Source organism: Trichoderma ghanense (assembly GCF_004382785.1).
Source record: "Trichoderma ghanense strain CCMA-1212 chromosome Unknown scaffold_6, whole genome shotgun sequence".
Taxonomy (NCBI): domain Eukaryota; kingdom Fungi; phylum Ascomycota; class Sordariomycetes; order Hypocreales; family Hypocreaceae; genus Trichoderma; species Trichoderma ghanense.
Window position 1 is genome coordinate 1,349,939 of NW_027395669.1, and position 131,044 is coordinate 1,480,982.

General features: G+C 55.1%; 47 protein-coding genes across 47 annotated transcripts; 24 read left to right on the forward strand and 23 right to left on the reverse strand.

Annotated features, from left to right (window-relative positions):
* Window positions 1–2,228: 2,228 nt before the first annotated feature.
* On the reverse strand, window positions 2,229–3,667 carry CCMA1212_006058 (Zinc transporter ZIP9; the record flags this gene model as incomplete). The annotated part of the gene is made up of 4 exons (XM_073703299.1): window positions 2,229–2,415; window positions 2,471–3,484; window positions 3,551–3,567; window positions 3,635–3,667. The coding sequence occupies 4 exons, from the start codon at window positions 3,665–3,667 to the stop codon at window positions 2,229–2,231; spliced, it is 1,251 nt and encodes a 416-aa protein (XP_073558176.1).
* A 1,516-nt stretch (window positions 3,668–5,183) lies between these two features.
* On the reverse strand, window positions 5,184–6,308 carry CCMA1212_006059 (uncharacterized protein; the record flags this gene model as incomplete). Its single annotated transcript, XM_073703300.1, has 1 exon — window positions 5,184–6,308. The coding sequence occupies one exon, from the start codon at window positions 6,306–6,308 to the stop codon at window positions 5,184–5,186; it is 1,125 nt and encodes a 374-aa protein (XP_073558175.1).
* A 506-nt stretch (window positions 6,309–6,814) lies between these two features.
* On the forward strand, window positions 6,815–8,521 carry CCMA1212_006060 (Bypass of stop codon protein 6; the record flags this gene model as incomplete). The annotated part of the gene is made up of 4 exons (XM_073703301.1): window positions 6,815–7,109; window positions 7,229–7,636; window positions 7,699–8,152; window positions 8,217–8,521. The coding sequence occupies exons 1-4, from the start codon at window positions 6,831–6,833 to the stop codon at window positions 8,519–8,521; spliced, it is 1,446 nt and encodes a 481-aa protein (XP_073558425.1). The 5' UTR covers window positions 6,815–6,830.
* Window positions 8,522–9,200: 679 nt separating this feature from the next.
* Window positions 9,201–10,211, forward strand: CCMA1212_006061 (uncharacterized protein; the record flags this gene model as incomplete). The annotated part of the gene is made up of 1 exon (XM_073703302.1): window positions 9,201–10,211. One exon carries the CDS (start codon window positions 9,201–9,203, stop codon window positions 10,209–10,211), a length of 1,011 nt encoding a protein of 336 aa, XP_073558426.1.
* Window positions 10,212–10,639: 428 nt separating this feature from the next.
* On the reverse strand, window positions 10,640–11,251 carry CCMA1212_006062 (uncharacterized protein; the record flags this gene model as incomplete). Its single annotated transcript, XM_073703303.1, has 2 exons — window positions 10,640–11,083; window positions 11,204–11,251. 2 exons carry the CDS (start codon window positions 11,249–11,251, stop codon window positions 10,640–10,642), a joined length of 492 nt encoding a protein of 163 aa, XP_073558427.1.
* Window positions 11,252–15,382: 4,131 nt separating this feature from the next.
* CCMA1212_006063 (Target of rapamycin complex 2 subunit sin1) lies at window positions 15,383–18,112 on the reverse strand (the record flags this gene model as incomplete). The annotated part of the gene is made up of 3 exons (XM_073703304.1): window positions 15,383–15,502; window positions 15,665–18,020; window positions 18,090–18,112. 3 exons carry the CDS (start codon window positions 18,110–18,112, stop codon window positions 15,383–15,385), a joined length of 2,499 nt encoding a protein of 832 aa, XP_073558428.1.
* Window positions 18,113–18,949: 837 nt separating this feature from the next.
* CCMA1212_006064 (uncharacterized protein) lies at window positions 18,950–20,146 on the forward strand (the record flags this gene model as incomplete). Its single annotated transcript, XM_073703305.1, has 1 exon — window positions 18,950–20,146. One exon carries the CDS (start codon window positions 18,950–18,952, stop codon window positions 20,144–20,146), a length of 1,197 nt encoding a protein of 398 aa, XP_073558422.1.
* A 251-nt stretch (window positions 20,147–20,397) lies between these two features.
* Window positions 20,398–21,997, reverse strand: CCMA1212_006065 (uncharacterized protein; the record flags this gene model as incomplete). The annotated part of the gene is made up of 2 exons (XM_073703306.1): window positions 20,398–21,310; window positions 21,375–21,997. 2 exons carry the CDS (start codon window positions 21,995–21,997, stop codon window positions 20,398–20,400), a joined length of 1,536 nt encoding a protein of 511 aa, XP_073558423.1.
* A 2,163-nt stretch (window positions 21,998–24,160) lies between these two features.
* CCMA1212_006066 (Choline dehydrogenase) lies at window positions 24,161–25,918 on the reverse strand (the record flags this gene model as incomplete). The annotated part of the gene is made up of 1 exon (XM_073703307.1): window positions 24,161–25,918. The coding sequence occupies one exon, from the start codon at window positions 25,916–25,918 to the stop codon at window positions 24,161–24,163; it is 1,758 nt and encodes a 585-aa protein (XP_073558424.1).
* A 717-nt stretch (window positions 25,919–26,635) lies between these two features.
* Window positions 26,636–27,130, reverse strand: CCMA1212_006067 (uncharacterized protein; the record flags this gene model as incomplete). The annotated part of the gene is made up of 1 exon (XM_073703308.1): window positions 26,636–27,130. One exon carries the CDS (start codon window positions 27,128–27,130, stop codon window positions 26,636–26,638), a length of 495 nt encoding a protein of 164 aa, XP_073558255.1.
* Window positions 27,131–27,394: 264 nt separating this feature from the next.
* Window positions 27,395–29,531, forward strand: CCMA1212_006068 (Catalase; the record flags this gene model as incomplete). The annotated part of the gene is made up of 10 exons (XM_073703309.1): window positions 27,395–27,426; window positions 27,504–27,633; window positions 27,695–27,718; window positions 27,778–27,988; window positions 28,040–28,136; window positions 28,250–28,386; window positions 28,456–28,743; window positions 28,800–28,884; window positions 28,968–29,381; window positions 29,452–29,531. The coding sequence occupies exons 1-10, from the start codon at window positions 27,399–27,401 to the stop codon at window positions 29,529–29,531; spliced, it is 1,494 nt and encodes a 497-aa protein (XP_073558420.1). The 5' UTR covers window positions 27,395–27,398.
* Window positions 29,532–29,891: 360 nt separating this feature from the next.
* On the reverse strand, window positions 29,892–30,812 carry CCMA1212_006069 (uncharacterized protein; the record flags this gene model as incomplete). Its single annotated transcript, XM_073703310.1, has 2 exons — window positions 30,215–30,812; window positions 29,892–30,108 (listed from the first exon to the last, which is right to left on the reverse strand). The coding sequence occupies exons 1-2, from the start codon at window positions 30,781–30,783 to the stop codon at window positions 29,892–29,894; spliced, it is 786 nt and encodes a 261-aa protein (XP_073558421.1). The 5' UTR covers window positions 30,784–30,812.
* Window positions 30,813–31,144: 332 nt separating this feature from the next.
* CCMA1212_006070 (uncharacterized protein) lies at window positions 31,145–33,219 on the forward strand (the record flags this gene model as incomplete). The annotated part of the gene is made up of 7 exons (XM_073703311.1): window positions 31,145–31,148; window positions 31,308–31,543; window positions 31,625–31,911; window positions 32,014–32,227; window positions 32,291–32,465; window positions 32,539–32,826; window positions 32,933–33,219. The coding sequence occupies 7 exons, from the start codon at window positions 31,145–31,147 to the stop codon at window positions 33,217–33,219; spliced, it is 1,491 nt and encodes a 496-aa protein (XP_073558151.1).
* Window positions 33,220–33,908: 689 nt separating this feature from the next.
* On the forward strand, window positions 33,909–34,868 carry CCMA1212_006071 (putative deferrochelatase/peroxidase YfeX; the record flags this gene model as incomplete). The annotated part of the gene is made up of 1 exon (XM_073703312.1): window positions 33,909–34,868. The coding sequence occupies one exon, from the start codon at window positions 33,909–33,911 to the stop codon at window positions 34,866–34,868; it is 960 nt and encodes a 319-aa protein (XP_073558150.1).
* Window positions 34,869–35,529: 661 nt separating this feature from the next.
* Window positions 35,530–43,858, reverse strand: CCMA1212_006072 (Ubiquitin carboxyl-terminal hydrolase 34; the record flags this gene model as incomplete). The annotated part of the gene is made up of 5 exons (XM_073703313.1): window positions 35,530–38,080; window positions 38,152–38,203; window positions 38,285–42,780; window positions 42,859–43,030; window positions 43,093–43,858. 5 exons carry the CDS (start codon window positions 43,856–43,858, stop codon window positions 35,530–35,532), a joined length of 8,037 nt encoding a protein of 2,678 aa, XP_073558149.1.
* Window positions 43,859–45,856: 1,998 nt separating this feature from the next.
* CCMA1212_006073 (uncharacterized protein) lies at window positions 45,857–46,745 on the forward strand (the record flags this gene model as incomplete). The annotated part of the gene is made up of 3 exons (XM_073703314.1): window positions 45,857–45,924; window positions 45,987–46,037; window positions 46,145–46,745. The coding sequence occupies 3 exons, from the start codon at window positions 45,857–45,859 to the stop codon at window positions 46,743–46,745; spliced, it is 720 nt and encodes a 239-aa protein (XP_073558148.1).
* Window positions 46,746–47,372: 627 nt separating this feature from the next.
* On the forward strand, window positions 47,373–48,427 carry CCMA1212_006074 (uncharacterized protein; the record flags this gene model as incomplete). Its single annotated transcript, XM_073703315.1, has 2 exons — window positions 47,373–47,730; window positions 47,808–48,427. The coding sequence occupies 2 exons, from the start codon at window positions 47,373–47,375 to the stop codon at window positions 48,425–48,427; spliced, it is 978 nt and encodes a 325-aa protein (XP_073558147.1).
* A 339-nt stretch (window positions 48,428–48,766) lies between these two features.
* On the reverse strand, window positions 48,767–50,749 carry CCMA1212_006075 (Nucleolar complex-associated protein 3; the record flags this gene model as incomplete). The annotated part of the gene is made up of 1 exon (XM_073703316.1): window positions 48,767–50,749. One exon carries the CDS (start codon window positions 50,747–50,749, stop codon window positions 48,767–48,769), a length of 1,983 nt encoding a protein of 660 aa, XP_073558146.1.
* A 390-nt stretch (window positions 50,750–51,139) lies between these two features.
* On the forward strand, window positions 51,140–52,390 carry CCMA1212_006076 (Ribosome production factor 1; the record flags this gene model as incomplete). Its single annotated transcript, XM_073703317.1, has 1 exon — window positions 51,140–52,390. One exon carries the CDS (start codon window positions 51,140–51,142, stop codon window positions 52,388–52,390), a length of 1,251 nt encoding a protein of 416 aa, XP_073558145.1.
* A 246-nt stretch (window positions 52,391–52,636) lies between these two features.
* On the reverse strand, window positions 52,637–53,767 carry CCMA1212_006077 (Solute carrier family 35 member E3; the record flags this gene model as incomplete). Its single annotated transcript, XM_073703318.1, has 3 exons — window positions 52,637–52,831; window positions 52,897–53,532; window positions 53,618–53,767. The coding sequence occupies 3 exons, from the start codon at window positions 53,765–53,767 to the stop codon at window positions 52,637–52,639; spliced, it is 981 nt and encodes a 326-aa protein (XP_073558144.1).
* A 704-nt stretch (window positions 53,768–54,471) lies between these two features.
* CCMA1212_006078 (Phosphatidylserine decarboxylase proenzyme 3) lies at window positions 54,472–55,851 on the reverse strand (the record flags this gene model as incomplete). Its single annotated transcript, XM_073703319.1, has 1 exon — window positions 54,472–55,851. One exon carries the CDS (start codon window positions 55,849–55,851, stop codon window positions 54,472–54,474), a length of 1,380 nt encoding a protein of 459 aa, XP_073558143.1.
* A 1,584-nt stretch (window positions 55,852–57,435) lies between these two features.
* On the forward strand, window positions 57,436–58,025 carry CCMA1212_006079 (uncharacterized protein; the record flags this gene model as incomplete). The annotated part of the gene is made up of 3 exons (XM_073703320.1): window positions 57,436–57,440; window positions 57,613–57,709; window positions 57,744–58,025. The coding sequence occupies 3 exons, from the start codon at window positions 57,436–57,438 to the stop codon at window positions 58,023–58,025; spliced, it is 384 nt and encodes a 127-aa protein (XP_073558142.1).
* Window positions 58,026–58,534: 509 nt separating this feature from the next.
* On the reverse strand, window positions 58,535–58,741 carry CCMA1212_006080 (uncharacterized protein; the record flags this gene model as incomplete). The annotated part of the gene is made up of 1 exon (XM_073703321.1): window positions 58,535–58,741. One exon carries the CDS (start codon window positions 58,739–58,741, stop codon window positions 58,535–58,537), a length of 207 nt encoding a protein of 68 aa, XP_073558558.1.
* An 88-nt stretch (window positions 58,742–58,829) lies between these two features.
* CCMA1212_006081 (dTDP-D-glucose 4,6-dehydratase) lies at window positions 58,830–60,183 on the forward strand (the record flags this gene model as incomplete). The annotated part of the gene is made up of 4 exons (XM_073703322.1): window positions 58,830–58,835; window positions 58,876–58,979; window positions 59,042–59,577; window positions 59,633–60,183. 4 exons carry the CDS (start codon window positions 58,830–58,832, stop codon window positions 60,181–60,183), a joined length of 1,197 nt encoding a protein of 398 aa, XP_073558559.1.
* A 520-nt stretch (window positions 60,184–60,703) lies between these two features.
* On the reverse strand, window positions 60,704–63,542 carry CCMA1212_006082 (uncharacterized protein; the record flags this gene model as incomplete). The annotated part of the gene is made up of 5 exons (XM_073703323.1): window positions 60,704–60,871; window positions 60,957–61,132; window positions 61,238–62,547; window positions 62,595–62,901; window positions 62,975–63,542. The coding sequence occupies 5 exons, from the start codon at window positions 63,540–63,542 to the stop codon at window positions 60,704–60,706; spliced, it is 2,529 nt and encodes an 842-aa protein (XP_073558556.1).
* A 4,000-nt stretch (window positions 63,543–67,542) lies between these two features.
* On the forward strand, window positions 67,543–69,063 carry CCMA1212_006083 (Alpha-1,3-mannosyltransferase MNT3; the record flags this gene model as incomplete). The annotated part of the gene is made up of 1 exon (XM_073703324.1): window positions 67,543–69,063. The coding sequence occupies one exon, from the start codon at window positions 67,543–67,545 to the stop codon at window positions 69,061–69,063; it is 1,521 nt and encodes a 506-aa protein (XP_073558557.1).
* A 1,636-nt stretch (window positions 69,064–70,699) lies between these two features.
* On the forward strand, window positions 70,700–74,494 carry CCMA1212_006084 (uncharacterized protein; the record flags this gene model as incomplete). The annotated part of the gene is made up of 3 exons (XM_073703325.1): window positions 70,700–71,033; window positions 71,098–71,612; window positions 71,674–74,494. The coding sequence occupies exons 1-3, from the start codon at window positions 70,743–70,745 to the stop codon at window positions 74,492–74,494; spliced, it is 3,627 nt and encodes a 1,208-aa protein (XP_073558562.1). The 5' UTR covers window positions 70,700–70,742.
* A 287-nt stretch (window positions 74,495–74,781) lies between these two features.
* Window positions 74,782–75,719, reverse strand: CCMA1212_006085 (uncharacterized protein; the record flags this gene model as incomplete). The annotated part of the gene is made up of 3 exons (XM_073703326.1): window positions 74,782–74,871; window positions 74,932–75,238; window positions 75,376–75,719. 3 exons carry the CDS (start codon window positions 75,717–75,719, stop codon window positions 74,782–74,784), a joined length of 741 nt encoding a protein of 246 aa, XP_073558563.1.
* Window positions 75,720–78,719: 3,000 nt separating this feature from the next.
* Window positions 78,720–79,152, reverse strand: CCMA1212_006086 (uncharacterized protein; the record flags this gene model as incomplete). Its single annotated transcript, XM_073703327.1, has 3 exons — window positions 78,720–78,854; window positions 78,884–78,945; window positions 78,999–79,152. Coding segments are annotated over 3 exons (351 nt in total), but the record flags the coding sequence as incomplete, so codon positions are not given.
* Window positions 79,153–79,637: 485 nt separating this feature from the next.
* CCMA1212_006087 (uncharacterized protein) lies at window positions 79,638–80,576 on the reverse strand (the record flags this gene model as incomplete). The annotated part of the gene is made up of 1 exon (XM_073703328.1): window positions 79,638–80,576. The coding sequence occupies one exon, from the start codon at window positions 80,574–80,576 to the stop codon at window positions 79,638–79,640; it is 939 nt and encodes a 312-aa protein (XP_073558561.1).
* Window positions 80,577–81,464: 888 nt separating this feature from the next.
* On the forward strand, window positions 81,465–82,919 carry CCMA1212_006088 (uncharacterized protein; the record flags this gene model as incomplete). The annotated part of the gene is made up of 1 exon (XM_073703329.1): window positions 81,465–82,919. The coding sequence occupies one exon, from the start codon at window positions 81,465–81,467 to the stop codon at window positions 82,917–82,919; it is 1,455 nt and encodes a 484-aa protein (XP_073558564.1).
* A 406-nt stretch (window positions 82,920–83,325) lies between these two features.
* On the reverse strand, window positions 83,326–86,797 carry CCMA1212_006089 (P-type cation-transporting ATPase; the record flags this gene model as incomplete). Its single annotated transcript, XM_073703330.1, is given in 3 exon segments — window positions 83,326–86,213; window positions 86,229–86,279; window positions 86,396–86,797. The coding sequence occupies 3 exon segments, from the start codon at window positions 86,787–86,789 to the stop codon at window positions 83,326–83,328; spliced, it is 3,333 nt and encodes a 1,110-aa protein (XP_073558565.1). The 5' UTR covers window positions 86,790–86,797.
* A 2,608-nt stretch (window positions 86,798–89,405) lies between these two features.
* Window positions 89,406–91,633, forward strand: CCMA1212_006090 (uncharacterized protein; the record flags this gene model as incomplete). The annotated part of the gene is made up of 4 exons (XM_073703331.1): window positions 89,406–90,402; window positions 90,468–90,767; window positions 90,821–91,202; window positions 91,258–91,633. Coding segments are annotated over 4 exons (2,055 nt in total), but the record flags the coding sequence as incomplete, so codon positions are not given.
* A 1,060-nt stretch (window positions 91,634–92,693) lies between these two features.
* On the reverse strand, window positions 92,694–94,223 carry CCMA1212_006091 (Serine-tRNA ligase; the record flags this gene model as incomplete). The annotated part of the gene is made up of 1 exon (XM_073703332.1): window positions 92,694–94,223. One exon carries the CDS (start codon window positions 94,221–94,223, stop codon window positions 92,694–92,696), a length of 1,530 nt encoding a protein of 509 aa, XP_073558287.1.
* Window positions 94,224–94,833: 610 nt separating this feature from the next.
* CCMA1212_006092 (uncharacterized protein) lies at window positions 94,834–96,785 on the reverse strand (the record flags this gene model as incomplete). The annotated part of the gene is made up of 2 exons (XM_073703333.1): window positions 94,834–95,308; window positions 95,380–96,785. The coding sequence occupies 2 exons, from the start codon at window positions 96,783–96,785 to the stop codon at window positions 94,834–94,836; spliced, it is 1,881 nt and encodes a 626-aa protein (XP_073558290.1).
* A 3,170-nt stretch (window positions 96,786–99,955) lies between these two features.
* CCMA1212_006093 (Tetracycline resistance protein from transposon Tn4351/Tn4400) lies at window positions 99,956–101,268 on the forward strand (the record flags this gene model as incomplete). The annotated part of the gene is made up of 2 exons (XM_073703334.1): window positions 99,956–99,998; window positions 100,055–101,268. The coding sequence occupies 2 exons, from the start codon at window positions 99,956–99,958 to the stop codon at window positions 101,266–101,268; spliced, it is 1,257 nt and encodes a 418-aa protein (XP_073558289.1).
* Window positions 101,269–101,724: 456 nt separating this feature from the next.
* Window positions 101,725–102,483, forward strand: CCMA1212_006094 (Ubiquitin carboxyl-terminal hydrolase isozyme L3; the record flags this gene model as incomplete). Its single annotated transcript, XM_073703335.1, has 1 exon — window positions 101,725–102,483. One exon carries the CDS (start codon window positions 101,725–101,727, stop codon window positions 102,481–102,483), a length of 759 nt encoding a protein of 252 aa, XP_073558284.1.
* A 375-nt stretch (window positions 102,484–102,858) lies between these two features.
* Window positions 102,859–104,587, forward strand: CCMA1212_006095 (Myo-inositol transporter 1; the record flags this gene model as incomplete). Its single annotated transcript, XM_073703336.1, has 3 exons — window positions 102,859–103,039; window positions 103,105–103,898; window positions 103,961–104,587. The coding sequence occupies 3 exons, from the start codon at window positions 102,859–102,861 to the stop codon at window positions 104,585–104,587; spliced, it is 1,602 nt and encodes a 533-aa protein (XP_073558283.1).
* A 2,263-nt stretch (window positions 104,588–106,850) lies between these two features.
* Window positions 106,851–109,991, forward strand: CCMA1212_006096 (Bud site selection protein 6; the record flags this gene model as incomplete). Its single annotated transcript, XM_073703337.1, has 2 exons — window positions 106,851–107,051; window positions 107,142–109,991. 2 exons carry the CDS (start codon window positions 106,851–106,853, stop codon window positions 109,989–109,991), a joined length of 3,051 nt encoding a protein of 1,016 aa, XP_073558286.1.
* A 694-nt stretch (window positions 109,992–110,685) lies between these two features.
* CCMA1212_006097 (uncharacterized protein) lies at window positions 110,686–115,089 on the forward strand (the record flags this gene model as incomplete). Its single annotated transcript, XM_073703338.1, has 7 exons — window positions 110,686–110,690; window positions 110,887–110,935; window positions 111,103–112,104; window positions 112,258–112,833; window positions 113,140–113,274; window positions 113,341–114,051; window positions 114,232–115,089. The coding sequence occupies 7 exons, from the start codon at window positions 110,686–110,688 to the stop codon at window positions 115,087–115,089; spliced, it is 3,336 nt and encodes a 1,111-aa protein (XP_073558285.1).
* CCMA1212_006098 (Elongator complex protein 1) lies at window positions 111,169–115,350 on the reverse strand (the record flags this gene model as incomplete). Its single annotated transcript, XM_073703339.1, has 4 exons — window positions 111,169–112,861; window positions 112,922–113,264; window positions 113,322–115,075; window positions 115,193–115,350. The coding sequence occupies 4 exons, from the start codon at window positions 115,348–115,350 to the stop codon at window positions 111,169–111,171; spliced, it is 3,948 nt and encodes a 1,315-aa protein (XP_073558317.1).
* Window positions 115,351–116,344: 994 nt separating this feature from the next.
* On the forward strand, window positions 116,345–117,433 carry CCMA1212_006099 (uncharacterized protein; the record flags this gene model as incomplete). The annotated part of the gene is made up of 1 exon (XM_073703340.1): window positions 116,345–117,433. The coding sequence occupies one exon, from the start codon at window positions 116,345–116,347 to the stop codon at window positions 117,431–117,433; it is 1,089 nt and encodes a 362-aa protein (XP_073558291.1).
* A 2,973-nt stretch (window positions 117,434–120,406) lies between these two features.
* On the forward strand, window positions 120,407–121,492 carry CCMA1212_006100 (uncharacterized protein; the record flags this gene model as incomplete). The annotated part of the gene is made up of 1 exon (XM_073703341.1): window positions 120,407–121,492. The coding sequence occupies one exon, from the start codon at window positions 120,407–120,409 to the stop codon at window positions 121,490–121,492; it is 1,086 nt and encodes a 361-aa protein (XP_073558362.1).
* A 931-nt stretch (window positions 121,493–122,423) lies between these two features.
* Window positions 122,424–123,488, forward strand: CCMA1212_006101 (uncharacterized protein; the record flags this gene model as incomplete). Its single annotated transcript, XM_073703342.1, has 3 exons — window positions 122,424–122,431; window positions 122,550–122,759; window positions 123,008–123,488. The coding sequence occupies 3 exons, from the start codon at window positions 122,424–122,426 to the stop codon at window positions 123,486–123,488; spliced, it is 699 nt and encodes a 232-aa protein (XP_073558361.1).
* Window positions 122,970–123,715, reverse strand: CCMA1212_006102 (uncharacterized protein; the record flags this gene model as incomplete). Its single annotated transcript, XM_073703343.1, has 2 exons — window positions 122,970–123,593; window positions 123,713–123,715. The coding sequence occupies 2 exons, from the start codon at window positions 123,713–123,715 to the stop codon at window positions 122,970–122,972; spliced, it is 627 nt and encodes a 208-aa protein (XP_073558360.1).
* A 264-nt stretch (window positions 123,716–123,979) lies between these two features.
* On the reverse strand, window positions 123,980–125,419 carry CCMA1212_006103 (uncharacterized protein; the record flags this gene model as incomplete). The annotated part of the gene is made up of 1 exon (XM_073703344.1): window positions 123,980–125,419. The coding sequence occupies one exon, from the start codon at window positions 125,417–125,419 to the stop codon at window positions 123,980–123,982; it is 1,440 nt and encodes a 479-aa protein (XP_073558359.1).
* A 648-nt stretch (window positions 125,420–126,067) lies between these two features.
* On the forward strand, window positions 126,068–126,949 carry CCMA1212_006104 (uncharacterized protein; the record flags this gene model as incomplete). Its single annotated transcript, XM_073703345.1, has 1 exon — window positions 126,068–126,949. One exon carries the CDS (start codon window positions 126,068–126,070, stop codon window positions 126,947–126,949), a length of 882 nt encoding a protein of 293 aa, XP_073558365.1.
* Window positions 126,950–131,044: the final 4,095 nt, after the last annotated feature.

Consider the following 131,044-nt stretch of genomic DNA (forward strand, 5'->3'; position numbering starts at 1 on the left):
GAGGTCGACGGTCGCACGGAGCATAATATACAAGCCGCCTAAGAAAGGCCTGGAAAGAGGATCCCGGCATGGTGCAAACGAGCGCTTCGTGACTTGCCGCCCATGCAAACCAAGAACCAAATGAGGATGCGTCGATCACGGACGGCGACGGCGGGTGTGAAACTCGTCAGATGCCGCCTCTACCTGAAGTGCAGCTTGGATGGGCAATCAGTCTTGCAGCAGAAAGGATTGGGATTGATCAAAAGGCTGAATCTCGGTCGATTTTGTTATTGAAGGGGCAGGCCGGGCTTACTGCCGTCGTGCCATCATTGGCTCTTCTCGTGATCCCCTTGCACACCCAACCTTGAACCCAACGACTAATGGGTAGAACCACCCGCATGGAATGCTGCTGACCACGCCGCCTTGTGCGGAGTCGCAACCCGATTCCTCTGACGACTTGTGATACCTCACATACCGTTTACAAGAAGCTCGTTGGGCATGCAGCTCACGGGCGCAGACAAGAAGCACGTACTACCGTAGTGTATAAGACCCCTACAAACAACAATACATACCTGCCCGTACATACAGCACACGCCTCGGTGGCCTCATCTGACCACTTCGTCCTGCGTCTACTGGTACCGCGGCCGAGCGTCGCACGGAGGCGTACAGTAGAAGTACATGTGCCCAACAACGTTTGAAGCCATCTCCTGCTGAAGATATCCGGTTGGGTTACCCCGGGTGGGCATGAAAGCTTGTGATTTGACGGGTAGGCTGGTCTATTTCGAGTCGCACCCGAATCTTATTTCTTTCCTTGATTGTTGCTACAACTCCTTCATCGACCGTGATACTGTGAGTATGCAGGAGACGAGACACAAGTGCTGCAGTTCGGGGGAAAAGTAGGAGAATCAAGAGGCGGGGGAATGCGTCTTCCCATACAATCAATACCTGTAACGATGGGTACATTTCTTTAAGCGACGACACCGCGGACATGAGACTGTATCTCTCTCCATTCCAACTCCAACGTGGCCTCGTTTCACTTGAGCATGTCCATTCCGCTACCAGCATCTATAGATTCTAACCTGCCCAGCGCTGAATCAAATTCACTTTTTAAAACCACGCTTGCCGCGACAGGGAACCAAATAGTACCGCCTTGCAAACGAGAAACGTCCAGCATCATAGCAAATCGGCACCAAAATCAAATCAGCCCCGTCAAACAGGACCCATATCTACTTCATTTATAAAAAGAAACAAACCACAGAAACGGCGCTATTTCCAACGATGAAGCAACCGGGGATCCATCCTGCATGGGTCCTCCTTTCATCCCATCATTGTTTCATGTCCATCTTTCATCTTTTTCACCACGTTCCAAATTCATCCCGCGCTTTTCTCAGAAGTTTGTATCAGGACCTCCGTTGCCATTTCTTCAGCTTCTCTAAAAAGTGACATGAAACAAATTCTGAAGCTTGAGCTGTTTTCGTCAAGTCGTGATATTCGTGGCGCATCGTGCGAAATGGCTTGATCCTTGAAATCTGGGGACTTTTATTTACTCTTTTGGGCTACGTCATTTTGCGAGGTACGGCATGTGGCCTGTCCAGATGCAAATGCATCGAATGGCTTAGAAGGCAAGTCACGCATCTGGAGGCCCCCGGCTCTGGTTTTGTCGAACTGGGCTGGATTCAGTTGGTTTGGGGGCTTGATGGGTAAGGTATCAAGTTGAAATTGTGGGCGTGTTTTGCATGGCGCGGTCTAACATGGTTTTGTAATAGCTACAACGTGGCTGGTTCATTCTGCGCTTTGGATCGAGTCTGGACTTAGCCTGATCCAGGCCATCGTCTTCCTGTCTGAGGTGTTTCACGATACAGGTACATTCATAGTACTGGGTGGCTGCCTGTGCCGTCGACCAACAGTTGTCCTTTATCCCCGTGCCTATCCTCAGATTGTAATGGAACAATGTGCCAGGGCTTTCGTCTTCGTCGAATCACGCCTTCTATAATTATATAAACGCTGCGCTTGATCGTCATCCCAACAACTAGATATCTCGCTTTACAGCACGCAGCTCTATACCCATTCGCAAACCGGTCTACATCAGCGTGTAGATCATCCCGCATCATTCGCAGCAGCGCTGCTCCGGAAAGTAAGAAAAAGAGTAAGAGTATAGGAAGCAAAACAGATCGAAATCCCCCTTTTAGTGTCTTCTTTGAAGAACTCAGTAGCTGTAAGCACTTTTGGTATAAGATTCAGCAAAGCGTCTAATGGCCCAGCTGAGCAACGAGAGGAATCATCATGCCCACGACCGTGGCCAAGGTGTCTCGCATCTGGGGCCCCTTGGCCTTTCGTTGGTGTACCGAGCTTCCATCCGAGTAGCCGTTCATCCCCGAGCCGTGGTCGTGGCTATGCGGGCCGCCGTCCTCTTGCATGGCATGCATGGCAACGTATCTGCCAATGGTCAGCACACCGAATTCACTTGTAAGACGAATGATTGAAAACCTACAAAAAGGTCCCCCCCGAAAAGAGTAGCAACATGCCTGTCCACCACTGCCCTGAATATCCCTTCAAGTGGTCCCCGCCCAGCAGCGTGATCAGAATCCACGTCGTCAGGGCACCGACAGGGGCTGCCAGGCTGAAAATCACCAGATGGCCTCGCGCCGCCCGCTTCGACAGGCCTTGCTTCAGCAGAATCGACGTCAGGCCAAACGCAGCGGGGGCCTTGTGGATCATAATGGCAATGAAAATGACAAAGCCCAGGCGCATATTGGACGAGGTGGCAGACGCCCCCATGGCGATGCCGTCGGCTGCGGCGTGAATCACGAGTCCGGTGGTCGTCGCCAGGCTGCGGGCTCGTCGCGGGGTTGGCGCCAGGGAGTTCAAGAAGCCGTCCGCCTCTTCGTCAATGGATGCCGTATCTCCTCCTGCGAGGTCGTCGAGACTGATATGGCGCGTTTCTGGTGTTGATCGCAGGCTCTCGGTGGCATGCCTGGGGAGTCTGTCGATGAGGAACATGAGGATGAAGCCTGCAATCATGGAAAAGCCAATCTCCAGCGTGGGCACTCCGTGGACGTGGGGGTGCTCTGCGCCGTCTGCGTCGTTTCCGTGCTCCTCCTCTTCCTTGTGCTCTGGAGTGGTCTCGGATGAATCCTGCGGTAGGTCCCCATCCTCGGTTTGTCGTTTCGTAACCTCGTAACTCTCAGGAACCTCGATCCGCGGCGAAATGTTGGGTAGGTCGCCTGCTTGTATCGCGTGGAGAGGGACTGTGGTCTGCACAACGGGAAAGGCCTTGACGATGTCTCGGGGCTCAACGCCAAGGGCCCATGGCGATCTTCGCACCAAGCTCCGTGCTTTGTGAAGGTGAGAGGCTTCTGCGGGCGTGACCGCAGTTTCGATGCCCTCGGGTATAATGACGACGAGAGACGTGCCGACAAGCACTCCGACTCCGATGCTCGATATCAGCCGGAGCTGTGATTGCGAAAGCGTCATCGATAGGGGCAAGGCTCCGGCGAGGAATGAACTGTTGAGGGCGCCTATACATCAGCCGTGTGTCACCATGTGAGCAATCGGTAGAGGTGCAGCATACGCCACTGCCATGACAATCTAGAAGCAGTACTGTCAGCACATGATGCAGCGTAGAGTCCACGAGGCATTGGCTGGAGAGACATACGCATAGGCCAACGAGCAAGAGGAGGCCGCCCATGGTGAATCTCGAGTCGGCGCAAACTCGACGTGTGCGCAGGAATAAGGGGGGTTAGTTGGTTATCGCCGGGTCATCTGCGCATCATGGCCTCTCGGACCAGCGCTCGCCTCCTCTGTGAAGCGGCGGTGATTCTGATAATCGGCTCGGAATCGTTGACGATCGGGCGAGACGCGAGGATGCGGAACAGAGGCGACGTAACAAAAAGATTGTGGTCTGTTTCTGTTGGATTTTCGGGTTTGCGATGTGATTCAGTGCACAGAGGCGGTTGATTGGCTGGGATGCTCCAATCCGTGTCCCCTAAAAAATCCCCGGCCGACCAGAGCAAAGCCACTCAGGGGGCCCACTTGCCCTGAAATCCGCCAGCTGGGGTGCGCCATTGGGCTCGAACTGAACAAGATGAAGATGGACATGACCAGAGGTCGCAACTCTTTGTTTTTTCGCAAGTTGGTCCGATTGCGTCTTCAGGATAGATTACTTATTTCTGTGGATCGCTGCAAAGGAAAAAAAATGGGATGAAGATTGGAAATGGGAGCCATCTGCCGCCAATTCTGAGCGACAAGCTCCACCGGTTACATTAGGTACATGTACTGTAAGATGGCACTTGACTGATGGAGAGAGGACGTGTAGACTCGCCTTGAATTCTTTCAGTTCAGACTCCAACAAACCAATGGTGTGGAAATGACCACATTGTACGAAACGGAGCATGCCATATTCCGGAGAAATTAGTACTGATTGCATTTCCTGTGTCGTTTGGAGAATTCGATATGAGGGGACCGGGAACATTGGTTCAGTCTTCCAAGTCCGTCTCGTCTTCCTTTCGTTCTACTTCGCATTCCGACAACTTTCAATGTTGAATCACTTGACGCCTGTCATCATCCTCGTTACAAACCAGAATCCTTCTAGATGCCATTCGGATTCTCCGTCTTCAAGCCTCTTGGGCTTCCTCCTCCCGTAGACGCAGCTCCACAGGTCACGAACCTGGAGATACCCCACAGAACAGAGACGACTCTTCACAAGCTTACTTCATACCTTAATCAAAGTCAAACGACACAGCCTCGTGGAATGGCTGATGTCCGACACTCCCCGAATCGGACGCTTCCCGATTCGCACCTTGTTTGCAAGCAACTTGGTATTTCATGCAAGCGGGAGCAAGACGACGTGTATCTCGCAAACCGTTGCTATCGTAATTATCAATCGATTATCCGCCAATGGGAGCATGAATTGGTACTCAAACAAGCCATTTGCGCCACTACATCTCCGCATCTTTCGATCCGTCTTCGCAGGCGCTAGCCATGATCCATGTTAGCACCCTCTCCCCTTGTCTTGGGCTAACTTTCCGTCCCGCACCGCTTCTAATTACAGTGGGCCTCAGTTAAATCCGAGCACACCAAAACAACACCATGTAGCAATACATCACGATACTTGCCTGTATATTAATTTCTTAGCTAAATAAATATAAAAAAAATTATAATTAATATATATTATAGCCTGATCAATTCTAAATCGATTGGTATAATTAATACTTAGTATACCAGCCGCGGGCACGAATGACGGCCTCGATGCGGTGCGGCATTGTGCGAACGAGGTTTTCTAACACCTCGTCTCTAATCTCTTCCCAGGCTTCCACAGCTGCCTTCTCTAGCAAATCGAACGCTGCAGCCGTCTGCGGCATCTCTTGAAGCTCAGGATAGCGTTCAACGATTTTTTGTTTGACCAATTTCCATATGTTTTCGATAGGGTTGAGGTCGGGCGAATACGGCGGCCAGTCCATGATCCTGATCCCATTCTCTCGCGCCCAATTACGCAACCACCGCTGGACCAAATGACTTCTGTGTACAGGAGCGTTATCTTGCATGAATACACATCCAGGTTCCAGAATTGTAGGTAATTCGGACTGCAGGGTCTCGAGTATTACGCGTCCGGTGATGCCGTGTCGGGCTGAGTCGGGGTCGCCCTGAAGTGCACATAACGTTGTGCGTTTGAAAGCGCCAAAAGCGCCCCAGAACATCAATGCTATAGTCGATCGCTTTGCAATTGCCTGGACTTTGTCCCTGTCAAGTCTCTCGCCCTTTAGAGCATTAGTCGTGGAGCAATCGCAAGTTGAAGTTATGGCTACTAAACTTACGCGACAGCAAAATACCCACCCCGGACGCCCGGCGTTGTTTTTCTCAATTGTGACCTCGTCAGAGAAAAAAACTTGTAGCCAATATGAAATCGGCTTCTGCGCATGCTCCTGTGCAAATCTCAGACGCTTGGCTGCAGCCTCTGGGGTCAATTTTGGTCGCCGAAGTACAGACTTGTGTTGGATGCCTTCAGACTTGAGGTATGAAGTTAAAGTATTCACACAGACACGAGTAGGGACCATAGAAAGAAGCCGTTGGTTGGTAATGAAAGGGTTCTCTCTAATCAATCGTCTGATATGCCTTTTATCATATTCCGTCAGCTTGGGCGGCCGTCCGGGACGAGTTTGTGATCGGGCTGATATTTGTTGTGTATAACGCGTCGCGATGCCATAAATGCTGCCGGGCGGAACTCGCTCTTTGAGTGCGATCTCCTTTCTGGTATAGCCTTGTTCGTACATCATTCGAATCCTCGTCCTCTTATGAGGCGACCAGTGTGGTTTTCGTTCAATTCTAGGCATTTTTGAATGAGATATCGCGATTTGAAGATAGAAGGTCTTTGTTGTTGTAAGACGAAGCTAGTCTATCTACGCGTTGGCGATACTTTGTGCTCGGATTTAAATGAGCCCCACTGTACACGGCACCTTTGCATTATTCAAGGCTTGTCCATGTGACCGCCTCCAGCGAATCCGGCATTGACAAGTTGCTGATAGCTTGAGAATACGAACACAATCACTCTGCAACACCAAGCCACTGTAAGGGCCATCCTCCTGCTTGGTAATTCTCTCCCGGTGAGCAGGATCAGGTCATATCGCCCGGACTCGAGAAGCCACGCCAACATTGTAAATATCCCGATTCACCGTCAGCTTGGATACCATATTTCCGATTGGATCCAAGAGAACATCCACTGCCGACGACCACTGCTATTAATATGAGTATTCGTCCCTGGAGAGGTCCATTTGTCCATCTCTGAACCATCCGGCTGCTGAGATAGCAACTCTTGGCTCTCGATTCGTCTCAGCTTCAGTCAAACGTCATACAACATGGCAACAACCTGCACCACCGAGACTCTTCACATTACAGAAGAGATTCCTCTCCAAGACTTTCCGCCAAGAGCAGTCCCGAAGGGCAGCAATGACTCCGAGAAGCCATTTGCAGATGCCCCGATTCTCGAGCCTGCAAGGTCAAGTAACGATCCCTTACCTCCTGAAGACGCCTTCGAGGCAAAGGTGAAATGGAACTCGCCGCCCATCAACAAGTACCGTGTCCTTTCGACTTTCTGGTCCTTTTTCGTTCTAGGCATGAATGACGGTTCCTATGGTGTAAGTCCCAAACTCTCAGCTTTATGATGCCGCGGCAAGATGCTTACCACAGTCATAGGCATTGGTTCCTCAGGTGTGACATTCTTCTGTCTCTGTTAAGGTGGACAAAACTTACAAAGGCTCAGCTTGAATCGTACTACAACCTGACCTACACCGTCGTCTCGCTCATCTTCCTCTCCCCCTTCGCCGGCTACACCATGGCCGCGCTGGCCAACAGCGCAATTCACGTTCGCCTCGGCCAACGAGGCGTGGGCATCATCGCACCGCTGCTCCGCCTCGTGCCCTATCTCGTCATCACATTTCACCCGCCGTACCCCGTCCTCGTCGTCATGTACATCCTTGTCGGTTTCGGCAATGGCATCGTAGACGCCGCGTGGAGCGCCTGGATCGGCAACATGGCCAACTCGCACGAAGTGTCGGGCGTCTTGCAGGCGTGCTATGCTCTGGGGGCGACGGTGGCTCCCCTTATCACCACGGCCATCAGTTCGCATAGTCGTGGCGGTTGGTGGACGTTTTACTACATCATGGTAGGAGACTCTTAAACCAAGTCAGCATCTGTATGAATGCACATCTGACATGTGACTTGCAGGTCAGCGTTTCGGCACTCGAACTCGGCGCTACCACCACCACCTTTTGGACGCAGACAGGCGCCGTCTACCTGAGCGAGAACCCGCACCAGAAAGCCGGCGAGAATGCCACCTCGGGCCGAACGCGAGAGGCGCTCAAGAGCAAGCTGACCTGGTTCTTCTCCCTCTTCATCTTCCTGTACGTCGGCACCGAGGTCTCGATCGGTGGCTGGATCGTCGTCTTCATGACAAAGGTCCGCAACGCCTCCTCGTTTGCCGGCAGTGCCACGGCGACGGGCTTCTGGGGCGGCATGACCGTGGGCCGTCTTGTGCTGGGCTTTGTCACGTCCCGGGTGGGCGGCTTCCGGGCCATGCTCTTGTATCTCGGGCTGGCGATTGCCATTGAGCTTGTGTTTTGGCTTGTTCCAAACATGGTGGTGACTGCCGTGGCGTCTGCACTGCTGGGCATGATCTTGGGTACGTTTCCCCCTCTTGTCATATCATAGCAATGGCTATGTATGTGTACTGATTCTCATCTCAGGCCCCATCTATCCCACGGCAGTTGTGCTCATGACCAAGGTCCTGCCTCGATCCCTCCACATCAGCGCCATTGGATTTGCGACCGCCATTGGAGGCTCTGGCTCGGCTGCCTTGCCGTTTGCGGTCGGCGCCATTGCACAGGCAAAGGGCGTCAAGACGCTGCAGCCCATTGTTCTCGCGTGCTGCGTCGTGATGCTGATTGTGTGGCTGTTTTTGCAGCAGCATCGACCCAAGGACAAGGAGGAGGGCGTCAACTTGGCCGTGTTCAAGCGGTTGGGTGAGCGGGTGAAGAAGATGCTTGAATAAGCTGACGAGTCTGGTTCTTTGGTGGAGAATAGCTGCTTCCATATGGAATTCATGATTGAAACATCAGAACAGAGAGTGTTGCTGCTTAGGTAGGTATTATATGGTTGCGTTTTGTGTATAAGAGAAGAGGCCCTAGACGTCGAGGTGTAGAGTGGTTTCTATCTCCTTTCGTCTCTTCCGTTCAGACTCCACGAAGAGTCTTGGAAGCACTTATTTCTTCCCTTATTGCATGAAGGAAATGTATTGACATTGATTCGGATGCCTTTGTCTTCCTCACAAGCAGCTTGAGTACATGAGCCAGGGTACATGGCTTGTATTGAGTCGAGGTCCACTTTTGCTGTCAGCCACTTGAGGCTGGTGCCTGGCACATGGCGACAGAATAAGCCGGGAGCCAAACGGCTTCAAACCCACACTCTGGATTTACGCGCATGAGCGCCACGAAAGAAGAAGCGCCTCTACAGCTCACCAAAGGTGCCTTTATTTCTACGTCGTGTGCGCCTGTTTCTTTATGGTACCCTTTATTTTTCACTACCTTTCATTCGACGCCAACTCCAAACAAGTTCAATCTCAATCTCAACCTCAACCTTTCTCCCGTCGACCACGAGGAAGCGACATCACGAGCAGCAAGTTGAGCAGCGGAGCTTTGGCTGAGGCGACCTCAGCTCGCGGATGATGAACCATGAACCCTGAGCCAGCGTCTCCCAAGAGGCGGCACATTCTCTCATCCATCAACCCGCAGCAGCAGCAGCAGCAGCAGCAGCAGCAGTCGCCGGAGAGGCCGCAGCGAGAGGCGACACCGCGAGATGACGTCAAGCCAGCAGCCTGTGTCGACGACGATGCAAACACGGACACAACTAGGCCGCGACGGTCGCGGCTGAGGCTCAAGGGCGAGAAGAAGCGCCGTCACCGCTCTCGCAGCAGTGAGCGCGACGGTGAACCTGGGCGGCATAGGCATCACCACCGGCATCGGCATCGCCGGCGACGAGAGCGCTCGCCCACGCCGCCTAATCCGTATGATCCCCCGCCTCTCGATCCGGATGCTGCGTTTCGCGAATCGCTCTTTGATGCCATGGCCGATGATGAGGGCGCCGCGTACTGGGAGGGAGTCTACGGCCAGCCGATCCACGTCTATCCTGACGAAAAGGTCGGACCGATGGGTGAGCTTGAGAAGATGACGGACGAAGAGTACGCGGCGTACGTGCGGCAGAAGATGTGGGAGAAGACCAATGCCGGATTACTAGAAGAGAGGGCGAGGCGCGAGGAGGAGCGCAAGAGGAAGAAGGAAGAAGAGAGAAAGAACCGCAAGCTGCGGGATGAAATGGAGGCCAGCATACGGAGGGCCGAAGAACGACGTCGGTCGCGGCGTTGGCTCGATGCATGGGACGTGTATACGAAGGCGTGGGCTACCTGGGATGGTACCTTGGAAAAGCTTGCCTGGCCGGTGCTGAGCGGGCTGCGGAAGGATGTCAATGAAGAGGCTGTTCGGGAGTTTTTCATCCATGGCATCGGCTTGGAGGAGCTCGGGGAACAGCAGTTTGCTGCCAAGCTGAAGGAGGAGCGAGTGCGTTGGCATCCTGACAAGATACAGCAGAGGCTGGGCGGACAAGGTGGCGGCGACGTCCTCAAGGATGTGACGGCCATCTTCCAGATTGTGGACAAGCTTTGGGGGCAGATGAGGAAGAAGACTTGATGTCTTTGATCGACCGAGATGACTCGACGCGCGACTATTCATCACTCGCCATTAGGCCCTCGATTAGCAAGCTTCTGTACTCTGAACGGCGGCATCCATCGAGTATGAAGCATTTTAGCATAGACAGCAAGGTAAGTCAAGACTCGACACTGGACAAGACCGCCGACTGACGCAATTTCTAGACGGTTCTTAGAACGGTTGTTTCCAAAGACTTGTCGCAATCAATGACTACATACTCATACATAGAGATTGGCTTTCAGACCAAGGCGTGCCATGTTCCGCTCCCGCGAGTTTAAGGGTATTCCATCTGTCATCCGTGTTCCTATCTAACAAACAAGCCCGAGTACCTGTCACGCATCTCCGTCCCATGCTACCAAAGCTTTCACCTCGTGGCATCTCATCAAAAGTCCAGCGTTGTCCAAACCGCCTCACATGTTGGCGAGAACAGCCGCACCGCCAATCAGCGCACCCATGGCCATGAAGCCAGTCTGCACCGGCGCAGCATCCTTGGACCTCGACGACGCGGCGGCGGCGGCCTTGCTGGTCTCGCTGGCGAGCGAGGCGCTGAGCTTGGAGATGTCTGCGCTGACGGAGGAGGCGGCGGCGCCGGTGGCCGTGGCGGCGACGCTGCTGAGGGAGCTGAAGAGGGGAGCGGCCTCGGAGGTGAGGCTGGCGATGACCTTTGAGGGCTCGTCGGAGGCGAAGATGGAGTCGATGGCGGAGTTGACGGCGTGGCCCTTGGAGAGGCCCTCGTCCCAGTTGGAGTGGACGTTGTCGACGAAGGAGGAGACCTTGCCGGCGGCGCCGGTGATGAAGGTTGAGATGTCGTCGAAGAGGCCTGGCTCGGGGGCGGGGGAGGGGGCTGGGTTGGCCTGTGGTTTTTTGTTAGCTGAGTGCTATTGGATTGATGAGGATGAGGATGAGGATGAGGCCGAGGATGGGAGGATGAGTGATGGGGATGAGTGAGAGTGAGTGAGTGAGAGCGGTCATACCTGAACAAGGGCGGCAGCGGCAAAGATGGCAAAGCTGGAGAACTTCATGGTGGATGTTTGTTGATGAGGTTGTTTTAGGTTTGGTATGAGATGGAGATGTTTGATCTCGAAAGATGTGATGCTCTAGGTCTTGCGGTAGGAGATGGATGCTCGGAGGGGGGGGAACGTTCTATGGAGAGGAAGGAGAGGGAAGGAAAAGGACGAAACGACGGGAGGGAGGGAAAGGCTCCAGAAATATATACCACACACTCCCTCACACACACACACACGCACACTCCCTTTACGGTGAGGGCAGAAACTTGTTGGAGTGACACACACACACGGCTGGTAGGTACATTGTGCACTGAGACAAACATACGTCCCCAGTAGTACAGCCCAATCAGGGCAAAAACAAAATATGGATTTAAAATACAAATTTAAAAAAATAAAAAAAAAAATGCCCGGGCTGCCTCACTGGGGGTCGGTCGAACTGGGGGCAACGGGGAATGGATGTAACACAGAAGAGCAGTGCATGTGGCTGAGATTCTTCTGGATCCAAGTAACTTGTTACCTTTGGTGCTAGACTTTGTTTAGATGTACCTTGCGGGAAAGGCCAACGCCAATACAAGGGCCTTGTGTTTGAAGTGGAGATTTTCATTGAGGCGCGGCGATGGGGAAGATTGACGAGGGAGCTAGGGGCGGATGTGGGGGGGGGGGGGGGGGGGGGGGGGGGGGGGGGAGTTTGTGGTTGTGATGGCAGTGAGGAGGATGAGGCGTAGAAGTTGGTGGTTTTGGGAGACTACCCAAGGCCTCTGTTTAGGTCATGACCTTTTTCTTTACCATGTTTTGCGTGCGACGAGGCAAGCTATGGATAGTAAGGGAAAGCTTCTATATGCGTCTTCTGCTTCTTTCCAGTCGCTGCTGGTACTAAGCGAGCCGGGATACATGTAGATTTTGTTACTACAACTGCAGGCCCCGGAAATCCTCTGAACAGCATGATGCAACTTTGGAGGAGACAATGTCTGCGATTCGAGATTTACGATTGGGGAGTATGTGCTTCATGCGAGAAAGCTGCATTGCTGGCAAAACGCCAAGTCATACGAGGGAGTTTCCTAGTGTCCATTTCTTGGTATGGATGAGATTTGATGATTTGACGATGGGGGGGTGGTGCGGGCTAGAGGGTGCGCTGTGCTCGAGGCGGTTGGTGAACGTTTGCGTGCGTTTTAATCTTGCTTGCTGGGAGGTCGACCAACGAGCAAACATTGTATCGCTTGTGAAGCAGTAGGTACACTGTGGGATTTCATACTAAAGGGTAGGCAGGAAGGACGATGAGAGTGAGGAAGACACTGCGGGATGCCCAACCTTCGTGATGAGTGTCGAGCAGGGCCAGGAAAAAAGTATTACAGTCGATCTGAGGAATAAAGTGCATGGGCAATCCCTGTCGGTACAGTAATATCTTGACAGGGGTGCGGTACATGACGGTCAAGTACCGGGCTGACCTTGACCGGGGGGGTAGAACGAAAGGGAAAGGGAAAGGCTTGGGGCGGGAAAGATGATGATGGACAAGGGGGGGGGAATGGATTGGAGAAGCCAAGATTCAGAGACGAGTTTGCACCAGCCACGGCTACTAACAATCTTGACGTTTGTGTGGATTTATGAGGACTTTGTTGATAGTCAGGGTATCTACTATTCAGGTGAAATCGTGGTGATACAGTTGATGAGTTTTACTTGTGTTTGTTCATTGCTTCTGTCTCGTAGGATGCAGATGCAGACGCAGCGGTTATTCACAGCCACGGCAGGCTGGCAAGACGCATCGCCAGCGCAGCAGAAGCAGTGCAGAGCCGCCGCAGGATTCGAGTACCTGCACTCCTCCTCCTCGCATGGGACAACTAACAGCGGGAAAGAAAAGAAAAGAAAGCTACATTGCAAAAAAAAAAAAAAAAAAAGCAGGGGCGTGGCTGGGCGGCACGGGGGAGGATCAGATTCGTTCAGGTTGTCTGCATGTCTCGGAGCGCGTCGCTCGTTGTGGCGTCATCTGTTTCTTAGGTAGAGAGTGGTATTATTTTCTTTCCTGAATGAGGCGAGAGGCTGGATTGGCGATTGGGGCGAGGCAGATTGATATTTTCAGGAGGATTTTGTTTTGGGGGAGGATGGAGATTGTTACATGTACAGAGGTGAAGAAGGGCTGCGCTTATGCTTTTTCTGTGTAAGGAAGTCTGTCTTGGAGTTGTTGGTAAGGCTGACTTGGATGGCGTTGCCGTGGGAATGATGCTTACCTTATCTTGCCTTATTCTTGTCTTGTAAAAGATGGATGAAGTTTGAGAGTGAAATGAAGAGCAGAGGCACATTTCGAGCTACGTCACGATGTGCTTCGGCGCCCTGTCAATTTGTCCCTCGGACGGAGCATTTCTGATGATTGCATGCCTAGACATTAGTACATACATCCATATACTGTAGCCCCCCTGTCTACTGCTGCAGCCTGCAGGGTATCGTGACAGTAAGCCGGAAAGCGGCCGATGGCGAGTACCCTCAGAAGGGCTGTGTCTCGAGTACCGTACCCGCATGTACGGATGGATGTACTTTGTATATGCCGTTGGACAGTTGTCTCCATCGCCGAGACGAACAAAGAAGTAGTCGAGTTCGTCATTGGCGGCAACGTTGCTGATTTCCAAGGGAAAAAAGGGGGAGATTGCACAGGGCGCCTATGAGAGAGAGAGAGAGAGAGAGAAGCAATGAATGGTTGGATACCCTTTTGTACGAAAAGGCCAGTGCTACCATCCAATATACGCCTCTGTTTTGGCAAAAAGGAAATGACTTCCCCCGTCTTGGAGCTCTGTACAACCACATCCCTTTTCGTACGAGAGTTACATGGGTGCAGACACAGATAGGAAAATACATGATTCTGCGTGGCAAAGGCTTAGCATTCCTGTGTCACTGACGGGGGGGGGAACTGAGACAAAAGTGCTGCAGTACGCTTCCTCCACTTTGTATTACGGCAGGGCACGGGAAGAGAGAGAGGGAGAGAGAGAGCAGGATTTCTCTTTGTGATACTCACCGCTCATGATGCAAGCGCCAGATGGAGAAGTGAGGCATACTGTATGTACCTGTGCATGACATGGTGACGCCCTGTTGGGCTTTCATTGTGGACAAAGGAGCTGTATATCATCTCTCGGCCTTCGTCATACCACACTTTTTGGCAAAAAGCATGGCTCTGTTTCGCTGGACCTGTATGCTGCTCTTTTGCTCGTCATTTTGTTAGGTATTACTGTTTCCCTTGCTTTATTGCTCTCCCAGGTTAACACCTAATACCACACGCACACTACCCACATCCAATTCCTCCAACATCAACCCCCGTTGTCTTGCTTCTGAAGTAGGCAAAATCCATCTACAAAGGGGCCTGGCCTAATCCACCTTCAACCATCGATCAAACAGCCTTCCGAACTCCATACCTATAAAATCTATCAGCACTAAATCACACCCAACTTCTGTAGAACAGCAGTTCAATATATCTCATGTAAAACTCGCCCTTCCCTCCTCACCACTTCATTATCCAGCATAGAACCATCTCCATACTACCTACCCAACAACCCATGGCCACCACATTCACACCCTCTGACACATTCAAAAGCCCATCAACCCGACACCCGGCATCTCGCCCTCACTCACACGCCAATGCAACTCCAACTGCAGCTCCCCCGATCGACAGACAAGCCCCAGATCCAACGCTTATACGAATCCCTGTTGCATCACGTAATATCGCACCGGTACCTCTGCCCAAAGTACCTCGAAAAGAACGGAAGTGCTCCGCAGTGGGACGTGGAGCAGCAGCACTCTATCGTGACCGTTGTGAGTTCGGGAACAGCCACGCCTCGTCATCCTCGTGCTAAGAGAACTTCTACAATGGTCTTCCCGTCTTGAACGCGTGTACATTTTGCCTCGCAGCTACCTTAGTTGACTCGTAACACAAAAGAGCCACTCGCATATACACAATATATACACAAATGACTTCAGCAAAAAAGAAGAGAAATAGAAAAAAAAAAAAAGAGGTTAATAGCGAGCAATTGGCCGCGTACGCCCCTCTACTATTGCAGCATACCTATCCATCCCAAACTCAAAAACCACAACCTGCAAAATGTCCTTGTATAGTATCTCCAAACGCCTCTTTTACTGGCAACGCAAAAACCACGCAATCAGTTGAATTCAAACCTCTCGATATGGTGAAATGCCCTTCTTCAGCTCCGCCACAATCTCGGCAGCCTCGTCAGCGCTGCGCGCCTCAAAGTCGTAGCGTTTGCTCTCTGTGGCTTTGTAAACGACGAGCTATTTTTGGCGCATCTTCTGTTAGCCTCTCTACCACGCAACGGGAACATGTAAACAAGAACGAGGCTGAGCTCGCCACGCAACGACTGTCCACTGCGGGAAGCCGTCACAAGTAGAAATGTAGGAGAGGAAAAAAAAAAAAGTGATTCCTGTGCCACTCACCTTGACGTTGGTGGGATGCTTTCGAGGCACCTTACACCCGATCACGTTGCTGAAATGCACCGTCGTCGTCTTCCCCCCTTCTTGCACCGCCTTGCCCCCCGAAGACGGCACAATGTGAATGTACTCGCCGTCAATCACCAGCACCCGCTCGCTCATGCCCACGATGCGCATCGGCTGCTTGCGCCAGACCGTGTACCGCTTGTAATTGGCACTGGGCAGCTCGTCCGGCTGCATCACCTCGCGCGCCAGCGGGTGCGAGCCAGGTGTGTAGCCCCCCTTCTTGTGCCCCTTGCGCGGCGGCGGCCCGTCCAGCATCGGCACCGTCTTGGGCGACGACGTGCCCGGCGAGCCAGTAATGGCCAGCGGGCCATCCGTCGCAAACCGCCGGCGGTACAGCTCCAGGTCCGTCACGTTGCCAATCGACGACACCGGCCGATCCAGCATGACGAGGGCCCCCGACCCCGGCAGCTTCAAGACATGGTTCGCCTTGTCGAGGTGTCTCTTGCGGCACACCTGATCCAGCACCTCGGCAAAGTACATGTCGGTGGTGATGTCAAGTGTCACCATCTGGCCTGCCGCCACGTCCGATGACATGATGTAGATGCGCAGCAGCTTCTGCTGGCCCCGCATTGCGTTGGACACGTTTGTGCGCGTTTGGGGAGCGTCCGCCAACAGCACGTTGGGCCGGTAGGCAGTCGTCAGGATCGGGTTCGGACGGGGATGTACAGAAGACGGCGGAGAGAGCATGGCGCTGGCGCTGGCACCAGCACCAGCACCGGCACCGGCACTCGCGTTCTCGCTCCTCTCAGGAGCGCCCTCTTCCGCAATCGTGTCTTGAGCCGGCTGCGCTTCCTCCTCCTCCTCGTCTTCCTGCGGCGTCTGCTTCTGGTTGGCCTCATACTCTGCCTCGGTAGCTTCCACAATTGCAAACTCGTCGTACACCTTCGAGTTGGACCTCGTCCGTCCGCCGCCCCGCATGTGAGCATTGTTGACGGTAGTGGCCGACGTGAGGGGCTTCGTCCTGTCAAACGGCGGGAAGTCATCGTCCACCTCGCCGCCCTCTTCCACCATCACCAGCGTATACCAGTTGATGTTGCGCTTTTTCGGAGGAATCGGCGGCTCTCTCTTCTCCTCGTTGTACTTGTACAGCGACAGCCCTATCAAGTCGGCAATGGTGACGGCCCTCTCCACCCCCTGGCCGGTTTGCACGCGTGGTCGGATGAGCACCTCCAGATACTTGCTGGGCGTCTTGGAGAATGCGGCGTAGATGCGGACGGAAATCGCCCCCTGCGTTCCCTCTCCGTTGAGGTGAGCAAACTTTTGAAACGGCACGCTCGACTTGAACCGCTTGGCCTTGAGCGCTGCGGATAGCAGACTCTGAGGTTGGACGACGCTGAGGGGCCGGATGGTGCTCATGGGGCGCGGAGGCGGCAGCGCGTTGAAGACGGACGGAGGCGGGTGCGCCGAGTTGCGGATCGTAGACTGCCTCATAAAGTTCCTCGGGGGCGTGCCCACTACTTGCCGCGTGGGAGAGGCGGTGATGGGATTGTTCTCCACGACGTCGAGGATCGAGGCCTCGTCGATGCTCGCCACGTACTCTCCCGATATGTCTGAGCCCTCGTCCGAGTCGTCGTCGTCTTCGTCCTCCTCGCGAAGCAGCGAAGGGTCGCCGGGCTGCACGGCTTGCGAAGGCTCCTCGTTGATCTTGTCCTGCATCCTCATGGCCCTTGTTGCCGCTCGCGCCGCCTCCCGATGCCTGTACGCCGCTGGCGCGTCGAACTCGTTCTCGGATGATACTTCGCTGCTAGTCACCGTATCTCGCCGTGGCCGTCCGGGCACTATGTTGAGCGATGACTGCGAGCCCCGCCTGGGGGCTCGAGGAGAGACGTTCATGGGCTGGATATGCGAGGCCTGGCCTGGCGAGGATCCCGCACGGTGCCGTACGGGCATCTTGGCAAACTTTATCTGCTGCGCCGCGCGGTGTTCGGACTCGTCCTCGCTCTCGTCGCTAAAGTCGCTGCTGTCGTCCTCCTCCATCTGCTCGCGGCGCCTGCGCCTCTTGGTGGCCGCCCCGGGGCCCATTGTGTCGGCGCCGCCGCCCGTCAGCATCCCGCCATCTTCGAAGCGGTCTTCCAGCGTCAGGCCGGCTTGTCGAGGAGCCTGGAAGTACTCGGAGGCGATGGCCGTGGGAATCGGAGGCGAATGGGTGCGCTTGATGTGTGACGAGTTTGGCCGCCAGCCGGCGGACTTGAAGGGGACGGTGTTGATGCTGCTGTCGTTGACGGAGATGAGTCGCTCGCCCACGCCGTCGGCGATTTCGTTGAGGTAGCCGGTGCGAAGCTGGTACGTGACGAGCCTGGGGGGCATCAGTTAGCTGGCGAAAGATGTCCTGCGCAGCGGCAGCCGTCGAGGTCGGCGGGCTCACTCTTCAAGCTGGATGAGAGACATGGCGAGGGATGCGGTTGGAACAGCTGGCGAGGATGGAGACTGGCGTGAGCGGGAGACGAGTTTGTAGGGCTGAACTTGGTGTTACGCGTGAGCCATGAGCGCTCACATGTTTGCTCGGCACAGCTGGTGGGAGGTTTGATGCGTTGATCATGCAAGGTGGAGGATTGATTCTAGAGACGGAGGTCAATGGCTGGCAGCGTGGGGTAGCGCTGAAAGGACCCCTAGCGCTATGTCGGGCCCTGGAGTGCCGATGCCGATGCTATGAGCTCTTGGAGGCTTCTGTATCTGAATGATTGCGTTGATGGATCGATTGCCTTAAAACGTGCTATTTTATATTTGAAGAGGTAACTTCTCAATATCTCGGCCTTGTATAGCAACTCTTGCTCTCTGTCACGATGAGTTGCCGAGGCCACAAGCTGATCAACGCTTTGATGACATCTCTCGAGTCAATGCTAATCGAGCTCGACTTTGATCCTGCTGCTGCACTTGGCTCAGTTGTACACGAACCTACGCAAGTCCAAGGACTATTTACTTCCTTGTAGAAATGTTTCTTCACCTGATGGAATACAGCATGCCATTTCAACAACCCGCAAGATGTTGCGTACAGCTAGCTCTTTTGCTCAGGGAATCCGGGTCTCTACGATAGATGGCCGCTTGTGGCTGCAGCGGTTGAACATGCACTAAACCCCCTGTAGCTGTCCCTGAATACGATCCACCCACACGTCACACCCTCCAGCTCAACTTTTCTCCTACCACTCTCAACGACCAACGTCCGATCGCATCCAAGCCGCCACTCTCAACAACAATCCTCGCCGTTCCATCCTTACGCCATCAAACATGGGCCTCGTCGATTATTCCGACTCGGAATCAGACGCCGAAGTCGACGCGCCAACCAAGCCCGTCACCAAGGCTCCTCCTCCTCCTCCCAAGAAACCCGCGTTCCAAAAGGTCGTCGACCGATCAAACCCGGGCAAAATCACAATCAACCTCCCCCAAGTCGCCTCTTCCCACGACGAAAGCGCACCAAACGGCGATGGCCCGCCGGCGAAACGCGCGCGCACGGGCGGAGGCGGTCTCTTTTCCGGCTTCAACTCGTTCCTCCCGCCGCCAAAGAACACGGGCAAGGCGACGCTGAGCAAACCCTCCGGCAGCCAGACTCGTCCCGGCATCAATCTCAAGACCAGCGCGGAAAGGGGCTTCAGCCGCGAGGAAGACATCTCGAGCGCCTCCAACGGTGCAGATGATGCTGCGCCCGGAGGGCTGAACTTGCCGCCTCCTAAACGGCCGGCCGAGCCATCAATACCAGACACGATGAAGCCTGCTGAAGAGGTCAAGCTGGTGGGGAAGCCATTGATGTTTCGACCCCTCTCGGTTGCTCGGAATGCAAAGAAGAAGACGGTCAAGAGCACGGCGGCTCCGGCTTCCGCAGCATCAACATCAAAGTCGCCAGCCTCGACACAAGCGACGACGTCAGTGACAGGAACAGAACCAGAGCCAGCTGCAGCTCCAGCGCCGCCTCCGAAAAAGACATCGCTCTTCTCATTACACGTGGAAGAACCATCTGAACCAGCGTCGACAGAAGGAAGGGGAACTTACGAACCGCTCTTTGAGACTGGAGAAGCGGCGGATCCGTACGGCGTGAATGGTCTGGACGAGTATTCGCAGCATGTGAACAGCGGTCATATGCCCGCCACCGTAGCGACGTCGTCCAACGCGACAGAGTCCTTGGATAGCGTTGCCGACGATTTGAACCTGTCCGCCTCAGCGAGACGAGAGCTGTTTGGCCGGGGAGGCGGCGGACAGACGGCGAAGAAACTCATCAACTTCAACATGGATCAAGAGTATCAACACAACGAAGAGCTCAGAGCTGCCGGCGACCAGCAGATCCACAATCCCGTCCGCGCCATACACGGCGGCAAACACAGCCTCCGACAGCTGGTGCAGAATGTTTCCAACCAGCGGGAGGCGTTGGAGGAGAGCTTTGCCAAGGGCAGAAGCAACCGACGAGAAGCTTCAAGCCGCTACGGCTGGTGATGAACCTCAGCAACGTTGGCGACTGGAAGGTGCTTTGGAGATATTGAAACTTTTTAGCGACATGAAAACGTTTTGTATTTTCTTCCCTACGTGCGAATTTGCCATGGCCAGAATACCCCCCCTTTTCCCACAAGAAACGCCGATTCACCGCGCTGTGCCCCAACCAAAGTAGAAAGTTATACTATATAACAGGAAAATGTGAAGAGAAGAAGTTAACAAATCAGTATGCCGGGCCACCTTGACAAAAGCGCTCAAAAGGTTTCCACCGCAGCGGTCTTCCCTATATTCAACCCGTTGCCGCCCATGAGGAAGCCCCATTCGCCGCGCGTCACCGGCGATATGTCGTCGTATCCGTGAGGCGTCATGGGTCCTATTGCGGGCGAGTGCGGCTGCAGGTCTGTGTTTGTGTTTGGGCTGAGCATTTGGTCGATTGTGAAGCGGGTGTTCCACAGGGAAGCCATGGATCGATCGACGGGCCGTGCTGTGTGGACTTGTTCTTCGGGCTCCTCAATCTTTGGTATCTCCTCTGCTTTGTCCGGTTCAACGGGGGATTTGGGCTTGGGTGAGAAGTCCGTCTGCAGCTTCAGCGGGGGCCCGATTCTCCGAGGCGTGGGCGGCCGAGAGAACTTGACAGCCGTCATGGCGACCCTCACGATGCCGTCGTCGAGGATGGTGCTCGAAGGGCTGAGGCTGCCATCCTCCCAGACGTCGTCGACGAAGCGGTTCTTTGGCGGCAGCTGCAGCACAAAAGGGGGCGTATTCGAACTCGGCGGTGGCCTGTCCGACGATGGCATCCCCGCGATGCCGCCCACGAGCTCCGGCCCGCCGTACGCGCGGCGATACATGCGATCGAGGTCGGCGATGGCGGAGGCGCTGACGCCGAGCCAGTCGTAGGAGCGGACGAGGTCGGCGCGGGGGACTTTTGCGCCGTTGTTGGCGAGGACGTAGCGGCGCAGCTCGTCGACGGCGTCCTCGAGGCGCAGCGGGGAGTTTGTCTTTGAGTAGCTCGAGAGGGCGCTCTTGATGGTGTAGAGGCGGTCGAGGGTGAGGAGGCTGAGGCCGTCGGAGGAGAAGAGGACTTCGTTTTGGACGACGGAGCTGTGGTAGAGCTGGGTGGTGAGGTCGCCGGTGCTGGGGCTCGTGAGGGGGACGAGCCATCCGCTCCTGAGAGCATGGTCAACATGGTTTTCCTTTCTTTTGTGTCGAGGATGAAGGATTCTGGGCTTACCCGACGCCAAACTTGTTGCCCGCCTTGAGGAGGGTGCTCTTGAGGATCTTTTCGGTCCGCGGGGACAAGTCTCCTGAGTGAAAGCAGCGGAGACCCGTGCTGTTGGACGCTGCCGTCGATCCGGTGCTCTCGGTCGTAGTCAACGACGACGTCGTCGACGGCGTCATCGGCGGAGGAGAAGACGGAAACGCGGGCGAAAGCGGCCACCGGAACCTCGGACTGGACGCCGGCTCCGTGGAAGGATACGACGACGCAGGCGGGCCGGCGCTCCGGGGACTGCCCACGACGTGCTGCGAGGCCGACCGCATGAGGTGCTTCAGGCTCGAGAACGCGAGCCGGGCGGGGCTGCCGGCGCTGCTGCTGCCGCCGGTCAGGGGAGGGGGCGAGTCCGGGGTCCCGGGCGTGGAGCAGGAGTGCTGCTGCGGAGAGGAAGAGGAGGAGATGGGTGAGTTGAGCAGCTGGTAGTCGCGCTTGACGATGATGAGGGTCAGGTGGATCGACTTGCGGGCGAGGCGGCTCGAGGTGTATTCCAGGACGGGGAGGAGGTGAGGCGCGATGTGGTGGGCGTCGAGGAGGGAGGGGCCGGCCTCGAGGGGGGAGGAGATGCGTTCCCTGAGGGCCATGGTTGCGATATCATGGACGAACACGATATCACAGACAGGATGAGTTCAAGCAGAGAGACAAGTACGGATGGTATAAGACAGCGCAAAGGAGAGAGAAAGTCGTCGGCCGCCCTGGATCTTCCGGTATTGTTCGTTGCTGAACCATGTCCTCCCCTTCAGGGTGAAGGTATCTTGTCTGATGATACTGACTGACCTCTGCTACTGCCGCCGCCGTCCGGGACCGAACGCCGTGGAGAGAGCAAAACAGAGGAGTCCACCAGACGGACAGCCGGGGAAAGCGTCCGAATTATATCAAACACGGTTGCCGCTTACGACAAAACTCCAAGAATAACATGAAACATGGACAAGACGAGCGTAAACAAAGAAAAGGTGACGGACCCCCGCAGCATCACCAAAAGCAAAGAGCCCCAGAAGTCAAATCTGTGGAAACCCAGAAACTGCAGAGCTTTGCCCCTGCATCTCGAGTTATTTTTGACTTCTGGGGGACTGTGCTAGTGGTGGTGATGTGGTTTGAGGAGGGAATGAGATGCATTGCGCTAAGGTCCCGGCTCATGCAGTCGAGGGCCGGGCGCGTAAAGGGGGAGACGAGAGCCACATGGAGGGACGCACGTTATATGGAGTACATAACATATTAGCGCTTGCTTGCGACCTTGGCATGTATCTACTGTACGAAAGCACGGCATTGTTTTTCTACGGGACGGGGAACCAGGGCAAGACAAGGCAAGCAAGCAAGCATGGAGGGGGAGGGGGGGATGGGCATGGGAACATGTGGCAGGACCCTTGTGGTTCTGGCGTCAGCCCTGGGGGGGATCGTGGATTTCCCACTGCTGTGCGGCGGGATTGTGAAACTCGTGTGTTGTTGATGTTGTTGGTTGTGATGACGATGAGAGCTGAGCTAGTGAAGAGGACGTTGATTGGGGGGGAATAGGGGGGGGAGAGATTCAAAACAAGGCATCGTTTGTTTATTTGAATGGGGAGCTTGACCAACCAGCTGCTGCCCTACACAACTTTCTTCATATACATGCCGTACGACATGAAAGCAAACACGACCGGAGAAACAGAGGAATGAGGCAAAGCATGACTTTGTTTTTTGGCTTTGTTTTTTTGGCCTTTTTTTTTTTTTTCTCTGGGCCGTCACACTCGCGGACCCCCCCCCGCCCCCCTGTCGAGGTTACTCCCAGGATGGATAGCAACGGCGGGGAGGAGGGGATTTGATTCGCCGGGATAAGCTGTGACGAAGGAGGGTCGGGCGGCTAAAGAATCGAATGGGATCGTGCCAGGGTTTTATTTTTATCAAAGAGAAAAGATGGGGGGGGGGGATAGTTGGTTAGTGTGATTGGGTGGAGAGCTGGAGGGGGGGATCCTTGTTGACGATTTGGTGGGGAGGATTGTATCAATCTGCGTGATGCTTGGGTTTTTGGTATCATTTGGATGTGGATGTGAGGGTTCGGTGATGATGGGATGATGTGTGACGGTTGATGTGATGCTATGTATGCAATGGAGATGAGGAGATGCGTGGATCTTGGTTGACGGGGGAATTATGTATAGTTGATGCTATTTATATGGGTTTGATGTAGCATCGGTGCCCCTTGATCGAATGTCACCCACACTTTTTGTCTGCTTCTTCTTCTTCTTCTTCTTCTTTTTTGTCCTTCTTTCCTTTCGCCCCCTGGTTCATACAGTATGCCCATGTGGGAGAGATTAGGAGAAGGATTCGGTGGAGATGCTGTGCTGTCCCTGCATAAGCTCTTTTTTTTTATATATATATATCGGTAAGAGGTTCGAATGGTGGTTTGGATGCGGCTGAAAAGGAAGGGTAGCGCGTGATGAGATGGGAGAGGGTGTGATGGTTGGCATGGCGAGTGGATGGAGGAGGGGGGGAGTGGTGGGGTGGCGTTTCAGTTGGCGGTGAGGATGGCTTTTATTGAGTGGTGAGGGTTTGGGTTCGGTGATGTTTTGGTGGTGTTTTTGGGGGATGTCTCTATAGGGTATGTGTTGATGATGGAGTGGTGTTGATGGTCGAGCATTGGGTTGTGACTTCAGTCGAGGAGAGATTCTTTTTATCAGCATCAGTCTATTAATCCAGCATTCTAACTCGCTCCAAAGGAATACAAACACGGTCTTAGAACAAAAGGAATTCACAGCTTATTTCTCTCTCCAACACTAAATCAGATACAGATCCTTGTGCTCAGCCTTGATCAAATCAGCCCCCTTCTCACCAACCATGTACACCGAGTTCTGGATCCGACAGTCCGGAATCACGGGCATAATCGAAGCGTCAATCACGCGCAGGTTCTTCACCCCATGCACCCTGAGCGCCGGATCAACAACACCCTGCTCAATCGTCTTCCCCAGCCGGGCGGTGCCGATGGGGTGGAACGCCGTCTGGCACCGGTCGAGCACGGCGCGCCTCATCTCGGCGTCGTCGTCGAGCGGCATGTCCCAGGGGTACTCGTCAACCACGAGGTCCTTGAAGCCGTCGCCCTTGGTCAGCAGGTCGTAGCTGAAGCGGATGCCCTCGCGCATGGCGATGATGTCGAGCTCGCTCTCGAAGAAGTTGAGGTTGATGTTGGGCTGGTCCATGTGGTTGGCGCTGTTGAGCGTCACCTCGCCCGGCTTGGAGATGGGCCGCACGAGGTCGACGACGACGGTCGTGTGCGCGCCCGTCTTGGGCACCGGGTAGTGCCACTGGAAGGCGCTGCCAAACATGGCGACAAAGTCGAGCTCGAAGTGAGGCTGGCCGTCCGGGCACAGGGGGTCCTTGCCGCCGTTGGCCGCCACCGCCTTGCTGTAGACGGGGTCCTTGGCCAGGTAGCTGTCGATGCGGGGGAAGCCGACCATCTCGAGGAAGCCGGAGCCGAGGGGGCCCGAGTGGTCCTTTTCGTAGACGGCGCGGGCGGCGGCGTTGGCCGCCGTCTTGCGCAGGATGGTGTCGTCCATGCCGTAGTCGTCCTTGACGCGCAGCACAAAGGGCACCGCCGGGTGGTCAATCAGGTTCTGGCCGACGTGGCGCGAGTCGACGATGCAGTCGATGTTGTGCTTGGCCAGCTCCCGGGCCGGGCCGATGCCGCTGAGCATCAGCAGCTTGGGGCTCTCGTACACGCCCTGGGACAGGATGACCTCGCGGTTGGCGTAAAAGGTGAGCTCGGAGCCATCGGCGCGGGTGACGGTGACGCCCCTGCAGACGCGGTCGGCGTAGTCGACCAGCAGCCGCTTGGAGTGCACCTCGGTGAGGACGGTGATGTTGGGCTTGTTCTTGAGGAAGAGGAAGCTGCCGCTGCGCTGGCCCTTGTAGATGCTGTCGGCGCAGTGGTACAGGCCGCGCATGTCGCCGTCGTAGATGTCCTCCGTCAGGGGCTCGCCCATGGACGCCCACGCCTTGGTCAGGGCGTCGCGGAAGGGCGCCAGCTCGTGCAGCAGCTCGGCGTGCGAGATGTGAATGGGCCCGCCGGAGCCGATCTTGGCCAGCTCCGGGTCGTACAGGCCGTCGTCGTCGTGGTAGGTGGCGCTCTTGCGCAGGTAGGGCACCAGGGGGTCCCACGTCCACTCGTCGCCGCCGTACTCGGCCCACATGTCAAAGGTGGCCTTGCAGCCGGGGACCCAGGTGAAGTAGTTGAGCGACGAGCTGCCGCCCAGGATCTTGCCGCGCGTGTTGGGCTTCTCGATGCGCTCGTAGTCGTCGCGCTTGACGATGGTCGTCTTGTAGGCCCAGTCGTGCTTGCTGCCGCGCAGGTTCATGGCGTTGGACGGCGTCATGATCTCCTTGAGCTGCTCCGGGTTGGCCACGCCGGCCTCGAGGACGAGGACCCGGACGTTGGGGTTCTCGGCGAGACGGCCGGCGACGGTGTTGCCCGCAGTGCCGCCGCCGACGACGATGAAGTCGAAGCGGTCTCCGGAGTTGATGGGGACGGTGATGGTCATGTTGGCGGTTGGATTGGTTGATTCGGGTTGTTACAGTGATGAAAGCAGTAGCTGATTCTAGCTTGCAGAAGATTGGAGGTTGATGTGGGTTGTTGCTATTGATGGTGTCGTTGTTCCTCTTCTCGATGAGATGCAGTTGGATCTTGTGGATAGATTGCGCCGGCGAGCTTGAAGCCGTATGATGAATGTGATGGTGCTGATGCCGATGCTGATGGGTGTGATGCTGTGAGTGATGATTCGACACAAAGCCTTCCACCTCGTCCATCTTATATCCTTCCAAACGCCTCATCCTCCTCTCGAATCTCAACCGTCATCGTCATGCCGGATCTCGCTGTCGACACATCCCACCACGGCTCCGGCATCTCCTACGCGAGGATCCACGGGCATCATCCTGGATATCCCGAAGTAGAAGCTTCCCACTAGCACTGTATGCCGATGAAATCGAGTGAAGTCATGGACGATGTGCGCAGCAAGTCAACAAGAAGCCGAACTTGTCCAGAGACGAGCTGTCATCAATGCAAGGCTGCTCCACAACGAGGCTGAGGCGCCTGTATCTCGGCATTCAAGCCACAGATGGCCCCCCTTTTGCTTCCATTGGCCCCATAAATTGCCAGTCTACGTCATCCGCTTCGCTCTCATTGGTGCATAATCCCTGTCACGCTCGCGGCGGTTCGGCATCGTAGCCGTTGGGCCTCCCGGCATCTTTTCTTCGGCCAATCAGCATCTCTCCTGGTTCCAGCTGAGTGGCTGCTTGAGCGTCTGCCATTGGCTCGGGAGAATGGCTTCGTTCTCGCTGCCCTCAGCTTGTGCATACCGAACTCCCGAGCTGGACAAACTGCCGACCAGAGATGCGTCTTTTTGCCTGAATCTTCTTTTCCCTGCATCCTCGTTGCATAAGGCTGATGCAAACAAGCATGACGTCGCAGATCTCTCGGATCGGACGGCGCTCTCCATGCAGATTGCGCAGCGTCGCACGATATCATCTTGACGTCCTTGATTGTGGAAGCTTCTCGTCTCTTCCACTCCGCTAGCAATGCTCAGATCAAGGGCACAGATGAAGAAGACAAGCCACCAGCTTTGCTTTCTACTGGAAATACCGGATTGGAGACGCTTCGGGTCCGGGTGGGGACCGAGAGACGGTCGAGCCGGGACACCTTGGAGGCCCGAAACGGTTTCGGATGGAACTCGGTGTCGGCGTCGGGGAGGCGTCATTGATTCTGTAGAGGCAATGACTCTCTGTGCAGGGAAATCTGCTATGTATCGTGAGGAACCAGAATGCAAAAGGCAGCATGGAGGCTGACGAGAAGTGGACCTCTTGAGAAGCAAGATAATGCAACGGGCAGAGAGTGAAGATGGGGACGTGTATATCAGTCTGTTCTCCCCGGAGCCCATCAACACATGAAAGCAAGTCGTATCTAAATCATCATTCTCCGGCCAAGCTCGCACTTGACTTAATCATCATACACCATTACCCAGTATCATGGCTTCATTCTACACCGGTGCCGAGGGTGAGCCTCTCCCTTTGCCATTCACGCCTTGACCCCTGAAACATCATGTGCTTTGCCTAACACGGTTCAACCCCCAGGATGCCCGTACCCCAATCCCAACGCCAGCGTCCAGCTACGCAACGGCTCAGGAGGGGGCCTCGTGCTCCTTCAAGACACGCAGCTGATTGAGACGCTGGCTCACTTTAACCGCGAAAGAATTCCCGAACGGTAAGAACGTCATCCCAATTCCCATACGAGTACATTGCTAACATGAACTTTCTCACTTCAGTGTCGTCCACGCCAAAGCTGCAGGGTAAGTTCTTCTAAACGCATCCACATCACATAAGGATCGATGCTCACACGCATGGACAGTGCCTACGGCGAGTTCGAGTGCACGCACGACTGCACCGACATCACCTCCGCCAGCTTCCTCAGCAAAGTCGGCAAGAAGTCCGACGTGCTGGTGCGCATTTCGACGGTTGGCCCTGAGCGAGGCTCTGCCGATACCACGCGGGATGTTCATGGCTGGGGCATGAAGATTTACACGGACGAGGGCAACCAGGACTTTGTCTGCAATAACATTGTGAGGGCGTTGATGCCACGATGAGTTGGCCATGCTAACGGAGACTGACAGCCTGTCTTTTTCGTCCGGGATCCGATCAAGTTCCCTTCGATGAACCGCTCTCACAAGCGCCATCCTCAGACAAACCTGAGCGACTCGGACATGGTATGTAGCCCCCTTATACCCCAGATTGTCAACGTGAATTTGCTGATTTGAACGTCTTCTCTAGTTTTGGGAGTAAGTGCTCGTCATATAGCTACAACCTGAGTTGATTCTAACGAGTTGCCATCACCAGCTTCCACCTCGGCAACCCCGAAGGCATCCACGCCCTCATGCACCTCTTCAACGACCGCGGAACTCCCGCCTCCCTCCGCAACATCAACGCCTACAGCGGCCACACATACAAATTCACCAAAGAGGTACTTCCTCCCCCCCCTTATTTTCCACTCACCTCAACAAACCAATACTTACACGAGCATCACCAACAGGACGGCTCCTTCAAGTACATCAAGCTCCACATCAAGGCCCAAACCGGCGTCAAGAACTTCACCGCCGACGTCGCCGCCAAGACGGCCGGCGAGAACCCCGACTTCCATACGCAGGACCTCTTCGAGGCCATTGAGCAGGGCAACTTCCCCACGTGGGACGTCTTCGTGCAGGTCATGGATCCCAAGGAGGCGGAGACGTACCGGTGGAACATTTTTGACATGACCAAGGTGTGGCCGCACAAGGACTATCCGCTGCGCCAGATTGGGCGGTTGACGCTGAATCGCAACGTGAGTTTCTTCTCTACTGGATTGCGGAATGTCTGTAACTAATGGCATCTCGCCAGCCTCAAAACTACTTTACAGACATTGAGCAGGCTGCCTTTTCGCCATCCAACATGGTCCCCGGCATCGCCCCCTCGGCCGATCCCAGTATGTCAACTCTCCCCCTTTTTTTCCCACCATCTTATCAAACCCCCAATCTCCATGCTAATACAACAACTCTCCCCAAAAAGTGCTGCAAGCCCGCATGTTCGCCTACCCCGACGCCGCCCGCTACCGCCTCGGCGTAAACTACCAGCAGCTGCCCACCAACCGCAGCAAGGCCCCCGTCTACAGCCCCTTCCAGCGCGACGGCTTCATGAACTTTTCCGCCAACTACGGCGCCGACCCCAACTACGTCGGCTCCTCGCTCAAGCCCACACCCGTCAAGGCCGGCGGTAAAGTGAGCAGCACGATTACGGAGCACGAGAAGTGGGTTGGTGAGGTCAGTAGCTTTACGAGCGAGGTTGGGCCCGAGGACTTTGAGCAGGCGACTGCGCTTTGGCGCGTGCTGGGCGGTCAGGAGGGCCATCAGGAGAGGTTTGTTGGGAATGTGGCGGGGCATTTGGCCAAGGCGAAGAGTGCCATGATTCGGAGTCGGGTTTATGGTGAGTGCCTGCGAGTTTGAGTGGGAACGCTTGTTGTGATGCTGAAGTGCTAATGGTTTGTTTGGCGTAGAGTATTTTTCACAGGTGGATAAGGACCTTGGAAGGCGTCTTCGCGAGGTTACGGAGGCAAAGGTTGCTGCTGCTGCGTAAATGCACATTGACAAAGGGGGTTGTGCTTTGGAATGGATAGAAGACGGTTCGAGACTTGACTTGTAGACTGATGCATGCTTCTGTCAGAAGGAGTCTAGAAACGGCTCAATGCTGGATACATCAAGTAGAGAAGCATAGAAAGAAACAAACGAATATAGAGAAGATGAAATAAGAAGATGTCCCAGATCTAGATTGGTTTCACTTCATATCACACAGAGGTAAGAATCAAGCGGTGACTGCTCTGTTGCCACCTTTTGCCTCTTTTCTTCCACTTGACTCTTTGTCTCATCCCATCACAGTTCAGCTCACCACAGCTCAATATCTTTCTAATGAGTCTCTTTGTTTAATCACACATCTGATCTACCAGTCGAACGCACATTCCGTGAGATCCTTGCGGTTCCACTCGCCCAACTGGCCTTTATGCAAAAGCCGATACAATTCATTAACCCTCTTCAGATACTTTTCCACTCGCCTGAACCTGGGCCACCTCCCCATCTTGAAGGAACAAGCCGCATCTCCGTACATCAAAAGCCCATAGACCCCTTTATACAAGCTCATAGCCCACAAGATGGGATTCCTTTGTCCATGTCAAGAAAAGTCAGAAAACGGCCAATCACCATTCATGCATTGTGCCTTGAAAGGAATCTGGGGAGACTGCAGAGGTGCCTGCACTAGGAACTCACAGCAAACCAACACAAAACCAAAATCTAGGCATCAAAAGCCCCCATCTGCTGCAAGCTTCCTTCGCTTCACGCGGCTTTCTCGCGCTGAGCACTTCAAGAGTCTCCTGCATGGCCAACAGATCCCGCGAAAGGCTGTCGCGCAGGATCTTGAGGCGCCATTGCTCCCTCGTCATGTCCGAGCACAAGTCTCTCATCTCGACGGCTACGACTGTGACATTGTTAGCGTTTCTCTCTCTCTCTCTCTCTCTGCTAAGGGGGGGGGGGCTCTCGCCATACGTACCCTTCGATGGGGAGGTACTGATTTCGTGGATATACTTGGATCGCTCCTCGGCATGCACCAGCTGCAAAGTGTCCAGGTACTGATTCAGGTTCATGTCCGCGGAGCGACGGTGAATCTCGTAGTCGTCGAGTAGCTCGCGATCAACTTCATCTTCTGTTTGGCATTGAGACAGGACGGCATGTAGCCTCTCGGGATAATGAGGCTCTTTCAGTTCAAAGCCAGCGGCCGTGTCCGGCTGTCCGAGACGGAGCACCATCTCATCGCGTGGCCTTGAACCATTATCCGCCATTTTCAGGAAATTAAAAGGGATGTAAGGACCTTGAGATACGATGGCTGAACACAGCGAAGAAATATATGCGATGAACTGATGTCTTCCCAGGCGTCGTGATCATCTGGACGCATCATCAAGAGAGGAATTCGTTCACATTGTACAGAGCACCAGCAAGGTAAAACCCAATCAGCAGCCAATTGGTCCAGAATCAGGCCGCCACGTCAACTGCAGAGATCAGTCCCGGAGGGTGCAACAAGGGGATAGATAATTGGACGAAACGGACACCCATGCACAGCCAACAACGAAACGTTGTTGCGACACGGCTGCATGGAAATTAGGCTGTTTCCCCCCTCAGTTAGGCAGCGCAGGATTGTACGCCATGAGTCCTGAGATACTCTGCTTTTTCTGCTCGCGTGAGACTCTTGTCAAAGCATCCGTCCTAGGTTGAGGCAATCGAGAAACTTGGCTATTTGTTGACCCATCATCGTTGAGCACTCTTCAGAAATCGACGAGAGCTTCTTTTATTCTTTTACATGATCAAGGAGGCGCTTTGAATGTGGACGAACACGCCATGTCTGACTCGTCTCCCTCAACCGAGAAGAAGAGCCTCGTGGTTCATCTGCAAGTATGGCACTACAGGGCTTCCGAAGGGAGAAGCGTTGATGCCAACAACGCCTTTGCCGACCTCTTTCGCAACACAGCAGACTGGGACGTGGTTCAAACAGAATTCCATGCCGTTGCAGGTCTGAACTCGCACGATCGATACGTCCCCGTGGAGGTGAGTCCAAACACCCACCCCCCCCCCCCCCCCCTTCCAGGCTCCCAGAGTGCACCTAACCGACTATCGTCTCATCAACAGGTGCGTTTCCGCCACAAGACGCTGGAATACGACCACCAGGGCGAAGCCGCCACGGCCGCCGTCCGCAGGTTCTTTTTCAAGACCGCGCCCCAGTTCGTCTACCAGTTCTGCATCAGGAACAGGAGCACTCCCCATAACCTCAACATCTTTCCGGTCGATGTTCCGAAGAGCTTCAAGTCGCGGTACACGCATGTGTATGGACTGAATCCGCTCAATATCCGCATCAACACCTTTCTCCTTCCTGAACGGTTGCGAACGAACGACGGCGAGGACGAGGTGCAGAATTGGTGAGCAAGATATCGCAACACTTTTTCTTCTCCTTCCCCTCTTTCTATTTCTGGGATTCGGCATCTGGGCTGTTCACTGACTGGGCAACTGCATGGTCCAAGGTTGCGAGTCGCGGGCAACGACAACACCGCCGACGATGTCTTGGGAACTCTGGCCGTCGCCGTCAGCCTCTACCTCATCTACCATCGCAGGCAAAACGCAGAAAAAGGGAAAGTGAACGGCCAGGCTGACGGCCAGATCGCAATGGTGAACGGTTACATGTCCGGCGTGTATTTGCCAGAAGAACTCGGCGGATTGCGAGCACTGTTGCGAAAGGTCTGTCCTGTTCAAATTGCGAACCCCAAACATGCAATGCGAGACGGCATAAGCTGACTTCAGCCCCGACTCCGGGACAAAAAGCTGCGCGCAACCGGAGACAATAACGCCTCCCAGCCGGAAGCTCCCATCACGAGTGTGCAAGTGGCATTGAAGGGCGCTGGTCAACTCCTAACGGAGTACGAGCGTCTGGCTGATCTGGTCAAAGGCAGATCGAGGAGGCTAGAAGAGGACCGAGGTGAGTTTCCTCATCACCTGTCAACTCGGCATTTCATTCATTGCGTGCTGGTTTCGGACACTCACATCAGCAGTCCTCTCGTGCCAGGATCTGCACGAGCTGGTGCAAGACGCCCACGCCGTGACGCTCCACGTGTCCAGACTGAACCAAGCAGCGCGACCCATCATCAGACTGCTCGAAGAAAGCTACAAGGACACCATCGCGCACTCCAAACGCCATACAGACGTGGTTGGTATCGTGGGCTACATCAGCCTGACTCTCCGATACTTCACGGGCCGTTCAACGGGAAACGATGCCGAATATCGCAAGTGGGTTGCAAAAGGCGCAGAGGCCACGCAAAAGAAGATGCGTGTCAGGGACTGTAAGTGCTGCCTGTCCTTGGTGTTGCTCATGCTTCCCTTGGTGATACTCACAGCACAGATTGCCATTTAAAGAGCTATAGGGCTGACAAATGCGTATCTATGCAGTCCACATTGAGCTGAAGAAACTAGTCAGGGACGTCCGTCAAGCACAGGGCGCCATTTCCGAGGTGTTTTGCGCTCAAGTCATGAATGTACAGCTGGACGACGCCCTGCCAGAGCACGAGAGGAGGAGGATTCTCGCAACGCTGGGCGTCGACATGGAGGCCGTTTCGAACCCCGTTTACAGCCAGGAGCTGATTCGACACCGGATAAGGACGTTTCTCTCACAGGACACCGTGCTGCGCGACAGCATGGAAAAAGTGCTGGAGGATATGAATGTCAACCGGGATTGAGAGAAGGTCTCGTGAGTGATTGTAAAGAGTAGAAGCAGAGGGAAAATCTCAAGTTTGATAATAGCAATCGAGGTTGAAGATACGTACCGAAGAGCAAAGGACCCCGCTGACCAAATACCGACTGCTGATTCGTCGGTCTAAGCTCGGGAACCCCTCGGATCTGACGAAGCGGGTCGGGCAACCTCCGTCCCCACCCTGACGTCACAATCATAAGCTCCCGAATGCCAGCTCTCGGCCTTCAGGAACTGCTTGAACACACCAAAAGACGAGCGTCTATGAAAGCGGGCAACGCCTAAATCACCACCATCGTATGTAGATAAATAGTCAAGCATATCTTTTCATATTTCTACTATAATTGTACCTCGTTGGCTCGGGGTGAGCAAGGCATGGATGCAACAGCCGGCCGCTTCACGGCACGTCTCTCGCAGCTTCGAAGCCAGAGACTTGTTCGACTTCATCACAGCTATAGTCGCCATCACCGTCTCTTTGTAGCCCAATCTCACTCTCAATCTCAGTTACAGCCTCATTCTCAATTTCAAGGTCCTTCTCAGCCTCATCTCCAACTCCAAGCAAGACACCACTCCTCACTCTCATCCCCATCCACTTACAGACCATCACTCTCTCTCCTCCACCCATCAACACCAACATCAGTATCCTCACTCACCACCACCGCACCCTTCACAACAACAATGAACGTCCCCCAACCAGTCCAAGCCCCCCTCACCAAATCCGCAACCTTCCTCGTCCTCTCCCTGCCCCCCTCCCCCTCCCCGTCCTCCCTCAAAACCATCCGCTCCGCCCTCGCCAGCATCGACGACCTCTCCAAGAACGTCTCCATCCGAGACCTCAACTCCAACTTCTCCGTCACCGTCGGCATCGGCTCCGCAGCATGGGACCTCCTCGTCCCGCCCTCCGCCAACCTCCCCAAACCATCCGAACTACATCCCTTCCGCCCCGTCCACGGACAACGCCACTCCGCACCCGCCACCCCCGGCGACCTGCTCTTCCACATCCGCTCCGACCGGCGCGACATCTGCTTCGAGTTCGAAAGCCAGCTCCTCCGCCTCCTCGGCGATGCCGTCGCCGTAGAAGACGACACACAGGGCTTCCGCTACTTTGACGCCCGCGACCTCCTAGGCTTCGTCGACGGCACCGCCAACCCCGCTGCCTCCGACCTCCCCGAAGCAGTCCTCATCGCGGAAGAAGACGACCATAAAGCCTGCGTGGGAGGAAGCTACGTCGTCGTTCAGAAATACGTCCACGACATCCCCTCCTGGCGCGCCCTCTCCACGTCCGACCAGGAGGCAATCATTGGCCGCACAAAGTCCGACAACATCGAGCTCGACGATCAGTCCCCCGGGTCGCAGCAGCCGCACAAGACGCTCACTACGATTGAGGACGAGCAGGGCAACGAGCATGGGATTTTGCGCGACAACATGCCCTTTGGGTCGCCTGGCTCGGGCGTGTTTGGGACGTACTTTATAGGGTACTCGAGGAGGCTGTGGGTCGTGGAGAAGATGCTGGAGCGCATGTTTGTCGGGGACCCGCCGGGGAAGCATGATCGCATCTTGGACTTTTCGAGGGCTCTGACGGGGGGGACGTTTTATGTTCCGCCGGGCTGGGTCTTGGGCAAGTTGGACGAGGATTGACCTGTTTGATGGTGTCAGTCGGCTGAAGAGGGAGCATCCGAGGTCAAGGTGATGCTTGTTCGTATATAGCAAGGTTTTGACAATTGGAAATGGTGTGCTGTGAGAAGGAGTACACAAACATGCCGTGTACGAATGATTCACACCACTCTTGTGAGCGAATCATCTGTATTTGCCCAGCCTCGACGTATTCACCGCGTTAGTTTTGAGATCGGTATAAAGAACGAAACACCCATTGATTGAACATTGCTTTGTACCAGTCTATTTGCCATACCGCGAAAAACACACTCATCTCCTTGCCTTATCTCGTGATCCGTCCCCGCTGTTCTACGACAGCTGGATTTTCTCTGCCTTTCGCCTGGTGCCATGTCCAGGTCCATACCCTCGGCTGACATGGCCCGCTTGCCTATGCATTTCTATCGGTGCTCGTTATTTAGATATATGACTCCCCGTGACAGGGCGTCTCCGAGGGGAGAAGAAGTAGTACCGCGAGGAATGTTGATGAGGAGGAAGGAAAAGGAACCCCCTGAAAAAAACCAACAAAACACAAACAAGAGACTGGTGTATATCAGCCCAAACTCCCCCGTAAACTCCATGGTTGCTTCTCTATCGAATCATCCGAGACTCATCATCCGCCTCCCACCTCTCCGAGGCAGCAGACGAGCTATATTGCGTTTGCATCATCCGGCTCGCCAATCTGCTGGACTCCAGCATCGGCCGGGCCATCGAGCGCATCTGATGAGATACAAGAGCCTTCCCAGTCTGCAAGGGTTACGTCAGGCTCGTAACAATAGTTGAGCGGGTCAACAATGGGGGGGATTGCTAGCATACCAGAACCGTCATCCTCAACCTCATCCACGACATATTTTCGCAAAGAGCCCAACACCTCTGGTTCGACTATGTTAGCATAACACTCTGAACGCAGGCGCCGCCTTTCACCACAAGTATGGCCGGGGAATGACTGCTCACCATCCTGCAACGCCCTAAACTCAGCACTGGTGTCGTCATCGGGATCCGGCTCTGGACTGTAATAGGGGGAGCATCTGGCAACTACCCGGATCACGGCGCTTGCAGACTCCCGCCCAATGAGCTTACGGCGACTTATGTGCTCTTCCTGGAGATACAGCAAACACGATATCCCCAGCTTTTGGATGGCAGTTTGTAAGCCCTCTCTTTCCCTCTGCCTTTGCGAACCCTCGTCCGAATCGTCTGCGGCAGGGCCAAAGAGTTCCTTCTCCAGAAAGCATTCGGTCTCGTACCTCACCTCGGCATCTGGAAAGACGAGAAGATGAGGCGCCCAGTCCGGCAGCGTTTCAAGGCTACAAGCCTCCGCCGTTTGCGCCATTTCACTGTCACTTCTCTTCAAATTGAGCGCTGTTTGAAAGTGTTCCAGAAACGCCTTGGCTTCGTCTGTGTTTTGTAGGTTGCCAGCCTGCCCGGCGATGTGGCCCATGAGAACCTGCATGTGGTTGGCCGAGGGCGTGTGTTCCAGATAGGTACAGGCGCCTCGCAGGTATGGATCCATTGGTTCTGTCGTCTCTCCCTGAATTCTTCTCCGCAGAGTGTTGAGCACCCTCAGGTCCATCTGGTTCGACAATGCCGTCAAGCGGCCAAGGATGCCGTGGGTGGCCTCAAGGGCTTGGTCGATGCCCAGTAGCTTTTCCACAAAGATGCTGGCCAGCTGGCGCTCTGGGTGGCTGTGAATCAAAAACACTTCGTCCGACGTCCAGGGGAACGGTGGCTCGAAGAAGCGCAACCGGTCCTCCGCTGCGTCGACAATGCTTTGCGCGTCCACGGTGGGATCGAGCTGGGAAATCAGGTAGTTGATGAGGTTCAGGATCGATACGTACGACGGGGGTCTGTTAACAGCTCGTCGGTAGATGCTGTGCAACATCTTCGCATAGTTCGGCGGCAGCTCCATAGATACGTCGGCCGCAATGATGCGCAAGAGCTTGAGCAGATAATCGTTGGCTAGCATGTGGGCCACCTCTCGCGGTCCCAATTTGGCAAACTCGAGCATCATGCCAAACACTTCGTCCCAAGAGCGGAGATGGAATTGGAAGTGTTGCCAAAGATAGTCAAATGAGCACATTACCCCCGTCAAGACGTATGCCTTTGGTGGAAACTCGTCGTGACCCAAGGGATTGGACGTAAACTCGCCTTCTCCATCATCTTGAGCAGCTCCATCGGAGCTCCTTGGTCGATCGTAGAGCTGAGGTGTCTCGGTCGCTATTTTCCCCAATACAATAGCCATAGTGGCTCCAGCAAAGGCACGAATCTTGGCCTCCGGGTTGCGCTGCACCAAGCCCCTGAGCGCCTCATGACGCGTGTTGAAGTAGTTGAAGAACGCAAACGCGCAGTCTCCACACTCAACAACAGCTGCTCTGATGAGCCCCGAGAACGACTCGAAATTCGGCGTCCCTTGTTGTCGACTCACAAGCTGGTCAAGGTGGCCGAGAGCCATCTCCATCGCTAGGTCTTTGAATGCGTGGGCCGGCATCGCTGTTGTATCCTTGTCGGACCCCTGGGGTGGTTGTTGTTGCTGCTGCTGGCCTGTGCTATCATGGCCGATGCTGTTCTGGAGGAATCCTGCGTGCTTGAAGCAGTGTTGCACAAACTCAGCGTGGCTGGCATCATATAGACAGTGTCGCTTGAGAATGACGGTGTTATCATTCAGGATATGTTCTCGGAGCAGAGGGTCAGTGTCAATCTGGAAAGGGATAGTGTCCTCCGGGGATGACAGCATTGATTGCTGCTCCGCAAGGAGAGATGAGGAGCGTTGATAGAACAGCATGTAGGCGCTGTACGTCTTGTCAGTCGGCTGTCGGTCGGAAAAGGGCGGGCTGCTTTGCTGAACCGGACCGCCAAACGTGCTCGCCGCCATCTGACGCGGGTCCCAGGGCGTTACGGTATCGTCGTTGAACTCTACCCAGCTTTGACAGTCTGCACTCGACGTGCGCTCTCGTATATATGAATAGTAATGGCCTGATTCCGCCGTACCAGAGTGGACGAGGACGCCAACTAGCTCAAACAAGTCAGGCGGGTTCGATTCCTTCGTCGGATCGCTGAGGTAGTCAATTGTGTACGGGCGCATGTCGATGCTTGGAGGAAACACAAAATGGTCGTTCACTTTGCACCGCTGTTGGGTACGGATGTTAAAGTCGAACCGTTTCAGATGAAATATCAGATTGTCGGGCAAGTCTCTCAAGCATGTCCTGCCGATTGTCAACGTTAGACACTTTTACTTCTCTGTGTGGTTCTTCGTCTTCTTCTCGCCAGGGCTTACCTCTTCACGGCATCAACATGTTGGTCGCAGGACGAGCATTTGTACTTGTTATCTGCAAAACAATCACCCATTTGTCAGCCACGGAGAGATAGACCAGCAAAGATTCTGCATGAGGGCTGCATTCACAACTTACCACCTTCCAAGACCTCTCCGTCAACGTAAGCCTGAAGGCTTTCGTGGAGCGTCTTCTTTCCGTTGATGTCGCACTGGATTGCTGAAAATGGCTCGAGCCGCTCAGACACATGCTCACACTCCTTCGACTTGATCTGTTGGACGAGCTGTCCTCCATAAATCGACCGTAACTTTTTCCTTTCGCCTTCCGTCATCAACTGACTTTCCAATCGGTCAAACAGCAGGCTATAAAACTCTTCCACGTCCATCTGGTTGTGGATGTCTATCATGGCGTCTTCGTATGTCTTGATGGAGCTGACCAAATCAGTAGGGTCGACCGATCGGCGGTAGCTTTCCTGCATGAAACCAAAAAGCTTTTGCATGTGGAAAAGCATTTGCTGGGAATGGCCTGGATCTCGTATGTTAAACTCGAGTACGAATTGGCGAAACCGGGTATTCATGAAGAGCTGGGTGAGGAGTGAGTTGAGATAGCACGTGTTTGAGAGATTCTGCAGGCCCACGTAGCCGTGCGACCTTATGGCTTGGTTGCGGTTGAAATTGTAGGGCAAATCGTATATATACGGATCGAGGCCGTCATCCTCGTCTGGGAAATAGGGGACGAGGGAATTGAGGTTCTGGAGGATCGCCCAAAATCGATTCGGGTAGTCTTTCGTGAAGGCGAATATCGCTTCGTACAGTCTCGCGCGCGTGTCCGTCCGCAACACCACCCTTGGCACAGGCTGTGCCGACTCAACTCGGCGTTGCGGGAAAAGGTGGCTCTGGAATAAGATCTCGGCAAGATCATCGGGCAGGACCGGAGAGGCGGGTAGAGTGCTATCCAGCTGCAGGCACCGGAGCAGAAGAGAAGATAGACCGGCTGCAGCATAGTCCTGCGACTCCGGCCGGTCCAGTCGCTCAGTCGAGGTGTGGTTGAGGAGCAGTTCACAAACCTGTCTGGCGAAAGCTGGGATATCCACCTCCGAAGGTTCAATTAGGCTCATTCTGCAAAATAAGTACTCAAGCCCTTCGAGAAATTCCTGGCATCGACTTTGATTGCCGATTGCCTCCGGGAGAAGGGCCAAGGCAGTAGACCAAAAGTAGCGCGTCAGAGGATAGGCCAGTCCTCCAACATTCCCTTCTTCGGGAGAGACTGGGCGCCCTTCTGACTCTGCTGCCGTCCTGATCATGTTGACAACATGCCTTCTGACCTGGGGGCGAGAGTCCCAGAGGATTAGATCATGGAGGACATGCCCAAACGACGAATAATCGGCAACCCTCTCCATGAATGCGCTCTGCGACAGACAGAGCCGCAATATGGCTGACAACGTGTTCTCGATCAAAGACAGTGCAGCTTCATCTTCCCTGGCCATCGCTGCGTCTGTCAGTATCTGAATGAGGCGACCTGCGCTCGGGTACGTAACAGACGTCCCCGCCGACGGCTGGACGATCGACAAGAGGGTTACAAAAGTCTGCATCAAGGCCTCCATGAGTTGAATGCTTAAGTTGGGTCTGACTTGATGCAGAAAGGCCTCATCAGAAATGGCCTGTACGATGAGGGGAAGACTTGATCTTAAAACCTCTTCGTTTGAGATCTGAGAGAATCCATGAACCTCGCCACCAGCTTCATCATTGGCAGACCCTTTCGAGCGAATGGGCTCAAGGTACTTGGAAAGGGCGCCAATCGCATAGAGGGATTTGTAAGGCTGTCCAGGGGGGAAGAGATCGGTGTACACGGTGGTTTGACCCTCTAGCAAGTCGATGATGTGGCCGTCGATGGGCAGATCGACGAGAAGGCGATAGACTTCACTCGCGATCTTGTCTTCCATACCGAGATAGCTCCAGAGCTCTGAGAAACGCGACAGAATACGAATTTCCAGTGCGGATGCGCCATGCTGGATCCGAGTAGGACTTCCCAAAGTGTCATCTTCTTCTCGAATGACCAGCATTATGCCGTCTTCAACATGTAAACTCTCCAAGGATTGGGTCATCTGCTCCACTGAGGGGAGAAATTGCCGCCCTTTGTAGATGATGCGAAAGTTGCCGAAACCGGTCTCGTGCCGCAAGTTGGATATTAGAGAAGCGGCCGTGTTTAGCTTCCCAATGCGCAACGGCTTCACTTCTGTCTTTGGACCTCCGTCAAAAGTCTGGTACTTGAGCGGCGGAAGCTCTCCTTCAACTTGATATGGCTGCTCCTGGAAGAATGGTCGAAAATCGGGAGCGCACAGGGCGGGATTCGCAAAATGGCCCTGAACGAAGACCCTGAGAAGCTGCAGTGTTCGGGTGAAGATGCGTTCCTGCTCCTGTATCTCGTCTTCAGTTGCGACAATCACCATCGGCTCGTCTTCGCCGCTTGATGTCCCATCGCTTGACGCCTTGATCTTGCTCGCCGAGGCGCTTAGCTGGTTCAGGCAGCGCTCGACAAAGGCCGAGTGAACCCGACGAGCCCGATCAAACGAATATGTCGTGATGGCCTGGCTCTCCAGATAGACGCCAACGGCCAAGCTGCGAATCCCCTCTTCGGCAATCTCGGCGTTGTCAACGTCCATGATAAATCGCCAAAGTTGCTCAACGCCGTTTTCCTTCAGAAACGTCTCGTCATCGAGCGCGCAATCGACATCGGCGTTATTAACTGCCGAGGCAACTAGTTTTTTGATGCAACTAAGCAATCCCTTGCAAAAGCAGGAAGACGGTAGATCGGGAAGATACCGAGAAAAGCAAAGCCGCAGGAATGGATTCTCGAACGCCATGCCGTGAGCAAAATCCATGAAGATGTCCCAAGCGGAATTCCTGTCCTCTTCGCAAAGACTAGCCGGCCCAACAAGCAGATCCCAAAGTTTCCTGCCCAAGTCTTCGGGTATTGCGTCCGGCCGGAGGCGGATGAGATTTGCAATGAAGTCTTTCCTTGGATGATTGACCTGTCCAGAAAACACCGGACGTATACCAGCAGTCCTGGTTGACTGAATGGCATGCTCTAGCTCTTCCACCAGCAGCCTGACCAAGTCATGCTTTTCGACGAGAACGTTCATCTCGTCAGCCATATTCGGACGAATGGTGATGGCCAAGCAACATAGGCTTCCCAAGGCAGTTGGGGATTTTGCTGCAATGTCCTTGATACAGTTTGCATATAGTTCCTGGCGACCCTCGCTGTCCGGGCCATAGAAGAGCAAGCTTCTGAGCTTTTCCGTGGCTGCTTTTATTTGCGCATCTGGATGATACACCTGGAAAGTGGACGACTGGAGAAATGCCTCCCTCAGCAATCTTAAACAGAGGTCGTATGGAAGGAAGCCGAGAGTGATTCCCTCCGTCTTGCATCGCATCACCAGCTCGTGGTGGACGACGGCCCAGTAATTCTTCAGCGTTTGGTTGAAATCCTTCATCGGAAGAGCCTGGAACTTTTTGCAAAAAAGGAGCAGTGTGGGATAATCGAACAGGTTCGTGATCGAGGTTGCCATCTTGGCAACAGCTTTCTCTATCCGAGGGTCCTGACTCTCAGTGAGTCGTTGCCATAGACGATCGGTATGGTCCTTGTCGTACATCTTGGTGACGACCAGGTATCCAATAATGTTGGCGCTCTCATTAATGAGCTCCGGGTGGCAATTGGGCCCGAGAATGTAGTCTACCAAGCCTGTCCGAAGGAGATGGTGACCCAGGTGATCGGTGAAGTGCGGGTCTGGGCTTGCGCTGGGGACACCGAAACGCTTCCAGGCACCGACGAGCTCGTTGCACATGGTGGTAGCCGCCATCACCCGCAGCTGCAGCTGGCTGGATCGAATCAGCCTCCCAAGGATGTCCACCTTCCATTCCCATATAATGGCATCGACAGTTCGGGGTCCCACGAGATCAGGGTACTGTGCCCGATGCTCTCTGAGCAGCGGAATAGTTTCGTCGTGATCACACTGAAGGCACAACCGGAGCATATCCGACAATGCTAGAATTTGCAAAGAAACACCTTCGCTGCTCAAGGTTCCCACGTGCTTTTCAATGATTTCTGTCAAGAGGGACGACAAGAAAGTCCATGTGCGGTAGGCCGCTCTCAGATGCGGAGCAAAGCCCGACGCACCCTGGGTCCCCGCGAGGACAGCCCGCGAGGACTCGTAAAGACAATCCGTGAGCACCTGCGTTATAGGCGTGAGAATGTTGACGAGGTTCGGGATTGTCCGAACGACTTCGACTAGGCTGATTGAAAGGGTACAAAGAGATTCGAAGCCCCCACCGGTGAAGGCATACAGCCCGTCTGCGAAGCATATGGCGAGGTTTGGTCGATCCGTCCCAGTGGGATTAGCCAAGACAGAGTCGCTCACCGGACCAAACTGTATCAATTGGTGCAACTGTCGAAGATAGCCGGGAGAGATCAGCAGCGGACCCGCAGGATTTTGCGATGGCCCCCTGGATTGCCAGTCGCTGACGGATTGGAAGTCGACGATGGTGAGCTGCGCCGTGAGCGCAGCGAAGGAGTGCGAAAACAGGAGCGCCAATCTCTGTAGGGTCGACACCCTCGGGCGAGTTGAAGAAGGGGAGCTAGGCGTTGTGAGTTAGCTGAGTTTTTTCTTCCAGAAGAGGGACAACGGGAAATGGATCAGACGGGACACTGCATACTTTTCATCTGCAATGGTTGCGGAAACACCAAGGAAAGACTGCCAGAAGGTTGCGTTGCTATGGACCGACTCGAGGACTTCTGCTGGGCTCGCCGTCTTTGCAAACGCGACGAATAGATCCACCCATAACTGAAGCTGCTCGTAGATGTCTGCTTCTGCCTCCACGGAAAGATCTGTGCGGACCGATGATTAGCTCTTCGAGAGTTACATTGCACGGCATTGAGAGATGACTAACCGTCCAACAGGAACTGGCGTAGGCGGTTCACAGTCTCGGCCAAGGGCTTATCAGGTTCATGGTAAGGAAAGCGTGTGGTGGGATCTACCAGCGGAGTAGTAGTATCATTGGCACCCTCTGGGCTGGGTCTATCGGATTTAGGTTCGATGGCCGTCTCGTCCGGCATGTCCTGGTCTCCGGGGAACAGATCTTCCGTGGGCGGGCTGAGGGACGCACGCCATGCTGGGGGCGGCGTCGCTAGGTCTGCGTCGGAATACGGATCATCTTCCTCGACACTCTTCTTGGCCTTGTCCTCTTCGGGAGTTGGCGCTCGGCGTGCAGACGGAGACATGGAGCGCACGGCGGATGGAGAACATACGAATGGCTCGCGGGCAGGACGGGTGGGTGAGGCTGTGGAGGCCCTCGACGACTGGTTTCTCAGATTGATGGTGACTCGGTTTGACAAGGGAGGATCGGGAGGAATGGTAGGCGAGTCGACGGCCTGAGGCGGAGTGCGAGGCTCATTGGAGTCCGGGCTGGGCTTGGCGGTGCCGTCCAGAGGAGGAGGCATGGCGTTGACGGTGGTGTAGTAGGGGCTGGAGCTGGAGTCTGACAGATAGACACCCGTCTCGACCGAGGCTGAAGGCGAGCCCGACGCTGAGACGGATGTGCGCCGGCGCTTGCGGGACGAGATGTCGCTGTCGTCGAAGGGATTCAGACGGGTCGAGCTTGGCTCAGGAGAGGCCTTGGGACCTGCAAAGTCGGACATGGCCGGAACCAAACTCATCTGGCCGATGAGCAAGAGCGTGAGCGCACGAGGCCTGCAAGCCCACAGACGTCAGGGCGACGCGAGGGCCGTCTGGGCGCCTGCTATGGAGAATTAACATGTGAGAGTTGGGACGAGGCGAGAGGGCGAGATAAGCATAAGGCCAGCGGCGCGGTCACAGGGCGGACAGTGGCTGCAGCGCGAGGCGCCGTGGTGAAGAGATGCAGATGCAGCGACGGGGGGATCTGGAGGGCCAGACCGATGCCTAGAAATGCTGGGGAGGGAGAGAAGAAAAAGGTGGTGCAGCTCGCGATGAAGTCAGAATTGGCGTTGGAGGGACGCGGTGCTTGGGTGGAACTTTGGGCGAGGGGTAGCTCAATTGATATCATACCTTCCTTACCTTGCCTTGCCTTGCCTCGAGCTTAGCTGACCTAAGGTGTCCGAGGTAACCTTGCTTGCACTGGCTTGCTTGCTTGCTTCAGCGGGCTTGCTTCGGTGCTTGCCTTGCCTGCCTGCCTGCCTGACGCAGTGCCACAAGGACAGGGCGAGGTACAGGTACCCAAGCTTGGAAAACAACTGAACTGGAATCCGAGAGACGGAACCTCAACAAAGACTCCCGCACAACTGCCAGCCTGCGGGCGATGGGGAAGCGGGGAGGGCCAAAGTGGAAGGCTAATGCGCCTGCGTGGCCTTGGCCGGCGTGAGGTGTTAGCGCAGTACTTGTACCTGCGTCCCGAGATCTGGATCGGGTCTCCAGTGACAGTGACAGCGACACAGCAAGGATACGGTAAGATGGGTGAAGTCAAGGTACTCCCACCTCTACTGCTGTGCGCTGCAGGTGAAGAGATGAAAGGATGAAATGAAAGGATGAGTACGCCAAGGACTCGTGGGCTTTATGTTTTTTTTTTACCTGCCATAGCGGAAACACCCGGAGAGCCACCAATTGCTTGCTTGGTAAGTCTGGAAAACTTGCCAACCCATTTGTGCTTCCTCCCAAAGAGATAAGGTAGAAACCGAAGCGACTTCTCTGGGCAGTTTTCTACTAGCGCTTCAAACAGAAGCTTAAGCGTGGCATAAACTTTGTACGGGTTCTGTTTCTTTTGCAATCACATCACATCCGCGAAGAGTTTTATTTTCTTTGGGGTGTAGTCAAGCCCCCTGGTGCGCTTTTGTTCTGTAGTCTTTCTTTTCTTCTTCCATTTCCAGGGTCCAAATCTCATAAACGCTGGTGACTGTTCCCATACATGAGCTCTGGGTACTGCTAGCGGAAGCAGCTCGTCAACATCACCGAGGACTCACTGTTGGAGATACTACGGCTAGTAACGATTTTCCATCGAGGCACTTGTGGAAATAGAATCAACAACAATCAACAACGCGAGCATGAAAACTGAACAAGAAATTTCATAACCCGTGACTTGTGAGGTATCGTGCTGCTATTCTGTAGGTACCTCCCTGATCATATTGCATTTCCCTTGTCCCTCCTTAGCGCAGCCCTGCAGCAGTTGAGGTATGAAAGTACACTGTACTTTGTTTGTACCTTTCGATGCAATCAGCACGGACAGATTTGACAGCAAAAATGGAGCCAAGGATCAGTGAGCCTTGCGTCAGACCGAAAAATGATGGTCCAAGGCTTGCTTACCTAGGTAGATATACATGGGTATTAATTAGAAAAATCATCGGCAATGTCATAGTAGACGCCTTTCGCAACCTAGCACCAAACCCTTCAGACGCCACGGCGTTTATTAGTGTTGAATTTCAATCATTTTTGCTCGTATATCCGTACGCGAGCGTGGAGTTCGGTGGAGGTTCACCGAGAAGGGCAGAAGAGGTACGTACCTTACCTGCTAGCCTCGCTCAGTGAGAATTTCAAGCGTCACCTACCTTAGCCTTCTGAGCACCATTATCACCATACTGCATTCACCCCTATCAATTTACCACTCTCATCGCAGCATTGCAGCCCATATACCATTGCGATACTTCTCAAGTCAATAACCTGCTTGGCACGCGTCAATTGCCGACATGGCAGCGCCCTCAGCGAAGAAACGGCTTGTCCACCACCTCGACACGCCCTTCTCTACCTCGTCATGGTGCGTCCATCTCCAAGCCGGCAGGCTGAGCATATGTGTGACTAGACAGCTGATCTTGGCAGGCCTGTCATCTCACTAGACGACCAAGACTCCATCCTGGAACTCCTCTGCCAGTATGCATGACCCCTCCCGCCTCTGTACCTACCAGCACAGTTCATTCTGTGTCATGTATCTCGTCGTGGCTGGGGAGAAGTCAGTGTACTAACAGCTGATATTACAGCCTTCTCAGCCCCATTGGGCAACATCGCAGACTGCACATCAAACCCTCCAAAGGAAAGCGGGCCGCCAGAAGGGAGAAGAAGACCAAGATGAAGTTGGATGAGCCCTCAGACTCTATCAAGATAGAGCCGCCGCCGGTTCCCGAGCTCAGCGCAAGCGTGGACGTCGGCTTCAACTCCATTACTAAAAACCTCGAATCGCTCACGCAGCCAGCCGACGGGACGGCTCACTCCGACAAGAGGTATACCATGATCTTTGTCGCCAGGGGAAGCCAGTCACCGGCCTTCAACCACCACTTCCCGCAGATGGTCGCAGCTGCGTCGCGAAACCTGCCGGACAAGGAGAAGATACGGCTAGTCGGCTTCTCTAAGCCGTGTTCCGAGAGACTCGGCAGTGTTCTCGGCATACCGAGAGTCTCATCGGTTGCTATTTCGGCGCATGCGCCGGGGGCAGATGCCCTGTTTGCTCTTGTTCAGAACACGGTGAGCCCAGTTGAGTCGCCGTGGCTTGACGGGACGGCTTGCACAACATACAAGCCAACTCGAATCGGCTCCGTGGAAACGACTATTGGGACTAAACGCGTGAAATCAGAGAAAGAGTAGATTTCTCTGTCCAATGCCACAGTCGTCGGGGAGTGATTCTCGAGGTGGTCATACATGAGCATAGCGACGATGTTAATCTCGTAAGGTATCGAATACTATAATAGTGCAACTAGAGCGATATAGCATAGCAGTTTCTCAATCAGATACCATTGCAAATTGGCGTTCTTATGCAGCTACTGCCTCGGAAACAGAATCCTCATTTCGTTTACAATTGTCAAAGATTGAAACAAAGTGAAAGCAGTCATGGCTGGACTCGCGCACCCTCAGCAAGGCAACTTGCATCTCGATAAGGCGGATCAAGGAGGATATAGCACTGATAGAAAACCTTCCTTTGTTATTCCTTCTCACGTGCACAGGAAAAGCAGCTGGCGTCCCATCTCTTCTCTTCAGAGGCAGCTGCCATCACTCCCCCTGCCTCGCACCAATTCACCTTCTCTCACCTTCCTCGTTCTTCCTCAAGCTCATTCACCTTCTTTCACTTTTCTCTCACATGCTCGCTTTTCAGCCTCGCCCAACACGATTTCTACCGGTCTATGCAACAATTTCTCTACCTCGTTCTTTTCCTCATCTTCACCAGCTCTTGTCTCTTTGAACAGAGCCGTGATCTGGGCTAGCTCTATTCAGAAGATGAGTGGCTTTCAGGACCCCGAGAAGTTGGCAGCGGCCAGAGAGCTGGCTCAGGGCTTCTCCAAGATCAAAGATCCGAAGAAGAAGAAGAGCGGCGGCGGCGGCGGCGGTGGTGGTAAACAACCTCGCTACGAACAGCGGGAACAATATCCACAACAACATCATGGTCACTATGCTCAGTTTGTTCCGCAGAAGCAGTACTGGCAGAACGCTGGCCCTCCCATCAGCTCGGTGCCGCCCCCAAGCCAGAGGATGTATGCTTCGGCCACCTCCTTTTCGACTGGAAGGACCGGCAAGCTCAGCGTGATTGGAAACGCGGGCTTAGACTTTATCAAACAATCTGGTACGAGACCCCAAGGTACGTAAACAGTTACTCCTCTGCTGCTGGAGAAGCGTGGGGTTGGGTTCAATGAGGTATTGACATTTTGGCAGCAGTGCAAGCCCAACCGAGCCAAGTCCCCATGACCGGCCAGACTCTCTATGCTGGCTTTCAATCCGACATGAGCAGCAATGGCGCGGCGGATTACACTCATTTTTCGTCGTCTTTTCCTCAGCCTACAGGAGAAACCACTCCCGGAAACATCCTCGAGACTTTCTTGGCCATCGCGGCAAAGAAGCCGACTCTTGGGCAGGAGATTGATACCCTGACTGAGATCTTGCCCAAGGCTATGGATCTCAATGGCCCAGGAGCGACAGCTACGGATGCTCAGGCAGACAAGCACATGTTCCAGGCAAACTTTAGCCAAGAACAGATTGGAAAAGGCAAGCCTCTGAGCCATCGGGAGCCTCGATTAGATTGTAAGCTGATTTGTGCCGGAATCAAAGTGCAAGGCAACGGTGATGGTAAGACCAGCGATACCAACAACACTGCCCGGACAAACGACAAGCAGGCAACCCAGACTCGAGGCTCACACTCGCGCAAACTGTCCCCGGTTGCCCCGGTCTTTGTGCCAGCCAACAATGGAGCCTCGCAACAGTCTGCCGGTGTCAATGGAGAGTCGAAAATCTCTGCTGCCCAGCAGACAAAGGGATTGTCAGGCTCGATGTGGGCATAATGGCAACGACGGCGCTTTTCCCTACCGGCACTTCTTGTTTTCATGGCATAAGGGACGGTACCAAGCTTCTGATCTGCTGCAGATATATCTAGCCACTGTTGCTCAAGGATATCTATTCGCCAAAGGCAGACAAGTGCTATTGGTATAGTGGTAACGAGGCTGATTAATTCTCAAGTTGTTCCAGAAGTAGGCATGACAAAATTCGAGGACTTGAAATTGATTCCTTAGTGGTACTATAACGCAGGCATGTAAACCCGATGCCCTATCCAGTTGCTCCGATCTAAACCCAGCGCTCTCCTGCCATCTACACTTTTTGTTCTAGCGTTCATTTTCAGACTATCAAGGTAAACTCTTCTCCAACAGCTTAACCCCTTCTCGAACCTTTGGCGAAAAATGCTTCTTCAGAAGCTCGCCCTCCCACACCGTGGCAGCGAACGGATTGCTCCCCTCGACGGTGTCGCTCAGGGCGTTATGCCTGCCGTCGCCCTTGCGCTCCTCAGTGTTCCACAGACTGGCAATCTTCTTGCCGTGGGTGGCGGCGATGTCGTTGAGCAGGCCGAGGGCGGCCTGGCAGGACTTGTCGGGCAGCTGCAGGGCGGCGGTCATGAGCTGCTTGGTAAAGGCGGCGAGCCTGAGGGGCGGGACGGAGCGGATGTTCCAGGGCGGGAGAAGGATGGCGACGAGGGAGCGGATGAGCAGGACGGTGGTCGTCTGGACGTTGATCCTGGATGAAGACGAGGCGGCGGAGCGGTTGGGCTTGGTGAGCTCGAGGTCCGGGTGGACGGCGAGGGTGAGGAGGGAGGTGAAGAGGTGGGTGGTGAAGAAGGTGAGGTCGAGATGGAGGGTGTTGCGTGAGTTGTGTGCGTCCTGGCCCTCGAGGAGGGCGAAGGCGGTGACGGTGCAGAGGAGGGCCTCGCGGGTGAGGTTGCGCACGGAGACGCCATCGTCGTCCTCGTTGTCGGCGGCGAGGTCCGCGGCGGCGTCGTCGTCGCTGTGCCGGATGAGGTCCTTGAGCGCCTCGAGCAGGTCGCCGAAGAAGTCCTGGTTGATGAGGTGGGCGTACTTGGCGAGCCCTTCGAGCACGGCGCCCATGAGCCTGGGCGCGCGCATCTTGAGGATGCGAAAGTAGGTGGCGAAGACGAGCTTGAGCGTCTCGGACTGCATCCTGTCGCGCTCCTCGTGGTCGACCAGGGCGTCGGCGGCGGCCATGTCCTTTTCGAGCGACTTTTGCTCCTTGATGGCCTTGCGCTGTCGCTTTGTGCGGAATTCGCGCTTCTTCTTTTGCAGCCTGTTGGCTTCGGGGCGTTCGACGGAGTCTTGCGAGGCTTTGCCGGCGAACTCGGAGAGGAGACGGAGGCTGAGGAAGAGGTTGAGGACGCTTTCGTCTACTTCGTAATCCCGCGCCTTCATCATCTTGGAGAGCAGTGAGACGGCCTCCAGCGTGGGCTTGCCGTCCTCGTCCTCGCGGAACAGCGTCTCCAGCGCCTGGAGGCACTTGGCCGCGTTGCTGTCGATCCTCTTCCGGCTCAGCTTGTTCACTAGGATCCGCAGCAGATCGGACCGAAAGTTGAAGTGCGGGACGGCGGCTATCAAAGTGCAGGCGCATGTGACGGCGATGCCGGCGACGCTCTGCCCTCCCTTGACCGGGGCCGATTCCTCCTTGGCGCACCTGGCCAGCTCCTTGACGTAGTTTTGGTAGCCCGACACCAGCGCCTGCTCAAACTGGCGCATTGTGCGGACTTCCTTGGACACCTTTTCTGCCGGGCCGTCTTCCGTCTGGGGCCGTATGCGGTATCCGGGGATGATGTCCTTGTAGACTGACATCTGCGTCATGAGGGCGAGCATCCGAATGGCTGGGATCTTGGACTCGCCAACGGCCGCCAGAGACTTGAGCGAGCCAATGTGTTCTTCCGGGTTCTCGTTCAAGGCCATGGCCAGCTTCGCCAGTTCCTCCTGCGCCTCTCGAATCTGCTGAGCCTCGGAAACGGTGGGCGCCTCCTCTTGCACCTCCTCCTCCTCGGGTTCTGACTCGACATCGTCCTCTCGACCCTCTAGCCACTCCGTATCGCTCTCGACAGACACCAGGTCCTCCTCCTTCTCCAGCTCGCGGAGAATCTCCAATCGGCCATCGGCGGTCTTGATCGGCAGCTTGGTGCTCTCTTTGTTGGCCTTCTTGCTCTTGCGGCGGCGGGACTCGTAGTCTTCTTCGAGATCCCAGCTTGCGGCCGACTTGAAGAAGTCCTTCTGGGCTTTGCGCGATTGCGCCTCGTCGTCTGAGGCGTCGTGCGCCAGCTTTCTCCTCTTGGTGCCGTTGGTCGTCATTTTCGCGGTTCGATATCCGAATTGTATCGATTCGACCGCGGCGAGGTGAAGAGGCTTGGTGGATGATTGTTCCACGATACAAACGCGAGCTTCATATGCAGACGATGGCAGGTCCAAAACTTTTTTCAAGTTGATAATTTTGTTGATACATCAACGCCCGCAGTGGACATAAAGGTTTCAGTCCCCGCTTTATGGCTCTTTCGTCCACTAAGAGCGGCAATTTAGCCGGCTATCTTATCTCTATCTAATCAGCTGGGCGTGCATATAGTAAAAAAAAGTTCCCTACCGCCAGAATTTTCTGTCAATTGATACCGTCGGCTTCTGCATTCTCCAACCAGCCCATTTCCCAGCACCTCGACAACGCCATAATTCAAAGAGGGCGCTGTCACGATGGGCTTCACAAAACCCCCCATCCAGGCGCTCAAAGTCGCCAACAAGCAAAAGCGCAAGCAACTGTTCGTCGCCCACAAAAAGGCGAGCAACAAAGAGCGACACGAGGAGCGACACCGCCGGCGAAGAGAAGAGAACAAGAACCCAGAGCTCAAGGCAGCCCGTCTGGCAAAGAATGTCCCCCGCACACTGGAGCACAAGCGAGTCTGGGACGATGTCGACGACGATAGTCTCGGGGCGGTGGTGGACCTGGAGCAGTTGAAGAGGAGGCGGATCGAGCAGGCTGAGGCGGAGGAGCGAGCAGCAGTGGAGGCCGCAGAGAAGATGGAGCAGGATGACGATGACGACGACGATAACGATAGCATGCTGGACTCTGACGAGGAAGAAGACGACGAGGCCAAGGAAGCAAGGCTAGAGAGGCAGCGCGAGAAGCGAGCCCAGCGAGTGCCCAGCATCGCGCCCTCGACAACGAGCACGAACCTCGACCTCACGCCCACCTCGCTCGCCCTCAAGTTCCCCTCGCTCTTCAGCGACGAGCCGCCCCCCGAACCAAAGATCCTCGTCACCACATCCCTCAACTCGACCATCCACGACGAGGCCCAGCTCATCTGCACCATGTTCCCCAACGCAAACTACATCCCCCGCTCCTCCCACCGCTACGGCTACAAGTACTCCCTCCGCGAGATCTGCAAGTTCTCCGCCAGCAGGGACTACACCGCCGTCGTCCTCGTCAAGGAGGACCAGAAGAAGCCCACGGGGCTCTCCATCGTGCACCTCCCCAAGGGCCCGACCTTCCACTTCTCAATCTCCAATTGGATAGAGGGCAAGAAGCTCCCCGGTCACGGTAACCCGACGAATCACTACCCGGAGCTGCTGCTCAACAACTTCAAGACGCCGCTGGGTCTCCTTACGGCGAAGCTCTTCCAGACAATGTTCCCTCCGCGACCCGAGTTTGAGGGACGGCAGGTCGTTGCGCTGCATAACCAGCGAGATTACATCTTCGTAAGACGCTTCCGATACGCCTTCCGTGATAAGCGCCCGACGGAGAAGAGCGTCACCGATGCCGAGGGCAAAGCGCTCCAGGGCGTCGAGAATATCCGAGCAGGATTGCAGGAGCTGGGCCCGCGGTTTACGCTCAAGCTGAGGCGCGTTGATAAGGGCGTTGGACGGGCGGGGAGCGAAGGCGAGGATGCTATTCAGTGGGAGTGGAAATCCAAGATGGAGAAGGATAGAAAGCGTTTCAACTTGTAATTTGGCTTATATCATTATGGCGCAATGCTAATACTTTGATTCTTCCCTGGCCTTGCCCGTTCATATATGCTGTTCCGTCGTACAAATCTCGCCGTTGTTTTCCACATTTAGTACGCCTTCACATTTTACCCGCAGCCACGACTCCAGTTTTATTTGCATTCGTTCTCTTATGCTTCAGCATTTTGCTCGAGTATCTACGTTTGCATCAGCCTTCCATTCTCCTTGTGGATTTGTTTTTTGTTAAACTCACGAAGTGATGCCTGCTACCGCAATCACAACTCCAAGCGCGGACCTGTCGCTAATCGGACGACCCGAAATGGCCCAGCCGAGGCCCACGATGATGCAGGTCTTGATATGTCCGACCACTGTGCTTGACACTGGGCCAGTCTGTGCCACGATGTAGAATTGAGAGATGTTAACCAGGGAAGCAAAAAGCGTCGACTGTAGAATGGTACACGTTAGCTGATATAACCACCCATCGAGAGTAGACAAAGCGAGAGGCGTACCAGGACGATGAGCATCCCTTTGTTCAGCCGGATGGGCACGTGGTCCAGGCTGGGGAGCTTATCAACCAAGGGAATAAAGAAGAGGAGCAGGAAACAAGCCATTGGCGCCTGAAGAAAAAGGAGCTGCATGCTGTTCATGTTGAGCTTTCGATGGTAGCCCGCAATGCCGACTGTGTACAGAGACGACGCAAATACGCCTGTAAAGGCAAATATGATGCCCAAGAGAGACGTCGTCTTGGTTGCGTCGTCTTCCACGGCAATCGACTCGTAGTAGGTGACCATGCCGACTCCAAGACAGGTAGGTATCAATGCGAGAACAGCTGCCCTGGGGAGGCTTTGGTCATAGAGGACAAAGTTCATGACGGCTACCGTCGGTGTCAGGAGTATTCGTGCTATCTGGTAGAATGTGACTGTCGAGTAGGCCAAGGATAGGTTGGGGAGAATGACGTTGAAGCACATTGCTGTAGCCAGGGGAATCAGATGCAGCGTGGGAGCACGACGAGGCACGAAGACGCCAATTGCAGACCGGGAGAGCAGGAATAGTATGAACCATGTCGTCAGAAAATGAATCGAGGCAAATGTCAGCTGGGACTGCTTCCACATTGGCTCCGAGAAGATGGCCTCGTTGGTGAAGACCTGCGAACATCAGTTGTCAGAAGACGAGCGTGCTCCAACGATAGCAGCGAGATGATCTTTCTGGGGGGGCACTTGCAATTCCAACCGTCGCTAGAGTATTGACCACCATCCATGAGATGATCTGGAGCGGAGAGGAGGCAGGCTTTGCGTCTGCGGCTCCGTCAGAGGGCCCAAGGAGTCCCGGCGAGACATCTCTGGCCTCCTCTTTACCTCCATTCTTCTCGGGATCTTGCATTTGCTTTGACTGAGCTTCAGCTGTGTTGTTCTACTCGTGTCCCCGGGATAGTAGAAGCGGAAGGATGGGAATAGGGTCATAAATCAGCGGTACAAGGCAATTGCAGACACCAAAAGGCCACAAAGTGAGGTGCGGAATCCGTTTCTCCAAAGCGAAATGTGGTTTCGTCATCTAGAGCGAATACGAGATCGCGAGACAGGTGATCTTGAAAAGCACAAGATGGAAAGAGCAAACGACTTGACCGCCCTTTTCAACCATCATGTACATGTACCGGCACTGACTTCATGGTCTTCTAGCACTCATTTCTCACACCTGGTGAGATGGCGGCTGTTGAGGCGGAGAATATGTTCACACACATATGTTGATTTAAAGGTATCCTACCAAAAGATTCAACGAGGTTGACATTGGCGTTTCCTAACTGATGCCTCGGGACGTGCTTCGAAGTACCAGACCTTGGCGGCTCCTGCTAACTGCAGCGTGCAGGCCTTCGCCAATGAGCGCACAAGACAGCTGTATGAGCCCATCACGATGAAAACGTGGCAGCTCCAGAGAGATTTCAACAGAGAATCTTGATTCACGGGGAAAAGAATGAATGCATCCATGTACTAGCACATGTATGCGCCACATATCAGATGGCCCAAACGCAAATATCCATGACCGTATCCATCTCCTCCATCCAGGCGAACACACACCGTCAGTTGCTATCAGTACGCAACTGCCAGAGGGCCTCGAATTGGCAAGTTCTTCTTCCTATTTCCAGGAATGGCCCCCGTCACAAAAGCCAGATTCACGCCCTGGCGGAAGAGCAGGCAGTGGGTAGAGCCGCCATGGTGGAACAAGCCAATCTCCTCGCCCTTCTCAACAGCCGCAGGCAGATTCTTGGCCTGATACTTTTCCAAAATCTCGCACGACGAAACGTCAGCCATGCCGATGTAGATGGCCGCCATGAGGCCAATCGGCTGCGGAGCCTCGATGAAGAAGATGGCCCGCGTGGCAATGTGGCTGATGTAGCCCTGGGCTCGATCAGGAGCAGCAGGATCAGGACCGTCGGGAGAGGTGAAGCCCGTGATGGTAGGCTCCGAGAAGTAAGTCCCGTCGACGACCTCTGTGTGCACCACTTTGCCAGATACAGGCGAGTTCCAGCGGTGGTAGGAGGTGGCGCTCAGAAACGCCTGATAGACGGTGCCGCCTACGAACTGCTCGGCGTACTCATGCTTATGAAGCATCTCGTTGACAGAGTACGCCTGGCCTTTGAGCCAGAACGAATCAAACTCCCTGACGTTTGACTGCAGGGCAAAGGGTTTGGACTCGCACGAGTTGGCCACCCACTCTGGCTGCTTTGGGAAAGCGACTGGGCGAATCTGGTCAATGTTTTTGAACTTGCGGACGAAGAAGTCATCCCAGGACTTGAAGCCCCAGTGCTCGGGGTCTCCTTGCGGATCACACTGGAAGATTTGCTGGAACGTCAACTCCTGGTCCGTGACGTTGGTATCGTTCTCAATGTGCACCAGAGAGTCTTCGCTGAGCCAGCCGTCAGGAGCGGTGGTGATGACATATTGCGACTTCTCAGTCATGAGCACCTCCTTCTTCCAGGTGTCAAGAATTACTTTGAGCTTCGCATTGACCTCGGGCTTGAGGAAGAAAGCGTATCCAGAGGCTGTGGCCATTGGCCAGTCCAAGATGGCGTTGAACGGGAACCCGATCAAGCCAACATCGTACTCGAGCTTCTTCCAGGACGGAGCCTTGTGATGCATGACAAAGTCAAACACTTCAAGCATCTCGTGATACGAATTCAGCTGCTTGTTTCCGACAGGATCCTCGTTGTAGGGAGCCTTGTCGGGGACCTCGTCAAACATGCCCGAAGCCAGCATTCGCAGTTCCGCGGTGCTTTCAATGAGTTCTTTGAGTTGCTGAACTGGCTCGCTCAGGAAAAAGGATCCCACTGGAGCAAAAGACTTGGACTTTTTGACTTCCCCGACGAGGTCGCGCAACCACTCGATGAGAAGCTGGGGGTCCTTGGGCAGCCAGCCACCGACACGGTGAGGCTTCTGACGTCTTGTTGGGAGGGGGACGAGGGATGCCATGATGGTTAATGGCAGTTGTTGAGACTGATGGATTTATTCTTGGGGAGACGATGAATGTTTGGACGATGAGAAGTGAACGGATAACTCGAGCTTTGTTCTGATATTTATAGGGCAGATGTCTGCTCCTGACGGTATCCCGATCACGCTTGCCAGGCCGAGTGATGTAAGAACCATTGCCTCCTCTTTCAGCTGGTGAGTTGCATGCATCCTCAGACATTCCGTCGTCATATCCTGCGCCATATGCATCTCCCTTGCATGCCAGCTTCCATTATCATGCACATCGCAACTGTCTAGCTCCAGGCTATCGAATGCAGACAAGGTCGTACGAAGGACTAACCAGCGCCATAGTAATGGTGGGTTGGTAACCTATCCGCCAGACTGACTTACTATCATGTTCTAGCACTCTCATGTAAGTGATTGAGACCTCAGGTTTCGGGCTATTTCTGGTGAGTGTAGGATAACTCATGCCGTGTCCGATTACTCAGAGCTGCATGTCTTTCATGGAGAAGCAGAGGCGAGCCTACGGAGTACTCCGAGACCATCGTCGCCCGGCTGCAGGCCATGGGGAAGCCGCGCTCACCAATGAGCAGCCGGATACGCTCTTGTGATGGGATCCGAGCATCTGGGGAACTGCAGCGGCGATTGGCTTGGCGTTTTGATGGCGTCAATGGCATAGACTGTCGGCAGCTGAACTGCACCTCTACGGCGACTATTTGCTTGATACGGCAGAGGCAAGGCGATCGCAGTCGTCATTGGTATATTTATGTGTCGCTCGATCGTGATGGAAGTGATGTCGAGTGACGCTGTTGCAAGCTTGATGGGATTCCTCCTCCTCTTGTTGCTACTCTCTCGACGAAGTCGCCAAAGAGGTGCGATGTCAGCATAAGGCAAACGTACCTACACAGCCAGCTGACTGAACGTTGAACGGAAACATGCCGCATTCAGCTCGATTATGTTTCCTTTCTCAGTATAGCCATTTTACATACGGCCATGCGATCTGTATTAGTAACTGATTTCTCTAGAGAACCTGGTCGTTCGGAGGCTGTGATCTGACCGGGTTGGTTATACGAAGGCATGGCCACGATACGCGGCCCCAATACGATCTCTCAGCCAGACATCCCAGCAATCGTAACCCGTAGCCTAATTGCTCAAACGCGACCCATCCCTGGAGTCACATGTAAATTGGATAGAACGAGTCTGGCGGCGGCTATGGGTTCAAGCTTCGGGATGAGACGGACGGGATCGAGCGCCATTTTGAGGAAATGAGAGGGCAAACGGATGCCTGTGATAAAGGTAATACTGTACTTATCTGGTGCGACTCCTGTCGATCCACGAGGTCACAGTGCCAACCTTGGTTCGGCAACTTTGCACAGCAGAACTCGGAATACAAGATGATACAGTAAGAACTGCACACAATTGAACCTGGAAGACGAAGCGTCAGATTTATTGCTGATATATGAAGCCAAATTGAGAGCAGCTGCGGGTAATTAAAGCGTAGCAGCACTAGGCCGTTTTGATGGGACGATGTTGGATGGTCCCAATCTGCCAATCTGCCCCGATTATGCTTTGGTACCTGTGGCGGGCATGACGTACGGGCTGGTACCGCCCAGGCACAGTTGGATGGAACGGTTACTAAAAGTTAGCACCGGGTGCCATCTCTTTTGCCTTGTGGGGACGGTGCGGGCAGTTCCAAGCACATGGCGACTCGCAGAGTACCTGCGGGGTTGTCCGAAGTTTGAGTAGAAGTGGCGCAGTAAGCAGGGCACTCTCAGTACTCTGCGAGTATTTGTTCCGACTCGGCGCCCTTGGAGGCCAGGAGAAACAGCGCAAGACTAACCCGGTTGCGGTCAAGGCGCGGGTGAGCCGTTCCCCTCCACATCGCAATCAAAAAGCCAAGGCAATCACGAGCATGGCGGGAGTTGATCGTCTGCGCAGAGTGGATTCGCAAAAGACCTGGAGAAGACGAGCGAGCGCCGTTGCTTCGATCCGCCATCAGCATCCGCGTCCAGCGTCAGTCGAGGCGACAGCAGACAGATGGAACGAAAGCCTGCGAAAGCGCCATCACCACCGCTGCCGCTGCCGCTGTCTCTGCCCTGCGCCGCGCCGCTGCCGCCTGCGAGCGCAGTTGCGATTCCGATCCGATCCTGACAGACTGCGACAGAATCCAGGAATAATAGACACGCCAGTCCGACTGTTGACTTGGTTAGCGGTACTACCTGCTCCCGCAGTCGCGTGAAGCGCAGGGCGTGTGTCAGCCAATTTCAAGGCGAGCGTTAGCAGACAGTCGGCGCGGCTCACGGGACAAAACCTGGCACCTGGCGAGGCGAGCGACGTTTTCCGGGCCTTGCGCAATATAACTTGGATACAACCGCCCGCCCTGTGCCTGCCCGCCTGGAAGTGCTCGCTGCTGGACTTTGGACAGAATTAGCAGGAACATTCAGAAGCGTTTGTCGCATTCGGCGCATCAAGACGCATCTTGACCGTCTCTTTCACCGTTCGACGAGACCGAGGAAACCGCGCTCCGGGACATGAAACGGACCATCACGGCATCGCAACCGAGCCTCTTCCTCTCCCGCCTCCTCTCCCGCTGCTTCTCCCACTGCTCCTCCCTCTCACCTCGACCGCCAATGTTGTCGCCATCGTCCTCTCCGGCGGCGTCGTACCCGGCCTCGACCGCTTCCTCCTACCGCTCCTCGTCGCCGTCTTCGCGCTCGTCGGACGCCCAGGCCTCACCCTTCCAGCGCCACGCCTTCAGCCGAAATCCGTCGCCGAGCCCAGGGCACGGCCGCGGCCACAGCCACGCCGCCATGGAAACTGCGAGAAGTTCGGATCCCTTCATGGCCGCCTCCCTCCACCAGCCCTGCTGGAGACCCACGGTCAAGACCGCCATGACCAACGGTATGCATGCGCCCCGATCTGGCGGAGTCCCAAATCCGCTCCCATTTGCTCATTGCGTGTCCAAGCCGGGTAGCTGATGCATGACGGTAACAAGGCACCATGAACGGCCACCGCGGCTACTGCCAGGAGCCCGACGTCTGGCAGCAGGCGCCGGTCCTCACGGGCACCACCCAGTTTGAGCCTCGCTCCGATGTCCGCAACATCATGATTACCGGCGGCGCGGGCTTCATGTAGGTTTTTCCGGTTGTCTTGGTCGTTGCATGCATGTGCTAACGCATGTCACCACACCAAGCGCGTCCTGGGTTGTTCGCCATCTCACACTCACATACCCCCACGCTTACAACATTGTGTCGTTTGACAAGCTCGACTACTGTTCTTCGCTCAACAATACCAGGGCGCTCAACGACAAGCGCAACTTTACCTTTTACCATGGCGACTTGACCAATCCCTCCGAAGTCCTCGACTGCATGGAGCGCTATCACATCGACACCGTCATGCACTTTGCCGCCCAGTCACATGTAGATCTGAGCTTCGGCAATTCGTACAGCTTCACCCACGCAAACGTCTACGGCACCCATGTCCTTTTGGAGAGCGCCAAAAAGGCGCGCATTACGAGGTTTATCCATGTCTCAACGGACGAAGTCTATGGCGAGGTCGGCCACGGCGAGGGCGAGCTGCAGGAGTCCAGCATTCTGGCCCCGACCAATCCCTACGCCGCAAGCAAGGCGGCCGCCGAGATGATGGTGCACTCATACCACAAGAGCTTCAAGCTGCCCACCATTATCGTACGCAGCAACAACGTCTACGGCCCCCACCAATATCCCGAGAGTAAGTCTTTGCACAGTCATGCGTATGCTTTGCTCAGACTAACCCGTTCCTGCAGAGATCATCTCGAAGTTCATCTGCCTGCTGAACCGTGGGCGGCCTGTGGTTCTTCATGGTGACGGCAGCCCCACACGAAGATATCTCTATGCTGCCGATGCCGCGGATGCCTTTGACACGATTCTTCACAAAGGTCAGACCGGCCATGTGTACAATGTTGGCTCGACGGACGAAATCTCCAACCTCGAGCTTTGCGGCAAGATTCTATCCGCCATGGAAATTGCTCACGATACCCCTGAACAGTTGCGCAAATGGGTCAAATACACTCACGACCGCCCCTTCAACGACTGCAGATACGCCGTGGACGGCTCAAAGCTGCGGAAACTGGGATGGGAGCAGAAGACTACGTTTGAAGAGGGCCTGCAGATGACGGTCGAATGGTACCGGCGCTTTGGCGAGCAGTGGTGGGGAGACATTAGCCACGTTCTCACCCCCTTTCCCATTGTTAGCGAAGGCGAAGTCGTTCCCGATGTAGAGCACCTCGTCAAGGATGATCCCCCGACGCCCGTGGAGAATTATTCGGCGAATGGCATTACCCATAAAGCAACCTGATTGTTATTTTTTTTTTTTTTTTGTTTCTGCTTCTAGGGGTCTCGTTCCCAGCGCTTCTTTTACGGCTGCCCCATGTAGGGCTGTTGATGTTTTTGTTTCATGGTTTGGACGTGTTGACATATCGATGGATGGCACAAGATGAAAACGGAGTTTACGGATATCACGAGCATAAGAACGGCGCCCACAGCACCCAGCAGCAGACATTATACCAAGGTTAGATGACTTTATTAAACAGACATGGACCGATTTCGGGCGACACATTGCATCGAATTGTAGATTCGCAGTGTCATGGTGATGCTACGTGATGCAAGTAACGGCAACGGCTATGCTCCAGGCTTGGACTACACGTAACCCGCATAGAAGTCTCTTGCTTGCCTAACATATGTCGTCTCTCCTCTTGATATGTATTTTGCTTGGAACGATTCTTCATCCGATACCCAGTCTTGAAATCATCATCGCTCATCAAAAACGCTCAAACAGCAATACGCAGAACACCACGCAACCACAAAGAGAAGAACACCTAACACCCTCCTCCCCCTCCACAACCCCCTCCCCCTTCCGATCCGATCACAAACCAGCTCGCTGGCCTCGCCNCACATCCTCCTCCTCCTCCTCCACCACCACACCCACCACCTCCTCCTCCTCCTCCGCACACTCCCCCTGCTCCCGAAGCACACGCCGCACCAGCCTGTGTTAGAAAACCAAGGAACCATTAGTGTCATGTGACAGAGAAAAGACGTGAAGGGGAGGGGTTGATGTGTGTTTTGACTTACCGCACCGACGGAACATCCGCCGGGGCCTCCGCAGCCGCCGGCGGCAATGTTGCCGTTCCCGCAGGTCCCCGCGGCGCAGTTTGCCCATGCGCCGTCCCCGGCGGCGATGTAGCAGGGGTCCCAGCCGTAGTACATGCCCGGGGCGAAGTAGACGGGGTACATGAATGGGCCGTACACTGGATGTAAGAGGTCAGTTATTAGAAGAGCGACAACATGACTGTGGATGTTCTTTGACAAAGGTTAAAGGGAAAGAAAGAAGGGGGGGATGGGTTCGGACGAACTATAGTAAGAGTACCCCCAATGATCATAGTACTGATCCCGGGGCGGCAGCGTCCGGCCCTTTTTCTGCGCGCGCCGGGCGGCCCTCTCGTAGGCGTCGTCGAGGCGGCGGTTCTGCCGCGCGCGGAGGTACGCCGTGATGCGGGCGCGCTCGGGCGTCTCGAGCGTCTTGACCGAGTTGTGCGCCGAGATGTGGGCCGAGTTGTCCGGGGGGCAGAGTCTCGCGGTGCCCGAGTCGTGGAAGGTGTCTGCGAGCTTTTGGCTGGAGGAGACGTTGAGGAGTTTGCTTAGGCGGGAGCCTTGGGATTCGCGGATGGCTGTTGGTTGGTTGTTTGGCTCTGGGTTAGATTGTGTTTCTGCAAGAAGGGGGGAAAAGGGGGGGGGGGTTGTGGATAGGGAGGAAATGGTGGATGGGATAAAGGGGGGGGGCTTACTTTCGCAGTACCAGCAGGTGCATTCGCTGTATACTTCCTTGTACAGCTCTTGATAGGTCTTTGTGGTCCATTCAAAGGAATCACTGAGCTGGCTCTCTTCAATCTTGTCGTCGTGGTCGATAAACTTGCCCGTCTTCGTGACCGTGTAGTCGTAGTAGTCCTTTGGACTCAGCTGGTGCGTATGCCAAGCGAGATCGACATCGAGCGTGGGAACAGCCATCTTGGTGGGATACTTCTTCATGATGCGCACAAAGCGATGGTACTTTGTGATGAGCCGCTCCATGGTGGCCCTGGCCGAGGGGCTGTGCAGCCAGTCCAGCTTGACCATCTTGTCGATGAAGACGCCCTGGCGCATGACGGCGCCGCACAGGTCGAGGGCAAAGGGCGAGAAGTTCTCCCAGTACCGGCTCATCATCTTGCGGGTGGTGATTTTGGCGTCGCGGCGCACGGATTGCAGGCCTGCGCGGGCGGTCGAGCCGTCGATGCGGCGGACGGCTTGGTCGTTTCTCGTCGTCTTTTCGATGAGGTCTCGGACGTCGGCCATGGATGGGGACTGGGAGATTCTTGACGAGGAGGGCTTGATGAGGTCCATGATTTTGATGCGTAGCTCGAGCTGGATCATGCGGTTGGGGAACGTGCGGGGGGAGTTTGGCATGAGGGCTGGCTCGGGGACGAGCTGCGGCTCGCCGGACTGGATGTCGAGGACTGTGCCGGGCATGGGGACGCCTTTGCCGAGCAGGAGGACGGTGTCCTGGACGAACTTGGAGAGGGACAGGAGTTCCTTGTTGACGGTCCTGTTGCAGGATGGACATTGATGGGAAAAGTTGCCGTCGCCATAGCCGCTTCCAATGGTGCCAATGGATCTATGCATGGCGGATCTTCAGCAGGGGAGTTTCATGAGAGGGTTCAGTATAGTTGTTCTTACGCAAAGTTGTTTGCATTTTCGTCCGTTCCGCAAGTCGTCCAGGGAACTTGCACGCCCTGTTTGCACCACGGGCACCTGAGGAACTTGGTCATGGGATCCAAGAAGTTGGACCAACTGCGGCCCGTCAACGAGGTCCAGGAGCCCTTGGCCAGCTCACTCGCATCTTCCGTAAAGTCAGTGGCGATTCCCTCGTTTACAGCCTGCCACGGCATGCCAGCGGTCCAATATTCGCTCATGTTGGATCTCATGGCGTCTTCAAGGAAGGCTCTTGGATTCAGCATGTGGGCATGCATGACCATGAGGACATCTGGAGATGTTGCCGAGGTTCGAGTCAGTCAAAAGCTCTCCTGATGTAGTATCTGATGCTGAAGATGACTTACCCAACGGTGGAAGCGAGTCTCTGCTCCAACGCAACGGTGTGCCATGGGTCGGAAACAAAGCATACTTGGGGTGTCCCGGCGTCATCATATCGACTTCAGTCAACATGACCTTTCCCTGGCTCATGGCGCTCCACCACGCCTCATATCGATCCACTGCCCGCGCAAGGTAGAGGGCCCATCGCTTCTCGCGGAGGCGACTGAGAGCAAGCCTGGTCTTTTCCTCTTTGCCGAGCCTGTCCAGCTTGACTCCCGGGGGCAGAGCTGCGCCGTGCAGGATCTCAGTGTCCCACTCGGCGCGGTTGTCCCAGATGCCAAAGAGGCCGTCGGAATAGCCCACTTCCTCCTTGAGGTTGTCGATGGCGTGGAGGAACTTTAGGTGGGCGAGACAGGTGTCGACGTCTGGGCCGCCGACTGTGTAAGTGGGTGAGAGGGAGAGGCTTGCATAGGAGGACGTGAGGTCGATGTCACTGGGCAGATCCGTGGCGGCATCTGGAGCTGTTGATGTGGCTGCAAGGTAGTTTGGCGGTGCTTCGCCGTTGGGAGGCTCGGTGCTTGATTCCTGCGTCATGATGGGAGACTACAAGCATCAAGTGCTTGATGATGACCGAATCCAATCCTGACGCTGACGATGCTCTATAGACTCGGGAGAAATCGCAGGGGGGGTACTATGCATCTCTTTATAAGGATGGCAAACAGCATGAACCCCAGGTCAGCCTCGTTACACGGCGTCTCGATGGGGGCGAATCCCGAGAGCAGGCGCGTGATGCCTTCAAGGTGAAAACGAGGCTGGACCCAAAGCAAAGGATCCTGCGCCAAGCCGCGGTCGGTCAACGTTGTGCGGATGAAAGGCGTTTGAGCTGCAATTGAGGCAAAATGGGAGAGGATGTGATTGACCTGTGCTTGCCTGGATCGACGTCAGAGGCGCAGCTCGTGCATGTAGCTGTACTTGCTTGCTAGCGCTGAGAAGGGCGAACTCCCACCAAATCACGATGCGATGCTACCTAAAGTGTTGAACATCTTGGGGCTGACTGGTATCTGTACTTATTCCTGCAACAGGCACTTTTCTGGTCAGATTTGCATCCAAGGCATTGCACGGATCCTGTATTAAGACGGCATCTATATAGGGTAACGAGTATGGACATGACATGCATTCTGCCTCCTCATTGAGGCAATCAGATCAGTCGGGACCCAGAATGGACAAAATCCAGCCGAGTGGCGCTCACACCATGACGAGGGAGTTTCTGAGGCTTCACTACAAAGCTGCATCGAGTTGTGGCTATGTATGCACCCTGGCGATCCTGAGTTGCCCCTTTTAATCGCTCACAGGACTGTAGCTTATGACGCTGTCTCTACGGACAGAGAAGGCATTGAAAAGAGACCGTAAAGCCGATACGGGGTGTAGAGTGGAGAAGATTCGATCTTCCATAACTAGTAGGAAGTGAGAGACGGAGAGTGAGGCGAGGCTCTGTAAGCAGAATGGACGCAAGGCAGATCCCGATAATCTCCATTATTCGGCAAAATCCAGGTCCAGTATAAGCTTGTCACATGAAGTTAATCTTAGGATCAATCACTGCGCGGGGTTTGCCGGGGCAGCTTTTTGTGCTCCTCAGCCCTTGTCCTACGCACAAGGCACAGCCTCATGCTCAACTCTGATACCGAGAAGCGAGTCATTATGATTGGTGAGCCCTGGGCGTGTACGAGTCGTACAAAATACGAAATAGGTAGTAGATATAAACACGACACACAGTTGCAAGGAGACAGCCCTTTTGTCAAAGAAATAGGGCGAGGCTCCGCGAATCTAACTGCTGTTCAGGGCTTTGCATGAGACGCAGTGTAGGAATAGGGGAGTCGGATGAGAATCGTACCCGGACTAATAGCAGATAGTGTAACAGCTTGCGCGCGAAGCTTTCATATGCCTTTGGATATTTGAACCCGACAATCCCCTAGTGACAAGATCCGCAAGTAACTGGATATAGATACCAAGAATAATGTATGTCGGTTGGAGCCAAAGGTGCAAACACGCCCCCCCAAGAGGAAATTGAACGATGTATCGGTCAGATTCTAGCTACTCTCGCAAGACCAATGTAAAGAGTCAATATGAAAGCCCCTGACTCTGATGTATGACCGTGTCAAGGGCACCGAGTTGGCCGTCGCTACTGCATGCGTAGCTGAAGATGATCCTATTGCTTGGAGGACCCAGATTACCATCTGACACTCTCTGGATGAATCCTCTCTATGGCTTGGAATAGGGAGTCGGCAGTCATACTCATCATCGATCTAGGAACCAAATGTCCTACCGCGGCATCGACTGTTTAAAAGAGAGAAGTAGAAAGCGGCTGTAGTTCACGGTTACCCTTCTGTTGGATTAGCGTACGCTGCTGTGAGTATCACTGCCAGCTTGTAGGGAGAGCTGTAGATTTGGCATACAACGCATTAGCCAACTGAAAATATCATACTTGGCCTAAAGACAAGTCAACAGGGAACCACTTCCATGATCGTCTTGAATCAAATTGCGGAGGTACGGAGCTAGTCAGAAGAGATTGAGTAGATATGCGTGGCATGATGTTCTTTCCGTCTCGAGTTCATGCTCTTTGACGCTGCTATCCCCGTTCGACGAAAAGAACAAAGTTAAAATAAAATAAAAATAAAAACCAGTCTTTCACGTCTATAATCTTATATCTTCTGGCCGACTGTCGGTATGGCGATGCAGGTGTAGAGAAAAGTCAAACATATCGAACGTGATATGGCGGTCCCCTAGTCACTTGCGAAATCATTTCAGAAGTCTGAAAGAGTGCTCTCGTGTCGAAGGTTCTCCAGGGGATTCAGGGATTGATTTTATAAACCGCGGTGCGAGTCATCGGATTCCTTGCGACGCTTGCTTAAAGCAAATATTGAGTCGTTCCTACTAGTAACGCAGTAGTATTTCTCGAATATCTGTCTGGAAGAGCCTTCGTTTGTGGAGTGAAGTTTGACGGACGAAGTAGGACCGATCACAGAGACTCGTGATGTCCGACTCCATTGTAGTGAGATAGGGTGCAGAATAACTGGTCAAGTGTACGCATCGAGGTGTATCCAGAGGTGACCAATAGCTTGGAAGATTCAACTGGGGTTGAACTGGGGTTGCCACAGCGAGGGAGGAGGAGAATTGCAAGAGTAGTTGGGGTTTTTCGTCAACTCAACAAGAGTAATGGTAAAGCTGATTCTTTTGGCGTGTTGAGGATAACCGTGGTGCCCGCCGAATGGCTGAACGAAGCCATCCTGATAGATACAGGGAACTTCTATCCGCATATTGGATGCTAAACAACAAAAGCGGATAACTTTGGATGCCCGCGAGGCTTCTGAAACGAAGTAGAGGGTTTTAGAGAGCCAAAAAAACAGTCATGTTAGGGTGGAAAGCTTTCAACCAGAGGTTGCGTGAAGGGATAGCTTGGAGCATCTGGCTAACCAACTACCTCTTACTCTGTGATTTCGTAACATGGGTGTGCCCGCGAAGTCCAGTCTTATATAGGGAGAAGGTTGTGTAGTTGATGCCCAAAATATCCACGGTATGGAAAATGGTTTGATTCTCGGTTTGTACTAGGCGATCTGCGCGAGGCACAGCGGCACGAATCGCGGCTGCAGTGTCATGAGTCGCGATTGTGACCGTTGGTACTCAAATCCAGTGACAATTGGGCACGACGTGTGTTGAAATAGACCCGAAGGTCGCCATAAACGACGTGACAGGGGCCATTGTCCGATTACATCACAACATAACGAGGTTACGGAACGAACTCGAGCAGTCTGCCCCTGAAACGCTGCAGTTGGCTTGGAATCGAGGTCGATGCTTCCAATGCACCATCTTTATCGTGGTTAGAGGCAATACCGTGCTTCTGTCCCAATCCTCTTGTCTTCGGTTTTGGTTCGGAGTTAAACAAGGTAGCAAACAGGGCTGAGCAAATCGGTACTCGGGCGTTATATACGTAAAGCTCGTGTTTGTAAATGTGGGCTGCGTGGCGCAGTAATGCGTTGGTCATCCCGAGATCATGTACGTGTAAGCACATACGCGTCCCCGGACAGGCGCCCTTTCAAGGACAACGCGGCAATCTGAAACACAAGGATTCGAAATATCTTGATAATTTGAAGGTTTTAAGCATGGAGCAGGTTGAGAGATGCGGTCGGGCCCGAATCGCCGGAAAGGGTGCAAGGGTAGAAGACTGAAATAGAATTGCAATACGAGAACAAGGTTCGTCGCTAGTCGTCCAGGTGGGCTCGTAGTCCGAGATGGCGATCCGGGAGTAGCGCAGCAGGCCGGAGACGGGAGACCCAAGACGGAATATCACAAGAGCAGAGCGCAACGGGAAACTCTCAGCCATCATTCCAACAATCCAACCAAGCGGTGCTTCGTCTGGTCTTTCTTCGACCGCTGGAGATGCCAGATTCAATATCCATGGCGGGGAACCAGCAGCTTCCTATCGATTGCTATCCCATCTAGGATTTCTAGCATTGCTTGTTCTTCTCTACTCCTATATCTCTATTCTCTCTATTTTTGGTTGCTTTTGCCGCTGATCTTTGGGCTGTGCGGTATCATTATGCTTCGATTTTGCACTCGTTTTCGCGCCTGCTTCGATCGTTCTCCGGGCAAGTTTGTTCTCCTTGCGCTCATTACCATTGCTCTCTGCTATGCCTTCGGAAACGTTGCCCGCGATGCTGCCCTAGATACCGTTTATGCCCAGTTCCACATCAACGAGTCTCTCAGGGCCATCTTGAGGACATCAAAGTATTACCAGCGAAATCCCATCAGTCCGCCATATAAAGATCAGTTCTGGGAAGTTGGACAGCGGTCTCGAAACTTGACTCGATGGATCTCTGACCTCGATGGACCATTGGGATCCGAGCTGAGCGGGAATGAGAGGGAGATGCTGCTTTCAGCTATCGAGACGACGGCCAGCTCACTCTTTCCGTTCCTCAACCCGGCGCCTGGAGAAAAGGGCTCCAAAACGCCCCTGGGAGACTTGCGGCGCTCTTTCACCAAAGGCTCAAGGGGCATCGTGATCCCAGCAGGAGGAAGCGAGCTACAAATCAGATTCACAGGACACTTGATTTCCACCCTCCGAGACGTCCTTGGCTGCTCGTTGCCGATCCAGCTGGCCTATGCTGGAGACGGTGATCTGCCCGAATACCGCCGAGATGCCCTGTTATCCCTCGACAAGACAAACAACACCGAACTGCTGAATGTGTGGACAGCATTCGACGATAGTACCCTGCGTCTGCGGAGAAAGGGGTGGGCCATCAAGCCGTTTGCTGCTCTAGCATCGAGGTTCGAACATGTCATTGTCGTCGACGCCGATGCCGTCTTCCTCCAGTCCCCAGACGTGCTCTTTGCGCAGCGGGCCTACGTCGAGAACGGAGCATACCTATTCCACGATCGATTACTATGGCAGCATGCGTTCCAGGACAGACACGACTGGTGGAGAGACCAAATCAAGGAGCCGTCACCGGCGATGAACAAGTCTCTCGTGTGGACCCAAGATTACGCTGAGGAATGCGATTCGGGGGTCGTGGTCCTTGATAAGTCTCGAACCGAAGTCCTGGTTGGGCTACTCCATATCGCATGGCAGAATACAAACGACGTGCGGGACGAGGTGTCATACAAGTTGACGTATGGGGATAAGGAGACGTGGTGGCTTGGTCTGGAGCTTGCCGGATCCAAGTATGAATTCGAGAAGCACTACGGTTCGATTGTCGGGTGGGAGAAGGAGGGGGATTCTGACGCCAAGGCTGTCTGCAGCTTTGTGATTGCGCATACGGACGAAGGGGACAAGTTGTTGTGGTACAATGGCAGTCTGTTGAAGAACAAGCTGGTTGATCCTCATGGGTACGAGGTTCCGCTGTATTGGATGATGGATGGGGAGTGGGAGAAGGGGGGAAAGAAGGAGATGAGCTGCATGGTGAAGGGAGAGAGGAGGAGGTTGAGTGGTGACGAGATTTCGATGCTGCAGAGGAGCATTGATGCGGCTATTCGGGTGGATGAGGCTTTGGCCAGGGCGGAAACCGAGTTCTTTGAGGCCAAAGCAAAAGCCAAAGCCGAAGCTGAAGCCGATGATGATTGATGCATGAAGTGCGTATACCGAAAAGGATCATGGTAATTAGGTATATCAATGGCGTATCAGGGAGTTTGGGAACCATCTACATCTTGATGTACGCGCAATTACACTTGGAAGCACAAAATTCGATGAAGGATCTTTTTATTCTCATGACAAGAGCATTGTTTCTGGATATTCCGCTCATTTCCAGAGAGATGCCGGGTAAGTAAGGCATGGATCTTTGTGTGTTCTGCTTGCGTCAAGTGTCCAACTTGTCAGCTCCCCTGCTGAGTCATCACCGATCTCGTCACCCTGATCTGGCGATAGGTATTAATGCCATCTGCATCTGCACTCCCATCGATGCTCTCCTGCTTCATGCCACGTTTTACAGTAGCAGCAGCAAGCAGCAGCAAGCAGCATCATCGAACATCGGCCGGCTCGGGACAAGCTCCCCGAAAGCAAAAGCAAGCGATTCTTCCTCCTTGATTTTTCCCTGCTCTATCTAGCCTTTGCCGAATTGTGGCTCAGCTCGGGGCTAGACCGCAAGCCTTCTTTCAGCTGCTGCTCCCCACTCGCGCCATCTACGCAATGACGAGCCGATCGCTTCCCAAGAGGCCCCATTTCAAGATCTCCAAAGGCCGGCGATCTTGGCGCTGCAACGTGGGCAAAGCTTGCAAAGGTTGAGGTTGATGGCATGGAACTTTTCTATGATTGTCTCGATTTTTCTCGACGATGGGGTTTCTTGTGTGACAGCGTTGGCATCATCCGAGACATCATCCGTGGCTGTCGACATGGCTGGTGTCTTGCGTTACGTCGTTGCGAGTGCTAATAATAAGGGACTCTGCAGTTGAACGAGGAAACAAAAAGATGGATGCGAACACAGCACGTCTGTCAGATCCCACAGTGTGCGCTTCAGCCGACTCGCACCGCCGTCTCGCAGTGATTGGAGCATCATCGAGCCACGGAACGCTGTGGCCTCCATCGCCAGTATGACGAAAGCGGCCGATGCCAGAGTCGTGATAGCACAATCGTACCACCAATGCTATCGCCAAAACAAGCTGGACACAGATACAGACACACACACACACACACACACACACACACACACACACACACACACACACACACACACACACACACACACAGAGGGAGAGACGATTAATCTATCTGCAACGCGAGCTGGACACTAGATCCCCACCAACTCGTCTGATGCGCTTTTCCCTAGCTGGTCAACCTTGCCCAGCTGGCGGACATCACAATACGTCATCGAAGTGAAGCTGGTGCGGATCAGGTTTGCAGCTCCCACAGCTTGCTTGTCTTGCGCATGTTTGCCACGGCTGGCTCGGCGCAGCGCACAATAAAGATGTTGGCCGGCCGAGCAGACGCGATCAAATTGACTTTGTCCATCTCGCCAGTCGAATATTGCAATCTCTACTGTACGGCTCTTGCCAAGGTCGTTGCTTTGATGCATGTGTGGTGGCTGCCCCGTGAATGCTGTCAGAGAGGGAGCTGAGCTCATACGTGTGTATATCTGCGGATTCATCCATTACCATCGTCCCTAGAACTCAGGCGCATGGTTCTGTGAAAATCTCCGATTGCCCATCGTTTACAATTTTTCGGGCTTCAACAACATCGATTATTGAATCTGAGGAGGCCGCTATAGCCTTCCATTCACAACGAAAGACGCGCTTCGACCTGGCGCCATCATGAACGTCAACGAACCTGCGGTGGGCTCGGGCTCGCAGCCCTACAGCGCGAGGAACCGTGTGCCCAATGTCCAGGAGTTCATGCAGCGCCTCGATGCCGACAAGAAAAAGCGAGATGCCGAGATAGACGCCGAACTCAAGCGCAACAAGCGCAACCCGGACGTCAAGACCCATCGCAACGAGCTGGACAAGATGAAGGGAACACGCACGGTGCGGGATCCGGTCACTGGAAAGGATGTTGAGATTCGTGATGCGGATATGGACTTTACCGACGCCGTGGAAAACCCTCAGGTGGGTAGTTTCTTTTACTCCTTTCATGGGCTCCAGAGCGCTGTGTTCGACTAACCTTTCGCAGTTGTCCATTCCCAACGAGAACCTGGGAAAACATGCTACAATTGCTGCCACATCCCAACAGTCGGGCGAAGAGTATCGTCATGCCCAAGATGTGACTGCGCCTCCGGATCCCATCCAAGAAGGCTCAACGTCGGATGTGCCTATTCGCAGCGAAAAGACGTCCGTCCTGTTCTACAAGACGCCTTCGGTCAGCTACGAGCCCATGTTTGCCAATCTCGAGCTGCGCGCAAACCTGCTCTGCGCCGGAATCTTCATGGGCATCGTCTTCTTTGGCCGGCTGTTTGGTGGTAGGATGCTTGGCCTGATCCCCCTGGCCATCTGCATCACTTCGGGCGTCCACTTGTGGGTGAAGGAGCTGATCCGCCAGGGGCGCGATAGGGAGTGGGCGAGCGAACAGGATCGTGGCGAGACCGCCACCGTCAACTTGATCCCCGAATCTGTCGAGTGGATGAATACCGCAATTGGCGTCTTTTGGGGCATGATTAATCCTGAAATGTTTGCCGGCGTTGCTGATACGTGAGTACAAATCATGTCCCTTTCTATTGACATGACGACATAGCAGCTGACTCCTAGGCAGCATAGAAGATGTCATGGCTGCTTCCGTTCCAGGCATTATCGAGGCTGTGCGAGTGGCCGAAATCTCCCAGGGAAACAATCCCATTCGCATTCTTAACATGAGGGCTCTTCCCGATTCCCATGTTCAAGATATCAAGGACGAGATTCACAAGGAAAACGAAAAGAAAATGGACGAGGATGAACTCGCGGCCGTGTCCCAGGCCGGAGCCTTTTACAACCTGGAGGTTTCCCTCGCCTACCATGCCAAGCCATCGGGGGCTGATGTCTCCTCCAAGGCCAGGAACATGGGCATGCAGATTGTGTTTTACTTGGGAGTCAAGGGCCTCTTTGGCGTTCCTCTTCCCATCTGGGTTGAGCTGATTGGCCTTGTCACGACCGCGCGTATCCGACTGCAGCTGAGCCCCGAGCCCCCGTTTCTCAAGACAATGACCATGACCTTGATGGGCGTTCCCAAGGTCCAAGCTGGCTGTACTCCGATGGTAGAGAAAGGCGTCAACATCTTGAATCTGCCTCTCATCTCCAACTTTGTCAACTGGGCCATCAGTGCTGCGGCTTCGATGTACGTCGCGCCCAAGAGCTTGACCTTGGATATCAGCAAAATGCTCTCGGGCGACGATATCAAGAAGGATACCGAGGCTTTTGGAGTTCTCTTTGTTAGAATTCACAAGGCTACAGGCCTCAGCAAACAGGATCAGCGCGGCAGCAAGGGTGGCGGCTCCGATCCGTACATCACCATCAGCTGGAGCAAGTTTGGCAAGCCCATGTTCTGTACCCGCGTCGTCCAAGACAACCTCAACCCCATCTTCGAAGAGACCTGTGGCCTACTCGTCACCGGCGACCTGATCAAGGCCGACGAACAGCTCTCGGTGGAGCTCTGGGATAGTGATCGATCTTCTGCAGACGACGAGGTGGGCAAGATTGAGCTGAGCATCCAAGAGCTCATCAAGCACCCTGGCAAAATGTTTCAATATGCGTCGACTCTCAAGGGTCTCAAAGCCGAGAGCGTCATGCCTGGCGAGCTTCATTGGGAGGTCGGATTCTTTGGAAAGACGCAGTTCCGCAAAGCGCTGCGCACCGATGGCCACAACCCCAATGTGGCCAAGGAATTGGGCGACAAGCCAGAGCTCCAAGAAGACGTGGGCACGATCCAAAATGCCGAGGAAGATGCCGTGGTCCATACTCCGCCGGACCCTCTTTGGCCCTCTGGAATCCTCAGCGTCGTGGTTCATCAGATTGTGGGCCTGGAGCTTGCTAACGTCAAGGGCTCCCAGGGGAACCGCAAGGGCAGGGAGTATGAGCCAGCGCGGCCAGAGGCTGGCGAAGTCAAGGAGGAGCAGAGCAAGAGGCTTCCAAGCTCTTACTGCACCATCCTCGTCAATGACGACCTGGTGTACAAGACACGAACCAAGGTCGTATCATCGCAACCCATCTTCAACGCTGGAACGGAAAAGTTTGTCCGTGATTGGCGCTCCTGCATCGTCACCGTTGCGGTTCGAGACTCGCGCAACAGAGAACATGACCCCATCATTGGAGTTGTTCCCCTCAAGCTGTCGGATATCATGCAGACTAGTAGCGAGGTGACCCGGTGGTATCCTCTGGATGGTGGCATTGGCTTCGGCCGTATCCGCATCTCTCTCCTCTTCAGGTCTGTCGAGCTGAGACTACCACCCCCGCAACTGGGCTGGGACATTGGAACTTTTGAGTTCTTGTCAGACACAATCACGGTCACAAACTACGCACCAGCACACAAGGTCCGAATCCGCCTGCGGACAGGAGGCTCTTCTGCCAACCTCAAGAGGGATCACTCTTCCCGCGAGGGCGACGGCATGAAGTTTGACATTAGCGCCCGCGAGGGCGAGAAGAAGCTCCGTCTGCCGGTGCGCTACAGATACAAGTCTCCCGTCTTTATGGAGTTTTATCCCGCTGGCAAACGGGGAGCCGATGCGTTTGCTGCACTGTGGCTACTGGAGCTCATGGACAATGAGGAGAAGGACTTTGACATTCCTCTGTGGAAGTGCGATAACCCCCTACGCCTATCGCAGAACTATATCACGCAAGAGAACTACACCTCCGTTCCTGACTTGAACATTCAGGAGATTGGGCGCGTCCGCTTCAGGGGTCGATTTTCTGCTGGCACCGACCTGGATCACCTCCGCTTCGTCACCGACAATGATTCCCGCGAAACGATTGAGACCTGGGAGGCTTGCTACGCCGAGGGTGTGCGTCAGCTGGAGGTGCAGCCCGAAGTTCCTCCCTTGACGCAGAAGCTTCACGACGAGTCTCTGACGCAGGGTCGAGATGTGCTCGCTCAAGCCGACGACCAAGAAAAAGCCCGTTGGCTTTCGAAGGATGGCACTGACTGGAGCGGAGTGTTTGGCCAGGATCCGGCAAATGCGATGGCGGGGCCCATGTCCAGCGCCGACACTGAAGGGCATGAGCATTTCGAGGTAGACACGGATGAGGATGACGATGAGGACGACGATGACGCGCCCCATGTGAATGGAATTCGCAGAGCTGAAACTGACCCGACCTATGGCTCCGCGCCAATGGACGGTAATGACGAGCGCCATTCCCTGGACAGCCGTGCATCGGGAGCGTCGAGGAACAGCACGGCCAGCACCGGGAGCAAGAACCCCATCCGGGCGTACAAGAACTACAAGGAGAAGAGCCGAGATTTGCACCGCAAGCACCGCGGGCTGATGCAGTGGCTTCCCATGCGCAATGCGCAGTTTGCCAAGAACGAGGCCAAGTTTGCGGTCCGCAAGGTGACGAGGATGGGATCCCTGAGTGGACGGAAGCCCGATGTGGAATCGGAGATTTGATGGACCGACACTACGCTGCTGTTACCATTGTGCTCTTATTCTTTGTTTTGCTTTATTTGGTTATATTGTATTTTTAATGTATTGAGTCATTGGACAGGACGCGTGAACCCGCACGATGATGATCCTTCATGCCCTTTTCTTTTGTTGGAGTGCTGGGATGCAACCCTCTTTCGCTGACATAGGACGGCTCTGAAAGACGCACGCACACATGTTGTGGAAATACCTGACAAGAGCTTTTGTGGACTTTATGTTTTATCATTCTAGTACATCACAAGTGCAGTATGTTTCTAGAACTTCTCCACATAGGGACGAATGTCGAGTTCCTGAGTGAAGCAAGACCTGTGCTGCGTGTGCAAATGCCAGTAACTTTCCGCAATCTGCATTCATGTTAGTCAGTCCGTAAGGTTAATCTGAGAGTGGGTGGGAAAACAACGTACAGCATCAGGATTAATCTTGCCATCCTCCACCCCGTTATTCACAACCCTGTCCTTGCCCCAGGGGGTATCAATACCGCCGTCAATGACCGCAAGCGCGACGTGCACGCCCTTTGGCCCAAACTCGCGGGCGAGCGACTGCGTGAGTGCGCGCTGGGCGAATTTCGCGGCGGCAAAGGTGCTGAAGAGGGCGGAGCCGCGGACGGAGGCTGTGGCGCCGGTGACGAGGAGGGTTGGCGGGTGGGGGGATGTAGGGACGGAGGAGAGGAGGAGGGGGAGTGTTTTTTGGGCGAAGATGAAGAGGCCGTTGCTTTTTTTTTTTTGGAAATTAGTTATTTGGTTCATATATGGGGGTTTGTAGGTTTGGTTGTTGTTGTGTGTGTGATGAGGAAGTGTAAGTGAGATGTGAAAGGGGGATAAAGGGGGGATGGTAGGGGTAGTTCTTACGCAGCAGTAGCAAGACTAGTCTGCAAATCCTCCAACTTGAGCTCCAAAAAGGGCTTCCTCGACATTCCCGCATGGCCATTGTACACTGCAGCAGCGAGTTTCGCGCCAGGCAACTCGCGCTCGATCTGCGCAAAGGCGGCGTCCACGGCAGCCGGGTCGGAGGCGTCGGCCGTGATGCCGATTGCGGTGCCGCCTGCGGCGTTGATTTCGGCGACGACGGGCTCGTAGCTTGATGGTCTGCGGGAGAGGAGGACGACGGCGTAGGATTGGGCGAAGCGGCGGGCGAGGGAGGAGCCTGTGCCGGTGCCGACGCCGGAGATGATGGCGTAGAAGGGGGGGGCCATTGCGTTTGGAGTTGGGGTATGTTTTTGTGTGTTTGAGGTTGATTGGATGGGAATGCGGAGGAGGGTGCGGATGAGAATGGATGACGATGAGGATGGAAAGGAGATGAGAGTGGGATCAAAAGATGTTAAGTGTGGATGTGGATGAGAAATGTGAGGAAGGGTATAAGTTGGGAGATGGGGGGCCAGATGAGGGTCTCTTTTATATAGAGATGGCGACGGTTGAGGAGTGAATTGCGCAAGACGGATGTGTTTACTTGTCGTCGATCTGATGAATGGAATCAATAGCAAGGGAAAAAGCTGATAAATACTGATTACAACGTGCTATAGAGGGGTTATTGGGACGTTGATTGTGCCATCGACTCTTCTTCTTCTTCTGGATTATAAAGCAACAATCTGCCTCCATACGGGATGGCGCGGATAAAAAGGGGGGAAGGGAGGGAGGGAAGCTCGATTTAGGTAGGAAAGTGGTGTGTGGGCGATTGGATTGCCGTGCGGGGTGGCTTTTTCTTCTAGTTTTCGGAATATTAATCAAGCTTTGCTTAGCATTCTCGACGCCTTCATAAGCGGGGCTGCTTTTGTTGTATCTTGCATGGTTGAACAGAAGGCTGGTATGATGATGCTTGGACATGACGGTGCCGGATACAAACTCGATCTCATGGCCAGCTGCGTCATTCAATGGCGTTATCACATGCTAGGATGAAGGCATCGAGCGGGCCACGATGTTTCCATATTTCCGGCTTCGATTAGTCAGTGTGTGTTTCTTCCCCGCACTGCCAAAATGAGTAAATGGGTGGGTTCCGCTGCTTCCGGGCCGGAGCCCGGATGATCGGCCCCACACGGAGCCGAAGCCCGTACATGTCAAAGTCAGCTTCAGTAGGTAAGGTACCTTAGGTAGCTTCAGTGTGTGTATGAAGAAGTAAAGAATCAAAAAGCAAGAGTAGATACAATTCGCCTGCAGAGAATACCCGTTCAATTACATCCTATCTATAGTATGCATTGCGTTTGCGCTCAAACATGGGGCATCTCAAGACCATTCCCTCCTCCATAAGGGTCAGGCCCAGTTCCCTTCCCGAAGAACGTGTCCATTCCCTCCCTGCACGACTGCGTAATCTCGCTCCAAGTAGCCCTTGATATCGTTGGCAAACCCGTCGACGAAATTCGCTCATCAACTGATTCTTGCGTCTGCACGGCCTAGGACGCCTCATCGTCGGGGAAACCCCTGCGCAAACCAGTTCTTCATCCCGTCCAAGCTGATGTTTAAGCGCTGGCCACAAGTCGAGAACCATCCATCAGCCGCCAACCAAACTGTTCTGGACCGTCCTTTCTTTCATCCAAGTCTCCAAAACCAACATCACGACCACCATTCACGCAAGATATTCCAGCGCCTCAACTAAGCAATAAGCGCAGCGACAGAGCTGAGAGCGGCCCAGACCGGACGTCCATCGGCATCCCCGTGCGGCCTCGCGGGAAGTCCCTCCATAAGCGACGCAAGCTGAGAAGAAAAAGAAGAAGATAGAGAGAGAACCGGAAGATTGTCTCCTTCTTGAGTTTCCTATCATGAGGCAAACTGGACAATGTTCCTGATGCCTCATAGGCTCATCGCCGCAAAGACTAGCGCACCAGGGGGCCAATAAAGCGTCCGGATCTGGCCCAGTTCGGGCGGGTGAGGCTGGCTGAAGGGGGCCAATATCACAGCATCGTCACATTGCCAGGCTGAGAGACTAGCGAAAAACACGGGAGCGGCCCATGTCAGCTCAGCTCTAGGCCCGATTGTTGGCGCAAAGGGGGGGGGTTCCTGACGGCGGGCTGAAGGAGCTTTCGGGGCAGTATATGCGAATAGCTTCAAGTTTTGCATATGCGGATAGATTTGATATCGGAAAGCGTCTATACATCTCGCTGGTTCTCACTTACACGGCAAACGCTATACAACATCATTGATCCAATATCATCGAGAATCAGCACAACCATCAGCAGCATCCTTCACATCAATCCGGCTCACAACAAACTGAGATAGACTGGGATTCGGGGTCTGCTCCTGATATCTATGCAAGTCATGCGTATCTTCGCTCTCACTTACATTGACATCTCGACATTGATGCCAACGTGGGATTCAACAGTTTGTCTTCCGCCCGCAACAGCAGCAGCAAGGCGAGACTTGGTCGGTGGATGGAATCACGGCTAATGAGTACGGTGTTGTTGAGGAGGCTGGAGTTCTTTCACGACCAGTAAGACCTCTAGGCTTGAGGGTGGCATATTCAATTGGAAAAATGCGTGGAATGCCACCTACATTAGCTCGGATCCTGAGGAGGGCCTTTGAGATTTGACTTTGTATAACTCCGGGCGCATAGACGAAGCTTGCGGGTATCCGTAACGTTAAGAGAGATGAAAAGATTGGTGTTTCCCTCGATAGGAGCTGTTGATAGATGAGAGGCTTGCTCGTTGTATTTGACTTGCATCCAGCTCAATGTCCAGAATATCTTTGGGTTCATGCCTGGGACATCAAGACGCCGTCAAGCATCTCCATGCAACAGCTTGGTGGCGACATTCCGATTGCAACACGAAGGACTGGTGGTACCTTGCTCGTCCTTAGGACCTCACCAGCAATCATCGACTTGGACAAACATGCGTCGACAAGCCGCCGGCACTGAGGAGAAAGTGTTCAACACCGAAGCAGTCAAACTTGCCCAAGGTTCCATCTTTCTGACGGATGATAGAGTAAAAGGGTAAGAATGAAATCCGCCATCGACCTGTTACTTCTTCCTCCCATCAAGTAACCGAGTATAAGTTGACGCGCCAACACTTGCTGCACAAGCTGGTGCAGTTTCGCCCTCCGCTCCATGACGCTCCGCTTCCTCCCATTCGACAAGCCCTCATGATGAATTTTGGGATGATTTGCAGACACCCAAACCGAATCCCGCTCTTCACAACAACCTGCGCCATCATGCCGCCCTCGAGATCAACATGCAAGTCAACCGACTCAGGCATCTCCGCCAACCACTCTCACCCGACGAATGCGACTCTGCGGCTGTTGTATCGGCGCTCCGTCCACGCAAGGCAGTCATCGCCCGTCCAGTCTACAGGTCCACTTGGGTTCTCTCGACAATGCACGAGAGCCCAAGGCGGCAGTATCGACTCCTTTGGGGGGATTCTCGTCAGGTTTGTACCCTTTCAAAGCTGTCCGAGTGTCCGAGTAAGACATGTCGTCCGAACCAAACAGCAGATGGATCTGTCAAAGCGTTGTCTTGGCCCTAGAGTATTCTGAGATGAGCCCCGACAAACTCAACGTGATGGCCGGGCATGGTCGGGCCCCTGGGAAGCACTCGATGAAGAGCTGGCCGCCATCGTCTCGGGCCGCCTGTCGCTGCCAGTTGAACGGCTTATCAGCCTTTCCGCCAGGAAGCCATGGAACGCGATGAAAGAATCTCCCCCCTTTCTATAGGCTCCAATGGTCTTGATGCCTTGGTTAGGCACGTTTGAAGACTTGTGCGGTTTTCTTCCGTCGCATATGGGGGGTATAACTGGCCCAGAGTCATCTGCATTGATGTATCAGTTCCCAATTCATCGGGAGGGGTTGCCGTATTCTCACGATATCCTGAAGAAGACGGCGTCAGCTATTAAGAAGGGCGGTCGCCAGCTCGAGCCAAGGCGGAAGCGTCTCAGTCATAAACCTCCTCATATTGTCGAGAGACCGTGTTTGGAAATTGAATCAGTGCCCAGAGAGGAGGGTGTGAACGCATCATGTCTTGTAAGTGGTTTGTTTGTTTGTGCAGGAGTCAAAAGGCTGGGCGCTGATCCAGGGTTGTAAGGCGGTTAATCCCGCGTCTCATAGACATAAGAGTTACACCCACTACAGAAAATTCAGCAGGTTTGACCCTTTTGGACATGGATTTGTGCATCACTTTGTTTCAAATGTCGCCTTTATGTGGATTCGTGCTCGCCTTGTGCGTCCTGCTCGTCCAGCTCGTTGGCAAAGGGCAACTCCTGCAGTAATCGCTTCGAGGCCTTTCTCGCTGCTTTCAGCCGGCGCTTTGCGTATATCCCCAGCTTCGGCGGCGCCTTTACGTTTGATTGCTCCTCAATCCAAGCTGGGAAGGGATATTCAGCATGTGCGATTGCGTCTAGGGTTTGAAATAGCTCTTGAACCGTCGCCGTGATGCTCTTAGGCGCCATCTGTCCATCGCGAACGGCAAGCATAAGCAGGGATCTGAGAGTAAAATGGGCGTCGTTTCCAGCAACGTGGAGTCTGTCGTATCGAATGCCAAGCGTCTCAAGGAGCTTCTCTAGGCTGTATCGATAGTACAGCCGCAGAGGGTGTTGCGCAGCATTGACTGTGTCCAGGATGTAGCAAGCTGTGGTTGCAATGTTCGGATCAAGATTATTCAAGAACTTCAGATCTTCATTGATGCCATGCGCAACCAGGATGTATTCCCGGCCCTGGGTAAGGGAGGCCAGCTTCCTCGCCAGATCGGGGAGTTGAACCAGTTCTGTGTCCCCAAAAAGGAAGGATTTGGCAGCCCACTTGCAGGGCCTTGACTCTTTGGTGATGTATTGATGGGACTGGATCGCGTTTCCAGGATCCTCCAATGGCTTTGTGAGGCTTCGAGTGTCGAAGAGCGAGATGCCGATGTGGAAGCTCTGGTCGGGCGAGATGACTTGATAGCCTCCTCCCGTATCAACATCGACGGAAACAAGCAAGACGTCTTTGATGGAAGATCCCGGTAGGTGTGCTAAGCTGTCAAGTTTTGGGTGCACGAATGGTGGCTCGCGGATCTCCTCGAGGCGATATCCCAGAATCCGCCGCAGGGCAAGGGTTTCGTCGCGTAAGATGCCGGTATGTGATCCCGGAACAGAAGCCATGGCTGTCCGAGGAGACTATGCGAGAGGGAATTGCTGCAACGCTGGCGGTAACCAGTTGGGTGGCCAACAAGACTTGTAATTTGTCTCGGAGCAACTCCCAAACTTTCTTACTCCAAAGAGCCACAAGATCCTGAAGGATCTCTACTGTTTTTGACGACTTTTTGCGCCACCCTTGATGGGACGGGTCCCCCGATCCACTCAGAGGCTCATCAAAGAGAGCATATCCTATCTGAAGTGTTGACCTCCTGCTTATTTGTGTCAAGGTGAACATACCTCCTCGGGAACCACTCCCCTTTATATACAGCTAAGCAACAATCAAAAAGCGCCACTTTGTGACTATCAGCCGAGAGCCATTAAGCTTTGGCTCGCTAATGCCATGGTGCGCAATGTCAACGAGTGGCTTTCTCTAGAGAATACCTTAGAGAGATGTACTTTCACTCTCCTTTTTTGTGTCATATTTTCTAGTCTCAGACAGCAGCTGGCCTATCGAAGAGGCCGAAAGTAGTAGTCGTTCGAGTTGTGGAGGGCGAGGATATCGTCACTCGCTTGGGAAAGGCCAACACGTCGACTACTTGCACACAGACGGTTATAGTTATTACTACTGGAATTCGATCATTCGATCTACTCTATATTAGTGAATTCTTATCAGTATACAATTCATAATATTTTTGTAGAATAGGTATGTCACAAGAAGGCCAAACAGGTTCGTTGACGTCCGTAAAGGTCCTTTATAGACCCTGTATCGTTATCACTCAACTCCCAAAACGGCAAAAGGTGGGTCCATCTCACCCGTACCTTTTGTTTATTTCGATGTCACTCTCACACTCAAACTCACCTCACCTCTTCCCAAACTATCACCAACTCCCTCCTCCTCCTTCACCGCACAACATGAGCAACAACTTCCCCGGCCAAGACTCACCCCTGATAATGGACCCCGTCGAATTCTGGAGCAGCCAAGGCGCCCCCAAGCGGCCCTCGAGCGCCGCCTCGCAGCGCCTCTCCGTGCGCTCCGCCAGCATGGACCGCGACGACCCGCTGCACTCTGCGCCTCTCGCCCAGTTCAAGCCTCCCTCCTCTGAGGCGCGCCAGTCGCGGGTTGCCCTCGTGCTCAAGAAGGCGCCTGCGTACATGAACAATAGCAGCAGCAACAATAACATGAAGTCGGCAGGGTCGCAAAACGAGGGCAGAAATGGAACAACAGGAACAACATACTCAGCGGGAGCAGCACCATCACCGGCGGCGTCATCATTCTCACTTTCGCAACAGGGTGGTTCACGCGCGATGAAGAAGGAGACGCCTGTGCCTATTCCTCGACCATTCGGAAGCACTTCGACAGCGATGGCAGCAGCGCGGCCATCCTCACTTCATACGCCAGTCCCTCTACCAAAGCCAATGACCAACAACACGAAGACGGTCACACAGCGGACAGCTCCAGTGGTGGCTCCGACACCAGTCCCTCTTCCCAAGCAACTCACAACAACAACAACACCAGCGCCTCCAACCACAAGTATCCATCCCAACACAAAACCAGCCACAGTCGCTCCCACTCAACCTCGAACCCAAGCACCACTTCAAACCCCCGTACCACCCCCAGCACAAACCCGCATCTCAGTCCAGATCCCAGCCCCAGCGCCGGCATCAGCCCCCCAACCAAGCTCCGGCCGAGGCCGCCCCAAGGGATGGAAGCCCGGAATGTCCTACAGCTCTCTCCGAGGACCAGCTTCAGAGCGGCCCACCACCACCACCACCACCGCAGGCAGACCCGGTCGACCAGCCAAGCCAAAGCCCATCATCACGCCCCTCGGCCACGCAAAGCGTCGCGGAAGACCCCCCAAGGCGCCCTCTCCCCTGCCGTGGCAGGTCTACCGGTCCCTGCAAACCTCGTTCGTCGCCTTCCTGTGCGAATGGAGCGGTTGCAAGGCCGAGCTGCACAACCTCGACACGCTACGGCGCCACGTCTACGTCGTTCACTGCCGGAGAAAAGCGCCCTTCATCTGCCGCTGGGGTGCGTGCGCGCAGAAGTCATCCTCAGGGTGCGAGTTCCCCGACGAGTCCTCTCTTGAAGAACACGTTGAAGAGGCCCATCTCGTGCCGTTCAGTTGGCACGTGGGTGACGGACCGCGGAATAGCGGCGGTCCGGTAAAGCACCCGCTGGACGAGGATGAGATTCCAAGGTACTTGATGGACGAGGAGGGCCATCAGGTGACGCCGTCTGTGCGCGATCAGCAAGTGGAGGACTTTGCTACGTTTAAGCAGAATCGGCAGAAGTTGAAGGATTTGCTGTTCCAGATGAATGAGAATCTGCCGAGCGAGGATTCGGATTCTCCTGTTGATGAGGATTGACGAGGGAGGGAGGTGGATGATGCACCCGATCAGCGACCTATCAAGTATGCTCTGATGAAAATATATATTCCGCGCTTCACAGCGTTCATGAAGAAAAGTCCTATATAGATGTATGTATAATTGAAGTAAAAAGATAGAGCATGACTAACGTGGTAGGATGTTGAATCCTTGCCCTTACACTACATCTTACTTGTGCAGCTTGACTGAGATGCCAAGATGCAAGATGTTCCTTCACTTCTGAAACCGAAGTGTCAAAGACGTGTATAGAAAGAAAAAGCAGCAGACGATGCAGGCGTGTTCAATGAAACCACCCCATCGCATCCCGCCGGATACCTAGAACAACGTCAATGGCACCACAGGCCACCTCACCCTCACAAGCACATCATCAACAGCTCATCAAGCCTGTCTAGACCCCAGACCACCTCAACAGCGTAGCCGCAGCAATGACCGGCAAGACACTAACAAGCTCGCCCAAGCCCGCATACTCGGGCGGAATCCTCACGTCGACAAACGCCCCCGCGGCGAGCAGGACGGCAAACAGGTTGTACACGAAGCTCCAGCCAAAGTTGAACATGATCCTCCGCATCGACTTTTTGCTCACCGCGATGACGGTCAGGACGCCCGCGAGGTTGGGACGCATGAGGACGACGTCGGCTGCCGACTGGGCGACTTCGGTGCCTTGCTCGTTCATGTGGATGCCGATGGTGGCCTGGGCGAGGGCGACTGCGTCGTTGGAGCCGTCGCCGCAGAAGATGACGACTGATTGCTTGCGTTTGTCGGCTTTGTTGGGTTGATCCGTGTTGGTCGGTCCTTGGAGAAGGGTCTGGATGTAGGCTTGTTTGTCGGCCGGGGTGCAGCGGGAACGGACGTTTGCCTCGGCGATTCCCAACTGGGTTGCGGCAGAGCGTACGGCGCCGTCGTCGTCTCCCGAGAGGATGTGGACCGATATGCCGCGATCAAGCAGAGTCTGCACCGTAGAGGTAGCGTCAGACCGAATCGAATCCTGAAGGCCAAAGGTGGCAGCGACAGAACCGCCAACGGTGAAGCCGAAGACTGTATATCCATGAGAAAGCATTGATTGCGCTGTCGGGTGAGACTCGAGGCAGAGCCAACGTGAGTTGCCTGCCCTAAGAGCCAATCCGGATCCGTCTGCAACTCCTTCCACGCCTTTCCCTGTCAATGCCTTTGCGCTGGATACAGACGCGGGCAATACGCCCTGTTCCTTGAAATGCAAGGCCATCGTAACAGACACTGGGTGCTTGATGCCCTCTACAAGGCCGAGAAGCAGCGATTGTGTGATAGTTTGGTCACCGTCGGCATACCATTCTTGCGCCACTGTCAACTTGCCCTCCGTTATGGTCCCAGTCTTGTCAAAGACAACGTGCGATGTCTTATGAGCAACCTCGAGGCTTTCTGCTGACTTGAAGACAACGCCTCGTTCGGCTGCAACGCCGCTAGCAATGACCACCACCATAGGAACTGCCAATCCAATGGCACAGGGACAGGACACTATCAGAACGGTGATTGCATAGGTAACTGCTTGGATTGTTGCCTCGTTTCCGGGTAGCCCACGGACCCTGATGCCAACGGCGATCCATATACTGAACACAGCGATCGTAATGGTGACGACGGCGGGGACGAAGTAGCTTGCAACACGGTCAGCTACGGCTTGAATCCTTGGTTTCGACAGCTTGGCCTCGTCTACCATGCCGGCGACGGCACTGATCGTGTTGTCGCCAGGAAGGCGCGTCAGCCGAACGTGCAACATGCCTGAACCATTGACGGTTCCGGCGATGACTGAAGATCCGGCATATTTCTCGACGGGTATGGATTCTCCAGTCATCATGGATTCGTCAACTTCCGACGAGCCAGAGATGACGGTGCCATCGGTTGGGATCCTCGAATCGGGGGCGATCTTCAGCACGTCTCCATACTGAAGGAGGCGGGCATCGATTTCTTCGTCTCCCTCAGTAGTCAGAATGACGGCTGTTGGATTCTGCAGAGATCGGATGGAGATGGATGCCACTGCCTTTTGGCGAGCCAGGGCGGCCATCCAGCGGCCCACCATGATGAGAGTTACCAAGAGAGTGCTTGTCTCGAAAAACTGGCCAGTCGATAAGGGGTGCCCCGAAGCCAGGTACGCAAAGGAGACGACCGAGAAGATGTAAGCCGCGCTGGTGCTGAGAACGATGAGGAGGTCCATCTCAATGACCCTTGAAAAGATGAGTGCTTTGAGAGCCTTTGGATAGAATGGGCCTGCGACTATGAACTGAACGAGTGTTGCCAAGGCCAACGAAGCCGAGCTGTATGCCAGGTCGTGCTCAGGAAGATGAGCCCAGGCCATGATCAAGACCGGGACGGTGAGGCCAACCGAAAGCAGGGTCACGTAGCCAGTATGATCAACATCTCTCTTTCCTGCCTCGAGCGTTGGGTCGAGGCGGGTCGGCGCCAGATGAATCGAAGTGTCCCCCCAGCCGCGTTCGATGAGATCTCTTGCACCAATAATCTCAGCGTTGAAGCGAACATTGACAGTCTTTCCATCAACGGCTTTCATATCGGTGACCCCGTCTGGCCAGGATTGGTTCACAAATGCAGCCGCACCACCAGCAGGGACTACGATATCGAGGGTTGAGCCTTGATTCGAGATTCTCTCGCACTTGAACTCGGTAGTCCTCTCCAGGTGCTTGGTCACTTCTGCCACAGAAACAGCACGACCAACAAGGTCAAACTCAGCGCGCGCAAGGACCAGGCTGGTCTTCAAATTCTTGACCGATGGGAGGGTACCTAGACTGCGGACCAGCTTTGTCTCGCAGCCGGTACATGTCATGCCCGCAATGCTCAGGACTACATGTTCTTTTTCGTCGTGAGAGAAGACAGTTTTCTCGACATCGACGTCGACTTCGCGCGCCGTGTCGGTCAAGACTTTGGTCGATCGTCTGGCAGAAAAACCCGGACGTCTCTCATCACAGCAGGAATCGGCACAAGAGGTTGCGATGCTGGAAGTCTTCGCTTTGGCCGGGTGATTGCCTGTATCCTTGCGTTTCCCGCACGAGGTCATCGGCTTCTTTGAGTAGCAGCAGTTTGTTTCATTGCATCCATTAGCACAACACGAGTCGACGGAACGACGCGAACGTGACGAAGCTGTCTTGCTTGAGCGGCTTCGTACACTTCCTCCGGTTGAACGGCGTCGGGGATTGCAGCAAGATTCCTGGCCGAGGGCGATGAGGGCTCGGCAGATGCATCCAAGAGCCTCAAGCTTCTCGAGGTACATGTCTCGAATCTTGCGAGCATGTCCTTCACAGGATTTACCGTTTCTGCCTCGACCACAGCTGGAGGCAGCCTTGCCGGCGCTGCCGTAATCTGCGAGATCGAGGTCAGCAACACGATAGGGTAACAAATGGACCGCCATTGAAGCTTGCCTGGCTGAGGGCCCTCGCATTCGCGGAGCGCGAGGCGATCGAGGCAGGTTTGGTCACAGCACGGAGACGGTTTGCCATTACAGCAGTCTGGTGCTGGCTTATTATCCGAGCACGGCTCCTCTCCATTGGCCTTGCTGGGGGAGCAGCCCTTGCTGCAGCTGGGCTGGGGAGCGCAGCAGTCGTCTTCGACATTGCCCTCGTTCTGGCACGCCAGGTCATTTTGCACCTCGTCTTCTGATCCACCGCAGCACGAATCCTGGCATGACTGTTCATCGTCTTTGTTCTTGTTCAGCTTTCCGCATCCAGCAGCGATATCGCCTTCTTCAGCGTTGACGTCGGGTACATCGCCGTCACAGCAGGGATCCTCCTGCTTCGGAAGCTCGGCAGAGCAGTTGTCCTTGTCGGGGAGAGGAGCAGGAAGCGGTCCGCAGCAGCCCGAGCCGCAAGCCATGGTGGAAACTGGGTGAGTTTGCAGGCTCTAGATGAGTCTCAGCCGGGTGAAGTTGACTTTGGGTTGTCATCAAGCTTGCCGAGATCATGCAATGGACGCCAAGCCCGATAGATGGCCCAACGTGGCCGCCACGGGTGCGGAAGATGGTTCATTCCGACAACCACCAACAAGAGCGACAATAGTAGCCCATGATGGTCGGCCTATGTACTTCAATCTTCTTGAGTGCATGGACCAAACAGATCAAGCATCGTCAGATGGCACGTTGACAACTGAAGCATCATTGACACAGTGACTACGGTTATGGAATAGAATTCCTTTGGTTTCCGTTCATACCCTGGAGATGGATGCATGTATCTCGTGTGATTTACGTATCACGAAGCCTTCGGCTGATGACTAAAATTGTGCAACCGCAAGCCGTAGCTTTTTATAGAAGTCGTGTCCAGCCATCTGCCAGTAATCCATAACGGAACTGTGTAAGGTTGTTCTACGAGGTTCAGGCCAGCTGATCACAGCCTCGTCTGTAACAGGCATTACCCGAGCCTCCGAGCCATGGATTGTCCAAACAGGGCGCGGCTGTGCTGCAAACGCAACAATTACATACATACATCGACACGGACAGCTCCGATCAGCACCAGCAAGCTCACAGATCTTCACAGACTGGAGCTGCCGGCCCACCTCTTGGTCCGCCGCCTCGGGCTTCAACCGCGCCGGAAAATGGAGACCGGACCACCGTGGCATCGTTGTCTTTTCCCGTTTCTTGCTTGTTTCTCGCGCTCGCAATCTGGTTACATCATAGCATGGGAATGACACGCTGCACTCCGTGATTTTAGCGCAGTCCAGGACCCGATCAAGGCATGACCTGAACTTGCGACTGCTGCCCTGCTCGCAAACTGCCATGGGGGCTGGCTGGGAATGGATCATTTCTGGAACAGTCGTCACGTCACGGCTGAGCCCTCGTATGACAAAGTCGCCATATGCCGAGGATACCGACTGATCGGTGAAACAGGAGCAGGGCAGGGCATCTTTGTGCGGCAGATAGATTGGACGACGGAGAGTCAGTCCGAAGTGTTGAGAGCACTGGTGCTTTCATGTTGCTTCTCGATAAAGATGCAACTGCATGTGTGCTAATGCAGCCCTAATTTTGTCGGGCACACCATCGCCCAGGCTCAAACTTGTATGGCAATAGCAGGCGTTGAGTCTGTCTGTTGCTAAATCTGAGCCCGGATATTGTCATCTCGTGGATTTTGCTGCTTTGGCTCCTCACGTTGGTTGGTAAGCAGCGCAGGTGTGATCTTGTCCCATCAATGCGTGCCAGGGAAAATACCTTACCTTGGCCCTGGAAGTTGAGGTCGATGGACTCCGCATTGCAAAGGTACAGATACCTCACCGTCGCAAGTACCAGTACGAACGACCGCAGGCCCAGCAACAGAAACGGGAAGCATGACGACGGCCTCCAGTTCAACTGCTGCACCAGGGCACCGACAAGCTGGAGATTTCAAGGGCCGACTCCAGTGCCGGAAGAACCCCAAAAAGAGACATGTCACGCGCGGCATATCGTAAAAGGATAGGTAGATACGCAATTTGCGTATGCTGAGTCCAACTCCGGCAATTTTGTCGTATTCCGCGCCGTCCGGAGCCTGCAAATTGCATCTTCTCGCCCGTGCAACGTCCCTCGACATTATAAATGCACAGCCCGGGGCTGGTGAGATACCGGACGCCAGGTTTGTTAGCAGCACTCACACGTTCTTCCATCTCACCAGGAACCATGCATCAGTGGTGTGTGCCTGTGCCTGTGCCTGTGCTTACGGGCGGGCATGGAAAAGAATTGGAAATGTTCGATGCCGATGCAAACGCCATCTCATGACTCGCCTTCTATCCTACGGCTTACGTCGTTGCCTCAGCAGAGGGAATTGTCAAAGTCGCCAATTGCCCAGTCATACTCGGGCTAGCAAAGTGCGAACCGTTGAAACAAGCCATCTCGTACCGCTACAAGCGCCCAGTTGGTCCCTCCAGCGCCCCCCCTGACGCCTCACCCTACCCGCCGTGGCCGCAATTATCCCGCTTCGCTAGAGCGCTGTAACAGCCTGAAATGGACCCCCCCGATCTGACGGCAAAACCCACTGAACGAGGGCCTTAGCACGGTGCTAGGCCTGTAGCGCCTCCGAGGCGGCCAAGTACCGGTACCTGCACTCGCCTCCGCCCAACCTGGCCAGTGATGGAGCGCGTAGAGCCAGTGAAGCTGATGCCTGAGGCAACGTGGCTTGCAGTTGCGCGGACCGGCCCACCAGCGCTGTCTCGACTGTTCCAACTGCGCTGTGAGGGTACACGTACGAATCCTCGTACTCGTAACCCAGGTACTGCTACTGACTTGGCCCGGGAACTTTTGCGGGCAGAAACATCCAACCCTCTTGCATCAACAGCGGACGCGGCCAATCGTCGAGGCTTCAATCTCTCTCCGTCATCCTCCCTTCATCGGCCATCTGCTGCACAAGAGCCTTGCTGCCGCTTCGCCAGCGCCTTCTTCGCCATCCACGTCCTGCTGCGCGAGCCATGGCTGCAGTTGTTTGAGCGAAACACCCCCGTTTAGCGTAACCCGAACATTGATACCGTCAAGACAATCCACCGCCCGCCTCCGCATCCTCCCGTCGTGTCCTCCCTCGCCTCGCCCTCTATCTTCATCTTCATCCTCATCGCCCTCATCTTGGCCCGTCTCGACGCGACAACTTCATCCTCCATCTCTCCATCACCATCAACGTCGTCATCCTTGGCCTCACACCACCCACAATGCCGTCCTCCAAGGCCGCCAACAGTTCCGCAGGGGGCCAGGTGAGCAATCGCCTGCGCAACTTCTTCCGCATGAACAGCAGCGCGAGCAGCATCAGCGACAAGGAAAGGGGCAGCAACTCTCTCAACCTCAACAACGTGCCCACCGGCAGCGGCAGCGGCAGCGACTCGCATTCCTCCAAGACGTCTCGACACACCAAGCTGTTCAACAGCACCGTCGGCCGCCTGAGGTCACATACCGTTGCCAGCGAGAGCAACAAGCTCGAGGAGGCAATGAGCCCGACGGCCCTGGCCAACCCCTACTTTGCCCACCAGGGCCAACCCGGCCTGCGCCATCACAACGAAGGCTCTGTGCCACCGAGCCCTCCCGACACGCCGACCCTCAAGGTATCAGGCCCAGACGGCACCGAGGCCGAGCAGGCGACGAGCGAAACCAAGGAAGAGCTGGCCCGCAGGTTAAGGAGGGTAGCTAGTGCACCCAATGCCCAGGGGCTGTTTGCGAGCGCGGGCAACAAGGGCGAGCGCCCGGGCACCGCTGAACTCGGCAAGGACCCCTTGATCCAGAACGCGAAATCAGGCTCGCTGGGCCTCGTCGACGGCAAGGGCGACGCCACGCAACTGCTGCAGTGCGAAGACACTCTGGGCGCTCTGCCTCCGCCGCAGACTCCGTTGGCCTTCCGCAGGACGTACAGTTCCAACTCGATCAAGGTCCGAGACGTCGAAGTAGGCCCTGCAAGCTTCGACAAGATCAAGCTCATCGGCAAGGGTGATGTGGGCAAAGTCTACCTGGTGAGGGAGAAGAAGAGCAACCGGCTCTATGCCATGAAAGGTAACCGATTACCAGCTTCAAGATTGACGCCGTCCCCCATCCGCTAATTCTGATTCAATTCACAGTCTTGAGCAAGAAGGAGATGATTAAGCGAAACAAGATCAAGCGCGCCCTCGCCGAGCAGGAGATTCTCGCGACGAGCAACCATCCGTTCATCGTCACCCTCTACCACTCGTTCCAGTCCGAAGACCATCTTTACCTGTGCATGGAGTACTGCAGTGGAGGCGAGTTCTTTAGGGCGCTCCAGACGCGGCCTGGCAAGTGCATACCGGAGGATGACGCCCGATTCTACGCCGCCGAGGTCACGGCTGCGTTGGAGTACCTTCATCTCATGGGTTTCATCTACCGAGATTTGAAGCCGGAGAGTACGTGTCCAGGGAGTTCAACGCGGCGAGTCAGTTCGCTAATGTGCCTCTAGATATCCTGCTTCACCAATCGGGTCACATCATGTTGTCCGACTTTGATTTGTCAAAGCAGTCTGGCCCTGGTGGCAAGCCCACGATGATTGTCGGCAAGAACGGAGCCAGGACAGACTCTCTGCCGACCATTGACACGCGATCATGCATTGCCGACTTTAGGACGAATTCCTTTGTCGGCACCGAAGAGTACATCGCCCCCGAGGTCATTAAGGGTAGCGGCCATACGAGCGCGGTGGACTGGTGGACGCTGGGCATTCTCATCTACGAGATGCTCTACGGAACGACGCCGTTCAAGGGCAAGAACCGAAACGCGACCTTTGCCAACATCCTGCGCGAGGACATTCCCTTCCCCGACCACACGGGGGCGCCGCAAATCTCCAAGTATGTCTTGACATCAACGTCTACTCAAGTGCTCATTGCTGACATGTCTCTCTAGTCTGTGCAAATCGCTCATCAGGAAGCTGTTGATCAAGGACGAGAACCGGAGGTTAGGTGCCCGAGCTGGCGCCTCCGACATCAAAGCCCACCCCTTCTTCCGCACCACCCAGTGGGCTCTGATTCGCCACATGAAGCCCCCGATTGTTCCCAACCAGGGCCGTGGCATCGACACCATCAATTTCAGAAACGTCAAGGAGAGCGAGAGCGTGGATATCAGCGGGGCCAAGGCCGTTGGCGTTCCCCTGGATAGCGGGCTGGCGACTCCCGGCACCGAGGCCACCGATCCATTCCTCGAGTTCAACAGCGTCACGCTTCATCACGATGACGACGTGCAGTTCCACGACATAAATTACGCGTCGTCCCCGTCTTCTTGAAGCTGAGATGGCCTTTGTTGACATGGGGGGGCTTGGGATTCACTTTTTTCTTCTCTCCTTGAGGCTTCGGCCGATGTTTTATTTGCATGCGTGTACACGGCTAGGGTTATGGGGATTGTTCAGATTACGACATTTGATTTTTTTTTAAGCGATCAAGTTTTGCCTTTCACATCATTAGTATTGTTTCCCGGGGGTTGATGATGCCTACGTGGTAGCTGTCTCCATCCATTCACTCCTTTACTTGCGACTTGGCAGCAGCGGCAACATGCTCAGCAGATACCTACACACAAGACAGCACACAAAATGCATAGCGGATTTTGTACGATGCATTATTTCCTAGGCTTCGGCTAGGATTACCTGTTGAAAGACGAAGAAAAAAAAAAGTCTCTGTGTAGCAGCATCGTTGCCTTTTGTCTCTTATCTGGGCGTTTGTTGAAAAGGAGTTGAGTGTCGGGAAAAGACATTGTGTGTGTCATTGTTGTAAAATTGTCGACACGTCTACCTTATGACGATGATGTCTTGATCCCACCTTGACAATAGAACAAGAATTCTTGTGACAATGAGTTTCTCTGATTACCTATAAGCTTGAGTTAAGATGGTACTTTCCTCTAAGATAATTACCTGCCATAGAGAACTTTTCCTTGTAAGGCTACCTACTCAGTAAGGAGAAGCACTTCTAAAATTCTCGAAATGGACTCATTAATGTAGTAAGAAATCGAAGCGATGAGACGCTCCTATCAGTCCTGCCTAGATCATAGAACACTGATATTACGCAAGTAAAGTCAGCTCAGTCTCCTGATGAGCCATGTGCGATTCGTTATTCGATCTTCCCTTGTCGTTTTTTCTCCCTCCTGGTGGTTGTTTTCCCATACCGGGACTATCGTACAACTCGTCATCCTATCCGTGTTCGTACAGCTTGATCCCTTTCAACCCCCCCTTTGCTTTGATACAACAGCAAGGTAATCAATCAACCAACCCTTTGACAAAAGATGCATCGCGGTGCCAACAAAAAAATAATCACGCCTCCCTTGAATATATCGTCCCTCAAAAGTTTCCACCCTCAAGCCATCATCTCCCCCGCATTCCCATCCTTCTTCCTCCGCGCCGACGGCCCGATCCTCTCCCTCCCGCCCATCCACGGCCTGAGACACTCTGGAATCGCCACCGTCCCCTCCTCCTCGTCCCACCCGTTCTCCAGCAGCGCGGCCAGCACCCGCGGGACCGCCAGCGCCGTCCCGTTGGCCGTCCAGGGAAACCCGAGCTTGCCGCCGCTCGTCTTGAGGCGCGTCGCGAGCCGCCGCGTCTGGTAGTCGGTGCAGAGGCTCGCGGACGTGACCTCGCCCCAGCCGCCGCTGTGGTGCTCCCTGCTCGGGAACCAGGCCTCCACGTCGATCTTGCGGGTGGCCGACGCGCCGAGGTCGGTGGACGGCATGGACAGCACGCGGCAGTAGAGGCCCAGCGACGAGAGGATCTCGGTCTGCATGTCGAGCATCTCGTCAAAGACCTCGCGCGCCTCGAACTCGTCCGGCGTCGTCCACGCAAACATCTCCACCTTTGAGAACTCGTGCACGCGATACAGCCCTTTCGTCTCGGCTCCGCGCGCGCCCGCCTCGGCGCGGTAGCACCGCGATACCGCGACCCGCTTCATGGGCAGGTCGACGGCGTCGAGCGTCGCCATGGCCTTCATGCCCGCGAGCGGAATCTCGGACGTGCCCACCAGGCACAGCTCGGGCACGCCGCGGTCGGCGTCGGCCCGCGACTGGGCGATGGCGTAGACCTGCTGCTCGCCGTTCTGGTCGCGGGGCTGGAAGCCGCACGCGGCGCCAATGTGGCTGTAGACGATGCTCGGCGGGGACACCTGCGTCCAGCCGTGCTTGGTCACGACGGCGAGGGCGTACTGGATGAGCGCCTGCTCCAGCTGCGCCGCCTCGCCGAGGAGGTAGTACCATCCCCAGCCGGACGCCGTCGCCGCGCCGGCAAAGTCGAGGATGCCCAGCTCGGCGCCGATGTGGACGTGCGACCGCCAGAGCTGGTCGGATCCCTGCTCGAACCTCGGCGGCTCGTTAATGTAGCTCAGCACCTCGGGCTCGTCGCCCCTCGGCGTGTCGGCGCTCGTCAGGTTGGGAATCTCGAGCGCCAGCTCCTCCATCTCCGCCACGGCGTCGGCCTCCTTCTTCTCAATGACCGCCAGCTCGGCCTTGAGCGCCCGCGCCTCCTCCTGGACCCTCTCGCGGCTCATCTTCTTGACGTCCTTGAGGTCCTCGTCGTCGCTGCTCGTCGCCGAGTTGGCCAGCTCCTTGCGCAGCAGGTTCGTCCGCTCCCGCAGCGCGCGCGCGTCCTTTTGCAGCTGCTGCCACTCTGCGTGCAGCCCCACGATGCGCGCCGGGTGCGCCGCCTGCCGCTTGTAGTTGCGCTCCAGGCACGTCTGCTCGTACAGCGCCTGGTTCTGCCGGATGTGCTTGATGTCGATGATGGGCTTGGGCGCCGACGACGGCCGCTTGACGTCGGAAAAGGCGCGCGCGCAGAGGCGGAGAGTGCGGGCTTGGAGCCGCCACTGGGGGCAGCGCAAGCGGCTCAGCGGGGTGATCATGGCGGATATTGGCGAGGCATGTTTTTTATGATGTCAAAGCTGAAGCTCGGCGAGCTCCAAAATCGTATGGATTCGCTGGTGTGGTGGACCGAGCTTGAATATGCGATTAAGCGTGACGAACGGTGGGGGGGGTGTGCATTGTGTTTCTTTTACCGGGACAATCCTTGAACGAGAGTCGTTCTCACAACCTGATCCATCATCACTCAACCAGCGGACCGTCCTTTGAAATTGTCGAGCCATGTTTTACAGTAATGCTCACGTCACAGTAATCAAGATATCAGAAGGTGCTATTAAAATTATCTATTTCATCAGCTCAATCGCTGTTTCATCCGCTTCAAGCCAATGGCTCGTCCTCATCGAGTCTCTCTAATACATCATGATGCATCCTCCCCCAAGGCCAAAGACATTATTCATGTAATATAACGCTTCCAAATCCAAAATGTCTTTCATAAAACGCCATGCTCACACAGCTGCCGCCCGATTTTTTTGTAACTCAAGTGGTATCAACCCAAAAAAGTAAGAGGCTCCAAGTTGAAGCGGTGGAAAAAGATGATGCCAGAAAAAGATGAGAAACTCAAAAGCTTCACAGAGTCGCCGCCGAGTGACCCTCCTAGACGCCCTCCTCGGGACCCGAAGCGTCGCTGCTCCTCTTAGGAGCATTAGCCAAGGCGGCATCATGTCCGGCCTCCTCCTTCTCCTCACCATGGTCAGCGATTGTGTCCGAACTCTCAGGCGTGTCGGCCGGAGCGGAAAACACCGGGGCGATCTTGCTCTTCGCCCGAATCTTGGCGCCGTAGAAGTAGAAGACAAAGGGAATGGGGGCGAGCACGACGGCTACGCAGCCCAGCAACGTGGCAGCCCACTCAATGTGCATGCCGTTGAACATTTGACGGCCGAAGAGCGGGAAAGCGGCGCCAAAGAGGGATCTCATGAAAGTGTTGCCGGCAAGGGCTGAGGCGGCGAACATGAGGTAGGCATCGACAATGTAGTTGAGAGCTTGCAGGAAAATCGACATGAGGCCAAAACCGGTGAGGATACCGCTAACAGCCGGAGCTGCCCAGTGAATGCTCTCCTTGTATCCAGTCCTGATACCTTTGTTAGTTACCAACATCCAAGCCGAACCACAAGAGACGGGTCCCCGAAGAGGCAAACTTACCATCCAAACCAAAAGATACCGCCGGCGAAAGCAATGCCACCAACCATCATGTTGGGCAATCGCCACTCGGGAATCGGAATGCCGTGGTTGGCTGCGAGCTTGCGGTTGTACCATGGCACCTGGAGAATAATGGTGATTGTCGCAATCAGCTCGCCAATGACCATTCCGAAAAAGGTCAGGCCGGACTGGCCCGCGTTGAAGTGATGGACACCGACGAAAACCAGGGGGTATGCGGTAAAGAATAGGTAGAGCAGCCCGTAGATGAAACTCATGTAAATGGACAAGAGGAGGATGATTGGCTCGGTAAACAAGAGCCGCAGCGGACGGCTAAAGTTCTTGCTGACGAGCTCGCCAAAGTCGATTTCGATTTCCTCCTGCTTGGCGTGGATACCCCAGTTCTTGGTCCGGCGTCGCAGTTCCGAGGCCTTGCTGACGAGAATGACTGGTGGATAGGACTCGCTCAGGAAGAGCACGTCGAGAATCAATGCGACGAATCCCATGATGGCGGCGAGGTACTCGGTCCAGCGCCATCCCAGATGAGAGTCGACAATGAAGCCGCCGATGAAGGGTGCCAGCATGGGGCCGGTAAAGACGGTCATGGAGAAGATGGCAATCGCGGTTCCTCGCGTCCTGTTGTCAAACATGTCGGAGAAGACGGCGGCAACGACGGCGAGGGGACAGGCGCCAAAGAAACCGGCGAAGAAGCGGCAGATGAGAATGGTCTGGATGTCCTTGGCCGTGGCGGTCGCAATGGTGAAGACGGAGAAGCCGAAGATGGAGAGCACAATGGGCAGGCGACGGCCCTTGAGCTCGGACAGAGGAGCCCAGAGACTGGGACCAAAGGCGAAACCGAGTACGTAGAAGGAGGTGCCCAGAATGCCGACCTCGAGGCCGACGTCGAACTTTTGGGCCACGGTGCCCGTTGCGGCGGAGAAGATGGAGGAAGTGAAGGTGGTCGTGACGGTGGTGTAGGCCAGCATGGCGGAGGTCAGGAGCTTCTTTCTTATGGGCCAGTTCTGGGCATGCAGGGGGTCGTCGGGGCCGTCAAACTCGACGACATACTCCTCCTGGGCCGGCAGCAGAGGGGGATACGGCTTCCCACCGCCAAAGGCCGGCAACGGCTTTCGAGAAGCCCTGCTCTCGGAGCGAATCGACCCACCGACAGTATTAACGTGCTGGCTTCGCTGAGTGGCAATACGGCTCAGGGCGGTGGGATGGCGCTCCAGGTCGTTTTGTGTCGATACGCGGCTCATGTTGCGGCGCATCATGCTGCCGTGGTCCGAGGACGCAGACGAAGCTGACGATGCCGTGATGACGCGCTCTATCTCGTTACTAGCCCGGCGTCGATAGTGGTCGGGGGAGGCATCGCGCTCTGCCTCCAACAGCTCTCGGTCGAGAGGATCCATGATGTCGAGGACGACAGCGCAACACTCGGTGTGCGCCTCTCCTTATGTCTGCGGCCTGCGAATAGCTTCCTAGCTGATAGCTGCCGAGGAGAAGGGGGCCTATAGTATATGTACAAGCAAAAAACGAGAGACGGAAAAAGAGACGAAGCTCCTGATACGGATGCAATATCGCTGGTTGGAAAGAATAGAGAATGTGACAGGAGGCCGAGAAGCAGAGGAGGTGAGGAGAAGTCGTCCAGTCGAAGAGATAGACGAGACCCAGAACTAAGCTGCAGGGGCGTGAAGAAGGTAAAAAAAAAAAAAAAAAATTGCCTGTTGGTGCAGGGACGGCAGTGGTGCTGATAGGTGGAGGCAGTCTACGGTACCCTGGATCGGGAGATGGCTGGACGAGATATCGTGTACCAGTACGAACCCCGGGCTTGAGGCTGCCGAGTACTACCGGATCAGGACAAGGCGGGCGGGCGGCTAGTACGCGTTGGGGGAGAAGCGCCGAGTTGGCGGGGACTGTTAGGTAAAGTGTGGACTGTGAGCGGACGGCGATGATGTAGCGATGAGGCCGAGAAGGAGAGAGAAGGGCAACTGTCGGTATAGCTGATAAGAGGGAGCTGGTTTATAATGGTGATACGAGTGGTAACAATAACAGGGGGTTCACTCGATTTTGGCATCGAACGTGAATGGCTGAAGAACGGATGAAACCAACGACACAGACAACCGACCAAGCCAATTGCTTCCAGCTGGCTCAATAGCAGGGCGTCCAAGATGACTGGAATCTGGCCAATGCATGTAAGACAAGGCGGCGCATCGCTCTCTTATACGGCTTTGAATTGGCAACGGCCAAGCCTCATCATCCGGCCCGTATTACAAAGTGCTAGTGGTATAGGTAGGTAGTACTCTTAGCATCTGGCTTACATTGAAGTCCTGATTACAGAGCGCCTCTCGTCAGATCATGCAAGTCGGGCCTCCGCTCCCAATGCCACCCATCATCTTCCAGACGGTCGGGCCTCGATGAAACGAGAAAAAAAAATCTCTGCGCCCTGCCCGGGCCTCCCTGCAAGGGCCATCCCCTATTTTCTTTTTCTTCCGTTCGTACGATGCGATACGGACGACGGAAGCGCGAAAAGAATTGGAGCCCGTGCTAAAAGCCGAAGGCTGGATCGGGCTTGGACAATCAACTGCCATGCGCACATCCCGCATCTGTGGCGCCGGGTCCACCGAAGTGTGTGAGCAGCCATCACCTGCTGGTTCCTTGGGTAGCATCTTCATCCTTGTGGACTGTTGATGCCTGATCTCATTTCAAACAAGAGCAAACCTGCCCTGTTGTTTCGAGATTTGACAATTCTTCATGGTTGCCAAGAAGCATTGCTTGCTCCACAGCATTGATTTAACCTTCAGCTTCGTTCCTCCCATGCTTATTCCGGCCCTGCTTGAGATAGAACAAGAGACAGCATGGCACGGGAATAAACACACGGCCAGCATCGCAAAGCCATCATCCACATCCGAATTGTGCATGGATGATGGCATCGATACCCACAGCTGAGCGCCCACCACATTATTTCTAATACTGTATTTGATCACAGCCTGTCGGACACGCTCTCCATGGAGTGTCCGTCCGAGCTGAAAAACTAACTACCAAGGCACATCTGTAAGCATTGCCTGCCATTGATGTTCTGAATCTATCCGCCGCGCTTCGTTCGGCCATCTATCGCTGCCAAATGACGTAGTTATCCAAGCTTCCCTTACTTTTTTTTTTTTTTTTTCCTTGTCCAATATTTTTGCCCATCCTTATCCTCCCTTGCCGAAGCCCGAAAACTGCGAGTCCGAAAGCGAACCTTGCAGCTGCTTGCATCTCCATGTCAAAAACTAACACGAAGCGAGTTTAGCCTGCCGATAGTCGAAGCCCAGCACAGACCAGACCGAAACTCAAGCGCTGGTCAAGAGCGGCTGTCGTCGGAACAAAACACCGCTGCTATCCAGGTGACTCCTCTCAAACAAGCTTATAAAAGACCAAAATAAAAAAAAAAAAAAAAGGTAAAAATCGAGAAGAAAAAAATCACATAAAAAAAGCCCAGTTGCAAAGGATTCTCCAGCAAATTCCAGGGACCTCACGGGTTCCCACCAACTTGGCGGAGCGGTCATGTTTTATGCGCCGGGCTCGAGCCGTGTCTCTGATTGGCTGGCGAACGAACTACAGGGGACGGAGAATATGGTTCAAAGTCCGGCGCCGAGGCTCGTGTGCCCTTTTGGCTGTGTACGGAGAATATCTACTACCGCCCTTATGGATGCGCAATTGCTTCTTGCAGCGTAGGATCCAATAGAAGGAATTGATAAAGAAAAGCATCTGGATGGTGGGCTGAAGCGGCAGCGTTAGCTCCCGTGCTCCATCGCATCGCGTCTCCTTGCACCAGCGATCGAGCTGTGCATCGATGGGTTGTAAATGCTTCCGTGCAGTGTTACTTCATCTTGCTTACCTTACCAACAGCCATCCAGGTACCTGAACCATAAACAGACAGCCCTGTTCTTAACATTTGCGGCTTTCGTATGGGAATGAAACGTATTGATAAGGTGCTTGGGATCTAGCGAATCTGAATCCGCGATATCGAGTCTGAGATTGAGCAAAAGTCTGTGGTTGTTGGCCCATCACTGCCTTTATTGCTAGTGACAGCCTCAACTGTCATGTAACACAAGTGACAACTTCAATTGCTAGAAAGATCATAAGAAGGAGCATCAATCTTGATCCGAACAAGCACCACTCCTTCGTGCACAATCCTCATGCGCCATCGCAGGCAACGAATCCATTTCCGCGCGTCCCTGGGGCTGGTGCCCGGACGTTGCGTGTGGTGCGAGTCGCCCAAAAACTCCGGCTGAGCGGCAGAAGCTGAACAGGATAGTGTCAGGAGTCGAAACTCTAAACCGGGGAATTCAGCACCTTGGGAGCTCGGGGGATCGGATTTTACTCAGGATGGATACAAATACAACGAGGAGCGCCTTGTTTCTCTCGAGGATGCATGAAAATCAACAAGCAATCTGAGCATATTTGAGCGCTACAGTCTTCTTCTTCTTCATATCGCTACTTCATCGAACAATTTGAGCGCTTCCGCTTATAACGTCGCGCCACTTTCCTAGGACTCTCACAGCATCAACTTGAACACATTTGGCAGCACCTGTTCAATATGCAAAACTTGCGAATTGCCATCATCGGAGCTGGGCCAGCTGGTAAGTCCAGCTAATCATGAACCTCTTCAGTTCCTCGTCGCTAACAATCCCCAAAGGCTGCATGCTCGCCCGACTCCTCCATCTCGGAGGCATCCAAGCCACCATATTCGAAGGCGAAGCCTCCGCCAACGTCCGCTCCCAAGGCGGCACCCTGGACCTGCACACCAAGTCCGGCCTCGCAGCCGTCAAAGAAGCCGGCCTCTGGGACGTCTTCCTGTCGCACGCCCGCTACGACGGCCAATACATGGCCATCGTGGACAAGAACCTGCGTTACTACATCGTCCGGGGCGCCGACGCCGAATCCAGCGCCGCCTTTGGAGAGCGCCCCGAGATCGACCGCGTCAAGCTCAGAGAGATGCTGCTCGACTCCCTCCCGGAAGGCACCGTCAAATGGGGCCATCGGCTGCAAAGAGTAGACGGCACCACCTTGACCTTTACCAACGAAACAACCGCCGACTTCGATCTCGTCGTCGGCGCCGACGGTGCCTTCAGCAAGGTCCGTCTCTCCATTGCGCCGGAGCTGAAGCCGGAATTCACAAGAGTCGGCATGCACGACCTTTCGATTCCCGATGCTGAAAAGAACGCCCCCGAGATATACAAAATCGTCAACCGCGGGAGCGTCTTTGCCAGCGCCGACGGCCAGCGCTTCACCCTCCAGCAGATGGGCGACGGCAGCATCTCCATGGGCTTCAGCTTCGTGCAGGACGATCCGGACTGGATGAAGCCCGAGAAGTGCGGCTACGACGCCGAGGATCTCGCACAGGTGAAGAAGGCGCTGGCCAAGGAGCTGGAGCACTGGGGGCCCGAGTTTCACAAGGCGCTTGACGCTGCTCAGGGGCGGACGAGCACCAGATCGCTGTTCCGGCTGCCCGTTGGAAAGAAGTGGGAGCACAGGCCTGGCGTGACGCTTGTCGGCGATGCAGCCCATTTGATGACGCCTCATGCTGGTGAGGGCGTCAATCAGGCGCTTGAAGATGCCATGATGCTGGCGCGAGTGATTCTCCAGGCCCAGAGCGGGGAAGAGCTGGACGATGGGATTCGACAGTTCGAGTCCGATATGATGGCTCGTGTGGAGGAGATTCAGCAGCTTGCTTGGGATCGCTGCCAGGCGTTGATGTTTTCGACGGGGGTGCCGCAGTCTCTTGTCGAAAAGGTGATGAAGCAGCGGAAGATGCAGATGGCGGAGAAGTTGGATGAGGAGCAGGCGAGGGCGGTGGATGAGGCCATGGCCAAGGCTCAGGCGGAGGCGAATGCCATGAACCGAGCATGATGCCTGGGCTGTTGCGATATCAATTGAGCTACCTTGCAGCTGTGTTATTTGTTTGTCTTGAGCTATTCGTCTTGGCTGAGGATATGATCCTCCTTCATTCAGATTGTCATGTTAGCGAGCGAGCAACAAAGGAGTCGATTTCACCTGACATCTCTCGGTTTGGATGTCGTCGATGTTCCATATAATTGCAAGTAGCTTGAGATTTATTGATGTCTTTCGATGAGCAAGTGATTCTTTTCGATGCATAATCTTCATTCGGATGACAGTCATTGTGATGCTGAACAGCACATGCAGGCAGCGGAGGGCCGCGTATCCGCAGCGTCACAGGCAACCCCGCGCCACCATGAAGCAACTTCCATCGTCTTCGGGGGTTAACACATTACATGAACATCACAACCAGATATCCACGATACTCTTGACAAGTTGAACACATATCAAGATATCCCTTCATCCAACATGCCAACCGAAGGCGTCTTCATCCGTGCCTCCGGCCAGAAAACCTTCATTCCCCTCGAAAACAACCCCGAAGTATTCACCCTCCTAGTCCACGACCTCGGCGTCTCCCCCAGTCTCGGCTTCTACGACGTCTACAGCCTCGACGACGCCAGCCTCCTCTCCACGGTGCCGCGCCCCGTCCTGGCACTCATCTTCATCACCCCGGCGGACATGTACTTTGCCGTCCGCAAGCAGGACGGAACAGCCGTGTCGCCGGAGCACTTGACCTACGACAGGAGCGGCGACGACGAGCCCGTGCTGTGGTTCCAGCAGACCATCGGGCATGCGTGCGGGCTCATGGCGCTGTTGCATTCTGTGGCTAATGGGGAGGCGAGGCGGTTTGTTGAGAAGGGGTCTTTCTTGGATGGTCTCTTGAAGGAAACTGCGCCGCTTGGACCCGTCGAGAGAGCCGCGGCATTATACAGTAATGAAGAGCTGGAGAGGAAACACATGAAGGCCGCAAGGACGGGAACTTCTCAGCCGCCTGAAGCCAGCGAGGAGAATCACTTTCATTTCATCTCATACGTCAAGGGAAAGGATGGCCATTTGTGGGAGCTGGAGGGTGCTACTGACGGGCCCTTGGATCGGGGCCTGATGGACGAGGGCGATGATGTGTTAAGCGACAGGGCGCTGGACATGGGGATTCGCAAGTTTTTAAAGGCTGGCGATGGGAACGTCAACTTTAGCATTGTGGCACTGGCAGAGAAGCCCGCGCAGTGAGATTCGCACATCATGGCGAGGGAGTTGATAACATGGCTCATGGTTCTTGACTGGCATTACTCTAATCAGTCCATAACAACAAGGGTCAGAAGCCGATGTAAACAAGCAGAATGATGCCGAACGGCAGTCTACATCTCGTAAAGTCCCAACAGCACGCATGCGAATGGGTTCTGGTAGGATCTTATCTGATCTCGAATTCGCATGTGGGGGGGGACGAGAAATGTCACCGGGTCTTAGCGCCGGGGGTCACGCCGCCATTTCGGGACCCCGGAATCTGACCATGAGCGCCAGCCACCAAACGAAACATCGACTTCTCCAGTGAACTTCATGGGCTCGACACAGGCGCGGCACCGGTGACAGAGCTTGCCAGTTGCAATGGACAGCTCCCAGGCGCCCTTGATCTCCAACAGTCGCCACGACGATGACGCGCCATACGATGCTGCTGCCGACGAGCGCGCGTCCAGGGCTGCCGCGGGAAAGGCGAGCAACGAGCAGCCCGGCTTGTTCGTCTTGATCTTGACGTTTGCTGCTGGAATCAGCGGGCTATTGTTTGGATGTGAGCTGCATTTGGTCTCTTTGGAAATCGCGGAGAGCCGGTACTGACGAGTCCTGTCTCAACAGACGATACCGGCGTCATTTCTGCCACGCTCGTCTCGATCGGAAAGGCGCTGTCGGACCGAGACCTCACGTCGATGGACAAGTCCATCATCACATCCTCGACCTCCCTATTCGCGCTCCTCATATCGCCCTTCTCGTCGCACATCGCCGACCGTCTAGGCCGCAAGCGCGTCATTCTCTACGCCGACGTGCTCTTCATCGTCGGCGCAGCCCTGCAAGCCGTCAGTTCTACCGTGCCGCTGATGGTGGCCGGCCGCTGCATCATCGGCGCGGCGGTGGGCGCAGCGAGCTTCGTGGTGCCGCTGTACATTGCCGAGGTTGCGCCCTCGTCGTACAGAGGCCGTCTGGTGACCATCAACGTGCTCTTCATCACGCTCGGGCAGATGGCGGCGTACGTCATTGGCTGGGCGCTGTCGACGTATGCGTCCCAGGAGACGGGCTGGCGGTGGATGGTGGGACTGGGCGCGCTGCCGGCGGCTTTGCAGGGTGCTCTTGTTGCGCTGATGCCGGAGACGCCGCGCTGGTTGGTCAAGGCGGGGAGATCGGACGATGCCAGGCGCGTTGTCCAAAAGGTCAATGGTGTGCAGGGGCGGTTCGATGGCACGGCGGAGGCGATCATCAAGGAGATTGAGATGGAGGTTCGCGAAGAGGAGGAGATGCGGCTGCTTCAGGACCGCCATGCATCGGGTCCCTGGAAGGGCCTTGGTGTGTGGCACGAGCTGCTGAGCGTGGGGAAGCACCGTCGTGCGTTGGCCATTGCATGTCTTTTGCAGGGACTGCAGCAGCTGTGTGGGTTTGTAGGTGCCTTCCGAGATGCATGCAATTGTCTATTGGCATCATGAACTAATGGTTTGGGTAGAACTCCTTGATGTACTTTTCGGCCACCATCTTCTCCATCATGGGCTTCGAGAGCCCTACGCTGACGTCTCTCATTGTCGCCATCACCAACTTTGTCTTCACGCTGGTTGCCCTGGTCCTCATTGACCGCATCGGCCGCCGCCGGATCCTGCTGTACTCGATACCCTTCATGGCTTTGGGGCTGCTCCTAGCCGCAGCAGGCTTCTCCCATCTATCCCTGGAGCCATCACCAGCCGCCCGAAACGACGACGAAGCCACGCCATCGAAAACCGAGGTCGAGCACGAGACGAGGCCGGCCGTCGTCGTCCTCGTCAGCATCATGGTCTACGTGGCATCCTACGCCCTCGGCCTGGGCAACGTGCCGTGGATGCAGAGCGAGCTGTTCCCGCTGTCCGTACGCTCGGCGGGCAGCGGCGTCGCGACGGCGACCAACTGGGCGGCCAACTTTGCCGTCGGCCTGACGTTTCTGCCTCTGATGGACGCGCTGAGCCCGTCGTGGACGTTTGTGCTGTACGCGGTGGTTTGTGCTGTGGGCTATGGCCTTGTCTGGCGGATATACCCCGAGACGGCGGGCTTGAGTCTGGAGGAGGCTACGGCGTTGCTGGATCATGGATGGGGTGTGCGATGATTTACTGTCCGATTTGCTGTTTGCTATTTTTTCTACTTTGGGGTTTCACCATGTTGATAGAGTCAGGGATAAGATAGAATCACAGTCGAAATAGTATTGTGATACAATAAAGCTGTGCTTTTCCATGAGCTGCGTTGCCATGGTAGCTGAGCGACGCATGTCCAGGGTCGTGCAAGGGAACGCTGCAAGGTACCGCAGCCGGGTCCCCGGGAAGCCTTTCCATCATTTCGCCTCGGAAGGGCTGGAGCATTCTAGAATGTTTGCAGCCAAGTTTTGCGATTGTCGAATGAGGGCGTGGGCCTGTTCTTACGTCGGGTGATGCAGGGACGCATGCACGGAGCGTTGGATTCGTCTGGATATGCGCTGCAAGCGGCGGGATGGCAACAAAGATGCTACGGCACATAAGAGAGTACATGATGGATCGGGAGCACGCGCAGATTGTGAAACGGGGGTTGAATGTCACGCAAAGGGCTCATGTATCGCTGTAAAGAGCGTAACCTACATAATATTACCTGACATAGCAGTCAGAAGTGAATCTTACGTATGAGGAGAGCCTCACAGAGGGAAATCGGCTCGTTTGATCTACCGTCGACGGGGACGTGATTATCAGCTCGTACCTAGTACTTATCTCTGCAGCTCCTGGTATGTACATTACCTCGTGCTCGGAACCCCGTGGCTCCCGTTGGGCAGCCATAAAAGAGGAGCCTTTCATCATAAAAATCCCGATGCTATAAATAACACACACATCTTTTCAGCCCAGTCACCCGGATCAAAGAAAAAAAAAGAAAGAAAATAGTTCTGAAAGAAAGAAAAAGCTGCCCAATGGCCACGGCGCATCTCAGCCACCGACCGTTTTGGTTCCTGATCTGCTGATGCGCACATGCCGTGGGGACCCTGTAGATTGGGAGCCCAGCCCTGGCCAGTCGCTGAGAGACGGGATAAAGTAGGTACTGTACTGATCAATAGGGGATGCGGCTGGAATGGAAAAAGGAAGGATCAGTCTAAAGAGAAAAAGACACGCACGAGAAAGAGAGTGGGAATCGGATCTAGTAGAGACAGAAGTGAGAGTCTTTGGGTGGTGTTTCGATGGCCCGCCATGTTTCATCTGGTTGGGCTGTTTCTCTCTACCTTCCTAGCCTTCTCTTCTGCCTTGTCCGCTGCGCTGGGTTGAGGTGAGGCGACCTCAACGTACTGTGTGTGATGACGAGAGTGCACTGTCATTCTCGTCTCTCGTTTGCTCGCAGCAATACGAGGCCCTGAGCTCAGTGGCTGAGAAACCTTGTCCAAGGTGTCGTTTTGGGTTAAAAAAGAAGTATTATTAGCAGTGATAAGTCACATCGTATTCTCTTCAGTTCATAGTTCACAACCCCTTCGTGAGGCTTTCCACCTCACCGGGTCCGACGCTTCTCCGGCCGCATGTAGATCAAGCCAGCACAGTACGAACAGGACCCTGCACGGGCTTGCAGTACCTCCCACACCGGCCCCCCTCTCGCGGCCATTCTGTTCTGTTCTGCCTTTTGTCCAAGCCAGCTGCTGAACCCGGCACAACGCAAACCAGCCTCTTTTCCAGGTCCCAGCTTCGGCCATTTCTTTTTCCCTGCTTCTGCCGTCGACCGTTGCAGCCACCTGCCTTCTCTCTCTACGAACACTGCGTTAAACCCCCCTGGCATCTGCATCGTTCAGCAGCCCAGCGTCCGCCGACTCTCGAAACTCTCCCGCAGTCCGAGGCCATTGCCACAACCCGCCAGCGTTTCCATCCGCCCCTCCGCTGTATCTGGCGCCGAGTCTGTGCTTCTTTTGTGTGTTGAGTTGCGCATAAAGGACGGACGAGGGCACCTTTGGTTTGCTTCTTCAGCCGCCTGCCGCTCGTTGGATGATGTGACGCCGGTCCGCTGTCGCACTTGATCGTTCGCTGCCCTTGTTGATTACCGAATTGCTCCTTGCTGTCTCTGGTCGCCAACTCCTCGGACGAAACAACCCGACCTTGTTGTCTCTCGACCTGCTTTTGTAGCACCGGAACCCGAGACCGAGGAACGACTCCACCGTCCATCCCTATCGCTCGCTCTCCCAAGTCCGCCACACGAAGCTTTCTTCGACCCGCTCGCCAGCCACCCGTTTGGTTCCCGCGATAACGGCCCGTCGAGCAGCACAAGGGGGAGACGGCTCATTTGATAAGAAAACCACAGCGCCGCTCGACTCAAGGGGAGCCGCAGAGAAGAAGAAGAAGAAAACAAGTCAAGAGTAACCCGGGAGAAGCGACACGATGCAGCCACAAGCCCCCGCCGCCCAGAGAGCCTATTCACAACGGCGATCCCCAGGGGCGACGGATCCCGGGCCTCCGCCCAATGTCTCCGTGCGAGCCATCTCGCCCGGCATGCAGCAAGGCCATCCCCAGCAGCGGCAATCCAATGCCTCCGTCAGGTCTGCCCCGTCCACCAGCGGATCGAGGAGGACAACCCGCGAGGTACGTGAAGCTGATTCTGCCCTGTTCTGATTCCGGCGCCTAGGCGACTCCAATCCCGCGGCGCAACTCGAGCTGACTGTGTGTGCATAGGGTTCGTCCGGATCAGGGAGCGGTTCCAACATGCCGCTGTCGCAAATCGAAAAGAGCGTCACTCATCTCCTCGTAGCCACCAAGCAGCTTCTCGAAACACTGACGCAATGGTCGCGCGGCCAAGCAACCGATGCGCAAGTCTCGGATGTCTACGTACGGTTAGGCTACGAGTTCAACATGGCCTGCCGGGCCTTTACCGCCATCAACGTCGACACCTCCGACCTCGGCAACGTGCCCGACCTGCTTCGCAGCATTCTCGAGGCCTGCCTGAGCCAGGAAGCGAGCGCCGAGAGCTTGGAGAAGTACCTGCCTAGAATTCGGGACATCATCATCAACCTACTCCACGGCCTGAAGCGGAAGCAACAGAGACTGCGCCAGAAGCAAGGGCGTGATCGAGACGGCTCCGCGGTACCGGAGCGAGCCACGAGCGTCAGCACCGTCGGGAGCGGGAGCAGCGGCCTGACCAACATGCTGGAAGACACCTTGGAGAGCCACCGACCGCATTCGCATCGCCCGGGGTCTGGTCCGCAGCAGAATGGCCAATCGTCACCCACGCGGCGCTTCAACGCTGAGAGAGACCCATCTAGGGGGTCGGTCGCTTCGGAGGTGTCTTCCATATCCAGCGCCACCATGCAGAGCATGCCGGTGATGCCGCCTTATCCAACAGACGACTCCTCTCTGCCTGCAGGGCCGCCGCCCGCGCCAGAGCTCAATATCGACGCCTTCCCACCACCGCCGCCGCCCCCACCGGACACGACGTCGAGTGCGCTGGCAGCGCTGCAAAAAGGTGGTGATTTAGAGAGGAGGGCGTCCCGAAGATACTCCCAGTATCAGATCTCAAAGCATCTTGGATCGGCTGGGAATGTCGTACCCATGCTACCGTCACAGACAGGGCCGACGCCGAATAGGGGAAGGAAAGAGGCGAGGGAATCGTTGCGCGCCGTCCAGTCGCGCGAGTCCGTCCGACATAGCCGGACCGCATCGCAAATCAAGAGCGGTCCCGGCTTTGAGAACTCCCCCATCCGAGTTCCCAGCCGGGTGGCGGAGGAGAACACGCCCAGTCAGCCGTCAGTGACTGTCGAGAGCCCGTCTACGCAGATTCCGGATGAAAAGTATGCGCCCAGCGCGACGCTTTCCGGTCCCATGACCGATGCGAACCCCTTCATGAACGAGACGCCACGCCCCGGGTCCAAGAAGGAACAAAAGTCCAAGTCAGACGAGACCCCGGCATCAGCTCCTCATCCCGCGGAGTCGAAGCAGAACGAACAGTACTTTCAAGTTTCTCCTCCACCGACGCCGACCAAAGACTTGACGCTGTTCCTCCAGTACAAATCCAAGGTCAAGAAGATTGTGCTGCCTGAAGGTCGCGACGAGCTTTCCATTGGACGCCTGCAGCTGGCCTTTATCGAGAAGTTCTCCTGGAACACACAGCAAAACGGAACTGACCTACCCGAGATTTACATCCAGGACCCCGTGTCTGGTGTGCGGCACGAGTTGGAGGATCTGGGCGACATTAAGGACCGAACTGTTCTGGTTCTCAACGTGGAGCCGCTGGATGAAGTGAAGCGACACATTGATGAGGGCATATCCACTCTCACCAAGATTGTGCGGGAGGTGAAGCAGAACGTCGACGATCAAGCGGTTACTCTCCAACGGGTTTCGGATCGTCAACAGGAGACGGCCAAGGAGATGGCCCAGATCGTCTTAGAAAAGGCCCAACAGATGCCCGTCCGCGCCGCGGAGGGCTCGAAGCCCCTGGGGCCCGGTCGGAAGCTCGACAACAGCCAAATCGGGCAGATTCAGAGCTTGCGGCAGGACCTCGCCATCCTTCGACAGACCTACTCGAGCTTCCAGTCGGAGATCCAGTCGTCCATGTCTACCATCCGCAGCAAGGCCGCCAACGTCAAGGCGGTGGCCGCCAAGGCTGCGATTCCCAGCATGGAGGGCGATGCCGGTTATGCCTATGTCTCCAATGGGCGTAAGCAGCTCAACGCCGACTCGGACCGGCTGGTCGCCAAGGTGGATGATCTCCAGGACTTGGTGGAAGACTTGCGCAAGGACGTGGTGCACCGCGGTGTTCGACCCCTGCCTCGACAGCTCGAGGTTGTTGCCAAGGACGTGACAGCGCTTTCCAAGGAGCTCAAGGCGATGGAGGACTACATGGCCAAGGAGAAGCCCATCTGGACCAAGATTTGGGAGAAGGAGCTCGAGGATGTCTGCCAGGGACGTGATGAGCTGCGCATTATGGAGGAGCTGCTCATCGATCTGCGCGACGATCTGGAGAAGGCCTCGGAAACCTTTACCCTCGTCGAGCAGGCCACAAAGGAGCAGATGAAGGACAGCGGGACGGGACACAGCGCCAGCACGGCCCGCACTTTTTCCAGGGGCCTGAACAACCTCGGCAACAGCCTCGACCAGAACGCCGCGAAGGAGGACATGCTGGGCGAGGTGCGAGCCCTGCAGCCGAACCACCAGGACCGACTCGAGGCCATTGAGCGCGCCGAGAAGCTGCGACAGAAGGAGCTGAAGAACCGTACGGCAAATCCGCTGCACCGTGAGATGAAGGCCTTTGTTGCCGAGGGCAAGCTGAAGAAGTCGGGAGGCTTTGAAGAAGTGGAGCGCGCGCGGCTGGCCAAGGATGAAAAGATTCGGCGCGAGGTCTGGGAGCGGATGAATGGCATTGTCGGGGATGACGAGGAGGAGGAGGAGGAAGAAGAAGAAGAGGAAGAGGAAGAGGAGGAGGAAGAGGGCGAAGGGGAGGGTCAAGGGGGTGCGAACGGTGAGGCCAACGAGGGCGCTGGAAGCCGTCCTGGTTCGCCGAAGAAGACGGATGCCGCCGGTGAGGCGTAAAGGGCATACGCCGCTATCACGACGGCTGAAGGGGGGATGGAGGCTCTGTTGTTTCTCCAGGCGGCTTGAGCGTCCCCTTGTCCCTCGAAAAGCTGATGCCCCTTTCCATGTTACCACTCGTCCCCTTGCGCCTTTTCTCATTCCCCTCTCATTTCCTTTTACTCACGTCGAGCCAATCGACTTGACGATTGGACAAGACATCTGTCATTATCATCCACCACGTTATTCTCTTGTTTTTTTTTTTTTTTTCCTTCCCTTGAAGAGTTTTATTTCTTTGGAGAAGTTTGTTTGATACTCCGTCTCTAGACTGTCCCTGGTTTATTCCTTCTGGTCTAGATACACTTCTTGCCTTTGTATTTCCTTCTTTTCTGTCCATCTACTTTACTTTCTGTATGAGATTGATGGTTTTTTTTTCTCAGAGGAAGAGCGTTTTTTACTCTTTCAGGAGTAAAAAGACGCAGGAGGAAGATGTCGATTGAGCTTGATGGGATGTTATTTATTGATTGATGGATCGATGGATTGATTAAATTACCTTTGCTTGTGAGTGAATTTCATAGCGGAGGCGAATGTCGGATTCTGCTGTCTTTTATATCATATTGAACGTTATATATGTCTACCTGTTTTTTTTATGACTAGACGATTTGTCTGTCTTTTGTCTTGTCAACTCTACTGTTTGTGTTGGTGGCGTGTATACATGTAGTAGAGTGGCAGATGTAGATTAATCAAAAAAGAGCTAGGCATAATCAAGGCAGAAGAACTAGGCATAGTGAAGGCAGAGCCTTTTAATGTGATTTCCACCATTTAGAGGGTAGTCACTGTAGATGGGAAGAGATGTTGGAAACGATACGTTGACTTCTCCTTTACGCGGGCTGTCTCGTACTAGATCAGGAAACAGCAGGACTACCCGGCATCCTGGATTGAGGTCCGAACATACAAAACACCTTGTGAGCGAGACCATGTTGCCCACAATATACACTGCCTTCCAAGTCAACTATGAGAGGCAAAAAAAGAAGAAAAAAAAGAAAAAGAAAAGAAAAAAAGTCCAAATGGCCATCCACCCCCTATTCTTATTCTCACACAGAAAGAAAATCTCTTTGCATAACATACACAGTACATCATAACATCAGAAAACAACACCCGGACCCAAACGCACATCATCCCAGCAGGACAAGCTTCTTCATCCCAGCAAGGCAAGCTTCTTCATCCCCGTAATCACCGGCGGCTCCCTCTTCCCGCCCTGCAGCTGCTCCTGCATCCACTCCTGGAAGACGCCCTCTCCGCCCGAAGCCTTCCACTGCTGTTCTTGCTGCTGCTGCTGCTGTGCCTGCTGCTGCTGCTGCTGCTGCTCCTCCGCCGACACGGCAAACACCTCCCTCACCGCACCCTCGCACGCCTCCGTGACATCCGCCATCAGCCCCTCCGCGGCACGCGCCCGCTCCGCCATCCCCCTCCTCACGAGGGCAAACACAAGCCTCTCGACCTCGGCCTTGGACGCCTCCACGCGCTCCACCAGCCGCCGTACGCTGTTGACCAGGTACTCCTCCTCGTACACGGTGCCCTTCCTGCCCCGGGCGCGCTTCTTCTCCTCCCGCCGGCGGTTCTTGCTCGTCGCCCGGCTGACGCCCGTGCCGGCCGTCCCGACGCTGCCCGCCTTGCCCGTGTACCGCGTGAACAGGCTGGCCGAGGTGCTGACGCGGGAGCTCGCCGCCACGGAGACGTCGTCGGGCATCTCCATCCCGCCGGCCCGCTCGCCCTCGTAAAAGGCGAGGGGGTCCTCGGCCGCCTTGCGCCGCAGCTCGGCGATGCGCGGCACCTGCGCGCGCAGCTGGGCCTTGCAGTCGGCCAGGAACTCGGTCGTCCGGCCGAGCGCCTCGGCAAGCCCGACGTCGACGGCCGGCTCGAGGAGGTCCGGGCGGGAGTGCTGGACGACGAGGCGGATGGCTTCGGCGAAGTGGTAGCCGCGGCAGAGGCACTTGACCGCCGTCTCGAGCGAGCCGAGGTAGTCGAGGTGGATGGTGGCGGCGGCGGAAAAGTCCTTGGCCTCCCAGAGGGCGTCGGCGAGGGCCGTCGCGAGCTCGGCTTTGCTGTCTGCGGAGAGAGGGGGGTCCTGCTGGTGAGCGGTGAAGAGGCATTCTTGCCAGCATGTGGCGCCAGCTGAGCGGTAGCAACTGGTGGCCTTGGCATAGTTCTTGATGGATTCGTACGCCAGGCCTGATTCTCTGTACTGAGACTTGGATTCGAGGTAGACGGCATAGAGCTCGGTCAGGGTCGTCAGTCGAGGCGGGTCGTAGCGGTAGAGATTGAGGGCGTCTTGGTAGAGGTCGTGCTTGCTGGTGTAGTTGCACAGCTCGTCAAATGCGTCCAGGGCTTTGAGATGGGCCAAGGCCTTTTGCCGTCGGCCAAGATGGTCGTCAATCTCAAACTTGCGCCGAAGCTCGGAAAGGACGTGGAGGTTCTGAATGAAGGGGAGATATTCCCTGGGGTCTCGCTGGGACTGCTGCGCGACAAGCAGAGCCAGGTCAAGATTGTACAGGCCGAGAGCGTTCTCATACACGCGGTTGACGTCCACCAGGAAACAAATGTGCTCCACTGCCTTTTCCGCCAGTTTTTCATCTTCTTGCATCAGCTCAGCAACGAGCGTCAAGCCGTCATCCAAGGCGGGAGGGATCTTGCAGACGTGCGCGGAGATGATGTTTTGGAGGTGAGTCTCCTTGCGGGATTGGAGGGCCTTGAGGACGGCATCACAGATGGCATTGACCTTGGAGCCGAGAGGCTTCTGCAAAGACGGTGTCTCGGGGGCGTTGGCGCTGTAGGGTTGGGCTTTTGCCCGCTTGGTGTCCTGGTACATGGTCTGCGTGACATCTTCCTCTCTGTAAAATGAATTAGTGGCTGTCGACAGCGAAAAAAAAGGAGCAGAGATTTGTATGTACCTTAGAGATGAAAGGAAGAGGTCAATGTAGGAGACCTCCTTGAGCTGATCCAAGAAAAGGCCGACGCATGAGAGAAACTGCTCAGGCTTGTGGTCATACAGAATGTTCATGTCCACACGCTGTGACCGACAGTAGGAGAAGGCTCGCGCATAGTTCTTCTCTTCAATGAGACTTCTGATACCAGCCACCACCATGGCTCGGGGAAAGATGGTTTCCAGGTTGCCACGCGGCATCTGCAGCACAATGCTCATGTTGGTCGGCATGGCGGTAACGAGACGAGAGCCACGCTCCACGCTGCGGCACCGCTCATCCTTTTCAGGGTCATCACCGGGAACTTCCAGATCTGGGCTCAAGTCAGCATCTAAAAACCCCCCTCCTTGTACCTCTTAGATCAACTTACCCTCGACATCTGCCACCAGGTGGACGTATTTAACAAAGTGGTTGCTGGTGGTGAAGATGAGGTGGTCTGGCGTGACAACAAAGGACGTGCAGTTCTTGGCCAGCAGCCGAGAGTTTGCAAAGATGTGGCCCGCCCGCGAAAGGCCAAAAGCCATCTCGACGTCGTCGTGCTTGCTGACCTCGAACCACGGAAGCTGCGTCGTGAACTGAATGGGGAGAACGTCGTCGCAAGAGTTGGAGAGCCTATACAGTCTGCCCAACTGGTCTTGGCCGTAGCTCTCCACGGTAGCCTCATCCTCGCGGGTTGCGGTGGCTCCCAGTATCAGGTTGCTGTCCAGCATGCTAATCTCGGCAGAGCTTCCCTCGCCCGTGGACACAACCAGCTGAAGATGGCCCAGGTCGTCTTGATAGCCCATGCACCGCAGGCTGTTCTCGGACACCCAGCATATTCTCAGGGGCATGTGGTGCTCTGGCATGTTGGGGGTATCAAAGGGCAGCTTGAGCAGCTCCACGGGCTTCGTGGTCCTTCCATTTTTCACCGGCAACTCGTAGATATCCACACCTTTCTGGTGCAGCACTGCAAAGGAAGAGTTCCGGTGTCCAAAGGCTACGTCAACAACAGAGGATTCGGCCTTGACCTCGAAAAGGGCCATTGGAGGAGGCACGTTGGCCGTTCGAAAGGGGGTGATCTTGACCGTCTCGCCATCGATGACAGCCACCACGCCGTTATCGTAGGGCGGCCGACATGAGCCCCGGGAGGTGTGGAAGATTTGCTCGGCGAGGATGACGCTCCCGGCGGATGCCGCTGCGAACCGGAGTGCCTTCTCCGAGTGCCAGGCTAGGCAGGCAAACCCTGGCTCCATGGCAATTTCTTGCTTGAGGTACCAGTGGTAGTTGCCCATGGTCCACAGCTGGATGGTATCGGTGAGGATGACTGCCAGAACGGTCGAGTCCGAGTTCCACTCGAGTCGGATCCTGGTGTCGGCAGCATCCAGAACAGCTCCGTTGGGCGACCGCAGGGTAAACTGTCCATGGCGCAGGCCGTTGCGCTCGAAAAAGACGACATCGACTCTGTCGGACAATCGCTGAATACCGGCAATGAGGTTGCCCGACGGTCTCCAACTCAGAGCGCCTTCAAAGCCGTCGACGGGCTCGCTGGCACTATCCAGCTCTCCCTCGCGAGAATACACCCTGACGACTCGTCGAGATGCCTCCTGAACCGAGTTGATGGCCACGTATGCGCCGTCTCCACGCCAGCTGATGGATACCGATCCGTCCTCGTTGGCGCTCGGGAGTCCCTGGTCGACCTTTTCTGGTATCGTGGGATCCCGGAGGGCCTTGGCGCCGCGCCCCTGGAACTGCGTCTCCTTCTTGCCCCATCCGACGGAGACGTGCTTCGACGCCTTGAGATCCTCCTCCGTCATGGTCACTTGGGCAACGGGGTCAAAGGCGCCGCCCATGAAGACGACGGTGTCGGCCTTGGTGACGACGGCCAGCAGCTCCTCGTCGGGGGACCATCGCGCGGCCGCAATGCCGGCGTCTATGGATCCCATGATCTCAATGTGAACATGGCCGATCGCGGGATCCTCCCGGACGGTGATGATGTCGCCGCCTTCCAGGACGAGACATGTCGTGCCGCTGCCGCTGAGGTGGTGAAGGCTGACGATGCGGTCGACGAGGAGCTCGGGGTTCGGGCTGGGCGCATCCCAGCGGGCAAATGTGCGGTGGCTTCTGCATCTGCGGGTGAGCTTTTGCCTTCCATCATTTAGTTACGCGACAGCGACGAAGATTTCATGATGAGTTTCTTCTCCGTCTCTTCTCATCATGATGCCCCGCCCCCGCCTCCATCGCAAAAGGACTACAAAGACGCACATGGAATCAGAGTCGGACAGCCGGACCAGCTCAATCGTCGGGTTCTGCTCGGTCGGGCCGATGGCGCACACAATCTCGTCCGTCTCGGGATCCCAGCAGGCAGCGGTGATGTCGGGATGCCGCCAGCGGCCGAACCGGAGGTTTCGCAGGTTGCGCATCGTCGGAGGCGGTTATGGAGGGGAGGGAAGGAAAAAGAAGGGGTAAAAAAATCGCCCAACCACCACACGATGCCCGCCGTTGATGGGCTGATGGAACAGGTGGAAGATCGAACGACCTTCTCGTGTGACGCCTTGCTTTCTTTCTCCGTTTCCTGTTTCAAGGTTTCGTTCGTTCCCTTAAGGGTCGAGAGTCGTGAATGTCGAGACAACTTTTTTTTTTTTTCCCTTATCCAGACTTCTTTTTTGGTTTATCAGCCAAGCTGCACCCGGATGACTCGCAGCCTTTGAAGCATTGTAATTTTTGGCGGCAGATCGGCGCTAGCAAGGGCCGAGGCTGCTTACATCTCACCTAGTATGTAGACTAAGACAGCTGCTTGAAGCCGCGTGGGAATTGAAAAGAGCACACCGTGTGATGCATGCATACTATCGGGATGGAAGGTCACATCTTCGTGCATCCATCACTTTCGACATGAGGTCATGAAGATGATCGTGACAGCAGCTCTGATCCGATGCTGCGAGGGTCGGATCATCAGACGCCATTTCGGCAGCTACAAGGCACCATGAGCGCATCCCGCCTAAACAGCCCTGTAATAAAAGCAGCGTCCACAGCGTCATCAGCGGCCTACAGTGCTTCGTCAGCGCGCTGCTGCCATTCGTCTCCAGCGCCTGATGACGGCACCCCGGCGAATCACAGGCTCCCCAACCGCCAGCCACTGAACCTCGGGAATCAAGATCTGGCTGCACTGGGCTGGCCCAACAAAAAGCCAAACCACAACCTAAAGTGATAAAGGCTATAATACCTTATACCACCACCACAACCACCTCCTCTTTGCTCTGCTGCCCTTTCGTCACTGCTACCAAATCCATCTATTAACGCTTCATCCAACGTGACATGTGCCTTTAGAATCTCTGAGCTGCTTGAATTGACAACTACTCTTACCTGGCAGCTGTGCTCTGATCCTCTTCCAAGCACCAGCATCAGCGGTCAACCACCATGGACGTCTCTCACATCCCTCACGCCGAGCGCGTCCGCCGCAAGAACCGCTCCTCCACCAACCTCCACCACCTCTCACTCGCCCCTCTCACCACTAAGCTCCCCCTCGACGACGACGACGCAGCCTTTGCCGACGCCGCCCTCTCGCTGCCGCGGCCCAGCACCTCGTACCTGCAGGGCAAATCCGCGCCCGCAACGCCTCGACTCCTCGCCAGCTCCGCAACCAACCCTCGGTCGCGGTCGCGGTCGCGGAGCCGCACGCCGTCCGCCTCGGGCGCGCCAATCCCCAAGAGCAAGTCGTCGTCGCACCTTGCGGCGAAGCGGGCTTCGCACGGCTCCGTGACGCCGCGGCGACGACACGACGAGGGAGGAGGTGATGGCGACTGGCTGCTGAGGACGGGCGCGTTGATGACTTTTGAGGCGAGGGAGTTCAAGGGCCAGTCGTGGCTCGTGTCGCGGCAGAGCTCGACAAGCCTCACGGGCATCCGGAGCATTGAAGACGTGGCGTTTGAGGACGAGCTCGCGCGGGAGCGAGAAATGATGAGCCTCGTCACCAGCAGGCGCGGCAGTCTGGCGGACGACGACATGTCCGTTTCCGTCCTCGGGAGCAAGATGCACAGCCGATCTCACAGCATCCACGGCAGTCGAAGCCAGCTCATGACGCCGGCAGAGCGAGTCGCAGACGACGGCTCGTACTTCCCCAACCAGGAGTCGCTCGCCGGGCCCGACTTTGTCGACCTCGACGAGAGGCTGGAGGAGCTGGAGCGAGACACGCTCGAGGACGCCGAGGCGGACGTCAAGAGGCTGATGCGGCGGGGCACCGCGGGCAAGGCGTCGTGGATGACGAGCTTCATGGGCTGGTCGCTCTTTTCGGTGGACGAGCACGACGAGGAGACGGACGACGACGAGTCAGAGTACGACGAGTCGCTGGCGGACTCGCGGACGCAGGCGGACCGGAGCGCCTGGCTGAAGCGGCACGTCGAGGGGCCCTTGGACCCGGAGGACTTTGTGCCGCCGCCGACGACGGATGAAGGGAGCTGGAGCGATGCGGCGTGGCTGCTCAGCGTGGCGTCAAAGGTCATTTTCTAAAGCGTGGACATTTCAAGTTGTCAAGTTATCACAAAGATGTTTTGCCGCGACCACGAATGCGAGCATCTATCTCATGGGTTCCCTATCTCGAAGACGGCCTTGAGTCTCTCTGCCTTGATTCTTTCTTCTCCTCTTGATTTTGATTGTTCAAACTAGTGGATTAATAGTCTTTGTTTCCCCGGATCAAGCGATCTAATGGAGCGATTCGAGTCACGAGTGGATACGCGCCTGTTTGGCAGGATTCATCCATTCAAAGCAGAGCAAATACATGGCTGCCTCTCGCATCGATATTGGCTTATCCCTCGCCATCAGTTGGATGTCGAGTCTGCCTGCGCTTGTACGAGGACAAACGCCGTGCAACGCATCTTGGCAGCTTTGCTCTTTTGTATTCTCACTCACGTACACGTGGATAAGACGAGACGACATTGATGCATGCATATGCTGTATATACATGTAATACAAGCAGACGCATAAAACAAGGGCATTCCCACTTGGTTTGAACAGCCTCCACCGCATGTTTAGCTCCGAGTCCATCCATCCATCCATCCATCTTTCCAACGATGCAGTACTGTAGTATCGTCTATGCTTTGCCACAGAGTACAGCTCAGCTCAAGCTACTCCAGATCTCAACAAGGGCAAGGGGACAAGACGGACAGACGGACGGCAAGACGGAAACACGCGGCCCCTCTCTCTCTCTCTCGGTTCCCAAAAAAACTTCAAGGCACTCGTAATAAGGGTGAATGATTCGGGTTCTTTCTCTTCTCCCCCCCGCACGAGGCCCATTGGGCAGCAGCACCCCCTTGTCACAAAAGTGTGGCAAAGTGGCGGGAAGAGAGGGGCAGGATGCGTTGTCGGACCGGTGAAGGAGAGACAAGTTGCGTTTGGTGGTGTTGTCTCTGATTCGATGGGTTGGGATTGCATTCCAGAGGGTTCTGACGGGTGCAGAGCTCACGTACGTGTTGTAGTAGTATATGATGGTGTTGAGAGGGTTGGTTGAGTATACGTACGGAGTAGGTACCTATGCAATGCAATGCCATGCCATGCCATGGATCAGTTCAGTCACTGCATGTATGCACTTGACGCTTCGCAACAAGCTTATCCCAGCTTTCGCGGGAGCCCAAAGGCATTGGCATTGGCATTGGGTACGAAGCCTGGCTTTGCTCTGCTGCTGCTGCTGCTGCTCCATGACTTCTCCTATGGGCAGCATGCAGCACAGCGCCAAGTCTCACCAAGGCCTGCCTACCTCTGCAACACAGAGCAGGACCCCAAAGCAGACATTAGCTTTAACAGAGAGGTGTAAGTTGGGGCCACGAATATGTTTTCTCTCATCATTTCCATCACTTGCCTTCCTTGTATTGAATGTCATGCGGCTGCTGCAGCTTAAGCAATGTGAGGTGGTGATGCATCGTGCAAGTCTCGTTTACACACGTAGCTCTTGCATTGCCGGAGCTGAAAAAGGGGAGCGTGTCAAATAGATGCACATGCAAGCGTGCTTCATCCTGTCCCGTCGTCCCATCACATCCACCAAGGCGTTTTTTTTTTTTTTTTTTTTTTTTTTTTTTTTTTTTTTTTTTTTTTTTTTTTTTTTTTTTTTTCACTCTATTCGACGTCCACTCAACCCTCGCGTGAGCTTAGAGTAAGCGCTCGCTTCAGAACCTGGCCAAAGTATTTCTTCCATTTGCTTTTTCTTGTCCATGACTCCGTGTGCATTTATTTATGCCTTGGAGAGCAACGATGCGGTGAAGCATACCCTCTCGTCAAGTCCACCTCATGCTGCTTCATTCTCAGAATCGCCCTTTGAACCCATGTTATTTCTCATCGCTCGTGACATGCGGTCCGCCATACCCGGTGGACAAGACTGAATTAACTCACATGTAGCCGGCTACCCTGTTACGTAGACTCCATAGTCGCATCCTCATCAGGTGAACAGCACCACTGAATCGCACAACATCCATCCATTCAAACCACCACCAAATCACATCAAACCAAATCAACCAAAACCCCGAAAAGAAAGGCCAAGAACGTAAACCGCAAACGACGTCTCCACCAGATGATCCAGATTCAACCGTCTTCTTTTCCCGCTCCTCCCAGCGCGCAACCAAACAAACTCGCTTCACCGTCTCCATTCGTCCACCCCCTCTGAGTCGCTCAACCCCGATTCCGCCTTGTTAGGTGCCCTTTTCGCCTCTTTGGCTGCAACATGTTACCGCCCCGAGTGGTCCTACTGAGTTCTGATTGCTCAGAATTGGGAGACCGTCCCCAGGTATAAGCATAAACAAGGGCCATCGTGTTAGTGCGTACATACACCATGCACCAATGCACAAGCACATGCAATATCATGACCTGGCCTCCTCTTTCGTGCCCTACTTGTGCCTTATGCAAGAGCAAAAAAAAAAAAAAAGCAAATCCAAATACAGGTAACAGGTAACATGCAAGGTATATTCCTGTCCTTGACGCCGGTATGGGGGGCTCCCGGTCCCGCGGGTCGTTGGTTGCATCCCAGCTGCTTGTGCCCCATGTCCCTATTTGATGTCTGGTCTTGGGCTCTCTCTCGATCTGCATCTCCGATCTGCTTTCTCTCATTCTCATTCTTCTTGGAATCTCGTCCCGTTCGCTGCTTTCTTGCTTGCCGGTACATATTGTGTGTGAGGGAAAGTAGATCAAAGAGGTGATACGAAAAGCAGTTGTTACCGTTGCCCCTTTTTATTTCATATACGCCTACAAACTCCGCCTCGTCGGTCACTGAGCTTTCCTCACGACAGCCCGCTTCAAGCCTCAACTCGAACGTCTCTCCCATCTCAGCTCCCAGTCCATGACGATATAATCACCCGCCGAATACAGCTTTCATGACGCTCCCGCCGCGCAGCAGAGAATCATGCCGTTGAAAACACCACGCCAACAACCACCCATCCATCTTCAACCCACCATCGCCACCACCTCTCCTCCTCGCAAACCATCAGCATCACCACAAGCATGGCCCCCAGCTCCAGCTCCAGCAGCAGCAGCAGCAGCAGCACCATCGTCTCCCAAGGCCGCGCCCACGACGAGCAGACGCACATCGTCATGTACGTCTTCTTCAGCCTGGCGCTCTACAACGTGGGCGAGCTGGCGTGCCACATCGCCGTCACCTTCAAGCGCCTGCGCGGCCTCTACTGCTGGAGCTTCCTCGTGTCGACGGCGGGCATCGCCCTCAACGCCGTGGGCTTCCTCCTGCGCGCCGTCGCCCCCCCGGCGCTCTCGTCGTACGCCTACACGGCGCTCGGCATCGCCGGCTGGGCCGCCATGGTGACGGGCCAGTCGCTCGTCCTCTACTCGCGCCTGCACATCGTCCTGCTGCGCGAGCGCCTCGTCCGCGGCGTCCTCGCCATGATTGTCGTCAACGCCGTCTGGCTGCTCGTGCCCACGACGGTGCTGCTCTTCCTGTGCAACTCGCCGCGCCGCGCCGCCCGCCTGCAGGCCCCCTACTTCGTCTTCGAGCGCCTCCAGCTCACCGTCTTCTTCGCCCAGGAGCTCGTCATCTCGGCGCTCTACATCCGCGAGACGTACCGCATCCTGCGCAGCTACCGCGGGCTCGTCGGCGTCAACCGCAGGACCATGTGGCACCTCATCCTCATCAACCTCGTCATCATCGCCCTCGACGTCAGCATCCTCGTCCTGCAGTACGCGGACCACTACGACCTGCAGACCGCCTGGAAGCCCTTTGCCTACAGCGTCAAGCTCAAGATGGAGTTTAGCGTCCTCAACCGCCTCGTCGAGCTGTCCCAGTACATGCACCGCAACAGGGGCATCGCCCTCATCGAGGCCCCCGCAGCGGCCCGCGGCGCTCCCCTGCCGCCGCTCGTCATGGTCACCGCGGGAGGAGAAGGAGGAGGGAGCACGGCGGCGAGGAGCAGGAGGAGCGGGCAGGACGCGTCTGCCATGTCCACCGCGGCGTCGAGCGTCGAGCCGAAAGCCGTTCAGCAGCCTCGAGCCGAGGCATCCATGTCTGCGGCGGGAGAGGCGCGGGTAGAGGCACCGCCGAATGTGCTGCAGCTGGAAAAGTCACAGTTGCAAGTATAAAGGAGGTGCTGTGCTGCATGTTCACATGCATAAGCGGTTGTTAATCTGAGTCTTTTTTGCTTCAACATTTCTCTCTTATAGGTAATCTTTTGGTAATCACACAGGGCGGGACGGGGACTCTTTCGTTTGGAGTTTGCGCAGTCAAGGCGGGGGGGGGGAGCATCTGATAATGAGGCACAACGGCCGGAACATGAGCATAGCATGTCGTCCATTCAACGACGACTCGGCGCTGATATTTTTGGAAATAACCACTGGATTGTATATAATAGCTGTCATGGAATGAATGAGAACGAATTAATGACTGGCTTTGCCTTTCTTGATGTCACGGGGAACCAGTCCATGTTACACTGGCTGTCGGGGGTGGATCCCGGATCTCGCCATCTTGATCCTTCCGGCACTTGCGCCTACAAAAAGTTACAGGCAAAGTCCATATCCATATATATTTAAATATTCCATCTCATGGCATCAAACATCCATTACAGAGCAAACAACATAAATTCCGCTCCCTCACATCCACCAACACCAGACCACAAATCCCAACCCCCCTCACCATCATCCCCCATCCACGACATTCTTCACACCTCAGCTCACCTCCTCAGCTCAGCAGCTGACGACGCTTCCCCCCCCCCCCTTCAAACCAAGCCCAGCCCGGTCCAGCCCAGCGCCACGAAAGACCGGACAACCTCCTCCTGTCAAATCCACCACCACCAACAAAGGAACATTGAAGATGATTGTCCCGCAAGCGTAGCTTTTCCGGGGTAAGCTACCCACCCGTGACAACAGCACCCCATCATCCGCATAAGCACATTGTCAATATCCCCCAAAGTCTTCGCCACAATTCCATTTTCCCACGCGGTCAATCCGAGCTGCTGGATCCGATCTCCGAAGCTTACGGGCGGCACGGTTGGGAAGTCTAAAAGCTCTACCTACCATGTATTAGTAAAATAGTCATTTGTTTCTCAGTCATCCCAATCCCTCCCATTCTCCCGCCTCTTTTTCTTCTCATCAATCTTTCTCCCTTCAATCATTCGAATGCCTTAAAAAAAAAGCATCTCAGTACTATGAATAGCGACAACTTAAAGTCCATCTCTCCAAGACCCGCACGATCCTCATCGCCTCCGCCTCCGCTCCTCCCGCCTCGGCCTCGCGGCCCGGAACTCCGGCGTGCCAGCCGCGCTGCCGGAGCGGCCATCTTTGGCGACAGCGACGGCGACGGCGAGGGTCACGAGAATGATGATCTGCCGCCTTCGTACGAGGCTGCCACCATGTAAGTTCTCTCTCTCTCTCTCTTCTCTCTCTCTCTCTCTCTCTCTCTCTCTCTCTCTCTCTCTCCCCTTTTGGCCCCATCATAGCTTCTGTCTCACAGAACAATAAGACCTACCCTACTATGCTTGTCTTGTCGTTTATTCGCCTTTTTCGTTGTATCTGAATCGACAGAGTTGATACGTGAAGTTGATGTTGTCCCCGCAAGTTGAAATCAAAAGCTGACCTCGTCCTCCTCAAACAAAGACGCAGACCAAGCGACGCCCACATCCACATCACCGTCCGCTCCTCCACCCACCACCCCATGAACAGCACCTCCTCCCTCCCATCCCTCATAGCCGCCCGCTCCGGCCGCACCAGCATAAACACTCAAGGCTACCTCCTCACGAGCCCCATGACCCCCCATCACACCTCCACCAACTCCCGCCGGAAGAAGAACCGCGGCTACAGAGACGAACGCTCGGGCTGCATAGCCTCCGACTCGGGGGGATGCTGCTTCTCGCGTCGCGGAGGCTGCTTCTTCTCCGATAGGGGGGGTTGCTGCTTTAGCGATAGGGAGGGATGCTGTTGTTCGGATAGGGGCGGGTGTTGCTTCGCGAGCGAGGGGGGCGCGTGTTGCGCTGATGGAGGGGAGGCGTGCTGTTGTTCGAGGTTGGGGAGGGGGGGAGGTGGTGGTCGTGGTGAGATGGCCGGGCTTGAGACGACGATGGAGCGGAATGTGAGGTTTGCTTAAAGGATGAGCTCCTTGTATGGTTGGTTTGGTATTGTTCGAGTACGTGTATATTTGTCGGTTTGGGATTTGTATTGTGTCCTGCGTGTTGTGGTGTTCGGCGATGGTCTGGTTTATATAGTGGTCAAGGTCATGGCGTTATGAGCAGTGTTGGGAACTTGGCGTGCAGTCGTTCGAGTTCTATCAGAGTCAGCATCAACAGCATCTTTTTCAAGCATCATACAAACCATGTCGCTCCTTGACCGAGAAACAAGAAAAAGGAAAGGGGCAAAAGACCAAAAGGTTTCCATTCACCGTACAAGTAAGTCCCTTCACATCATACCCCAAAATACATCATATCCCAAATATCCATCGCTTGCCAAATCCGCTCAAAAGTCGTACATCATGCATCGTAACATATCCATTCCAACCATCAACCATCAAATCCCAATGCCCGTTATACAGATTCAGAACCAGAACCAGATCAAACATCAAATCAAGCTCAACAAGTCAAATCACCACGCAGACTGCGTCGACCCGAGCATCAGCTGCCGCTGGTAAAACCTCCCCCCCGTAAACGCCGTGTAAATGTCGTCGACCCGCTGCTCCAGGTTCTTGTCCGTCCGGATCGCCCTCTCCACCCGCCGCATCCGCGCCCGGCTCAGCATCACGCCCCTCGGCCGCCGCTCCTCAAAGGCGTACCAGCAGTGCCGCAGCTCGTGGCCCCGTAGGTTGCACGCCGGGCACTGCGGCGAGTCCGAGCCCTTGCCCGACGCCGCATCCGCGTTGTCGTCGTCGTCGTCGTCGTTGTCTTCGCCCATGGCCACGTCGGCCTCGGAGCCCCCGAATTCGAGGTCGCGAATCTCTCGGTACACCTCGAGGAAGGTCCACAGGCGGTCTTCGTCGTTGGGCGAGGCGGCGTCCAGCTCCACCACCTCCTTTTCCTCCGAGGGCACTGCTTGGATAGGTCTGGCAGCAGCAGACGATGTCGTTGTCTCGTCGCCATGAGTCTCGCTGGGGGCCGCCCACAGTCGATTGCTGCTTCGTCTGCTGCCATTGTCGGCGTTGTTGCTGCTGCTGCTGCCGCTGCTGTTGTTGTTGTTGTTGGTTTCGTCGCTGCCGCTACTGCACTTGTGCGTCTTCTTGAAAGCCATCGCCTCCTCCGCCTCGGCCCGCCACTCAATGGCCGCGAGATCCAGCCTGTCGGCCCCGAGCATGAAGCGGTCAAACAGCGGCGGCGAAAAGGGCAGGATGCAGTCTGCCAGGTCCCGCAGCCAGGTCCCGCACAGCGTCTCGGGGAAGTTGAGCTTGTGGCACCTCGTCACGGCGCTGTACCACTCGTGCGCCCAGTCCGTCTCGTTACCAGTACCATGACCATTGCCGCTGCCGTCGAGGTCGAAGCGCTCCAGCACGGCGTTGTAGTTGCCGCGCTCAATCTCGATGCGCTGGCGGTACGTCGGGGCCGTCGTGGCCTCGAGCAGGGCCACCCACTCGCGCAGCGTCTTGCCGTCGTCGAGCAGCTCGGCCTTTGCGGGCGCGACGGTGCGCAGGACGAGGGCCTTTGCGCGGTCGACCATGTCGCTCTGGCGGTCAAACTCCTGCTTCTTGGCGTAGTAGGCCTTGTTCTGGTCGTGGTACAGGTCGAACTCGTCCTTGGTCAGCTCCGACACGTCGCGGGCGTGCGGGTTGAACTGCTGCACCTGCGGCGGCAGCGGGCGCGCGCGCAGCTCGTCGGCCGCCCGGTCGGACCACATGTAGCGCCAGACGAAGACGTCGACGTGCGGCTGGATGTCGCGCTTCCACTCGTCCCAGTCGCGATACGACTTGAGCACCGTCGGCTCGTGGTCCAGGTCGTCGAGTAGCGTCGAGTCGTCGTCGGCGGTGCTCCGCCAGAGGGCGGGAGGAGGAGGGGGGTTGGGAAGCGTTGGCACGCCTGTATCCTCCATCACCGACATTGTGTGTCGACTGCCCCGTGATTCTCCTTGTTCCTCGCTCTCTCTTCTCTTCTCTTCCTTTCCTCGATTCCTCTCCTCCTGTATGCGTATGTGTTTCTGATGCCCAAAAAGACGGGGTAAAGCCAGCAATGAATCTCAAGAAGAGTCAAGAGAACCCAGATCGTTGATCAGCGCGGCACCTGCGTTGGGTTAGGCGTCAAGGCCAAGGGGGGCGACAAACAGGTTGATCCATAAAGAATGATTTATCGAAAACGAACCAGCCACACGCATCGCTGAGGCTGGCCGTGTGTACGAGTGCACTGGTCTAATTGCATTATCGGCATGTCAAAGGTCCACCTGCATGAGCCGAATCAGACGATGGTGGTGGCGATGTCCTCCTGTTGCTTGTTCGTTGGGACTCACCGAGAGGACAGAGTAGATACTGGAAAAGAGAGAGAATGAGATCAAAGCTGAAGCCATTAAGATGTTCACGCTGCGATGGAGAGAGACAAAGGTTCCACATGGCCCGAAGATGGATGGATGAACACAGGCAGAGCTGAGATTCGGCTTCGGGCGCAGCGACACCGACAAGTCGCATTGAGCTCAGCTTACCCGCCAGCCTAAAGGTACTGCAGCGTTGACACCACAGACACAAGTCAGGTACCTATCATGCCCGACAGCCAGATGCAGCAAATCGAAAGCCAGTCGCTTGACGAGGCCATTGGCAGCGGTTCTCTAGAGCAGGTGCTTCACTGGATAGGCACAGGCGAGAGTCAATGCGTCTACACAGCGTCAAGTGCAGCAGACGAAGACGGAGGTTCCCCCGTAGCTCGCCAACTCTCAACAACCAGCACCCGCGATATCCTCATAGCACGTGCAGACGACCCTGTCATCGTCCAGGGCATCTCCTCCGTCCTCTCCAAGCCCATCGCCTCAAGCGACGACTTCTTCACCGCCTGCGCCGGCCTCGACTCCATCCTCTGTCACCTCCCGCTCGACACCTTGCGTCTCTACAGATCCAGTCTGGAGATTCTCGCCGCCAACACCGCACAAAGCCCTCCAGGAGTGTCCCTCCCGTCCCTGACAAGCCGAGCCAAAGATGCCCTCGAATTCATCAATTCCCCGGACCTGGCATGGCCCCCCCGACACAAGTTCGACGTCATGGCCGAGCGGACACTTGCGGAGAGAGTCCGTACCGCGGACCAGATGAGGCCCCATGCCAGACGTTTGCTCGACTGGCTGGCTGACTGCAACTGGCCGCCTTACTCGGGCTGTGTCAAGCAGCTTGCTCGCTTTCCGGAGGTCGCTATTGATCCGATCAAGAATATATTGGCCGAGCATGGGGACGATCCAGAGTGGCTGCGGCACCTGGTAGAGTTTGTAGAGGGCAATGTTCGCATTGGGACGTTGTGGGAGAGGCTGGAGCCGGAGCTGGTGCTGTTGGCTGGGCGCGAGGCGGATGAGGAAGAGAGTCGCGATCTGGCGGAAGCTTGCCGGCGTCTGCTGGGGCTGCTGAAGGAATGGAGAGGGGAGCAGCTTGTACTTGATTGAAGAGGCAAATCAAGTCAAAGGGCCGAGTCTCATGACGGTAATTGCAGCACGTATGTACATCTCTAGAGGGGATCCGTTTGGCTACCGTCTTATATGGAAATATAAACTTTGGCCCGGCTTGAGATGCGCCAGCTTTGCCCCAAAGCCGTTTCTCTCCTTTGCTTCATCAGAATGAAGGCAAAACCGACACCGCCACCGGGATTCATGGTACAATCTCGTTGGCTCCAAGCAAGGAGCAGTAGATTCGGGAATCCAATGATCGCCTTCATCGCCAAGTCAAAGCGCCGCGAGGCCCAAGCTCCTCCTCGGACGGCCCCTGGCACTAAGGTGATCTTCACCATCGTCAGGACCCTGGAGATGATCGTCAGAGAGGTCCGCTTTTGTTTCTAGGTATCTCCCTGTATCAAACATCCCTCTAATTGTTCCTTTTAGCACCAACCCTCTTACGTGGAGATGCTTGTTTAGAGTTCACGACAGTTGGGATGGTTGACATCGTAGGATCCCTCCACGCTTATGTTGAATCTGCAATCAAGTCTCGCAACTCCTGGACAGCAGCAGGTAATTCTTCCCACCTTGCTATAATGCTTATATTTCGATTTGTGCCTCCTCCTCATGACTGAGAAGTATTCTTCCTCAGATAACCACTTGATTTGCATCGTCCAGATTCCGTTCACCTGCAGAGATTGCTTCAGCCGCAGCACGGCCGCGCGCCCAAGCGGTCAGCGGATCGATGCCTGGCGCAGGTCGGGTCCGACGTGCGTTGGGCCATGCTGAGTGATATGATTCCAGGGTCTCGTTAGTCATTGCTCAGTGGCCCCCTACCGTATTCATGTCGACACAGACCCAGTCGGCGAAAACCCCAAGAGTCAGCTGCCCTCCTCGTCTCTTGCAGTGTGCGACGCTCTACGCCCGCCATCCTTGTCTCGTCCAGCCCCTACCCGTTGCCATCGTAAAAGGCCGGTGTGGCGCTATTGCTGTCTGATGCCGCAGCAGCATTATCAGGAGAGAGCAGCTCGCCAATACACCACCTCGACCACGTCAACAAACCATGTCAACCTCAACCCTCCGGATGGCCACAACCAAAGAGGAGCTGTGCCGATCATCGCCGTCTTGAGGCAGAAGCCGCAAAGTCTAGAACGCCGATGGCCAGAGCGGAACGGCATGCCAAGCCGGGATTCTGGCTTCAGGCATATCTCGTTAAGCAGCTGCGGATATTTGCCTCGTTCTGTAGAGAGCAGAAGATAGGAGTAGGGGGGACGGAAACGCCACAGAGCTGCGTTGGGGATGGTGTTTGTGTTTTCTCTCCTCAATGTCGTCTCCTCCTCTTCAAGGGTTTCTGCAGCCCTCCACGCCAAACAGCATGTCGAGCTTTCGATATTGCATGCTTGCTCCGAGGGCCTTGCTGCATATTCCCATGCGGTGTTTGTGACCCTGATACGACCCTTTGTGAGGCCTCGTAGGGCCTAGTGCTCTCCTGCTTGGGCGTAAGCTGTGGGCTATTGCGTGAGCCGTGGATCTTCGGATTCTCGGGCCTCCAAGCAGGACAGCCGGCGCCAGTCACAGCGTTCCCGTGCAGACTTACATACCCTAAGGACACAAGCTGTGTGCGTGCTAGTAGCTTTCGGCGACATGCCACCTGGTTCAGCTGCTGCTGCTGTAACCGCGGTTGCTGAGTTCGAGGGCATTATCGGCAAACATCTGGCACTCTGGCGAGGGTCTTTGATGGACGTTTGGAAGTTTAGCAAGGACTAAAAGCGGCCTTTCCTGTGTGATTGAGGTAGTCACGAGCCCGCTAGCGGAAGCTTACAGGTGAGGTAGCTGGAACCATGCCATTCCTCGGAGGAGGATGAAGGTGGTGGTGTAGGGAGTACAAGGAGAAAGCGGGCAATACATTTATTGGGCAGAAGGTGTTGCTCTTTGCAACTCCGGTTAGGAGTGAAGATACCACTGTATGATTTCATCATCTTTGAACTCTCCGAGTGGCTGGACACTCCAAAATGTTCATGGTGAAAGGGAGCCAGAGACCTGGACGGAATGTTCAACTGCAGCTTACACGCATTCCCGCCAACAGCTCACATCTGATGGCAATCATCTCGACTCTCCAAGAACAAGGACGAAGGCAAGAAGGTCCCTGTACACTGAATCCCAAGACTGTGCGGCATCAGCGCGGATTTGCGGTTGCTTGGGCCTCTGCGAATCTAGACCGGCCAGATGCATGAGACGCCCTTGCACGATGATGTCACGGCCCTCCCGCCCTCACGAACCCCCTGCAGCCACGGACGTAACGGGCGCCATCAGCTCGGGAGCCAGGAGGCTGAAGCGGTCAACTGCAGTTGTATGTACAGTATGTAGGTATCGTATGTACAGCTGGGTACAGTACTTGTGCTTGACCTGCAAGATTGGATGCGTGTGGCTTTAGACCGCGATATCACAATATGGGTATGTACGGAGTACAGGTGTGTTCGTCTGCCTGGTATCAAACGTCGTTTCGTCTCTCAGCACATGGCAATCTGCGGCGTCGGCTTCGACAACCTTGACGGCACTTGCACTTATTACTACCTTATCTTGAAAACGTACATACCATACTCGTACGCACACAATCTGATGGCATTCAGGGCAAGGAGCCAACCCTCCATCACACACAGCCTTGACCGGCTTCTTTCCCTTCTCTCCTCTCAACTTCCGCATCTTCTTCTTCCCTCTTCTCCCGCCTAGCCACCATCGCCTCAACTCCCTGCTTCCTGCGAGCCCCTCCCCTCCATCTTCTCTCAACCACCAAGTCAAACCGCCTGCCATTCGGCCTCTGCCCCCAGTCTCCCTTGCACGGAGAACTTCTGCATCAAATTAGCTTTTACCCAAGGCCCGTCTGGTGCTTGCTGTCGCCGTCCAGCGGCCCAACTGCAGGGCCCCAGTTTGCGATGGTGGATGCCCGTGCCTGGGTTTCACGCGGGACCCTGGCTGCAAGCACCCGACATGTATGACCGCCGACTCGAAGCTTGGCGTCGTCTCCATGTTTGATACTACTACCAAGCCACTCATACAGGTCACTCACGGCATGCGAGTACATGCGAGTGAGAATCGGGGCCTCGTTCGTGCGAGCACTGGCTTACCACACGCACAGATACGTGATGAATGAACTGCCCCCCTCCAAACGTCCCCGGAGAGGAAGACGGAGGGGGATGAGAATCATCTTCCAGACCGGGTGGGGTTTTCTGCTCTCCGCCAGCAGACGGAGGGGTTTCCCCGTTGCCTGTTTCTGAGTGGTGAGGGCGACTAGAGCAGTGACGGCGCGGTCAACGGCTGGGCTTTTGTGTGTCCAGCTACCAAGCCTGGATGCCTTGAAGAAACCCTGGTGCTGGTTGGTGGTGAGAGACGATATCGCGCCATTTTCCCCGTCCAAGCGCTGCCGCGGAATTGGGCCAGCTCCTGCACCGTTAGCAAGACTACGCACTGCTAATTCTAGGACTGGTATCGAGACGAAGCGGGACTGGCAGGAGACCATCATCTGTTGGCGCCGCGTGCCGAGATTCTCGCGATGCGATGGGCGAATCCGAATGTGATGTGATGACGGCGCCACAAACGGCCGATGAGAATTGCTCCGGAGTCCATCCCAGACAGCCAGATTTTCCGGCTTCTGCGAGAGCTCGTGTGTTGCATGCTGCCGTCAGAGAGAGACAGGACGGGCGAAATATGGGGGAAATGGAAGAAATCAGAAGGTGGATGGAGACGGCCCTGCATCCACGTTATTACACGAAATACCTCGAATCGTGACTGCCACATGGTGTTTGTCGCAGGTATTTCCTGTCTCGCCTGGCGCTGAGACTCACGCACACACCCGATCCTTGTTGCTGCTGCTGCTGCAGACCACGCACCCAAACACCTCAACCAATCTTTTAGGCCTGCAACCCCACTGCACCCACTATGCGGCCCGCTGTGACAAAGGCAGGCAGGCAAGGACACAAGACGTCAGTGGGGGGAGGGGCTCTGACGTCGTTTGGCGCATGGAGGGGAGAGGTTGAATCGGGATCCCTGGATGCTACTGGCGCAGCTCGACGCCTGGTCCTTGTCCTGCTCCCTGTCCTGGCCATGCGTGCA